We start from the raw sequence: 121896 nt of genomic DNA, 5'->3' as shown, positions 1-121896 counted from the left end.
TCTAACTTTACAGGCAGCCTCCCCTGCCCTACACTTGCTTCAGAGTTTAAACTCAAAACTGGTTTTCAAACTCATTGTTGTAACCAATTGACTCATAATAGTTTTATTTGCACAAAACCCTGGTAGAGCATAGGGGAAGTTAGGCCTTGTGGTGTTCATGTTTCCTTATTTTTGGGGGGGCTTTAAACCAGTCTAATTTCTCACTTAAAACATTTTTTTTGCTTTTAATACACTGTTATTATTCCTTCCTTTATGTATGAGTCTTTCCATGTAGGCAGCTGAGATGCTCTCAGAGGGTGAGCTGAAGGACTTTGCCCAGGGCCAGTCCCTGTACCGTGTTCTCCAGCCCTGGTGGGACGTCTTCAGTCACTACCTCTCCATCATGATGTTCTCAATCGGAACCCTCGGCGGAACCCTGCAGGCAAGGAATTTTAACAGAAAATGTTTCATTTGTGTTTTAATGCGATTTTCTTCACCAAGCTCTTGTTATTTTCAATGTAATTCCATCTGTCTCCCAGTGTATAAGGCTTTAGTTCCAGGTTATTATGACATTTCTGATGCTTCCTTATGTTTAAATTCCCTTGCCTGCAGGTCACCCTCCGCAAGATCGTCTGCGTCCCCTGTCAGATGACATCAGAAGACTTCTGTGTGGTTTTTAACCATAGAGGCACCACATTAAGGAATGCCACAACTGAAGCCAGCTTCCCTCTCCTCCCCAAGGGCCTTTACAAGCTAGATCTTCAGCAGTATACTTACGTTGACGCCGTGTGCTACGAAAAACAACTCCACTGGTTCGCCAAGTTCTTCCCCTACGTCGTGATGCTAGAGACTCTGGCTCTTGTGATTATAAGCAACTTGTGGTTCAAGTACCCTAGCACCAGCTCCAGACTCATGCACTTTGTCTCCATTCTACACAAATGCTGTGATTCTCCCTGGACCACACGGGCCTTGTCAGAGACAGTGGCAGAGCAGGGTGGGGCCCAGCCCTCAATGAGCATGTGTTGTCCTGCTCCCCAGGCCTCTTCAACATCAGAGTATAGCAGCAGAAGGCCGATGGGGACAGAGTTTCTTAGTGTTTTAGACAAAAAGGAAGGTGAGCAGGCCAAAGCTATCTTTGAGAAGGTGAAGAAATTGAAAGTACACGTGGAGGACAAAGACATCATTTATCACTTGTATATGAGGCAGATAGTCACCAAGATTGTGTTTCTGCTGTTCACCTTGGCCTATATCCCTTACGCAGCCTCACATATTCTGTTTGACGTTGACTGTGTTGTAGATTCCCAAGCGCTGATGCCGTTTCAGCCCTTTCACTGTGTTCACTCACTGGCCACCATTTTCCGGCTCCTCTCCTTGGTTTACACAGTACTGATGGTCATTTACAGCTTGACTTGCTTCTACAGCTTCTGGTGGATGATGAGAAACTCTCTCAGGGAGTACTCCTTTGACTCAGTGAGGGAGGAGAGCAGCTTTAGCGACATCCCCGATGTCAAGAATGACTTTGCCTTCATCCTCCACCTCCTGGACCAGTATAACCCTCTGTTCTCTAAACGCTTTGCAGTCTTCCTCTCAGAGGTCAGTGAGAAGAAACTGAGGCAGCTCAACCTGAACTACATGTGGCCTTTGGAGAAGCTGACCCAGAAGGTGATGCGTAACGCTCAGGACCAGATAGAGCTCCATCTCATGCTCCTCAGCGGCATCCCAGAGGCCGTGTTCGATATCAGGGAGCTGGAGGTGCTCAAGCTGCAGCTGATACCGGATCCTAGGCTCACACAGAAGCTTACGCAGCTTGGGAACATGAGAGAGATCTGGCTGGATCATTCTCCTGCCACCGTAGACCTCATGGCTCTGGGGTTTCTCTCTGAGAACCTGAGGATCCTGAGGATGAAGTTCACAGAGGTGGAACAGGCTCCCTGGTGGGTTTTCAGTTTGCGTAACCTGACTGAGCTCTATCTGTATGGAAATATGTTCAATCAGGACAACACGACGTTCGTCAACAGCCTACCCAAGCTCAAGAATCTGAAGGTGTTATTCATCAAGTGCACCATCACCGCGATGCCGAAAGTGATTACCAACTCAATACCCTCGATACAGAAGCTGTCCGTCGACAACGAAGGCACCCAACTCTCTGTCCTGCAGAGTCTGAAAATGATGTCACAGCTCACCTGCTTGGAGCTACTGAACTGTGATCTCCAGCGGATACCGAGTCATATCTTCAGCCTGAAGAACCTGCAAGAAATAGACCTCAAAGGGAACAACCTCAAAACCATTGAGGAGATCATCAGTTTCCAGCACCTTCCCAAGCTCTCTATCCTGAAGCTGAAGTACAACAGTATCATTTACATCCCAGTCCACGTTGGAGTGCTGGGCAACCTGGAGCAGCTTCACCTGGCTCATAACCTCATCAGCTGCATGCCAGCACAGCTGTTCCTGTGCAGCAGACTCTATCTGCTAGACCTCAGTCACAACAAGCTGTCTGCCATTCCCATTGAAATACAGGAACTGAAGAGACTGCAGCTCCTCAATGTGTCTAACAATAATGTATGTATATTATATATGATTATGATTACACATTTAATGTGTTCATTCATTAATCAAGTTTTTAGGAACTTTCTTTTTATACAGACACGTGGACATCATTGTAGTTGTGTAGGCTATTTGATTGTGTTAACTTAACCCACAATCCTAAAAGATTTATAAAGCAAGTGTAAAAACTGAGTGTTAAATCATTGTATTGAGAGAATGGTAATATATAGGTACCTTTTTTTTGAGAGAGAGAGAAACATCAGAACAACAGGCTGAATTGCAACTTTATAATCAGAATCTATTTGTTTTATCTCTTATACCTCAGATTGACCATCTCCCAGAAGGCATGTTCCAGTGTAAGACCCTCCAGTCCCTACTGCTAGGTCACAACAACCTGTCAGTGGTCCCCCACCAGGTAAGTGAGCAGAGTTGGGGTCAATTCTATTTCAATTCAGGAAGTCAACTGAAATTCAAATTTTCCTCAATGGTTTTCTGTAGGACAGATGTAGGCCCAATACATGGTTGGACAGTAGGCGGCAGGGACTGTGAATAATTATGTATGCATTAATTAGTATCATTCCATAGTTTTCCGTATTGCATGTGTGATAAGTGTTTTGTTTGTTGTGTATTTGTATGCTGATTTCACAAAATGAATTTCCATGTACATGGACAATAAAGGATATCGTATCGTATTATATTGTTCCTGATTTGAATAGCCTTAGTGCAAGTCTATTTGTGCTATCATGTCAACACCTTGTCACTCATTCCAGTGAAAAGGAGTTGACTTGATAACACAAACAATTCTGGGAAAGGCTTCTGAAGTGAAATGGAATTGACCTCAACCGTGCAGGTGAGTGAGCTGACCAACCTGGTGGTGTTGGACCTGAGGGGGAACCAGCTGGAGAGCCTTCCTGCCGAGCTGGAGGAGTGCCACAGCCTGATGCCTAGTGGACTGCTGGTAGAGGAGGGGCTGCTCAACTCTCTGTCCCCCACTGCCAAGGAGGGCTTCCAGAGGCCTGATAAGGAGTACCTTGGGAAAATGGAGGCTGAAGGAGTGGGGAATGCTCTCATCTGTAACCCCATTATCTGTAATACAGCAGGGCATGGAGATACGGCCTGCAGCGTGATATACTCCATGTGATTGGGCTACCCCAAATGAACATCCAACTCAGTGGCTTTAAACCTGGGGTATTAGTAGGCCTACGTGGTTTACCTGGCCTAGCCACAGGGGATACTTATTTAACATTTATTTTATCTGGGAGTCATACTGAGACTAAGGTCTCTTTTACAGATGAGCCCTGAATTACAAAAATTACAGAAAATACACATTAAAATACAAAGTGCAATCAGAAAGAAAAACTGTCAAAAACAAACACATTCATTAGTAGTAAGGTCCTCAATCAGATATCTGAATTACCTTAGAAGCACCAAAACATCAAATTTCAGAACAGTTTGAAGATTGTTCAACAAATAAGGTGCAAGAAAATTGAAAGCTGATTTACCTAACTCAGTAGAAACCAAAGGAATTTCCAGAGTTAATCATCCCTGAGACCGGGGGTGGTAGCTCATAAGTCTAAAGGTTAGTAATGATGTTAGGTACAGTGATTGTTTTTGTAAAAGGGCTTTATAAACGAAAACATAGCAATGTATCAATCTTCTTGACATCAAAGCGGGCCAACCAACTTCCTGGTAGAGAATGCAGTGATTAGTACGAAAACTGTCTATACGTTTGAAGGCTCATAAGAGCAAAGGACTAATCGCCTAGGTTAAGTACTAGTAAACGGGAAAATACTTACTTTTATAATAGTAATGTAATATGACTATTCCAAATGAACACTCTCCATGTTCCAATCCACTCTGTTGCTGCCAAGTACAATATACAGTCATTGTTTACAGTGGACCACTGACGAGTTCTGTTTGATAAAAAAATACTTACATTTTATACTGAGCTCCTGTTGGGGATTTCATAACACGACCATTTGTTTTTATAATGACGATTGCCGTGGTTTAGCCTGTGTGGTCAGACTAGTCACATAACTGTGGTCACTTAGTGTTACTCGTGCCACATACAAATAAAAGTGTGATTTTGTGAACTTAACCGTGACACTGTTTTTGAAAGACTGGGCAAGTCTTATCAGCCCATATCCACAATAATTGTTTGTTTTTTTAAATCTTTTTTTTTTTAAACTAGGCAAGTCAGTTAAGAACAAATTCTTATGTACAATGACAGTCTTCCAAAAGGCAAAAGGCCTGCGGGGACGGGGGCTGGGATTAAAAATAAAAATATATATAAATATAGGACAAAACACACATCACGACAAGAGAGACACCACAACACTAGATAAAGAAAGACCTAAGACAACAACATAGCAAGGCAGCAACACATGACAACACAGCATGGTAGCAACACAACATGATAACACAGCATGGTAGCAACACAACATGACAACACAGCATGGTAGCAACACAACAACACAGCATGGTACGAACATTATTGGGCACAGACAACAGCACAAAGGGCAAGAAGGTAGAGACATACATCACATACATCACGCAAGCAGCCACAACTGTCAGTAAAGGTGTCCATTATTTGAGTCTTTGAATGAAGAGATTGAGATAAAACTGTCCAGTTTGAGTGTTGCAGCTCGTTCCAGTCGCTAGCTGCAGCGAACTGAAAAGAGGAACAACCCATGAATGTGTGTGCTTTTGGGACCTGTAAGTTGGGAGATCTCTCCACGGTTCTGGATGGCCACCATGTCAGTGTAGTGCTCCGTGCACCACTTTCTAGCAGTGTCCCAGTTCATAGTTTTGTTGGAGTGATGGTAGGACCAGCCCTCTACTGCACATGGTGACAACTGAGGAATGACATATAAAAAAGGTCAATATTGACATACAGTACATGAATGAGTTTACATGAATGGGATTTTAGAAATACATAGATCTTTTGAAATGTGTTTCTTACTTGAGTACAGGAGGAAGAGGGTGATCCATGAGCTGGGGCTTCTGGCTTGCTGTGATGCAGAGCAGAAGTCCTGTGGAGACAACATCAAGCCATACTTTACAGACTGAGAAATGCATTGGCTGTCTGAAATGTATATAAACTAACGCATCTTAATTTTAAGGCATAAACCAATTCTCTCAACAGTACTTACCATTGTACGTTTTAAATGTGATGCTCTTTTGCAGGTAAATCTCCAAAGGATATGTTTCTAGTCTTATCCAGTGGATGAAATGATACTGCTCTCTGGTACTCTGTGCATACATATATATACACCAACCCACACTACAACAACGGCCACAGATCGGAATTCATCGTTATGACAATACCTGGGCATGAATAGACTACTCTGGAATTTCAACTGTTGGAACTCTGCTGTTGGGACAGCTTTATGTAGGCCCTAACAGTTTGTTGGCACAGTTTGTCACCGTTATAGTGCAATTCATGTATTATTTAGTGTTGTGTTGTGTAGTGGCTTTGCTGGCATGCATCCCACTTATTTTAGGTTTTGCCCCACCAAGATTTCCATGCTAAAATCGCCACTGGGTGTGACCACCATTTGCCTCATTCAGTGCGACACATCTCCTTTGCGTAGTTGATCAAGGTTGTTGATTGTGGCCCGTGGAATGTTGTTCCACTCCTCTTCAATGGCTGTGCAAATTTGCTGGATATTGGCAGGAACTGGAACACGCTGTCGTACACGTCGATCCAGAGCATCCCAAACATGCTCAATGGGGGGACATGTCTGGTGGGTATGCAGGCCATGGAAGAACTGGGACAGTTTCTGCTTTCTCTGAATTGTGTACAGATCCTTGCGACATGGGGCCGTGCATTATCATGCTGAAACATGAGGTGATCACAGCTGGTGAATTGCATGACAATGGGTCTCAGGATCTCGTCACGGTATCTATGCATTCAAATTTCCATCCATAAAATGCAATTGTGTTTGTTGTCTGTAGCTTATGCCTGCCCATACCATAACCCCACCACCACCATGGGGCACTCATTCACAATGTTCCAACAGATAGGAAATGTCATTGAGTCCAACACCTCAAACAAGTTGAGGTCACCTTTAAATCGCATGAAAGCCAGTTATGGCTATTTTTATTTAAAAAATCATGTTTAAATGGCTGAATAACTGAACAGTGCAGCAGGAGTACTTGATACTGTGATTCCTGAAATGCAGAACCTGTTGATGGAGTATTTTTTTCAAATCCTAAATTATACTTTTGTTACATTATTTGGTAGATCAGCTGGTTTGCTAGCTCTCAGTCTCATTGACCACAAAACGTTGCTAACGCTAGCTAGCTAACCACTTAATATAATATAACTGTCACGCCTGCTTCCGCTCCCCTTCTCTGGAGCTCGAGGACGCCAGGCTGCACATCATTACGCACACCTGTCACCATCATTACGCGGATCAGAGCTCATTGGACTCACCTGGACTCCTTCACTTTGTTGATTGCCCCCTCTATATCTGTCTGTTCCTCAGTTTGTTCCCCGTGTCAGCATTATTGTTGTTTTATTTTCCCCTGTCCAGATGCTGTCCTTGTTTGATTCATGTCTTTTATTTATTAAATGTTCACTCCCTGTACTTGCTTCTCGTCTCCTAGCGTCTGTCCTCACAATAACTTGTTCTCAAAATGTATGTTAGCTAGCTAAGTTGGAAATGTTATGAATACAACTCCCATCTGCTGTCGACATCCCATCTGCTGTCGATATGATTTGAGAGCACTAGTTAGCTCCAAAAGGCAGAGTTTCTAAATTAAAAAATAAGTAGTTGAGGATGTTATTACTCCAACCTCGTGAAAGTTACAAACTGACGTGTTTTCTTTTTTGCCAAAAATAACTTTATATCAAAGGAGTGCCTTTGATTTGATGGCCTACACATGCACAGTTCGGTGTGAGAAGACCGACAGACCCGATGATGTGTTTCTACGTATGAGCTTAGCTAGCCAACATTGCCATGACATCGCCTGAGTGTTATCGGGGATTTCTTTAGGAGAAGCAGTTTCTGCCCATCTTCATACTGTGTGTAACGGATGTGAAATGGCTAGCTAGTTAGCGGGTACGCGCTAGTAGCGTTTCAATCAGTTACGTCACTTGCTCTGAAACCTATTAGTAGTGTTGCCCCTTGCTCTGCAAGAGCCGCGGCTTTTGTAATGGGTAACGACGCTTCGTGGGTGACTGTTGTTGATGTGTGCAGAGGGACCCTGGTTCGCGCCCGTGTCGGGGCGAGAGGACGGTTTAAAGTTATACTGTTACATTGATGCTGTTGACCCGGATCACTGGTTGCTGCGGAAAAGGAGGAGGTTGAAAGTGGGGTGAGTGTAACGGATGTGAAATGGCTAGCTAGTTAGCGGGTACGCGCTAGTAGCGTTTCAATCAGTTACGTCACTTGCTCTGAAACCTAGATGTAGTGTTGCCCCTTGCTCTGCAAGGAGCGATGGGTAACGACGCTTCGTGGGTGACTGTTGTTGATGTGTGCAGAGGGTCCCTGGTTCGCGCCCGTGTCGGGGCGAGGGGACGGTTTAAAGTTATACTGTTACATGTGCTCTGTGTGGTTACAGCTTTGACTGCATGCTGACAGTGAATTCAGAGCCATTTAGTGGCTAGCTACACTACAAACATCATTTTACCAGGTTTCTGTGAAGCATTGTAATGACAGTCTGACACAACATACCCAAGAGTTTCCTGATTTTCCAAGAGTTTCCTGATCTGTGTTTATTTGATTGTTTATTAGAGACACAGTTTGAGATCATTCTGAGGGGATTTTGCCAGTTGTAGGGATTTGGGCTTCCTGGGAAAATGTCAGAGGTTGCTAAAGTAACCAGGGGGGGGGCGCGGGGCTTAAAAGAAGGAAGCCCTCTTGGGATCCTTTCGTGCCACTCTACTTATTCTTATTCTACTGGTATATTTGAGTTAATTTTGCTCTCTGTTGGTACATTTGAACTCAGATAGCCATGGACTATTAATTTGCAGCTATTATAAAAAGCATCGGACAGAAAATAATGGAAAAATAAGAACATTATTGACAATGTTTGAAACGTTTATTATATTTAAAAAGACACTTTTTCAACATCAAATTTAATTCTGTAACACAGTGACTGTGGTTTAAAAATAAATATAACTTTGGCCACTTGTGGTCATATACCAGCCAGTGGTGAACAATTTGTTCAATACAAAACTCCCTTTGGGAGAAAAAATACATTTTCTGTAGGACCATCATGAGAACAGATGATTCTGTATACTCAACGTAGCACCTCTCTCCCAGTCAGACGATTCAAGGCTATCTAACCTACTACATTACAATACTGAGGAACTGTGATCCAGGTGTGACCAGCAGATCTTCTTTGAAAACAGAGCCAGCCTGTTCCTGCAGTTGTTCCTGCAGTTGTTCCTGCAGTTGTTCCTGCAGTTGTTTCTGCTGTTGTTCCGGCTGTTGTTCCGGCTGTTGTTCCGGCTGTTGTTCCGGCTGTTGTTCCTGCAGTTGTTCCTGCTGTTGTTCCGGCTGTTGTTCCGGCTGTTGTTCCGGCTGTTGTTCCTGCAGTTGTTCCGGCTGTTGTTCCTGCAGTTGTTCCGGCTGTTGTTCCGGCTGTTGTTCCGGCTGTTGTTCCTGCTGTTACTGTTGTTGGTCTCTATATGAGGCTGTCGATGCTGTTCCTGCAGTGGTTCCTGCAGTTGTTCCTGCAGTGGTTCCTGCAGTTGTTCCGGCTGTTGTTCCGGCTGTTGTTCCGGCTGTTGTTCCGGCTGTTGTTCCTGCAGTTGTTCCAGCTGTTGTTCCTGCAGTTGTTCCGGCTGTTGTTCCGGCTGTTGTTCCGGCTGTTGTTCCGGCTGTTGTTCCGGCTGTTGTTCCGGCTGTTGTTCCTGCTGTTACTGTTGTTGGTCTCTATATGAGGCTGTCGATGCTGTTCCTGCAGTGGTTCCTGCAGTGGTTCCTGCAGTTGTTCCGGCTGTTGTTCCGGCTGTTGTTCCGGCTGTTGTTCCGGCTGTTGTTCCTGCAGTTGTTCCTGCAGTTGTTCCTGCAGTTGTTCCGGCTGTTGTTCCGGCTGTTGTTCCGGCTGTTGTTCCTGCAGTTGTTCCTGCAGTTGTTCCGGCAGTTGTTCCGGCTGTTGTTCCGGCTGTTGTTCCTGCAGTTGTTCCGGCTGTTGTTCCGGCTGTTGTTCCGGCTGTTGTTCCGGCTGTTGTTCCGGCTGTTGTTCCGGCTGTTGTTCCGGCTGTTGTTCCGGCTGTTGTTCCTGCTGTTGTTCCTGCTGTTACTGTTGTTGGTCTCTATATGAGGCTGTCGATGCTGTTCCTGCAGTGGTTCCTGCAGTGGTTCCTGCAGTTGTTCCTGCAGTTGTTCCTGCAGTTGTTCCGGCTGTTGTTCCGGCTGTTGTTCCGGCTGTTGTTCCTGCAGTTGTTCCGGCTGTTGTTCCGGCTGTTGTTCCAGCTGTTGTTCCTGCAGTTGTTCCTGCAGTTGTTCCGGCTGTTGTTCCGGCTGTTGTTCCTGCAGTTGTTCCGGCTGTTGTTCCGGCTGTTGTTCCGGCTGTTGTTCCTGCAGTTGTTCCGGCTGTTGTTCCGGCTGTTGTTCCGGCTGTTGTTCCTGCAGTTGTTCCGGCTGTTGTTCCGGCTGTTGTTCCTGCAGTTGTTCCTGCAGTTGTTCCGGCTGTTGTTCCGGCTGTTGTTCCGGCTGTTGTTCCGGCTGTTGTTCCGGCAGTTGTTCCGGCAGTTGTTCCGGCAGTTGTTCCGGCAGTTGTTCCTGCTGTTACTGTTGTTGGTCTCTATATGAGGCTGTCGATGCTGTTCCTGCAGTTGTTCCTGCTGTTGTTCCGGCTGTTACTGTTGTTGGTCTCTATATGAGGCTGTCGATGCTGTTCCTGCAGTGGTTCCTGCAGTTGTTCCGGCAGTTGTTCCTGCAGTTATTCTTGCTGTTGTTCCTGCTGTTACTGTTGTTGGTCTCTATATGAGGCTGTCGATGCTGTTCCTGTAGGTCTGTAAAGGTTCCTCAATGTCTGAGGTGCTGTTCAGATCAAACTTGTTAGCTGGAAGGAGGCAATGAAGAGCATATTGATGAGTATTGTCAAGTAAGAAATAGCCATTCTGAATCAAATCTGTGTTATGAAACAGGGATGTTTTTGAATTTCTTATGTCTTTCTTATTCCTAGCCAATGACTGAGTGGAGAAGATAAGGGCCTTCTTCTGTGTTTACCTTTCTGTCTGATTCGTTTGAGGAGCCATGCAGCCAGAAACAGGCCAGATAATGACACAGCGCCCCCTGCTGCCAGGCCTAGGATAGTGGGGTTCAATGGAGGCTCAGGTGTGGCTGGAGGAAACAAGAAACAACAGAGGAAAACAGTCAAACAATCTGAATCAACTGATCGGTCACATCACTGACTACAACCCTCTCAAAAAATGTTCGTATTTTGGTAGCCCCCTTATGTAGGATATGAACTCATGATGCATTCATAAAGCCTTTATAACCGCTACATAAGACATACTTTGTCCTGATGACCAGCAAATATCCAAATACCCATGGTGATCATAGCCCTCATCACAGCTGAAGTTGCAGACAGAGCCCCAGGTATGTGAGGGGGCCTCACAGCTGACCTGACCCCCCAGAGGAACCACAGGAGAGGGGCACTGGATAGCTGAGAGAAGGACACACAGTGGTTAGTATATAAAAATACCACAAAAGGTAACAAAACGGTTGTGAATGAAATCATGAAAATGGTTGTCGTTGGAGAGCTCATGTGTGTGGCGGACATCCATAAGGAGATAAGACCTGTAGGTAAAATGGATGCACGCATGACTGCAACTCGCTGTGGATTAAAGCGTCTGTTAAATGGCAAATATATACAGTATATACAGTATATATATATATATATATATATATATATATATATATATATATATATATATATATATATATTGAGTTTCTCCCCCACGGAGTTGCCCTCAGAACAGCCTCAATTCGTCGGACATGTACTCTACAAGGTATCGAAAGCATTCCACAGGGATGCTGGATCATGTTGACTCCAATGCTTCCCGCAGTTGTGTCAAGTTGGCTGGATGTCCTTTGGGTAGTGGACCATTCTTGATACACGGGAAACTGTTGAGCGTGAAAAACCCAGCAGCGTTGCAGTTCTTGACACATTCAAACCGTTGGGCCTGGCACCTACAACCATACCCCATTCAAAGGCACTTAAATATTTTGTCTTGTCCATTTACCCCTTATGAATGGCACACATACACAATCCAATTGTCTTAAGGCTTAAAATCCTTATTTAACCGGTCTCCTCACCTTCATCTACACTGATTGAAATTGATTTAACAAGTGACATCAATAAGGGATCATAGCTTTCACCTGGATTCACCTGGTCAGTCTTTGTCATGGAAAGAGCAGGTGTTCTTAATATTTTGTACACTCGGGCTGAGTAAAACCTCTCACTTCACCTCTTTCTCTCCATTTAAACTCAGTCTATACTGTTTTAGTATTGTGTGTAAATGTGTAAATTGACTGAGATTAAACAGAGCGGAAAAGGCAAAGTGAGAGATTTTACTCAGCCCAAAATCTGTCCATGAAAATAAGCCCCTGAAGTGAGGAATTTTCGTATGAAGGTCAATGAGATTGTGTTGAATTTGGTCAACAACAAAAATGTCATTGCTAACTTGCTACGTGAGGCTTATTTGATTGAATAGAGGTTTCATTATGTTTATGGCCCTGGTAGTTTGAGGCTCCTGAGTGGCGCAGCGGTCTAATGCACTGCATCTCAATGCAAGAGGCGTCACTACAGTCCCTGGTTCGTATCCAGGCTGCATCCGGCTGTGATTGGGAATCCCATAGGGCGGCACAGAATTGGCCCAGTGTTGTCCGGGGTAGGCTGTCATTGTAAATAAGAAATTGTTCTTAACTGACTTTCCTAGTTAAATAAATACCTGTAGTTTTACGAATGCACTGATATAAGTGGACGCACGTGACATTTCAGCAACTTTGAGAAAAATGACTTCATATTGGAGTAGTGCCTGTTGTTGTCATAGAGATAGATGGGGGACTAGTCATTGATATAAGCCTTTTAGCAGGGAGATTGCCTTTGAAGGCCTCCACCCGTTTCAAGTAGTCACCTGGGTGGGGATTCTATGAGTTGTGTACAATCGGCCAATGAAGAAGAAGGAAATGTAATACTTCAACATTCTCGCCTCCTCCCGCCTGCCTTGCATCTTTGAGGACATGTATTTCCATTGTTAGAGTGGTCATATGTCTATCTAGTCAATAAAGACATCGGTTTTAAAAACTCTTGTCAATATAGACAATGGTTTAAATCAGGTCTATTTTAAAGATGCAAAAAAGTTTGTCCTTACCTTCACAGTGTGGTATCTCCTCACTCCACTCAGCAGCTGATGCGCAGGTCACCGTGATCGCCCCCTTGAGGAGATAACCCTCAGAGCAGCTAAAGTTACAGCTGCTTCCATAGGTGAAGTCTTCTCCACAGCTGATAGCGCCATCCTGTGGCTGCTGGAGGGTAGGGCAGCTTACAGCTGCAAGACAGAGTGAATAGTGGTGCAGTGGTCAGTCTGTGTCCAGAGACAATTCTAGACTGTCATACAATTACAAAACTCTATTTGTCCTCCTAGATATTTCTGAATGTAAAATGTCCTGTGTCATTCATATATTTATAGCAACTACAGATGATGTAACATGTTATGGGGGCTACGTTTACAGATATCCAGAACCTGTACACACCAACACACTGCGGCTGTGAGTCGTTCCACTGTCCCGAGGCTCCACACTGCAGGGTAGCAGAGCTGGAGGCCAGCCTCTCATAGCCCTCCTCACAGGTAAAGGTACAGGTGGACAGGTAGCTGAAGGAGCCCAGGGGATGGGAGCAGGTCATGGAACCCTTCACAGGTTCATACAGCTCACTGCATAAGACCACTGAGGAGGAGAGGGCAGATCGCAATACATGACTAAATGTGTCACGATGAAGACATTACTCAAGATACACAACAACTGAAATACAGGAGGTCTAAGCTGTCATACTGGTATAAAGACCGATAGCAAGACACTGAAGTAATTCAAAGAAAGTACAAATCAAAAGGTTACAACAAATGGTAGCTGTTATTTTATTCTCTCATTAGTCTTTCCAGAACACTTTATTTATAAGGTTAATAAGAGGATATACTTACATTCACAGGTGGGAGGCTGTTCCGACCATGATTCTGAGGCTGTGCATCTCACAGGCCCGGAGCTGCTCAGCCGGTACCCCTCTTCACAGGAATACTGACACGTCGAGTCAAAGGAGAAATTCCCATTGGGGTGAGAGCAACTGACACTGGCTTTAGCAGGGACAGTGACCTCCTCCATCTTACATTCAACAACTGCCGACAAAGGAAAACAGGCAAGGAGTTACTTTTAAGAGAACTTTGAATGTGATAGCACAATGCAGTTGGTTTCATACTGCCTGTATTAGATTATTGGATAATATCATCCTGGCTTGCTTACCATGTTCACACTGCTCTCCGTAGAAGCCCTCAAAGCATTTACAGTGGTGGCTGTTGATGGTCTCCACACACTCTCCATGGTAACATGAGTCGCTCTGACACGAGGCTGTGAAGCACAGAGCCGTCTTCTTCTTCATACACGTCTCGTCGTTCCACTTCCCTGTGTCCTTCTCTCTCTTGATGTACATCTCCACACAGTCCTCGTTGTTCCCCCCGTTGTTGGGTTCCCCATCTGCCCAGTTCTCTGCCTCTTTAGTCAGGGTCTTATTGGTCCCCACCCAGGTCCACACGTCGTCCACCTTACGGATCCCTATCCAGTAATAGTTGGTCTGCCTGGGCAGGATGCTGTTAACAGAATGTGACTGGCAGATCGGGTGTTGTATGTGGAGGATGAGGGCTGCAGTAGATATTTCAGATAGGGGGGAGTGAGGCCTAAGAGGCTTTTATAAATAAGCAACAACCAGTGGGTCTTGCGACAGGTATACAGAGATGGCCAGTTTACAGAAGAGTGCAGTGATGTGTCCTATAAGGAGAATTGGTGGCAAGTAAGCATTTCACGGTAAGGTCTACACTTGTTGTATTCGGTGCATGTGACAAGTTTGATTTGATTTGAAATCTGATGGCCGAATGGTAAAGTACATCTAGCCACTCGAGAGCACCCTTACCTGCCGATCTATAAATTATGTCTCCGTAATCTAGCATGGGAAGGATGGTCATCTGTATCAGGGTTAGTTTGGCAGCTGGGGTGAAAGGAGCGATTACGATAGTGGAAACCAAGTCTAGATTTAACTTTAGCCCGCAGCTTTGATATGTGCTGAGAGAAGGACAGTGTACCTACCTTCTAGCCATACTTCCAAGTACTTGTATGAGTTGACTACCTAAAACTCGAAACCCTCGTAGTAATCACACCTGTGGGGAGAGGGGCATTCTGCTTACAAAACCACATGACCTTTGTTTTGGAGGTGTTCAGAACAAGGTTAAGGGTAGAGAAAGCTTGTTGGACACAAAGAAAGCTTTGTTGTAGAGCATTTAACACTAAATCCGGGGAGGGGCCAGCTGAGTTTAAGACTGTATCATCTGCATATAAATGGATGAGAGAGCTTCCTACTGCCTGAGAGCTATGTTGTTGATGTAAATTGAGAAGATTGAGGCCTAGGAATGAGCCTAGGGTTACTCCCTTGGTGACAGGCAGTGGCTGAGGGAGGGGAGCCCCATCGCCAATAAGAAGACTTGTCATAATGACAAATTGGATCAATGTTATTCTAATGATGAAACCTAGGCCTACCTGATTCAATGCAGATGTTTTTGTCCAACTGACAGGTTACTGAAATGTATTCAAACTGCATACTATAGTTATTTATCACATTTATATACTTTTTTCAATCAATGAAATCCACCATAAAACTTTTGCTATAAGTATTGCAAATTCTTCTCCAATGACAACAACTCATTACGCTGTTAATTTGGCCTATAAATGATCACATTATTTACAGTGGTGGAAAAAGTACCAAATTGTCACACTGTAGTAAAAGTAAAGATACCTTAATAGAAAATGACTCAAGTAAAAGTGAAAGACACCCAGTAAAATACTACTTTAGTAAAAGTCTAAACGCTTTTGGTTTTAAATATACTTTAGTATCAAAAGTAAATGTAATTGCTAAAATATACTTCAAGTATTAAAGGTAAAAGTATAAGTCATTTCAAATTCCCTATATTAAGCAAACCAGACAGCACCATGTTATTGATTTTTTTATTTTACAGATAGCCAGGGGCACACTCCAACACTCAGACATCATTACAGATAGCCAGGGGCACACTCCAACACTCAGACATCATTACAGATAGCCAGGGGCACACTCCAACACTCAGACATCATTACAGATAGCCAGGGGCACACTCCAACACTCAGACATCATTACAGATAGCCAGGGGAACACTCCAACACTCAGACATAATTTACAGATAGCCAGGGGCACACTCCAACACTCAGACATCATTACAGATAGCCAGGGGCACACTCCAACACTCAGACATCATTTACAGATAGCCAGGGGCACACTCCAACACTCAGACATCATTTACAGATAGCCAGGGGCACACTCCAACACTCATCATTTACAAACGAAGCATTTGTGTTTAATGAGTCCGCCAGATCAGAGGCAGTAGAGATGACCAGGGATGTTCTCTTGATAAGTGCATGAATTTGACCATTTTCTTGTCCTGCTAGCTATTCAAAATGTAACAAGTACTTTTGGATGTTAGGGAAAATGTATGGAGTAAAAAATACACTGCTCAAAAAAATAAAGGGAACACTAAAATAACACATCCTAGATCTGAATGAATTAAATATTCTTATTAAATACTTTTTTCTTTACATAGTTGAATGTACTGACAACAAAATCACACAAAAATGATCAATGGAAATCAAATGTATCAACCCATGGAGGTCTGGATTTGGAGTCACACTCAAAATTAAAGTGGAAAACCACACTACAGGCTGATCCAACTTTGATGTAATGTCCTTAAAACAAGTCAAAATGAGGCTCAATAGTGTGTGTGGCCTCCATGTGCCTGTATGACCTCCCTACAACGCCTGGGCATGCTCCTGATGAGGTGACGGATGGTCTCCTGAGGGATCTCCTCCCAGACCTGGACTAAAGCATCCACCAACTCCTGGACAGTCTGTGGTGCAACGTGGCGTTGGTGGATGGAGCGAGACATGATGTCCCAGATGTGCTCAATTGGATTCAGGTCTGGGGAACGGGCGGGCCAGTCCATAGCATCAATGCCTTCCTCTTGCAGGAACTGCTGACACACTCCAGCCACATGAGGTCTAGCATTGTCTTGCATTAGGAGGAACCCAGGGCCAACCGCACCAGCATATGGTCTCACAAGGGGTCTGAGGATCTCATCTCGGTACCTAATGGCAGTCAGGCTACCTCTGGTGAGCCCATGGAGGGCTGTGCGGCCCCCCAAAGAAATGCCACCCCACACCATGACTGACCCACCGCCAAACCGGTCATGCTGGAGGATGTTGCAGGCAGCAGAACGTTCTTCACGGCGTCTCCAGACTGTCACGTCTGTCACATGTGCTCAGTGTGAACCTGCTTTCATCTGTGAAGAGCACAGGGCGCCAGTGGTGAATTTGCCAATCTTGGTGTTCTCTGGCAAATGCCAAACGTCCTGCACGGTGTTGGGCTGTAAGCACAACCCCCACCTGTGGACGTCGGGCCCTCATACCACCCTCATGGAGTCTGTTTCTGACAGTTTGAGCAGACACATGCACATTTGTGGCCTGCTGGAGGTCATTTTGCAGGGCTCTGGCAGTGCTCCTCCTGCTCATTCTTGCACAAAGGCGGAGGTAGCGGTCCTGCTGCTGGGTTGTTGCCCTCCTACGGCCTCCTCCACGTCTCCTGATGTACTGGCCTGTCTCCTGGTAGCGCTTCCATGCTCTGGACACTACGCTGACAGACACAGCAAACCTTCTTGCCACAGCTAGCATTGATGTGCCATCCTGGATGAGCTGCACTACCTGAGCCACTTGTGTGGGTTGTAGACTCCGTCTCATGCTAACACTAGAGTGAAAGCACCACCAGCATTCAAAAGTGACCAAAACATCAGCCAGGAAGCATAGGAACTGAGAAGTGGTCTGTGGTCACCACCTGCAGAACCACTCCTTTATTGGGGGTGTCTTGCTAATTGCCTCTAATTTCCACCTGTTGTCTATTCCATTTGCACAACAGCATGTGAAATTTATTGTCAATCAGTGTTGCTTCCTAAGTGGACAGTTTGATTTCACAGAAGTGTGATTGACTTGGAGTTACATTGTGTTGTTTAAGTGTTCCCTTTATTTTTTTGAGCAGTGTACATAATTTTCTTTAGGAATGTGGTGAAGGAAAAGGAAAAGTTGTAAAAAAATATAAATAGTAAAGTACAGATACCCCCAAAAACAACATAAGTATTACTTTAACATATTTTTTACTTAACTACTTTACACCACTGATTATTTATTGACATGTTTGTTTTTGAACAAATTAATTTGCTATCTGTGGTTTAAGTTATCTAAAACTGGTTGGCAATGCCCACAGACCAGGGATGTGTAGCCTAAAGGCCAGCAGAGGGCGATATTAATCTAGTATTGAGGGTTTCATTTCACCGTCCAAACGCATTGTATGCTGTCGGCAAGGCACTCGTATCCCCCGTGGACCGGTTCGTACCTAAAACATTCTCCATTCAGGCTGCAAAAGCGTTGATTTCCTCCTTAACTAGATGTAATGGCAAGAAGGCTGGGGGAAAAAAGGGGGAAAATATGTGAACTTTCTTAATGAAACACCATTGCCTGCCCAGCTAGGTAATGTTGCATAAAATGTGAGGTGCCAGGACAACAACCTCTCCCTCAATGTGAGCGAAACAAAGGAGCTGATCGTGGACTACAGGAAAAGGAGGGCCCGAACATGCCCCTGTTCACATCGATGGGGATGTAGTGGAGTGGTTTGAGAGATTCAAGTTCCTTGGTGTCTACATCACCAACAAACTATCATGGTCCAACCACACCAAGACAACAAGAGGGCACTACAATGCCTTTTCCCCCTCAGGAGACTGAAAAGATTTGGCATGGGTCCCCAGATCGTCAAAAAGTTCTACAACTGCACCATCAAGAGCATCCTGACCGGTTGCATTATCGCCTGGTATGGCAACTGCTCGGCATCCGACCATAAGGCGCTACAGAGGGTAGTGTGTACAGCCCAGTACATCACTGGGGCCAAGCTTCCTGCCATACAGGACCTCTATACTAGGCGGTGTCAGAGGAAGGCACAAAAAATTGTCAAAGACTGCAGTCACCCAAGTCATAGACTGTTCTCTCTGCTACCGCACGGCACGTGGTATCGGAGCGACAAGTCTAGGTCCAAAAGGCTCCTTAACAGCTTCTACCCCCAAGCCATAAGACTGCTGAACAATTAATCAAATGACCACCCGGACTATTTACATTGACCCCCCCCCCCCCTTTGTTTTTACACTGCTGCTACTCGCTGTTAATTATCTATGCATAGTCACTTTACCCCTACCTACATTTATTTAACCTTTATTTAACTAGGCAAGTCAGTTAAGAACAAATTCTTATTTTCAATGACGGCCTAGGAACAGTGGGTTAACTGCCTTGTTCAGGAGCAGAATGACAGATTTCTACCTTTATTTTTGGGGCGGCAGCGTAGCCTAGTGGTTAGAGCATTGGACTAGTAACCGAAAGGTTGCAAATTCGAATCCCTGAGCTGACAAGGTAAAAATCTGTTGTTCTGCCCCACTGTTCCTAGGCCCCTGAACAAGGCAGAATGATGGCACTGTTCCTAGGCCCCTGAACAAGGCAGAATGATGGCACTGTTCCTAGGCCCCTGAACAAGGCAGAATGATGGCACTGTTCCTAGGCCCCTGAACAAGGCAGAATGATGGCACTGTTCCTAGGCCCCTGAACAAGGCAGAATGATGGCACTGTTCCTAGGCCCCTGAACAAGGCAGAATGATGGCACTGTTCCTAGGCCCCTGAACAAGGCAGAATGATGGCACTGTTCCTAGGCCCCTGAACAAGGCAGAATGATGGCACTGTTCCTAGGCCCCTGAACAAGGCAGAATGATGGCACTGTTCCTAGGCCCCTGAACAAGGCAGAATGATGGCACTGTTCCTAGGCCGTCATTGGAAATAAGAATTTGTTCTTAACTCAAATTTTCAAATCAAATTTATTTGTCACACACATGGTTAGCAGATGTTAATGGGAGTGTAGCGAAATGCTTGTGCTTCTAGTTCCGACCATGCAGTAATATCTAACAAGTAATATAACCTAACAATTTTACAACAACTACCTGTAAAGGAATGAATACGAATATGTACATAAAAATATATGAATGAGTGATGCCCGAACGGCGTAGGCAAGATGCAGTAGATGGTATAGAGTACAAAATATACATATGAGATGAGTAATGTAGGGTATGAAAACATTATATTAAGTGACATTGTTTAAAGTGGCTAGTGTACATATGAGATGAGTAATGTAAGCATTATATAAAGTGGCTAGTGATAAATTGATTACATCATTATATAAAGTGGCTAGAGTTGAGTCAGTATGTTGGCAGCAGCCACTCAATGGCTGTTTAACAGTCTGATGGCCTTGAGATAGAAGCTGTTTTTCAGTCTCTCGGTCCCCGTTTTGATGCACCTGTACTGACCTCGCCTTCTGGATGATAGTGGGGTGAACAGGCAGTGGCTCGGGTGGTTGTTGTCCTTGATGATCTTTTTGGCCTTCCTGTGACATCGGGTGGTGTAGGTGTCCTGGAGGGCAGGTAGTTTGCACCCGGTGATGCGTTGTGCAGACCTCACTACCCCCTGGTGAGCCTTACGGTTATGGGCGGAGCAGCTGTTGTACCAGGCGGTGATATAGCCCGACAGGATGCTCTCGATCGTGCATCTGACTTGTCTAGTTAAATAAAGGTAAAATAAAAAAAATAGTGTTACTTTTTATATATTTTTTAAACTTTAGTTTATTTAGTAAATATTGAATTAACTCTATTTCTTGAACTGCATTGTTGGTTAAGGGCTTGTAAGTAAGCATTTCACTGTAAGGTTATATTCGGCGCTTGTGACAAATAAAATTGGATTTGGATTTGATTTCCACCACCATTCATGTTAGTGGCTAATGCTACTTCCTGATGTTGCGCGTTCAGCCAGGCGTAAACAGACTGCTGCAAACTGATTGGCTAAACGAGATACGCAACATCCAGGACTAGCATTCCTAGGCATTAGACGCTTTAGCATGGAGGTGCATATTTTCCCAGTTTTCCCCCTCCTCGCCATTTAATCCAGTTAAGGAGGAAATCTATTCCTTTGCAGCCTTAATGGAGAATGTTTTAGGAAAGGACTCAATATCGCTATCTGCCTGCCTTTGGCCTATGGGCTGGGAAACTACAACCCTCAGGGGCCAGAGTGAGTGTAACACTTCCCCCCATCCCTAGCAAACATAGCTGATTAAAATATACCGAACAAAAATATAAACGCAACATGCAACAATTTCATTTTTTTTACTGAGTTACAGTTCATATAAGGAAATCAGTTAATTGAAAGAAATTCATTAGGCCCTAATCTATGGATTGCACATGACTGGGCAAAGGTGCAGCTATACTGGGGAACCAGGCCAAGCCAATCAGAATGAGTTTTTCCCACAAAAGGGCTTTATTACAGACAGAAATACTCATCAGCTGACTGGGTGGCTGGTCTCAGACAATCCCGCAGGTGAAGAAGCCGGATGTATAGGTCCTGGGCTGGCGTGGTTACACCTGGTCTGTGGTTGTGATGCCATATTCTCTAAAATGTCATTGGCTTATGTTAGAGAAATGAACATAAAATTATCCGGCAACAGCCCTGGAGGACATTCCTGCAGTCAGCATGCCAATTGAACACTCCCTCAAAACATGAGACATCTGTAGCTTTGTGTGACAAAACTGCACATTTTCTGTGGCCTTTTATTGTCCCCAACACAAGGTGCACCTGTGTAATGACCATGCTGTTTAAACAGCTTCTTGATATGCCACATCTTGGCAAAGGAGAAACGCTTACTAACAGGGATGTAAACTTATTTCTCCACAAAATTTGAGCGAAATACACTTTCTGTGCGTATGTAACATTACTGGGGTCTTTTATTTCACTTCATGAAACATGGGACCAACACATTACATGTTGCGTTTATATTTTTGTTCAGCTTAATCGCATTCTAAACTGAAGATCATGATTAGTTGATCATTGGAGTCAGGTGTGTTAGCTGGGGCAAAAGTGTGACACCAATCAGGGCCCCGACGACTGGAGTAGGCAATGGCTCATGTCAAAAAAATAATGCATAGCCCGCCGCTATTGCAGCCATAAAGGTAATGATTGCAGTTCGGTAACGTAGCATAATATGTTGCGTTCTACCTGCGTTTTCTCGTACCACTATGGCATTGACCATTTTGTATTGATAAAGAGGGTAACGTATTTTGATTTTTATATCATACGGATTTAATCACCAAATACTACACGATACCAAATGAACGAACTGTTTAGAACCACTGTAATTATTTTATAGTTACTTTTTCGTGGTTGTTCAAACGCCAATTCATATTTGATTCTAATGCCCTGCCCGCCTGCCACTGGCTTTTATTTAATGGTTTCGTCCTAATCGTTGACAGGAAGAGCCGGTTGTTTACAGTTGGTACACAGGAAGCGATTTATTTGCTTCACGTTAAAGTTAAACAACGAATATCTTCTCCATTGTTAAATACGTGGATTGCTAACCTATTGGCAATTGACATTATATATAAATGTTTGTCTATTGGCATGAGCATCAACTGAAGTGTCTATGACTGAAGACCAAGTGACAACCAATGCGATGACTACTTTTAGCAAGGCTAGCTTGCGAGCGTAGCCATCTAACTTAGCTGGCTGTCCATACGTAGAAGTGCCACTCAACCAAACAGGTAACACAAACTTCGATGTGACATTAACACTACTGATACTGGGTATACTACGCTATTGCCTTGCTACCTAGCCATTTGTAAAGCAACCAGAGTCTCGCTAGCAGAAATAAGATGATTAGGTTAGCTAGTAGCTAGCTAGCCAGGTGTGAACACCTTTTGCTTTCCGAGTGCCATTTTGCTGTATTAACTCTGCATGACAGGAGTCCAAGAGGGTGGTTAGCGTGACCTGGTTATATCAACAGCATTCAACCATGTCAGCTAGCCAGATGTGTATCACTTAACATGCAGATACTAGTTAGCTACGCTGCCTAGCTAGCTAACTATCTGTCATCTGATGATGATGATGATATTTGATTTATTTAAAATTAGGAACTATTGATGATTATGGTTTAGACAAATTATTGAATATATGTGAACTTGATACTGAATTTGTGCTTTGTATAGTTTATTTAATGATGTTGATGTGCTTCTGATGGTGTTCAGTGTCTGTTTTTATGTGGTCCACAATGTGGTCCAAAAAGGTCCACAATGTGGACAATAAAGTTTTTCTAATTCTATTTTAAATCCCTGTACAGTGTGATCGTCAGGCACTGCGTCCCGAACAACCGCATCGAGGGGTGAGCGACCATGGGCGCGGAGAGCAGCGCTATGCGGAGCATCATCTTGGAGGAACCGCTCCTAACCCTGCCCTCAGGGCTGACCATGTACTCTGCCGTGCTCCAGGATGGCAAGCCGGCTTCTGTGTTTGTTCACAAGCAGGGCAACGAAGACAAAGTCAACAAAGCTGCTAAGGTAAACGCATATGGTATCTATAAAACATGTCTTCCGGACAGAGTATGGTGTCACCCATGCGAGTGACACAGCCGTCTGATTGTTGCCTGGGTACCAGCCTGTTTAGCTGTCATTCCACTCTTTGCCACTCATTGTCACTTGTTGTCATGCCATGTTTAGCATGAGAAGGAGAGGAGTGTTGACAAGGCGCAACGCTCGCTTACAATTATTCAAGCAACTAAGTGGAATGTTAGCACAAACAGACTGGATTTCTCCAGGCTAGTCACATTTGGGCAAGGCATCACCAGTGTCTCTGTCTGCTGCCCTGGCTGTAATATATCCTCATGATAAATGGTCACTTGAATTTGTCTGAGCCTTGTTGTGTTATATTTAAGCCCTAGCAGACAGTCTCATCCAGAGTGACTTACAGTAAGTGTGACACATGCTGCTACTCATGATGTGAGTCTACTGGAGGGCAATGATGCTCCCTTGTGTATGTAGCTGCCATTACCAAGGAAATCACTTACCATCCCTTTGCTTGAGTGTGGTATTGTGAAGAAAAAAAAACATCAATGTGATAAGGAAGCACAGCATTAAAAGGGATAAGGCTACATCCACATCCCTCCAGCCTCTCCCCTCTCGTCCTGTACTGCCTTTTATCACCTGAAGAAATTATAGTTTTACATTCATCCTACTTTATACAGGAGTGAGCTGCTGGAACAAAATAAGAGCCATTAATGAATGTTTGGTTCCCTGTAGCACCTGAAGACCCTGAGGCACCCGTGTCTGCTGCGTTTCCTGTCATGCTCGGTGCAGGATGGGGGTATCCACCTGGTGACGGAGCGTGTGCAGCCTCTGGAGCCCCTGCTGGACAGCCTGACTCCGGAGGAGTTGTGTGCAGGCATCTATGACCTGCTACAGGCCCTGATTTTCCTGCATGAGAGGGTAAGGAACACACACACACACACACAGACACTATTAATGAAGAATCCCTGCAGGCATCAATTTTTTTTCACACGACCAAAGTGTTGGACGGGAACGTTTTAACATTTAAACTCTCACATGATTCTGCGCTGTTCCCTATTAGTTCTCATTTCTGTTATAACATGTCTTCTTTCTCCCCATCAGGGAAAATCGAGCCACAACAACGTCTGCATGTCTTCTGTGTTCGTAAGTGAAGACGGCCATTGGAAGCTGGGGGGGATGGAGACTGTCTGCAAGTTCGCTGAGGCTACCCCGGAGGTGACTGACAATTCAGCTGGAAAGAAATAACTAATCTACTTTCCATCACTATTGTCTGTGGTTATTTTAAGTGTTTTTAAAGTTCTATTCTATTGTCCACCTCAGTTTCTCAGCACCATTCAGAATGTGAGGGAGACCAGTACTGTTCCCCCGGAGGAGCGGGTAAGGTTAACAGGCCCATCACTGTTATTTTAACATTGCATAATTACCAATAATAAAACAGTCTTTAATTGATAGAATCATTCTTTGCAGGTGGAAGGCTTTAAAACACTGGCAGATAAGCATGCACACTCTCGAGACTGCTTCTCCTTTGGAATGATGGTGGAAACCCTCATCCCTCTCCTGAATTTGAAAATAAATGATTCTCTCAATGGCTATGGTGAGTGGAGAAGCTTTAAAGCCTCAACCTGATTGACTGTTGGGACGTTGAATTTCAAACCTTGAACAGCACACTTGTACACTAGGATGGAATGGCTTTTTTCTTATGGAAATGAACATGATGCTTGATAATCTCTGACTTTGTGACGCTCTCTTTCTCCTTTGCCTGGTCTTCCGCTCATCCTCCCTGTCCTCTCTTCCTGCCATACCTCTTCTCTCTCTCCCCACACTGAGTGTACAAAACATTAGGAATCACCATTTTTGCCTTCAGAACAGCCTCAATTTGTCGGGGCATGAGGGGTGTCCAAGGTGTCGAAAGCATTCCACAGGGACGCTGGTCCATGTTGACTCCAATGCTTCCCAAAGTTGTGTTAAGTTGGCTGGATGTCCTTTGGGTGGTGGACCATTCTTGATACACGGGAAACTGTTGAGTGTGAAAAACCCAGCAGCGTTACAGTTCTTGACACAAACCAATGCGCCTGGCACCTAAATCTGTTATCTTGCCCGTTCATCCTCTGAATGGCACACATACACAATCCATGTCTCAAGGATTAAAAATCATTAAAAATCATTATTTAACCTGTCTCCTCCCCTTCATCTACACTGAGTTTGAAGTGGATTTGACAAGTGACATTAATAAGGGATCATAGCTTTCACCTGGATTCTCTGACCCTACGAGGTCCGGAGTCTGCTAGTTTTCTGTTCTACCTGATAATTAATTAGTTCCTGGTTAGAGGGGAACAATGGAACAACTGGCTTGGAGGTCCAGAGTTGATTTTGAGAGGTCTATGTCATGGAAAGAGTTGTAAATATACACTCTGTATTAGGGCTGAACCCAATTTAGTCGACTGGTCAATTTCTTTGGGGTCGTTAGGCTGTTGGTCGACCGAGATTGTTTTTAGTCGAGCAGTAATATATATTTGCTCCCATCTCAGTGAACTAATCCATTGCAGAGGCCCGAGACTAAAAGCCAATTTACGCTTGATCCGAATATGTGGTCGGAGGGTGTGACGTAAATGCAGAGCCTCACAAATTTTGTAACAATGCGGAGGGCTCTATATAGCTTCGCATTGACATGATTGGTTAATGGTAGGTGGGTGCAGTACATCCTGTATAAACACGAGCTCACTTCCTTGACAACGGCTCTGCAAAGCGCAAGCAGTATGAATACCCTGCCTTTCTGCTGTCGTATCACCATAAATGCTGCATGGCCGATGTTGGATTGACTATGCGCCCAGATGCACAATGCACTTCTCTCTCCAGAATGCACTCTCTCCCGCCAATTGGTGCACATTCATTGTTTCATAACTTCATTGTGTGAATTGTTTGATTACTAGTGTATATCAATTCCCTGTTACATACAGTATATCACCAGTACTACGTTTACCATTAATTCATATAATTTCTAATCTACAATGTTGTTGTTACTTCGGTTCTGGTCATTTTGTTTAATGCATTCAATATTATTATTCCAGTCTTCACGTTATCATTGTCGGAGTGGACCCATTGTTCAGGCCAGACCCAAGTTAAATAGTTGATACAGTGTTTGAAGTTCGTTGCAGACAGGCCATGTGTCGCCATAGTGATTTATAGGATATTTATTTTTATCAGGATATTTTCTACCTGCAGGCCTCAACATTTTTTATTTGTTGGCTTTATGTAGGCTATTTTTACATAGTTGGCAATGACAATATAAGTTTGTTTTTGGGTAGCATTTGGATTAACCAGGGCCTCCCACTGCATCACAGTGCTAGCTGTGTCACTAGAGATTCTGGGTTCGAGTCCAGGCTCTGTCGCAGATGACTGCGATCGGGAGACACAATTGGCCCAGTGTCGTCAGGGTTAGGGGAGGGTTTGGTCGACAGGGATGTTCTTGTCCCATCGCGCACTAGCGGCGACTCCTGTGGCGGGCCGGATGCGGGGAAAGCATGACTCGGTAGCTAGGTGTACGGTGTTTCGTGCGACTGGCCTCCGTGTGTCAAGAAGTAGTGCGGCTTGGTTGGGTTGTGTTTCGGAGGACGCGCGGCTCTCGACCTTCGCCTCTCCCGAGTCCGTACGGGAGTTGCAGCGATGAGACAAGACTGTAACTCCCAATTGCTCCCCAAAAAGGGTAAAAAATAAAATGAGCATTTTTATCAACCACATGACAAAGATTTTGCAATAAAAAAACATTATTCTCAATTAAACTCATAAAAATGTGCATATGAACACCATAACTGGCGATTGGTGAAAATGGTAAGATAAATTGGTATTCAAAATGAGAGGTTGCCAACTCGTCGTAGCCAATTACCATCAACTTCAGGAGAGTAATGGTAGAATCTGCAGGAGCGAGAGGAGAATAGTTGGGTCAGGTTAAGTGTTTTTTTTATACACTGCTCAAAAAAATAAAGGGAACACTTAAACAACACAATGTAACTCCAAGTCAATCACACTTCTGTGAAATCAAACTGTCCACTTAGGAAGCAACACTGATTGACAATAAATTTCACATGCTGTTGTGCAAATGGAATAGACAAAAGGTGGAAATTATAGGCAATTAGCAAGATACCCCCAATAAAGGCGTGGTTCTGCAGGTGGTGACCACAGACCACTTCTCAGTTCCTATGCTTCCTGGCTGATGTTTTGGTCACTTTTGAATGCTGGCGGTGCTCTCACTCTAGTGGTAGCATGAGATGGAGTCTACAACCCACACAAGTGGCTCAGGTAGTGCAGTTCATCCAGGATGGCACATCAATGCGAGCTGTGGCAAAAAGGTTTGCTGTGTCTGTCAGCGTAGTGTCCAGAGCATGGAGGCGCTACCAGGAGACAGGCCAGTACATCAGGAGACGTGGAGGAGGCCGTAGGAGGGCAACAACCCAGCAGCAGGACCGCTACCTCCGCCTTTGAGCAGGAGGAGCACTGCCAGAGCCTTGCAAAATGACCTCCAGCAGGCCACAAATGTGCATGGTGGTCCCGTGTGGCTCAGTTGGTAGAGCATGGCGCTTGCAACGCCAGGGTTGTGGGTTCATTTCCCACGGGGGGACCAGGGTTCAATTCCCACGGGGGGACCAGGATGAATATGTATGAACTTTCCAATTTGTAAGTCGCTCTGGATAAGAGCGTCTGCTAAATGACTTAAATGTAAATGTCTCATGCTACCACTAGAGTGAGAGCACCGCCAGCATTCAAAAGTGACCAAAACATCAGCCAGGAAGCATAGGAACTGAGAAGTGGTCTGTGGTCACCACCTGCAGAATCACTCCTTTTTTGGGGGTGTCTTGCTAATTGCCTATAATTTCCACCTTTTGTCTATTCCATTTGCACAACAGCATGTGAAATTTATTGTCAATCAGTGTTGCTTCCTAAGTGGACAGTTTGGTTTCACAGAAGTGTGATTGACTTGGAGTTACATTGTGTTGTTTAAGTGTTCCCTTTATTTTTTTGAGCAGTGTATTTTAAATAATAATAATTTTGTATTTTATTTTTGGGGTTTGGTTATCTAGCTTTCTGGCATCCTCTTGGGGCATTTGTCTTATTTCATCAAACCGTAAGCTTAGAGCATCAGACAAGCTCAATCCAGATATTTGATTTGATTACAACACATAGGGTGTGTCTATATATGGAAAAATACACGTTTAAAATTCAGACCAATCGTGTGATCGGCAGAAATGACATTTACTCCTGAGGTGCTGACCTATTGCACACTACTACCACTGATAATTATTTGACCCTGCTTGTCATCTATGAACGTTTGAACATCTTGAAGAACAATCTGGTCTTAATGGCCATGTATTCTTATAGAGATGAAACGGTATGAAAATGTCATATCACGATTATAGATACCAAAGTTATCAGTATTATCGCGGGATTGTTAAAATGTGCTGGAAATGTTCAAGAAGTACTGACACACACACACACACTGAAATCACTTCAAGTTTTATATTGAAAACCAACAACCAATCAGCAGCACTATGTACTTTGTGTGTAAAAACATTAACATTAAAGATGGCGCCATGAGAGGTGAAAGTTCCCCTAGTGCAGGTTTAAATGAACGCAACCTTAAATAAGCACATCAAACATGCATATAAAAACATCACAAGTAAAGCAATGTGCATGTAAGGACAATAGAACCATATGTAAACACATCCAATGTGCATGTAAGAACAATACAACCACATGTAAACACATCCAATGTGCATGTAAGAACAATACAACCATATGTAAACACATCCAATGTGCATGTAAGGACAATACAACCACATGTAAACACATCCAATGTGCATGTAAGGACAATACAACCACATGTAAACACATCCAATGTGCATGTAAGGACAATACAACCACATGTAAACACATCCAATGTGCATGTAAGGACAATACAACCACATGTAAACACATCCAATGTGCATGTAAGGACAATACAACCACATGTAAACACATCCAATGTGCATGTAAGAACAATAGAACCACATGTAAACACATCCAATGTGCATGTAAGAACAATAGAACCACATGTAAACACATCCAATGTGCATGTAAGGACAATAGAACCACATGTAAACACATCCAATGTGCATGTAAGGACAATACAACCACATGTAAACACATCCAATGTGCATGTAAGAACAATAGAACCATATGTAAACACATCCAATGTGCGTGTAAGAACAATACAACCATATGTAAACACATCCAATGTGCATGTAAGAACAATAGAACCATATGTAAACACATCCAATGTGCATGTAAGAACAATAGAACCATATGTAAACACATCCAATGTGCATGTAAGAACAATAGAACCACATGTAAACACATCCAATGTGCATGTAAGAACAATAGAACCATATGTAAACACATCCAATGTGCATGTAAGAACAATAGAACCACATGTAAACACATCCAATGTGCATGTAAGGACAATAGAACCATATGTAAACACATCCAATGTGCGTGTAAGAACAATACAACCATATGTAAACACATCCAATGTGTAGGTGTTGACATTAAAATAACAACACAAAATATATAATCCAATCAACAGCACTGATTTGTATGTCTGTTCTTTCCTTCATAAAGGAATAAGGTGCTACTGGCATAACATCCTGTATGTATATTTACTGTCCGGTTTTAAGTAGTGATCTGTGAGGGGAGACAATGTGCCCGCAGGCACTGAACACTCTTCTCTGATGGCACGCTGGTTGCTGGGATGCACGAAAGCTTCCTGCCAACCCTGGCAAGGTGAGGCAGCTCTGATGCAGGGCCCCTCCACCACACCAGTGGATCCTCTTCTGCTGGAATGGGTGGCAGACAGGTGGACCTTTCTCTTATTTCACACTCTTCTGGGGTGGTCGGAATCTGACCCTCTTTACCTCAAGGCAGCAGAGAGGTGATCTTTCTCAGCATCCCAGCCAGGCCTTTTCCCTCTGATGCCACTGTGGGGGTGTTAGTGCTGCTGGTGCTTTGTGGTTCTTCCCTGACTTGTGCAGCTTCCAGCTTCAAGGCCTCCTGGACACAGGTGTGTCAACTTTTGCAGCCTCAGGCTCATCTAACAAGCTCCTTTTTGAAGCGGGGGTCAATGACACAAGCCATGTGCATGACTCTCTGTGTATCTGTTGTTAAGGTCTTCTCTGTGTATCTGTTGTTAAGGTCTTCTCTGTGTATCTGTTGTTAAGGTCTTGTCTGTGTATCTGTTGTTAAGGTCTTGTCTGTGTATCTGTTGTTAAGGTCTTCTCTGTGTGTATGTTGTTAAGGTCTTCTCTCATTACCCTTTTCATCTCCTTGGTCAGGGATGGCTCCGTATCCTTTTCCACCAGAACATCACGGGTGACGTGGTCCAGGACAGGCTTGATGGCTGACAGTGTCTCTGGGGCAAGTGCATCTGTAAACTTGCTCAGAGGTTCAAGGCGCTGGCACAGTTGCTCCATGACACTTATGTCGGCATCCTTGGGTCATCAGATGCCATGTTCCTCTTTCTCCAGTCAGTGTCGCACAGACTGGCTGCTGTTGTCTGAGGAAACACTCAAGCATCTTGTGTGTAGATCCCCCATCGGGTCACCACATCATGGATCAGAGCCTTCTGTGGCATGTTGAGGACAGCTTGCTTTTCTCTCAGTTCTCTCCTTCTCTTCCAGCTCCGTGAGAAGCCTTGGACCAGATGACGGCAGGCCATGACTGTTGTGTCAACTCTCTGAATTTTCAGAGCCTTTTGAGATGGTCAGGTTCAAATGATGGCCAAAGCACCAAGGCCACCAATCTGGGAACTCTTCAAAAGCCTTGATCATGTTTGTTCTGTTGTCTGTGGTTATGCAGACCAGGTCTTTCTTGTTGACCCCCCCCCCCACACACACACACTCTTCCAGCATATTCTCAAAAAACGTTCTGATGTTGTGATCTTCTGGGAAGAACTGTGTTTCCGGGCAGTTAGATTCCAGTTACCAGTCTGGGGTGAGGTAATGGATAGTGAAGCTGATGTAGGGTTGACCACCTCCTGCTTTCACTGGTCCAGTGGTCAATAGTTGCCGCAAACCATGTGCCTTTGAGCCAAACTTTTTCCAACATCAGCTTTAACCTGGTTGTACAGGTTTGTGATTTCAGTCTTGTAAAATAATGTTCGTGATGACACTTTGTAGTGAGGCACGGCAACCTTAAATCAGCCTCAGAAAGCCAGGCCTCTCAACAATAGGAAATGGCATCACGTCCTTTGCAATGTAATATGAAAGGGCTGCAGTGAGGTCTTGAGCATGTTTTTGATGTGGGTGTATAAGCAGCCTGCCTTTTTAAATGCTTTCTGGAGTGTCTGTGTCACAACTGTAGATGAGGATCAACCAGTAGCATCACTGGGTTTGCCTGCTGCGCGCCCATCTCTGTAAACAAGGAAATAGCAAATGTAGTGTTATTATTGGTGTTACATTATAATTATTATTCACACACATCTTCTTGTGTTGCATTAGAATATATGCCATGCACAATATGGCATAAATACAAATGAGTCTTAAGAAGACGGTGATAGTAATTGCAATGAGCCCAACAATTGACACAGGAGTCTTGTATAGGTGTGTGTGTGTGTATATAGTGTTTCTCCTGTTGGAACACTTTTACAACCAAGTCGACAACTGATGAATTTTAAATGAACAAAATATGTTGGTTGGGTGACTAAACTACATAACGTGTTATCGTGTGTAATGGGCGAATAGAGTCTGCAGACACACGACCCACACAGCAGCATAACAACGTGTAGTGTTTTTACAAGAGCAGGTAACACTGAAAGCTTCAGTTTACGTTATTGACAAGCTATTAGCAAATTAGACAAACCATGACATTTTCCCCCATTCCCGAAGTCCCTGCATTGAGCTAAAGGTTAACTTCCCTTGCATTCGCTATAAAGTGGTGGTCACAAAGGTCACCCTGTTTGCATGTTCTGCAGACAGGATGACCATCTTCGATTTTTAAGTTTCCCTCCGCACTCTTGTAAAAGCCAAAATACAATCACACTTCATATTTGGTCCTCTTAGAAGGCTGGAAAATCTCCCGAATGCTGTCACTGCCTTCCGCCATGTTTTCACACAAAACAAAACCCACGTTGCACAGCTGCGCCTGCGTCAGACTGTTGCTAACTTTGGTTGATGCTGGACAGTATTTACCGTGAGTTTTTCAAACTGGTAATCAAACACGGTTTTAATGATGATTTAACATTTGAAACAGTAATACTAACCGTTGGGAAATTTTACCATGTTTTATCATGTAACCGTTTCATCACCTGGAACTCTTATCTCCACCCGGTACAGCCAGAAGAAGACTGGCCACCCCTCAGAGCCTGGTTCCTCTCTTGGTTTCTTCCTATGTTCCTGCCTTTTTTTCTATGGAGTTTTTCCTAGCCACTGTGCTTCTACATCTGCATTGCTTGCTGTTTTGGGTTATAGGCTGGGTTTCTGTATTAGCTTTGTGACATCGTCTGATATATAAAAAAGGGCTTTATAAGTACATGTTGATTGATTTAAAAGTGCAGATTGTCAGCTTTTAATTTGAGGGAACTCACTGTATCATCTCTTTCTGCAGTCTCTGAAGAGTTATCAGGCAGTCTGAAGAGGACTCTCCAAGCAGGCCTGTTGACCTCTGACCCCCTGTCTCGGCCCTCCCTCAGCTCCCTACTCACTCACGACTTCTTCAGAAATGACTTTCTGGAGGTCATGAATTTTCTGAAGAGCCTGACCCTGAAGGCCGAAGAAGAGAAGAATGAATTCTTTAAGTGAGTGAGTGACTGTGTGTGCATATTAATTAGGCTGTTAGTGATTGTCAGTGACAGCTCTGCCTTTGTCATCGTTCCTAGTATGGGCTGACCCTGTAAAACGACTCCTTTCACTGCACCTATCCGGTGTATGTTTGTTATCTTTGGTATTATTTATTTTCCTCAAATAACAAAATGTCTGCCAATTAACTTGTTACTGTCTGAGCCCACAGAAAGTATCCTCTGTCTGTACGGTAGGTTTCTGTTGGACCGGGTGCAGAGCCTGCCAGAGGAACTGATAGCAACGCGTCTTGTCCCAAAACTTCTCAATGGGATGGTGTTTGCTGAACCCACTGCTGTGAAGAGCTTTCTGCCTCACCTCTTAAAGCCAAAGAAAGGTTTGTATTTTTTTGATTTTTATTGGCTATTTATCACCCGTGTGGAGCACTCTGGGTCAATGACAAGCCACCTGGGTCTGACAACTTGGATGGAGAATTACTATGGACAATATTGCCACTCCTATTTGCGATCTCTTCCATCTAAGCCTACTAGAAAGTGTCTCCTCAGGCTTGGAGGGAAGCAAAAGTCATTCCACTACCTAAAAGTAGCAAAGCACCTTTTACTGGCTCCAACAGCCGACCAATCAGCCTGTTACCAACCCTTAGTAAACGTTAGGGGGGAAATTGTTTGACCAGATGCTATTTCACAGTAGACAAATTAACAGATTTTGAGCACGCTTATAGGGAAGGGCATTCAACATGTACACAGTTTACACAAATGACTGATGATTGGCTGAGAGAAATGTATAATACAATTATTGTGGGAGCTGTTTTGTTAGACTTCAGTGCAGCTTGACATTATTGATCATCAACTGATGCTGAAAAACGTGTTATAGCAGGGATCGGGGTGGGGGCCACAGAAACAGAATTTGTCATGAGGGGCTGCAGTGGCTCATGGGTCTGCGCACCCCCCCCCCCCCACCTTGCAAGCAAAACATTGTAGCGACCCCTCTCGTGAAAGCGAAGACAAAGTTTATTTCCTGCAATTATGCACATTTTGCCATGGGGCGTAGAGAAAATGGTGCCGTTTTTAAAGCAGTCACGCATGTCCTCCAGGGCAGCTGTCAATCTTAACTAATGACTTGGCTCTGAGTAAAGTCAGTGTGTCTGTGTATGCAGATGACTCAGTATATTCAACTACCACGGTGACATCACAGTGACATCACTGCAACACTTAACAAAGAGCTGAAGGCAGTTTCAGAATAATAAAGAAAAAAAGAAAATGGTCCTAAATATTTTAAACTATTAAAACATTGTGTTTGGGACAAATCATTCCCAAACCTCAACTAAAATCATGTAATGAATGTGGAAATTGAGCAAGTTCAGGAGACTAAACTGCTTGGAGTAACCCTGGATTGTAAACTGTCATGGTCAAAACATATTGATACAACAGTAGCTAAGATGGGGAGAAGTCTGTCTATAATAAAGCGATGCTCTGCCTTCTTAACAACATTATCAACAAGGCAGGTCCTACAGGCTCTAGTTGTCACACCTGGACTACTGTTCAGTCGTGTGGTCAGGTGCCACAAAGAGGGACTTAAGAAAATGTTAATTGGCTCAGAACAGGGCAGCATGGCTGGCCCTTGGATGTACACAGAGAGCTAATATTAATAATATGCATGTCAATCTCTCCTGGCTGAAAGTAGAGGAGAGATTGACTTCATCACTACTTATTTTTGTGCGTAGTATTGACATGTTGAATGCATCGTGTTCTGTTTTTAAAACCATTTTTTATCAAGTTTATTTACAAGGGATTACACACAATGAATATATTTCACCAGGTTTGTAATTTCAATCTGTCTGTGTTGACAGATTGTGGCGGGAGTGAGGAGTGCCTCCTGTCTGTCTCTCTCTACAGAAAACATGTGGTTCCTCAGCTGCTGAAGCTCTTCAAGGTCAACGAGGAACACGTCCGGGTCGTGCTGCTGGCTCACATTCACGTCTACGCTGAGTGTTTCTCCCAAGATGAGCTGAAGAACCACATCCTACCTCAGGTCAGACAAATGCTCTAGAACCACATCCTACCTCAGGTAAAACGCTCTAGAACTACATCCTACCTCAGGTCAGACAAACGCTCTAGAACCACATCTTACCTCAGGTCAGACAAACGCTCTAGAACCACATCTTACCGCAGGTCAAACACTCTAGAACTACATCCTACCTCAGGTCAGACAAACGCTCTAGAACCACATCCTACCTCAGGTCAGACAAACGCTCTAGAACCACATCTTACCTCAGGTCAGACAAACGCTCTAGAACCACATCTTACCTCAGGTCAGACAAACACTCTAGAACCACATCCTACCTCAGGTCAGACAAACACTCTACCGACCATTTTCATATTTGCTGATGTTACTGACTGGGTTTGAAGCCGGGATGTCCATTTGCTTCAAGACTGTTACCCCACTGATGTGAACCTAGGTATTAGGGGTCCCCGGAAAGTTACGACCAGATGAGTGTGGTTCACGTCCCATAAGTTTCAGAAACATTATACGGTAATGCAAATGTTGGAACCACAGACCTGTTCAGTATATTTAGTCTTTGCTGGGGTTTGCCTTGTATGTTTTGAAAACACTTTCAATTCAAGATATCTTCCTCCCTCCCTTGTAAACTGCAGGTGTTGCTTGGGATGAGAGACACAAATGATTCTCTGGTTGCCATGACGCTGCAGAGCCTGGCTGTGCTGGTGCCGTTGCTAGGTGCCCAAGTGGTGGTGGGTGGGGAGAGGACCAAAGTGTTCAAACGCACCAGGCCCAACTTCACTAAGTCTACTGAGGTCACCCCAGAAAGTAAGAAACACATAAGATAACACTTATCTTTTTTGATTTAATATAACTGCAGTGCTGCTAGTCATAGTTCCCTACAAAACAATTAATCCTTCTCTAGCCTCTCCAGTTCACATAGTTGGAGAGTCCCATCCCCAGATGGCCCAGCCCTCAAAGGTCCTGAGTCTGTTCCCCAAACCGGTATCAGTGAGAGGGGGGCTGGTCCTGGGGAACATGGACAGCCTTCAGGCCAGAGAGACCCCCAGGATATACGCCCTGCCACCCAAATCAGGTAAGGAAGTAATACTGGGAACTTTACCTCTTCCAATTCACTCACATTCAGTGGTTGAAGCTTATACCAGTCATCTGGCCCTTATTCCAGGTAGTAGTAGAGAGATGTCTCTACCCCTGAATGGCTTCAGCAAAAACGAGGAAGAGGAGTCCTCCTACAGTCCCGACCAGCCAGAAAGGACAGAGGGCCGGAGTCAGGCTGAGGACTGGCCAGATTGGAGTGACCCAGAGGAGGGGGAACAGGAGCAGCCAGTCCAGATACACATGCAGGCCTCCGACAGAACACGGGACGAAGAGGAGGAACCATGGGACAACGTCGAGGACACAGAGCCCACGTTTGACCTCTCCCCCACCACGCCCATACCAGACCCTGTCGTCCTAACCTCCCCACCCAGAGGGGGCGCCACTGCACCACCACCACCCCCCCTCAGCCTGACGGCCGAGCCCCTGCGAGGGGGGTCCAAACCCCTCAAACTGAGCTATAACCTCAAGGCCTTTGAGAGGAAGACAACGGTAACGTCTTCCTGGGACAACGGCTGGGGGCAGGAAGAAGAACCGCAACCTAACGACGAGCCCAGGCCAAAGCTGCACACCGCACGCAAGGATGGCGGCACGAGGGTTCTGGGAGAGGAGTTCACCATCGAGGTGAAGAGGAAGCAGGAGAGAGACCCGGAATTGGACTTCTTTGCAGACATGGAGCCGGACATTAAACTATCGTCTGCTGCAGCTCTGCTGCTGCCTGTGAAGAGCGATGTTAGTGATACTGGGCTGCTCACAGCTGCACCGTCAGAACACACTGAGCCATCTGTAGACACACTAACACTCAACGCCAAGTTCGCAGCTGCCGACCAGACGGAGGTGAGTCCATGTGAAAGAAACAAAGTACTACTACTCTCTGTTACTAGGTAGGTGCAGGGTCGCTTGTGCCCCACTGGATCACTTCAAAAAGCAATACACTTCTTCTTTCACCAGTCCCTCACTGGGATATTCACAGAATCCAGGGCTTGAAATTTAAAGGGGATGTGATTTTAAAAGTCAAACGGCTAAGAATTCCAGAGCTGATCTGTCTGGTGCCTCCCCAGTGATTTTTTTTTAAGTCTGTTTCCCAAATCCAGTCCTGGAGAAGCCCCAACAAAACACATTGAAGCCCCTTGTAAACACACCTGATTCAACCGGTCAACAAGCACTGTGAGTTGAGTCAGGTGAGTTTGTCTGGGGCTACAACAAAAATGTTTGCTGTTGGGACTGGAGTTGGAAAACTGGTTTAAGTGACACAACTTTATGGCAGTTGAGCCTGTTCTGAGATTTTTTTTTTTTTTACCGATTAGTCAAAATACAAAGAATTCCAGTAGTGATCTTTCTGGTTCCTCCCCTATGTGTAGGTGAAAGGCAGACAATATATGGCATTTCTGCGTGTAAATGGCTCTTTTACATTTTCAGGCAAGTGATCATAAACTTCAGGCAACCAAAATAATACTCCTGACTTGCCCGATGGGCAAGCGCCTTTCAGAATGTAATGTCAATCCCATGTACTATAAAGAAAATGAATTAGCGTAAGAAAAGGTCCTGCTTCATGAGTGGCCATTTTAATTCATCGCTGTATTCCTTTTATTTTCCAGACGGAAGCAGAAGGCTGGGGAGAAGGAGCTGACCTTAACTGGGGAGAGGACGAGAACACCTGGTGATTGACAGTTACCTGGCTGGATCTATTACTCAGACACGTTGTAGAGACTACATGTTGCTGGTTACTGCAGCACTTCAATTTCCAGGATGCACCTCTCCTTAACCAGCCAATCGGAGAACTGGAACACCCGCTCCAGCTGCACATCCTGTTCTAAACTGTTATCATGAAGTAATATTGCTAATGAAAAATAAATGTTATGGGATATGAGACACTGAAGAATACATTTTACAATTGAGATTTTAATCAGTTTTCATTTGGTTAATAAGATGACCATCCATCCTGTTTACTAAGGAATCATATCTATGGAACTTGACTTTTGTACTAGAATGATGTGAGGGGACTTTGGGATTGTTACCAGCTAGACTGGGACAGCAGACAGACGTTGGGAATCCGTCATCATAGTTTGTTGCCAAAATGTCATCCACTAAACTAGTGGACTGTTTTAACTCTAGTTTTGTGCCATACATTTCTCATCTGGCAGTTTAATTTGGATGACTTTTTGAGAAGTCAGGATACTTCGGGGGAAACTTCAAGTCTTTCCTTGCTTCCTTTTGAAAATTCTCCTCACGTCTCTCTGCCGTTTTGAGGAGGCTGGGGAGAGCATGCAAGGAATTGAGGAAAAGACTTGACAGATCCCTGGTGAGACAAGTGTGATTTTTGGGGGGTGGGAAATGGACTTTGAATGAATGTGAAAGATTTGACAATTTATTTGTATCTTTCTGGTGGAATAAAAGGTTTTATGATACGTCTGATTTAATTTTACAGTTCAGTTGTCTGACAACCTGCTAAAGCTCTGAACAATAAGCCTATTTCTCACGAGACTAATACTGTCGGGATGAAAGCTGGGCATGTTTAATTTTATGTAACCTACCATTATAAATAAGAATTTAACTGACTTGTTCAGGGGCAGAATGACTTTTTTACCTTGTCAGCTCTGGGTTTCGATCTAGCAACCTTTTGGGTTACAGGCCCAACACTAACTACTAGGCTACCTGCTGGCCCAAATGCTGCGTTTACATCCCAGTGCTCGGCTTCACTTGCACCTCAATATTTTTTGTTGACAAAAGTCAACCGTAAGAAGATACACACATTCTGTTAATTTTCCATTTGATTTAAAGTGAAAGCAACTGGATATATTTACAAGCAAAAAAAGCAAGCTTTTTAATGGACCATGTTTGCTAAGAATTTCCCGTACTGATCTGTCTTGAGTGCTTGAACTGGGAAATCGACTCGTCTACTATTTCACAACTCTTGGTTATGATGCTCTTTCCTGAGTGGCTACAATGGACCTAGATGACATAATACCATTCTGCAGGGTACTGCAGCTTCACTTGTAATATTGTCTGTTGATTGTGAATTTGTTGCTGTAGAAGTCCCCGGGACGGTCATGTCACATTCACCAGCAGAGGGAAATCATGTCAATCCAGTCTGGACACACCCAATTTACTGAAAAGACTCCATATTCAAGGGATTCATGTTTAATAAGGACTGGCCCTTTCCCCCCCCCCATACCCCTTTTTATAAAATAGGGTTTGTAACAGGCAGATTTATAACAAAGCTAAAAAGAAATAATACAAAAATTGCCAGTTCACTAGTGGTTTGGTGGGTTGGCTGTGCTGATATGGGTTATCAGAGTCTGCAGCTCCTGTAGTCTGGATGTCACCCAATGTGGAGGGGTGTCGGTGGCACGCCCCTCTACCAGCGTCTGCAGGGCCCTCAGGGAACTCTCAGCTGTCTGGAGGTAACGGCTGTACTCCTCCTCAACGCTGGTTTCCTGCCGTGCTCGCTTGGGACAGGGCTGGATGGGAGGTAATGAGTCACTGTATCACTATCCAAGTCAGAGGAGAAACTGATTGAACACTTACAAAATACTTCCTTAAAGTAATCACTGACCGGACAGACTTGTTGAATAATGTACGATCAGTAATTACGTCTAGGAAGGGAAGTAAAATGAATAAGGAAGGTATTTTAAGCTATTGGTTCAGGGACAGAAACGATTTGTTTTTGAATTACCATCCTCTCACTGGCTAAATCTGCCAAGTTTGCCATCAACAGCTGTTGTAGAGTTAATCTTTCACCCCCCCAAAAAAACACAGATATAATATGGTCACAGGCATCAGCCTCGTCACTCACCTCGGTGTCAGCAGTGGACTGGTCAACACCGGCAGATGCAGCTGAAACCTCAGCAGCAGTTTCCTCATTGGTCTCCAGTATGGTGTTGTGTCGCTCAAGAACAGGCGTCTCCAATCTTAACCTCTCAAGCCGAGTCTCCACCGTTTCCTGTGCATTAATAGTCTAGAAGAACACACGTTATGGTAGAAAAGTACGATATGTTTTAATACTGTTGTTTTATGCAATAGAACAGGGTTCTTAGAACTCATGTGTGTCTGTGTGAACTGAGAGGAGTCTCTGAAACCCGGGCTGGCAACTGATTAAGTGATGGCTAGGTGATAAAACCAACAGCCACATTCCATTCTATGATCAGTTGTGCATGTGAGGGACTGAGCCTCCATCTGTAAATATCCCATCCAACTACCTCATCCCCATATTCTTATTTGATTTGCTCCTTTGCCCCCCAGTATCTCTTCTTGCAAATTCATCTTCTGCATATCTATCACTCCAGTGTTAATTGCTAAATTGTAATTACTTCGCCACTACGGACTATTTATTGCCTTACCTCCCTAATCTTACCTCATTTGAACACACTGTACGGTATATAGATTTTTTCCTATTGTGTTATTGACTGTACGTTTGTTTATTTCATGTGTAACTTTGTGTTGTTGTTTGTGTCGCACTGCTTTGTTTTTATCTTGGCCAGGTCGCAGTTGTAAATGAGAACTTGTTCTCAACTGACCTAACAAAAAAAAGGGACGAGATCTGTTATGAATTGCTGATAAGGAGAACCTCATCTTGGGGACCAAACCCCTGGTTTCCATACAATGAGAACAGTCTTCATAGCAGATACTGTCTATGAATTATTCATTTCTTTCATAACAATCCTAACCTTTTCACCCATTCCACACATCTGTTGTTTGTCATGTATTCAGGAGGATGTGTCTCAACTATAAAATGCTGTAGCTCAGTTCTGCTAGTTGAGTTCTCGGCGACTACCTCCGGGTGGTTACTTACCAACTCCATTACTGCAGTAATTAAAGAATAAAGTTAAATTGTTTTGGGGGAAAAACGAACAAAAAAAAGTCTCTCCTTTGATCAGAATAATTCCACGACAATGTTCAGTCCCATCTTTTATTTTCTCCAGGTCCCAATGATTGTGTATTGGATGTGGTGGGTACCATTCATTACCTTACTGAGGAAATTCACCACTTTGTTTTTGGTGTCTTCTGAAGACAAGCTCTGGGAGATCACCTCCTCATGATTGGTGACCTGAAACATGAGCATTACACATTTTCATCATTTAGCAGGCACTCTTATCCAGAACAACTTACATCTGTATCACATCAATTGGCCCAGCATCGTCCAGGTTTGGCCAAGGTAGGCCGTCATAAATAAGAATTTGTTCTTAACTAACTTGCCTAGTTAAATAAAAAAATTAAACAAAAAATGTAGCAGTGCTTTAAGTTCACACCCCTTTCCTTTTCCACATTTTGTTGTGATATAGCCCGAATTTAAAATTGAATAAATTGAGATTTTGTGTCAATTATCTACACAGAATAGCCCATAATGTCAAAGTGGAATTTTGTTTGTAGAAAAATGTCTTGAGTCAATAAGTATTCAACCCCTTTGTTATGGCAAGCCTAAATAAGTTCAGGAGTAAAAATGTGCTTAACAAGTCACAGAATAAGTTGAATGGACTCATTCTGTGTTCAATAATAGTGGTTAACATGATTTTTGAATGACTACCTAATCTTTGTACACCACAAATACAATTATCTGTCGAGCAGTGAATTTCAAGCAGTCTCAACCACAAAAGACCAGAGAATTTTCCAATGCCTCGCAAAGAAGGGCACCTATTGATAGATGTGTAAAAATGTAAAAAGCAGATGCTGAATACCCTTTGTGCATGGTGAAGTTATTAATTACACTTTGGATGGTATATCAACACACACAGTCAGCACAAAGATACAGGCGTCCTTGCCAACTCAGTTTCCGGAGAGGAAGGAAACCGCTCAGGGATTTCACCATGAGTCCAAGGATGACTTTAAAACAGTTTATTGGCTGTGATAGGAGAAAACTGAGGATGGATCAACAACTTGGTAGATACTCCACAATACTAACCTAAATCACAGAGTGAAAAGTAGGACGCTTGAACAGAAAAAACATATTCCAAAACATGCATCCTGTTTGCAACAAGGCACTAAAGTAAAACTGCAAAATATACGCTAAAGAAATTAACATTTTGTCCCGAATATAAAAAGCGGTATTTTTGGGGCAAATTCAACAACACCGAGTACCACTCTTCATATTTTCCAAGCACTGTGGTGGCTGCATCATGTTATGGCTACGCTTGTCATCAGCAAGGACTAGGGAGTTTTTTTAGGATAAAAATAAACATAATAGAGCTAAGCACAGGCAAAATCCTAGAAAACCTAGTTGAGTCTGCTTTCCAACAGACACTGGGAGACTAATTCACCTTTCAGCAGGACAATAACCTAAAACACAAGCTCAAATATACACTGGAGTTGCTTACCAAAACCACATTGAATGTACCGGAGTGGCCTAGTTACAATTTGGACTTAAATCGTCTTGAAAATCTCAGGCAAGACTTGAAAATGGCTGTCTAGAAATGCTCAACAACCAACACTACAGAGCTTGAAGAATTTAAAAAAGAAATGTGCAAATATTGTACAATCCATGTGTGGAAAGCTCTTAGAGACTTACCCAAAAAGACTCACAGCTGTGATCCGCTGCCAAAGGTGATTCTAACATGTACAGTTGAAGTCGGAAGTTTACATACATTAAGGTTGGAGTCATTAAAACTCGTTTTTCAACCACTCCACAAATTTTTTGTTAACAAACTATAGTTTTGGCAAGTCGGTTAGGACATCTACCTTGTGCATGACAAGTAATTTTTCCAACAATTGTTTACAGACAGATTATTTCACTTGTAATTCACTGTATCCTAATTCCAGTGGGTCAGAAGTTTACATACACTAAATTGACTGTGCCTTTAAACAGCTTGGAAAATTCCAGAATATTATGTCATGGCTTTAGAAGCTTCTGTTAGGCTAATTGACATCATTTGAGTCAATTGGAAGTGTACCTGTGGATGTATTTCAAGGCCTACCTTCAAACTCAGTGCCTTTTTGCTTGACATCATGGGAAAATCAAACGAAATCAGCCAAGACTTAAGGAGCAATTGAAGGTACCACATTCATCTGTACAAACAATAATACGCAAGTATAAACACCATGGGACCGTGCAGCCGTCATACCGCTCAGGAAGAAGACGCGTTCTGTCTCCTAGAGATGAACGTACTTGTGCGAAAAGTGCAAATCAATCCCAGAACGATAGCAAAGGACTTTGTGAAGATGGAGGAAACAGGTACAAAAGTATCTATATCCACAGTAAAACGAGTCCTATATCGACATACCCTGAAAGGTCGCTCAGCAAGGAAGAAGCCACCGCTCCAAAACAGCCATAAAAAAGCCAGACTACGGTTTGCAACTGCACATGGGGACAAAGATCGTACTTTTTGGAGAAATGTCCTCTGGTCTGATAAAACAAAAATAGAACTGTTTGGCCATAATGACCATCGTTATGTTTGGAGGAAAAAGGGGGATGCTTGCAAGCCGAAGAACACCATCCCAACCGTGAAGCACGCGGGTGGCAGCATCATGTTGTGGGGGTGCGTTGCTGCAGGAGGGACTGGTGCACTTCACAAAATAGATGGCATCATGAGGAACGAAAATTATGTGGATATATTGAAGCAATATCTCAAGACATCAGTCAGGAAGTTAAAGCTTGGTCGCAAATGGGTCTTCCAAATGGACAATGACCCCAAGCATACTTCCAAAGTTGTGGCAAAATGGCTTAAGGACAACAAAGTCAAGGTATTGGAGTGGCCATCACAAAGCCCTGACCTCAATCCTATAGAAAATTTGTGGACAGAACTGAAAAAGCATGTGCGAGCAAGGAGGCCTACAAACCTGACTCAGTTACATTAGCCCTGTCAGGAGGAATTGGCCAAAATTCACCCAACTTATTGTGGGAAGGTTGTGGAAGGCTACCCAAAACGTTTGACACAAGTAAAACAATTTAAAGTCAATGCTACCAAATACTAATTGAGCGTAAGTAAACTTCTGACCCACTGGGAATGTGATGAAAGAAATAAAAGCTGAAATAAATAATTCTCTCTACTATTATTCTGACATTCCACATTCTTAAAATAAAGTGGTGATCCTAACTGACCTAAAACAGGAAATCTTTACTAGGATTAAATGTCAGGAATTGTGAAAAACTGAGTTTAAATGTATTGACTCAGGGGGTTGAATACTTATCTAATGAAGATACATTAGTGGGGTTTTTTTTATGTTATAATTTTTCTTTCACTTTGACATAGTGTATTGTGTAGATCGTTGACGAAAAATGACAAATCCATTTTAATCCCACTTTGGAACACAACAAAATGTGAAAAAAATGTCTAGAGATGTGTATACTTTCTGAAAACACACTGGAGTTCATACGTACATTAAAGTAGCCACTATCCCTCCAGTTTTAAATAAAAACTCAGCCAAGTGCCCCCAGGAAGAAGGAAACTAATTTTTAAGATACATTATATTCCTATCACTAAAAACAGTGTTCAGGAGAGTCTCACCTCTGCAAAGTGAGCGAAGGCCTCCAGGGCATGTTGGTTTATTAGCCAGGACCTCTCAGCTAGCAGGGCCCCAAACAGATCACTCAGCCTGGGCAACACCTGACTCTGTGGACGACACACACACACACACACACACACACACTGTTGGGGAGTAGTGAACTACATATAGTTGGTGTCCTCCATTTTGCTCTACGACCTCCACAAGTGTGACGGAACTCATCTGAAGGTAACCCATACAAATGAATGGAACAATGGAGATAGTTTTGTGCCAACAAAAATAAGGAGTTAAATATGTGTCCAAAAAACTAAAATATTTCCTGAGCTTTATTAAATCTCCTAGATATAGGACAGACACTTCAAAACCTTATTCCTTATGATTCATTGAAAAATATTTTTCTCCTTAATTTCAATCTTGTCTCATCGCTGCAACTTCCCAACGGGCTCGGGAGGCGAAGGTCAAGTCATGCGTCCTCCCGCCAAACCGCACATCTTAACACCTGCCCGCTTAACCCGGAAGCCAGCCGCACCAATGTGTCGGATGAAACACCGTTCAACTGACGACCGAGGTCAGCCTGCAGGCGCCCGGCCCACCACAAGGAGTCACTAGAGCGCGATGAGCCAAGTAAAGCCACCCCGGGCCAAACCCTCCCCTAACCCAGACGACACTGGGCCAAATAGTGCGCCGCCCTATGGGACTCCCGATCACGGCCGGTTGTGATATACAGCCAGGGATCGAAACCCGGGTCTGTAGTGATGCCTCTAGCACTGCCTTAGACCGCTGCGCCACTCAGGAGGCCCCTATTATTTATTTTTTGACTATCTTTTTTTACCATTTATTCAATGCATCCCCCCAACAGCTTAGACCTTTAGAGGTTAATGGGCTACATTACACATTATGTTAACAGCTGACACCTGATCTACCTGTTGAATTAACTACTATTCACCACCACCATGTCTATCATCTATACCAGATAACAGCTGACTCCAGATTGATCTGTTCTTGCAATTTGTAGTCTATGACATTACAGATTTAGATATACACAGAAAAGAAAAAAAACGCAACATGTAACAATTTTAAAGGTTTTACTGAGTTAGTTCATATTTAGGAAATCAGCCAATTTAAATAAATTCATTAGACCCTAAACCTATGAATTACACATTACTGGAAATACATACATGCATCGGTTGGTCACAGATACCTTTAAAAATAAAAATAAAGTAGGGGAGTGGATCAGAAAACCAGTCAGTATCTGGTGTGACCACCATTTGCCTCATGCAGCACGACATCGCCTTCACCTAGAGTTGATCAGGCTGTTGATTGTGGCCTGTGGAATGTTGTCCCACTTCTCTTCAATGGCTGTACAAAGTTATTGGATATTGGCGGGAACTGGAACACGCTGTCGTGCATGTCGATCCAGAGCATTCCAAACATGCTCAATGGGTGTGCTCAATGGGTCAATGTCTAGAGTATGCAGGCCATAGAAGAACAGACATTTTCAGCTGTGCATCATGATGCTGAAACATGAGGTGATGGCGGCGGATGAATGGCATGACAATGTGCCTCAGGATCGCATCACGGTATCTCTGTGCATTCAAATTGCCATCAATAAAATGTAAGTGTGTTAATTGTCTGTAGCTTATGCCTGTCCATACCATAACCCCACCGCCACCATGGGGCACTCTGTTCACAACGTTGACATCAGCAAACCGCTCGCCCACAAAACGCCATACTGCCTGGTACAGTTGAAATCGGGATTCAGCCGTGAAGAGCACACTTCTCCAGCGTGCCAGTGGACATCGAAGGTGAGCATTTACCCACTGAATTTGGTTACGACACTGAAATGCAGTCAGGTTAAGACCCTGGTGAGGACGATGAGCACGCAGATGAGCTTCCCTGAGACGGTTTCTGACAGTTTGTGCAAACCCACAGTTTCATCAGCTGTCCGGGGTGGCTGGTTTCAGAGGTGAAGAAGCCGGATGTGGAGGTCCTGGGCTGGACGTGGTTATACGTGGTCTGCGGTTGCGAGGCCAGTTGGACATATTGCCAAATTCTCCACAACGGCGTTGGAGGCGGCTTATGGTAGAGAAATGAACATGAAATTCTCTGGCAACAGCTCTGGTGGACATTCCTGCAGTCAGCATGCCAATTGCACGCTCCCTAAAAACGTGTGTTGTGTGACAAATCTGCACATTTTAGAGTGGCCTTTTGGTGCACCTGTGCAATGATCATTCTGTTTAATCAGCTTCTTGATATGCCACACCAGTCAGGTGGATGGATTATCTTGGCAAAGGAGAAATGCTCACTAACAGGGACGTAAACAAATTTGTGCACAAAATTTGAGATAAAGCTTATTGTGCATATGGAACATTTCAGGGATCTTTAATTTCAGCTCATGAAACAAGGGACCAACACTGTATATTTTTGTTCAGAAAAAAATTTCTGCCCATCATACAGTAGTACCTGGCTATCATGTGGGATGAACACCTTGCCTAGAGAGGCCAAGAAGTCCAGAGCAGCCAGCAGCAGGTCATCAGGACACTTCTCAGAGACCATGGCTCCCACACACACAAGGGCCTAAAAACACACACAATCAATTTATAGTATACATCAGCTGGTAAATAGTCGCTGGTATTTCAGCCAGGTGGCACTCTCAAGGGCTCTGGCTACTTTTAGCCTGATAGCTAGCTATAACTAGAAGGATTAAGTTGGAAACTAACGTTAAATGGAGCAGTTGACTGAAGTTAAGCTATAATCTTAACAAAAAGATAGGCTACTATAAGTTCTCATAACAAAATAACGTTGCTTTACAGAGAGTAGTGAGGCCGGCTACCATGGAGGGGGCAGAGGAGATACAGAGAGAGACAGAGAGAGATGGAGAGAGAGACAGAGAGATATAGAGAGAGAGAAGGAGAGAGAGACAGAGAGATAGAGAGAGACAGAGAGAGAGATGGAGAGAGAGACAGAGAGATATAGAGAGAGAGATGGAGAGAGAGACAGAGAGAGAGAGATGGGGAGGGAGAGACAGAGATATTTAGAGAGATGGAGAGAGAGAGACAGAGATATTTAGAGAGAGAGATGGAGAGAGAGACAGAGAGAGATGGAGAGAGAGACAGAGAGAGAGAGATGGAGAGAGAGATGCAGAGAGAGACAGAGATAGAGAGAGAGATGGAGAGAGAGACAGAGATAGAGAGATAGAGAGATGGGGAGAGAGACAAAGAGATGGGGAGAGAGACGGAGAGATGGGGAGAGAGAGACAGAGAGAGAGATGGGGAGAGAGCCAGAGAGATAGAGACGGAGAGATATATAGAGAGAGAGAGAGGTCAGCGGTACAGTGGTTCCCAAACTTGGGGTCTTGAGAGAATCTGTAATCTTATCAAAACACATTTTTCAAATAGGTATAGAGTACAACATTTTAGAGTCAACTATAGGCCTTTTACACTGGTGCACCGTAGCAGTTAACAATATTTATTTATTTAATTTAACCTTTATTGAACTAGGGAAGAAAACTGAATTGCAGTGCAGTTCACATGAGATACACATTTCAATATGAACATCTCCACATCTTATATATATATATTTTTTTAATGGGGTGGGGGGCCCACAAAAAATATGAAATCATCACGAGGGGCCGCAGTGGCTCGCAGGTCTGCCTACACATGCAGTCAGAGCTGGCCCTAGCCTTTTGGGGGCCCTAAGTGAAATGTTGTTGGCGGGCCCCCCACACCTTGTGAGCAAAACATTTTAGCGGCCCCCCCTTCTTGACAGTGGAGACAATACATTGTTTTGGAGTAAATCTCCTGCAATTCTACACATTTTGCCATGGGGCGGAGAGAAAATGTTGTGCAATTCTACACATTTTGCCATGGGGCGGAGAGAAAATGTTGTGCAATTCTACACATTTTGCCATGGGGTAGAAGATTTTGCAATTTTATAACACATTTCATACAATTCTAAACATTTTGCCATGGGGCGGAGAGAAATGTTTTCAGTTTTGAATATGATATCTGAGTGAGAGTGACTAACAAAATCAATGGGGGCCCCCCCACCGGTCGGTAATTTAACCATGATTACTACTAGTTTAGATAGCTGGCTAGAAAATGTTTTTCTGACATGGGCTAATTGAGTGATTGTCGAAATTGCACCTTGTGTATTCTACTATTCTAGTTCCCACCCGTGTGTTATCTGGAGAGCCCACTGGACCTGATAGTTTACCACATCACTGAGCATCACAGTCACTGAAGTGAGTAAGGGAAGTGCACGTGTGTGTTCTGTACCTGACAGATGACCTGTGGGTCAAAGCTCTTCACCAAGATGGCTGACATGGAGAGGAGGAGTTTCAGAGTGCACTGGATGCTAGGGTGGATCTGCACCTGCCAATCAAAGGGATAGAGTTAACTGAACAGGCAAACTGTACACCCAAATGTACTTGTGAGAGTGTGTGTGTGTGTCCAGAAGTACTTCCCTCACCTGACTGGGACACATGGCCACCCAGAGTTGTGAGATGATGGTCAGTGCAGACGACCCACACTCTGCCTCTGGAGATACACCTCGAACTACCATCAGCAGGGACAACAGCGCTTCGTTCTGGGGGCGAGAAAATGGGCCGAACTGAGAGGCCACACCGCAGTGCTTTCTTACTAAATTATAAACAGAACGGGTCCACTTAGGACGACAAGAAATGACCTTACCTACCCTGATTTTCTCACGATAAACAAGATTATTTGATTGGTACTTTTATCTGAGCTCTTAAACCAAACTCTTCACCTTCTCTAAGCTCTTAAAGCCAGTCATGATCTTTCTATAAAACACCTACTATAGGACCTGGAGACAACCATGCAGCAAATAATATTGTAGCCTTTTGCCCTCTCTAAACTCTTGGTAATGAAATGAGACCTTCAGTATGGTAACTAAGGCCAAAATGTGTCACGAGGCATGTTCATTATGAAAAAGGTGCCTGCCTGTCAATGAGGCTGTATAAAACAAGTATGTTCAGCAATATCACTCCAGTGGAATAGAATACAACTTTATTGTCCACACATTAACTTTAGTGTTCAGCTGGCCACTGAAAAGCAATTTAGATAGGCTTTGCCCCTTGGTCTAAAGCAGCTTCTGAACCGAGGAATTCTGAAGTGTCCTCCCTCACCACTTTGTCCAATTGTCCCAGTTTGCACCCAGCCTTTTGCCAGTTTGTCACAGTGGTGTTAGTTAAGGTGATGATGTCTGCCTCGACCCGCTGCTGGGCATCATGGGACAGTGCTCTAAGGAGGATGTGACACCATACAGGGAGGTTGTCATCCTGGGAGGGAGGGAAACGCTCCACCAACTCCATCTACAATAAACACACACAAATGTAGAACACACATCACATGAAAACACACACACTCAGTCACACACAAATGTAAATAAAAAACACAAACCACAAGCTCATATCACTTTATAAAACCAGAGATCGACAGCCCCCCACCCCCCACGTTTTCTCCGTGCTGCGGTCTGACCTGGTGTTCAGGAGTCATGAGGAACACCATACGTCTTAGCAGCAGAGACAGGTGGGACAGCTGGTAACACTCCCCACCACACGACTTCACCTGGGGGGGGGGGGGGGGGGGGGGAGTGTGAGGAAAAAGGTAGCTCGTTTCAGTTTATTTCGTGACCTGGGGCACGGTTACTAACAGGTGTCTCCTTCCCCCAGGATCCAGAAACACCAATTGTCGCCTCTGTCGGGGTATCAGAAATGCCCTAGTCTACAGCCACCCTGATGCCAAATCCAACCCTAAGGCTTGCACCCTATGCACTTGTGGAGAAGATCTGACTGGATTTGACAGGTGTTAAGCCATCTGGTAGCACCTCCAGCTTGCCTTGTGATAGACTAAATACACCATTTGTCTTATAACAATCAAATCCTCTCAGATCTCCACAAGTGCGTAGGCCTTAGGGGTGGATTTGGGACTGGGCCTTGGATAGGGATGATAAAATAGGATACACACACACACAGAGAGAGAGAGAGAGAGACAGAGAGAGAGACAGAGAGAGAGCCAGAGATCACGGATAGCCAGGGAGAAGTTGTGACCCCTGTGGTCTGTCCGTCTGTCCTCTCTACTCACCAGTTGAGCTGTGAGGAGACCGTGATGCAAGCACAGTTCAGCTGTACCATACCTGCAGAGAGAGGACAGAGTCACTCACAGCTGGCAGCAAACACAAAGGACAAGCAATGGACATATACAGTATTGCGACATTTATGTGAAATGTACTTTACATTTGAGTAATTTAGCAGACAGTCTTCTCCAGAGAACACTTCCAGTTAGTACATTCATTTTAAAAGGTGGTTAGGTGAGACAACCACATAGCATAGTGAGCACATTTTTCCATGAAAAGTTTATCAGCAAAGTCAGTGTTGGTGGAAGGAAGGCCGGTGTTTTTGTGGCCAGATGCTCACCGGGCCATGAAACACCACACGTCAGTAGCCAGCAGGGCCGTCTGGGTGTCAGGCTGCAGCACGGCCTCCAACAGACTACGCTCCTGAAGGATGGATTAGCACAAATGGAGGACAAAGAGAGAGAGAGAGAGAGACAGAGACAGAGAGAGAGAACGGAACATAAAGAGAGGAAGGTTTGGTATGACATCATAAACTGATCCACAGTAGAAAAACAGATGAAGGATAATAATTGAGGTGCGTTTCAGGGTGATAATTTCACCAGAAATGACCTTGGTGTTTCCACTAAATAAAACAGAGAGGGGGAGATTTGGTATGACATCATAAACATACTGTATCCACATTTTCATCATAATGCAATCATTTACAGTTTTTCCAAGCTAGGAAAAACTCAGGGGCCAAAGTGCTGTGTAAAATACTTACACACAATATCTACAACAATTTACACCCAACAGTTTGTGGGCAGAGCCTCACCAGTAGTGGGAAGTGTTCTGGGGGCAGCGATGCCACACAGGCACAGAGCATCACACAGACGTGATGATGTAGGGTCACGTTCCCCTGGGCTTGACCCTTCATCATCACCCCCGGCAACAGGACTGGAACCCTCCGTTCCGTACAGCATCGCCTGAAGCTCTGGAACAAGGCCCGGAACAGAGGCAGTCTGAAGACAGAGCAGGCAGGGGGAGAGAGAGGGGGAGAGAGAGGGAGGAGAGAAAGAGAGGGGGGAGAGGAGAGAGAGGGGGGAGAGAAATGCCAGATCAAAGAAATGTTTGGGTGAAAATGAAATACTTGATGTATTATGGAGTTTTTGGGACTATTTAATTGGTTCTTTTGCACTAGTCAAACTAAATAAAAAAAACGATTTGACTAATGTCTGGTCTACAGCCATAGTCTAGAGCCCTCCTACCTGGGTGTGTCCTCAGGGAAGTGGCTGCCGTCACACCACAGCTGCAGCGCCTCCTCTGGATGGGAGGGGAACTGACCCATGACACTCACCAGCAGGAGGCAATGGGGTAACTCTGTCCCAGGACTCAACTCTACATACAGGTAAACAAACAGGACAGGCAGGGGCCACAAAAAGGCTCACACTCAACACAAGGTGGGCCTGACAAGACTCATGAGACCGTAGGCCTACTGGTAAAATGGACACGAGGGGGTATTTTAGGCATTATTATCACACTCAACACAAGGTGGGCCTGACAAGACTCATGAGACCGTAGGCCTACTGGTAAAATGGACACGAGGGGGTATTTTAGGCATTATTATCACACTCAACACAAGGTGGGCCTGACAAGACTCATGAGACCGTAGGCCTACTGGTAAAATGGACACAAGGGGGTATTTTAGGCATTATTATCACACTCAACACAAGGTGGGCCTGACAAGACTCATGAGACCGTAGGCCTACTGGTAAAATGGACACGAGGGGGTATTTTAGGCATTATTATCACACTCAACACAAGGTGGGCCTGACAAGACTCATGAGACCGTAGGCCTACTGGTAAAATGGACACGAGGGGGTATTTTAGGCATTATTATCACACTCAACACAAGGTGGGCCTGACAAGACTCATGAGACCGTAGGCCTACTGGTAAAATGGACACGAGGGGGTATTTTAGGCATTATTATCGCACTCTACTCTTTTTACTGACTCAAGTCGTGCTGAGTTTGTTTGTTTGAGTGACTCGTTCATTTTAGTCATTTGTTTTGACCTGCTGGCCGCAGTGAAGTCCTACAGCAGGATTAATACTCTCCTCCGGCTCAGCGGCTCCAGAGACAAGCTCCAACCAACAACTGTCTGTCATATAGCCGTGCAGGAAAACAGATCATGCTGCAGGCAGCGTAGACGAAAAAGACATGTTTGGAAATGGTCATTGATCGCATGGTGCAAGAATGAATACAATGAATTATTGAATGTTATGACGGACACACACAGCCTCTGTTCAACAAAGTCGAACACGAATCGTTTGGGGGGGGGGGGGCTGCAGTTCAAACAATATTGTTCTTATCACCAATATCAGTCGTTCACAATCTAAAGTTTCTAATGTATCAAGAAATAATCATATTTGTTTAGCTAACAATCAACATTGTTTAAAGCACCACACTTCTCAGTCACAAATGACATCTCCAATAAGCCCTACGGTGAACGACGTGAACTTGTAGAATCATGACTCTTTCGAGTCTTCAGTTCATCGTTTGCCGGTAAGGTGGTCCTGTGTACACTGGGCATTACTGTCTCAAAGGAACGAAATGAGTCTGAAAGATTAGTTATTTTGACTGAACGAGTCGATAAGATCAGCGTCAGTAAAAAGAGCTGAACTTCTTATCTCTACTGTTTATGTCCCCTTGATTAATGACAGATAACAAGCAGAGCCCTGATATTCAAAGTAGTACTTTGGCCTTGTGAGATGTGAGAGCATTGTGTTCCAAGTTGACCTCTGACCCCTAAATAAAAAACCAGAGCACACTCAGCAAACCAATGTCCTCAAAGGACACCAGCGGAAGGGGTGTGTGTGTGTGTGTGTGTGTGTGTGTGTGTGTGTGTGTGTGTGTGTGTGTGTATGTTTGCTTTTGTTATATATGTCTCAAGGCGGAAAGCATCCCTACAGTACATTGACAGAGGCCCCAGATGAACGTGGGACAGTGGACATGGATGTAATAAGGAAACAGACTGTATAATTCAAGACCTAAGGCTCATGGCATTAAAGTGCATCACAGGAAAAACTGTGTGGCCCCAAACAATGTCAATAAAGCACATGGGTATTATAGGGTTAGCATAGACTGCAGTGTGAAGTATTTCACCGTTTTCTACACTAGGGTGAAGGTAGAGGTGGACTCACGCTGGCTGGGGTTGAGGACGGACTCGGCAAAGGGTCTGAGGGGGAGCAGCTGGGAGAGCAGAGCGTCCATGGGCACCAGAGCTGCTCCGTTCAGCTCCTCAGACAGAGGGGAGGGGAGCACTGGGGAACACAGGCTGGGAGGAAACTTGCTGTGGATAAAATATAATAAACGTTAACCATAGAGGGTGTGTGTGTGTGTGTACAGTACGTGTGAGTTGCAGAAAGTGTCGCCGTATTATACCTGACAATTTGAAGGTAGAGTTGGTGGAAGCGTCTGCAAGACTTAGAAAGAAAAGCCTTGAATTCCTTTATGTAATGAACTAATGTGTTGGCAAAAAATCTGCACATCTTTGTAGTTTTCTGAAACAGCTTGTATTCTGGGCTGTGTGCCACCTGCTGTAAGAAACAGAGACCAGCGGTTCAACAGGACAGCAGGAACAACCAGATCAAGCTGAGAGCATTGTTTCACTGTGTGGCTGTGTTCTACCCTTCACCTCATGCTCAGACATCTAGGGTCACAGTGAGAATGGTGCATTGTTTGTCCTGAATTGACCCGTAACAAACCCCACGCACATTTTTTTTCTCTATTGTAGTGTAATATTAATGAATAATGCATTTGGACTCCAGGACTTTCATTTGCACACACTGTATACAGATTTTTCTATTGTGTTATTGACTGTACGTTTGTTTATGCCATGTGTAACTCTGTGTTGTTGTTTTTGTCACACTGCTTTGCTTTATCTTGGGCAGTTTTAAATGGCCTACCTGGTTAAATGAAGGTGAAATAAATAATAATAATAGAAGGAAATCAGCTCATTCAACTCATCAAGGTCATGTTCAGTGAGCACGCAACAAAAAACATTTGGAAATGAATAAAAGATTAATGCCAGCCCAGTGAGCACAAGACTTATTTTCAATGTCTTTTCACCCAAAAATATCAATTTTCAACGTCTTATCAACCAAAAATATAAATTTTCAATGTCTTTTCAACCAAAAAGATCAATTTTTAACGTCTTTTCAACCAAAAAGATCTATTTTCAACTTCTTTTCAACCAAAAAGATCTATTTTCAACTTCTTTTCAACCAAAAAGATCTATTTTCAACTTCTTTTCAACCAAAAAGATCTATTTTCAACTTCTTTTCAACCAAAAATATCTATTTTCAACTTCTTTTCAACCAAAAAGATACATTTTCAACTTCTTTTCAACCAAAAAGATACATTTTCAATGTCTTTTCAACCAAAAAGATCAATTTTTAACGTCTTTTCAACCAAAAAGATCTATTTTCAACTTCTTTTCAACCAAAAAGATCTATTTTCAACTTCTTTTCAACCAAAAAGATCTATTTTCAACTTCTTTTCAACCAAAAATATCTATTTTCAACTTCTTTTCAACCAAAAAGATACATTTTCAACTTCTTTTCAACCAAAAAGATACATTTTCAATGTCTTTTCAACCAAAAAGATCTATTTTCAACTTCTTTTCAACCAAAAATATCTATTTTCAACGCCTTTTCAACCAAAAAGATCTACTTTCAACGTCTTTTCAACCCAAAAGATGTATCGTCGTCTTTCGCTCATAGGGAGTGTTCCTCTGACTGTGATGTGATTGGCGGTGTACCTGTGGCCCCGCCTGACTGATCTGCTCAGCCAGCTCCAGGCAGCTGTGGAACGATGCCAGCAGGTCATCACACAGACAGGATGTGATGTCACCGTGACGAAGCCGCTCCTCCACCAACGACCCATACTTCACACACTGCCTGATCAGATCAGCCAATCAGTCAGCCAACAAAAACAGCCAGATAGATTTAAATTATCATCCAAATGTAATGTTTGTGGGCCGGACTATACTTACTGAATAATTCATTTACAATAGATCAAATGTTTATGATGATTAAAAATGTATATGTTCTATACTTACTTAATAATGAATTTCCATGTGTTGGCGTGTAGTGCGATGTCAAGGTTTGAGATAACTGAGCATATATCCAGGAGACTATGAATCACTGAGGGAAATAAACAGCTTTTCATGGTCATCACTGAGGCAAAAACTATTGTTAATGTATGACAATGTCTTAGCATAACACTGAATAGTATAAAATGGTCACTTTTATCTAAAGTGAGAATTACTACCCACAAACAACCAGACGGATGCATAAGTCTCTTCCGACACACACACACACACACACACACACACACACACACACACACACACACACACACACACACACACACACACACACACACACACACACACACACACACACACACACCAGTGATGATGTCGGAGACGTCGTCCTCCGAGGCTGTGTTCTCCAGGGAGATCCTGTCCATGAGTTCCATCAGGCCTTTCTGTAGTGAGTAAGCCTCTTTAAACAGGCCCTGAAGCAGGTCTCCCACCAGGGACAGACGCTCACAGTACACCTCCCCACTCTCCTGGGGACAGAGTCATTCCCACAACATATTGTAATAATGCCACTGAATCCATACAGTACAAAACTACATATGAACATGATGTGCTCTTTTAGATACTCCTAGACATAGACTTTTGCACAGTAAGAATAATTAAAACAGTGAATTCCTTGCAGTCATACCTTGCAGTGCTGGAAGGTGTTCCTGAGGACCTTAAGGATGCAGGAGGGTAAGGAGCGGATACTATCCAGAGCAGGAGCCTCCTCAAATGAGCAAACATGACGCACACAGCCAGACAGCACCTCCAACACCTGCACCATCACCTGACAAACAGAACCCCCCCCCCCCAGCTAATGATGTCCACTCAGTACAATTAGCATTCAGATTTGAAGAGGGTAAAACAACGTATACCTTAACTTTCATTTGCTGTATTGGACTTGTGATTTCATGATATTTATATGCTATTATTTACTTGTGGCGCTATGCTAGGCTATGCTAGTCTGCTTTTCTGATGAGGAGGATCCCGGATCCGGGAGGGTGATTAAGTAGAGGTTAACACAACAGAGAGAAAGACAGGGGAGTGCTTCTCTCTCATACTGTATCAGAGAGAGAGCGATAGAGAGAATTTACCAGGCATTAAGAACACACCTGTAGAATGTTCCTGAGAAAAGAGTGTATTTCCGTGTTCTGAATGGACAGCCCTCCTACTTGGTTAGTGATCTCCTCCATCAGTGTGTTGAACATCTTCCCTACCTGCAGACATTACAACAGTTAAACACACACACACTGAGCTGATGCTTGTGAACATGCATGTCTGTGTTCAAACAAGAAAATAAATATGTCCTACCTTAGGTAAGACCTTGGAGAAACACTCGTCTTCCAGCTCTGACAGGCTGAGGTGAGGCAAGAACATGTCTGTGATGATTTTCAGCACATCTAAAAGAAGACGCAAACATGAAATGAGAGAACGAGTGCCACTGGCCTTTCACTCTAGGCCTTATTCATGGAGAACACTGAATTATGACTGGGTTAACTGACAGGTGACAACTTTAGATTTTATTTCACCTTTACTTAACCAGGTAGGCCAGCTGAGAACAAGTTCTCATTTACAACTGCGACCTGAATTTCATGTCCCCAACTAAAATTTGAGTCGAAAACTGTTTTTACACACAATTATATGCATGTATGCATATATATTCCAGTCTCTGACATTGCTCGTTCTGTTATTTTTTAAATGTTATTGCTAGGTATTGCTACACTGTTGGAGCTAGAAACACAAGTATTTTGCTGGACCTGCGATAACGGCAGCAAATCTGTGTTCACGACCCATAAACTTGGATTTGATGTTAAAAAGATGAGACTTACGTATATGTTCTTCCCAGCTTTCTGTCTTATAATGCATGGAGTACACACAGTTAAGGAGTTCAAAAGTAATGCAATTTGACTTCAACAGTAGTAGCTACACACACAGGCATACTACATCAACTGGATAGGTGTGATGTTTACAGTCATTTCAACCATAAGTAAATGATTTATGCCCCGTGTCATGTTTTGTACAATAGAGACCCACGAAAGGATATGATGAGTTTGGGGAGGACGGATTTGACTTCCAGCCGACAGGTGTCCTTGCTCCACTGGGCCACCTCTTCTAACAGAGTGGTCTGCGACATGGTGATGATGACAGCCTAGGTGGTGTACACTACAAAATAAAGAACATTATTCTCGTACTTTTCTCTACAAACCATGGATGTAGAAAGTTACTAGTTAAATCATAGGAATAGAAACGCCGGTTAAACACAACGATTTACGACGGAGTTGAGCAGCGACTGGTGTGGGCAGACAGCTCTAATGTCGTAAAATGAAGTTCTTATCAAAACTACTCCTTTTAGCATCCAAAGAACTGTCCGCAATCACAACGAACAATATCGTGTGTAATTGTGGGCTATTATTTTGGTGCGGAAGTCAGTCGTTTTTTATCATTTTATTTGGCATCGGAGCCAACCAACCCTATCATAAATCGTTGAGTTTAGACGGCTAAGGAGGTTGTACAGGCACTAAACTTGTCGACGTTAGCTAGCTGGCTGCAGGTTACGTTTGGATAACAGCACAGCTTACATCCAGCTAGTTAGCAAGGTAGCTAGCTAACAAGCTTCGCTCTTTGATTCCGTTTACGTTAGCCAACTAAGTAGCGTTAGCTAGCTAGCTAAATTGATAAACTTGTGCTTACCTTGCTACTTTCTTTCAGCAGTTCACAAATCCCCACGAAATGTAAATTCTACTTGCGTTATTACATGCATAGAAAACGACATGTCTTGCTTCACTAACTAACTGGTTTAAAAATATTCAAACTGTATCGAGAGTTTGTGGATAACTTTAGCCAGAAAGAGGTACCTGTGTGAAACTAGCCACAATAAGGATTAGGAACTAAAGAGGAATTTGCGGTTTGCCTTCAAAATAAATGTCCATCATTGAAAGTGATAAACAGATACAAATAGTGGAATCATGACACATTTGGACTAGATAATGCTAAACAAGGTCGGAATGTGGACATATAAATTCAACAAAATACAATAATTACTTAATTTTGCAACCAAAACAAAAAACTGTTGAAATCGCACTGTGGCTGAATTAGATTGTAGAATTCCGTTGTAGGCATACTTATATGCAATGTTTTTTTTTACATTTAACTAGGCAAGTCAGGTAAGAACAAATTCTTATTTTCAATGACAGCCTAGGAACAGTGGGTTAACTGCCTTGTTCAGAGGCAGAATGACAGATTTTTACCTTGTCAGGGATCCAATGCTCTAAACACTAGAGTACCTGCCACCCCATGTACACCCTTACCTATGGATCTTGGGTCCATGAAATGGGGTATCATCATACTCAGTGACACAAACAGATTACAATTCTGAAGAGTTTACAGAAATATTAGTGTCGTAGCTCATATTAAGGAACTTCAACTGTGGGAAATCACCTCACTATTCAGCCTATTGTGCGTATTGACATTCCTATTGAAATGAACAGCCTTATCTATGGATCTAGGGTCCATGAAATGGAGTATCAGCCTACTCAGTTACATCCATAGATTACAGCTGTGAAGAGTTTTCACAAATATTAGCGTTGTAGCACTTATTCCAGGACTTTGAAACCGGTGTGAAATGAGACACATTAAGCTCACCGGTCAACTGATGCTAATATTTTTGGGAAAACTCTTCACAGTTGTAATCTATGGACGTCACCGAGTAGGCTGATACCCCATTTCATGGAGCCTAGATCCATAGGCAAGGCTGTACATTTCAATGGGAATGTTCAATAGGCACAATTGGCTGACTACAGCTCAGCGTTCAACACCATAGTGTTCTCCAAGCTCATCACTAAGCTAAGGACCCTGGGACTAAACACCTTCCTCTGCAACTGGATCCTGGAGTTCCTGACGGGACGCCCCCAGGTGGTGAGGGAAGGCAACAACACATCCGCCACGCTGACCCTCAACACAGGGGCCCCACAGGGGTGTATGCTCAGTCCTATACGCCCTGTTCACCGACGACTGTGTGGCTAAGTTTGCCGACAACATAAAGGTGGTAGGCCTGATAACCGATGACGATTGTGACAGCCTACAGGGAGGAGGTCAGAAACCTGGCAGTGTGGTTCCAGGACGACAACCTCTCCCTCAATGTCAGCTAGTCAAAGGAGCTAATCCGTGGACTACAGGAAACAGAGGGCCTAGTATGCCCCTATTCACGTCGACGGGGCTGTAGTGGAGCGGGTCGAGAGCTTCAAGTTCCTCGGTGTCCACATCGCTAAGGATCTATCACGGTCCAAAACACACCAACACAGTCGGTGAAGAGGGCACAACAACGCCTCTTCCCCCTCAGGTGAACAAAAATATTTGTCCTGGGACCTCAGATCCTCAACAAGTTATACAGCTGCACCATTGAGAGCATCTTGACTGGCTGCATCACCGCTTGGTATGGCAACTGCTTGGTATGGCAACTGCTTGGTATGGCAACTGCTTGGCATGGCAACTGCTTGGTATGGCAACTGCTTGGTATGGCAACTGCTTGGCAAGGCGCTATAGAGGGTAGTGCGTACGGCCCAGTACATCACTGGGGCAGAGCTCCCTGCCATCCAGGACTTCTATACCATGTGGTGTCAGAGGAAGGCCCTAAAAATAGTCAAAGACTCAAGCCACCAAAATCATAGACTGTTTTCTCTGCTACCGCACGCAAAGTGGTTCCGATGCACCAAATCTGGAACCAACAGGACCCTGAACAGCTTCTAACCCCAAGCCATAAGACTGCTAAATAGTTAGTTAAATAGCTACCGGGACTATCTGCATTAACAGTTTTTGCACTTTACTTTTTTGACTCATCACATCTGCTGCTGCTACTGTTTATCATCTGTCACTTTATTCCTAGTTATATGTACATACAGTATCTACCTCAATTACCTCGTACCCCTGCACTTCGACTAGGTGCTGGTACCCCTTGTATATAGCCAAGTTATTGTTACTCATTGTGTATTAATTATCACTTGTATTAATACGTGTTTTACTTTTCTATTATTTCTTTATTTGTTTTCTCTCTACATTGTTGGGAATGTAAGTCACTGTTTGTCCACACCTGTTGTTTACGAAGCATGTGACAAATCAAATTTTATTTCATAGTGAGGTGATTTCCCACAGTTAAAGTTTCTTAATATGAATATGAGCTACAACGCTAGTATTTGTGTAATCTATTCAGAATTGTTATCTGTGGGTGTCACTGAGTAGGCTGATGTAATTTTAACGTCTACTACAGCCATAGTGTGCTTTCAACAGATTTGTACTTTTTTGTGTCAAATTAACAAATTACTGTCTTTTGTATCCGTTTTAATCACTTTCAATGGGGGACTTTAACTTTGAAGGCGAATCTAAAATTCAGCTAGTGTGGCTAATCGTTATTGTGGCTAGCTTCACACAGGTGGAAGCACCCGACGCTCAAAGTTTCGCGCGCGCATCTCTTTGTTTGGGTCGCCTCTGATTGGTCAAAGCCCAGTGAGTGAGTGATATGTATCAGAACCAAACCAAAACATTATTTACAGAACTGTTGCCTCTAGGGGTTGCCTCTTGAGCCAAAGGGGGTAGGTCCGTGGTGCTAGGCTAGGCTAGTGCTATCCCAAACCTTGGGATGCCCCTACCCCATTGAAGTTGACATTTTAAAATGGTTAAGGTTAGGAACCGGTTAGGTAAGGGTTGGGATGTCCCAAGGATTGGACAGAAAGGGTCACAATGCAATATCCACATTACATATTGCATTACTCAGTGGCGATGTTTTTTTTGTGTTTTTTTTAAAGTCATTTAGCAGACGCTCTTATCCAGAGCGACTTACAAATTGGAAAGTTCATACATATTCATGCTGGTCCCCCCGTGGGGAATGAACCCACAACCCTGGCGTTGCAAGCGCCATGCTCTACCAACTGAGCCACACGGGACCACGGGATGTTAGCATGTACATCTTGGTGGGGCAAAGAAACAAAAAAAATGTTTTGATGCATGTCACTACACAACACTAAACAATACATTTATTGCACTATAACTGTGACAAACGGTGCACACAAACTTTTAGGGCCTACATAAAGCTGTCCCAACAACAGTCCCAAAACCTTACCACTGCTACACCTGGCTATCAGCTGAGCCTTGTCTGGCAGCGAAACAGTTCAATCAGCCTCATTTACTGCCTTTATAAAAACATAGCTGATTTGGCTGACTTGCTTAAACAAATGTGGTTCTACTGACAATGGAGATGTACAAACTATGGAATAAGGGGACGACGAGCGGATAAGAGGCAATCCGTAATTTCGATTAAGACATTAATGAGCAAGCTAGAACGAACATAGTCAATATAACTATTTGTTTAGCACTTTTGAAATGTACAGCAACAGAATTCAGAACATGGGCCGTTCTTAAAGTATTCTCCCTGTACACCAAGTCAGAACCGTTGGATAAATAAAAGGTGCATAAAAGCAGACAGTGAAAGCTCTTACAATATTCGATGATGACATTTCTCTAAAACAAGCTATAGGCTACATGTGCACCACCAAGTCAGAACAGTAGGCTAAATTAGTAAGGGGAAAGGGACCAAATTATTAGGGTGAGGCACATGGGCTACTAACAACTTACTACACAAAATACACTTAGTATTACTTTCTTAGCTACAATATACATATCTCCCTGGCATATTATATCATTTATGCAGCAGCATACAATACATTTTTGGACTCACCTTGTTGTGCTGTGCTCACTTGAACAGGAAAGTAGCGCGGCGGTCCTTCGTGGGCAAATTCTGCCATCAAACTTTGTCATCAAAGTCTGATATTCTCTGATAAGGATTGAAAAGGATTGGCCAGTAGAATGTTGACTTGATTCATGGTGATGAATACTAGCTTGCTAGCTAAGATGTTGAAAGTATGATGTTGACATGATCAGTCCAATCAAAGCTACGGTAGATATAACGTGATTTGACGTCATTTTATCTGTGGCCAATGACCTTGAGCCTTCTTGCATGGGCACTTCTAATGTAACTCTATGGCGGCACCCAAGGGGCTTGACATTTTTAGCTCTCCCCGTAGATTTTGCGGTGACGTAGTGTCCCCATGAGTGACAGAACACTGAGCCAATCATGGCGTAACTAGAGAACATTATCAATCCCTACGCTCCGTATTTTCCGCTGGCTGCCCCGCCGCAACAGAAAGCACTGAGCTAGGCTGAAACACATGCACTTTGGAGCTGCCTTACTCAAGAAAGCTTTATTAACTCAATTATATATTTATTTTTTTACATTGTTTGCAAACTGATATGTGACACGTATTAATGCCAAAATAACATGCAAAACAGGAAACATCAAAATAATATATATACAGTACCAGTCAAAAGTTTAGACACACCTACTTTTTGCTGATAAATTAAAAATAAAAAAATACTGAAATATGACATTTACATAAGTATTCAGACATTTACGCAGTACTTTGTTGAAGCACCTTTGGCAGCGATTATAGCATTGAGTCTTCTTGGGTATGACGCTACAAGCTTGGCACACCTGTATCTGGGGTGTTTCTCCCATTCTTCTCTGCAGATCCTCTCAAGCTCTGTCAGGTTGGATGGGGAGCGTTGCCGCACTCTCATGTTTCTCATGGTCTGAGAGTTTTTAGGTGCCTTTTGGTAAACTCCAAGCGGGCTGTCATGGGCCTTTTAAGGAGGAGTGGCTTCCCTCTGATCACTCTACCATAAAGGCCTGATTGGTGGAGTGCTGCAGAGATGGTTGTTCTTCTGGAAGCTTCTCCCATCTCCACAGAGGAACTCTAAAGCTCTGTCAGAGTGACCATCGGGTTCTTGATCACCTCCCTGACCAAGACCCTTCGCCCCGATTACTCAAACTGGCCAGGTGGCCAGCTCTAGGAAGAGTCTTGGGGGTTCCATGCTACTTCCATTTAAGAATGATGTAGGCCACTGTGTTCTTAGGGACCTTCAATCCTGCAGAGTTTTTTGGTACCCTTCCCCACATTTGTGCCTCGACACAATCCTGTCTCGGTGCTCTACGTACAATTCCTTCAACCTCATGGCTTGGTTTTTGCTCTGACGTGCACTGTCAACTGTGGGACTTTATATAGACAGGTGTGTGCCTTCCCAAATCATGTCCAATCAATTGAATTTACCACAGGTGGACTCCAATCAAGTTGTAGAAACATCTCAAGGATGATCAATGTAAACATGATGAACCTAAGCTCAATTTCGAGTCTCATAGCAAAGGGTCTTAATACTTATGTAAATAAGATATTTTTTATTTTTTTATACATTTGGAAAAATGTCTAAAAAGCAGTGTTGTGCTTTGTCATTATGAGGTATAATGTGTAGATTGCTGATTATTTTGGTTTATTTTATCCATTTAGAATACAGCTGTAACATAACAAAATGTGGAAAAAGTCAAGGGGTCTGAATACTTTCCAAAGGCACTGTATTATACAGCACCAGTCAAAAGTTTGGACACACCTACTAGTTCAAGGGTTTCCGTCAACAAACATTGACCCCCATTAGCAGACTTCAACAGAAACTCACAGCATTTTTTAGAGGTTACCAGTGCCCATAAAAATCCCCTCCCTCCTGTTTCTGTCCAAAGTTCCGTTCTCATGAAGGCAGCTTCCTGTGAACTGCACTTGTTGGCTGCTTTTCCTTCACTCTGCAGTCCAACTCATCCCAAACCATCTCAATTGGGTTGAGGTCGGGTGATTGTGGAGGCCAGGTTATCTGATGTAGCACTCCATCACAATCCTTCTTGGTCAAATAGCCCTTACACAGCCTGGAGGTGTATTGGGTCATTGTCCTGTTGAAAAACAAATGATAGTCCCACTAAGCACAAACCAGATGTGATGGCGTATCGCTGCAGAATGTTGTGGTAGCCATGCTGGTTAAGTGTGCCTGGAATTCTAAATAAATCACAGAGAGTGTCACCAGCAAAGTACCACCACACCATCACACCTCCTCCTCCATGCTTCACGGTGGGAACCACACTTGTGGAGATCATCTGTTCACCTACTCTGCGTCTGACAAAGATACGACGGTTGGAACCAAAAATCTACAATTTAGACTCATCAGACCAAAGGACAGATTTCCACAGGTCTAATGTCCATTGCTTGTGTTTTTTTGGCCCAAGCAAGTCTCTTCTTCTTAATGGTGTCCTTTAGTAATGGTTTCTTTGCAGCAATTCGACCATGAAGGCCTGATTCATGCAGTCTCCTCTGAACAGTTGATGTTGAGATGTGTCTGTTACTTGAACTCTTTGAAGCATTTATTTGGGCTGCAATTTCTGAGGCTGAACATATCCTCTGCAGCAGAGGTAACTCTGGTCTTCCTTTCCTGTGGCAGTCCTCATGAGACCCAGTTCCATCATAGCGCATGATGGTTTTTGCGACTGCACTTGAAGAAACTTTAAAAGTTCTAAAAGTTCTTTCCGTATTGACCGACCTTCATGTCTTAAAGTAATAATGGACAGTCGTTTTTCTTTGCCTATTTGAGCTGTTCTTACCATAATATGGACTTGGTCTTTTATCAAATAGGGCTATCTTCTGTATACCACCCCTACCTTGTCACAACACAACTGATTGGCTCAAACGCATTAAGGCAGGAAAGAAATTCCACAAATTAACAAGGCACACCTGTTAATTGAAATACATTCCAGGTGACTACCTCATGAAGCTGGTTGAGAGAATGAAAAGAGTGTGCAAAGCTGTCATCAAGGAAAAGGGTGGCTACTTTGAAGAATCTCAATCTAAAATATATTTTGATTTGTTTAACACTTTTTTGGTTACTACATGATTCCATATGTGTTATTTCATAGTTTTGATGTCTTCACTATTATTCTACAATGGAGAAAATAGTCAAAATAAAGAAAAAACCTTAAATGAGTAGGTGTGCCCAAACATTTGACTGGTACTGTCATGTGGGGCTCAAAACAGGTAGGGTTCTGCCCCAACTGCCCTGAATGATGGGTCGCCACTGGCATTACTACTAACCTAACATAGCAGGCGTAAAAGAAAACGCCTGAGCAGAGTTCCCACATCTGGTTTTCACATTACTACATACAGTGCTTGACTTGGGCAGGAGCTCACCGGAGCAGAGTGAACCTCAAATGTTCTACTGCCTGAGCTCCTGTTCCTATTATAGAATATTAGCTCAGAAGTTTTGTGGAGCTCCTGTACCTAAATATAAACAGTAACAGCACCCAGAATGAGTACTGGCACCTTTTTCAGTCCCAAGTCAAGCACTGACTACAAAGCATTGCAATACATAAAAGCTATTTCCAGAATGTAGATTACATTTCTGTGCCCTCAATGAAGTGACAAATAAAGTATATTTTATATCTCATCTTCCCGAAAGTGAGTGGAAGAGTGAGGCTATGAGTACTCTAGGGATGGGGGAGAGAACAATAGAAGGAATTCCATTGAATATATAATTGTCTCTGTTTTTACATGGGCAGTGTTTCCAGTAAGCAGGTAAGTAATGTCCTCAATTAGCAAAGAAAAAGAGGGGGAAGCACAGACAGACATCAATCATTAAATCCTAAAATATTTCCATACAATATACTTTTCAAATATATTTCCAAGGTCATATTCAGCACGATGTCTTCAATTGTCGTCTTGCATTTCCAAGTCATAATGACATGTTTTAGCTGTTGATGGCTGAGTGGGATGCACTGATTTTCATGACTTGATTCGATGTTTTATGAAGTGTAATGACTTCATGTAGGTCTAGTTGTTCTGATGATAACATCTGGCAGTAAGATAAACCGCCTCCCTGTGGCTTTTCCTTTGTTCCAGTAAATCTGAGGTGTTTAGTGCAGGAAGGGACTAGAACTTCTTGTTTAGGAAACAGGAGTCAATTAACTTGCACACTCCTTTCCTAAAGATTTGAGAGGCACTTACGGGCCTTGTTAATATAATAAAAGTATTACAATGATCCTATGGCTTCCACAGTAGTTAGCTTGGCCTGTTGGTCATTCAAAATCTATAATTTTTCTTCCGTGCTTAATGTATTGTTATGTCCCCCCCCATTATTTTTGAACAAGGGTGTTTAAATGATTTATCCATCTTTTTCTATTCTATTCTATTTTATTATTTCCTGTTACAAGACCTTCGGGATTGCTGTGTGTGACTAAAAACGAGACATTTTGGTGACAAGACATGATACATGTGTTATGTTCTAGTCTGAGGAAGAGAGCGAGAATGGAAAAGTGGCCTCTGACTCAGCAGGGACCTTGTTCTTGGGACTCAATATGGGTCCTGGAGGGCCTATTGACAACAAACAGCAGAAAATAAATTTCCATTTATTCACAATATTGTGAGCTGTATACCATACTATCCCGTTGCATTTCCCTTTTGATTTAAAAGATATATACAGTGCATTCGGAAAGTATTCAGACCCCTTGACTTTTTCCACATTTTGTTACATTACAGCCTTTTTCTAAAATTGATTAAATTGTTTATTTTTCTCATCAATCTACATACAATACCCCATAATGACAAGGGGAAAAAAGGTTTTCTGAAATTTTTGCTAATTTATTAAAAATGTAAAACAGAATTACCTTATTTATATAAGTATTCAGACCCTTTGCTATGAGACTTGAAATTGAGCTCAGGTGCATCATGTTTCCATTGATCATCCTTGAGATGTTTCTACAACTTGATTGGAGTCCACCTGTGGTAAATTCAATTGATTGGACAGGATTTGGAAAGGCACACACCTGTCTGTATAAGGTCCCATAGTTGACAGAGCTTGTCAGAGCAAAAACCAAGCCATGAGATCGAAGGAATTGTCTGTAGAACACCGAGACAGGATTGTGTCGAGGCACATATCTGGGGAAGGGTACCAAAACATTTCGACAGCATTGAAGGTCCCCAAGAACATAGTGGCCTCCTCCATTCTTAAATGGAAGAAGCTTGGAACCACCAAGACTCTTCCTAGAGCTGACCGCCCGGCCAAACTGAGCAATCGGGGTGAAGGGCCTTGATCAGGGAGGTGACCAAGAACTCGATGGTCACTCTGAAAGAGCTCCATGGTTCCTCTGTGGAGATGGGAGAACCTTCCAGAAGGACATCCATCTCTGCAGCACTCCACCAATCAGGCCTTTATGGTAGTGGCTAGACAGAAGCCACTTATTTTTTTATTTTATCTTTATTTAACTAGGCAAGTCAGTTCAGAACAAATTCTTATTTTCAATTACGGCCTAGGAACATTGGGTTAACTGCCTTGTTCAGGGGCAGAACAAAAGATTTTTACCTTGTCAGCTCAGGGATTCAATCTTGCAACCTTTCGGTTACTAGTCCAACGCTCTAACCACTAGGCTACCTGCCGCCCCACTTATCAGTAAAAGCTGCATGACAGCCTGCTTAGAGTTTGCCAAAAGGCACCTAAAGACTCTCAGACCATGAGAAACAAGATTCTCTGGTATGATGAAACCAAACTCTTTGGCCTGAATGCCAAGCGTCACGTCTGAAGGAAACCTGGCACCATCCCTTCGGTGAAGTATGGTGGTGGCAGCATCATGCTGTGGGGTTTTCCAGCGGCAGGGACTGGGAGACTAGTCAGGATCGAGGGAAAGATGAACGGAGCAAAGTACAGAGAGATCCTTGATGAAAATGTGCTCCAGAGCGCTCAGGACCTCAGACTGGGGCGAAGGTTCACCTTCCAACAGGACAACGACCCTAAGAACACAGCCAAGAGCCCGGACTTGATCCCAATAAAACATTTCTGGAGAGACCTGAAAATAGCTGTGCAGCGATGCTCCTGATCCAACCTGACAGAGCTTGAGAGGATTTGCAGAGAAGAATGGGAGAAACTCCCCAAATACAGGTGTGCCAAGTTTGTAGCGCCATACCCAAGAAGACTCAAGGCTGTACAGTCGTGGCCAAAAGTTTTGAGAATGACACAAATATTAATTTTCACAAAGTCTGCTGCCTCAGTTTATATGATGGCAATTTGCATATACTCCAGAATGATATGAAGAGTGATCAGATGAATTGTAATTAATTGAAAAGTCCCTCTTTGCCATGCAAATGAACTGAATTTAAAAATAAAAAACATTTCCACTGCATTTCAGCCCTGCCACAAAAGGACCAGCTGACATCATGTCAGTGATTCTCTCGTTAACACAGGTGTGAGTGTTGACGAGGACAAGGCTGGAGATCAGTCTGTCATGTTGATTGAGTTCGAATACAAGACTGGAATGCTTCAAAGGGAGGGTGGTGCTTGGAATCATTGTTCTTCCTCTGTCAAACACGGTTACCTGCAAGGAAACACGTGCCGTCATCATTGCTTTGCACATAAAGGGCATCACAGGCAAGGATATTGCTGCCAGTAAGATTGCACCTAAATCAACCATTTATTGGATCATCAAGAACTTCAAGGAGAGCGGATCAATTGTTGTGAAGAAGGCTTCAGGGCGCCCAAGAAAGTCCAGCAAGCGCCAGGATCGTCTCCTAAAGTTGATTCAGCTGCGGGATCGGGGCACCACCAGTACAGCGCTTGCTCAGGAATGGCAGCAGGCAGGTGTGAGTGCATCTGCACACACAGTGAAGCGAAGACTTTTGGAGGATGGCCTGGTGTCAAGAAGGGCAGCAAAGAAGTCACTTCTCTCCAGGAAAAACACCAGGGACAGACTGATATTCTGCAAAAGGTACAGGGATTGGACTGCTGAGGACTGGGGTGAAGTCATTTTCTCTGATGAATCCCCTTTTCGATTGTTTGGGGCATCCGGAAAAAAGCTTGTCCGGAGAAGACAAGGTGAGCGCTACCATCAGTCCTGTGTCATGCCAACAGTAAAGCATCCTGAGACCATTCATCCATGAGTAAAATTGGCACCAACACATCCTCCGAGAACAACTTCTCCCAACCATCCAGGAACAGTTTGGTGACGAACAATGCCTTTTCCAGCATGATGGAGCACCTTGCCATAAGGCAAAAGTGATAACTAAGTGGCTCGGGGGGAAAAACATCAATATTTTGGGTCCATGGCCAGGAAACTCCCCAGACCGTAATCCCATTGACAACTTGTGGTCAATCCTCAAGAGGCGGGTGGACAAACAAAAACCCACAAATTCTGACAAACTCCAAGCATTGATTATGCAAAAATGGGCTGCCATCAGTCAGGATGTGGCCCAGAAGTTAATTGACAGCATGCCAGGGCAGATTGCAGAGGTCTTGAAAAAGAAGGGTCAACACTGCAAATATTGACTCTTTGCATCAACTTCATGTAATTGTCAATAAAAGCCTTTGACACTTATGAAATGCTTGTAATTATACTTCAGTATTCCATAGTAACATCTGACAAAAATATCTAAAGACACTGAAGCAGCAGACTTTGTGGAAATTCATATTTGTGTCATTCTCAAAACCTTTGGCCATGACTGTAGACACTGCCAAAGGTGCTTCAACAAAGTACTGAGTAAAGGGTCTGAATTACTTATGTAAATGTGATATTTCAAGTTTTGTATTTTTTATCAATATGCCAAAATTTCTAAAAACCTGTTTTTGCTTCTTTGTCATTATGGGGTATTGTGTGTAGCTTAATGAGGGGGGAAAACAATTGAATCCACTTTAGAATAAGGCTGTAACATAATGTGGAAAAAGTCAAGGGGTCTGAATACTTTCCTAATGCACTGTAGGATAAAAGTGATTAAGTAGTGCAAGCTACTGACTAACACAGACAAAACACACAGAAAAGACATAAACAATCCATTTCCCTCAATCCATTATGAGTGTTAAACCACCAGATTTCATGAAATAATAAATTTTATACACCTGATAACACCATCACATTGGCTGTACTGTATAAAACGTATTATTTAATGAAAGCTCTCCCACTTTCCCAGACAGTCATTCATAGAACTATGACTAAACCATAAGATGGAAAAAAAATATTGTTTTATTGTAATAATAATACTGTAAAACATGGAACCTTTGTTTCAATTGCTTTTGACTCATCTTTTTATGGTCATATGACAAACCCCCTTTTGTTATGAAATCTTGCCCTTCCAAAAAGAGAAATCGAACATGACTGAACAATGCTCGGTGCCGACCTCTCACCTCCCTTTTAGCGGATAATAGAAAGGGATTGGTTGTTATCAGTTCACAGGAAGCTGTCTTCACGAGAAGGTAACTTTGGACAGAAACAGGAGGGAAGTGGATTTTTATGGGCACTGGTAACCTCAGAAAAATGCAGTCCGTTTCTGTTAAAGTCTGCTAAATGGAGGTCAATGTTTGTTTAATTAAGGGACGCACCTCTCCGTGTGTTTCCATCTTTCCATCCATACCTCTAGTTAGGGATAAGGAATTCTGGTCCAGGAGGGCAGAATAATTCAAATGGGTTGTGCTAAACCACCTGACTTACTGCAACTAATAGTAGCTCATAGCTGAATGGAATAAATACATTGAGTTTAATGAATATAAATTATTCTAAGCTAGGCAGGCATTGTTCTTAACAAGAGTGAGAATGCCCACTGCTAAAGGCCCGCTGTTGAAGATACTGGTGTGATTCAAAGCCGGAAACCCCTTAGGCCTGTCCTTACATAACTCTTGTCCTAGATGACGGTATTCAGAATAAATAGTGGAAACTGGAAAGCCCTGGACTGTGATTTCAGAGCACATGAACATCACACAGAGACAGGTACAGTACAATGCATTCAGAACGTATTCAGACTCTTCTTTGCAAATATATAATTTTTTACATATTTTTATTTACATAAGTATTCAGACACTTTGCTATGAGACTCGAAATTGAGCTCAGGTGAACCATGTTTCCATTGATCATCCTTGAGATGTTTCTACAACATTGGATGAGGGGAAAAAAACAATTTAATCAATTTTAGAATAAGGCTGTAATGTGGTCTGAACACTTTCTGAATATGCTATATTGCTCTGGAACAAGACTGGCTGTTGGACAGGATCTGAGTAACAGTCCTTCGCCTCTATTTAGGGTTCCCCAAACTAACACTCTCCCTGAGGCCAACAGGATATGTTTTTGTGCTCCCATATCACACAGAAACTTCCTGTATGGACTTTACGCTTGGCTCGCAGCCTCCAAAACCATTATGACTGATGTTCCTGACAATTTTTGGGAGAAGGCCTACTTTACTTTCATTTCAACTCTGCGCTGGTTGCAGATACACACTACTATGCATCATCAAACATTTTCAAAACTGGTACAAAATAAAGTGCAACTGAAAAAACGTGTTATTTTAATGATTTTGAATCATTGCAGTGACATCTGTCTTGTTTTGTTAACAGGGGCGTATAGCCATATGGCAGATATTAGCAGACATATACAAAGAGGGAGTTCCCCTCTATTCTTTACCAGGACCAGGTGATATATTCTTTATCATCGGACCAGGTGATCTATTCATTATCATCGGACCAGGTGATCTATTCTTTATCATCAGACCAGGTGATCTATTCTTTATCATCGGACCAGGTGATCTCGTAGTCTTTGAAGACACTCTTCAGCTTCTCAACAGACACTGAATGATCTGCTTTGCCATAGCCCTGAAATAGATGGAGGGGGGGGGGGGGGGGTTAGAAAATGTTTTCCTCTCCTCTGTTTGGTGACCATTCCCCTCTGGGGAGAAGGCCCTTACTGGCACATTGAACTGAAATGCACTTACGGTTGATTCTCCAAAAACACGCAGTTTTTTGTCTTTGCTGTTGTGCTCAATTTTCCCTCCTCCAAGACAGTTGCACTCCAGTCCCAAAGCCGTTATTGGTGGGGTGACCTTCTCAAATATATGATCTGAAAATCAGTCAAAGTGATGGGATGTATGAAGTCCAAGGCATACAATGTTACAGTTACAACCTAGAGTGATTTTTGCACAATTAGTCACCTCATGCAGGCCTAGGGTCCATCTATGTTTGTATCCAGGGCAGGCCCTGGGCATAAGCGGTCATTTAAGGCCCGACCAAAAAATTACTTACATATATTTTCTTATGTTAGTCACTGACAGTCACTCAATAAGCCCATGTCAGCTAACATTTTCTTCATTGGTAAGTTAGTCTAGCCAGGTATCTAAACTAGTAGTAATCATGGCCGAATTGCTGACCAGGCATGAAGGGCACATGCCCTGACCTCCACGGGGCCCCTATTGATTTCATCAGTCACTTTCAATGAGATATCATATTAATATGGCATTAGTCAAGGCAAAATGTGTAGAATTTCAGGAAATGTGCTTTAAAACTGCAACAATTTCACTACACCCCATGGCAAAATGTGTAGAATTTCAGGACATGTGCTTTAAAGCTGCAACAATTTCTCTACGCCCCATGGCGAAATGTGTAAAATTGCAGGAATTTAACTTTAAAACTTAAATGTATTCTCTCCGAAGAAACTTACATTTCTTCTCTTTAGTCCCCCCCCCCCCCCCCCCCCCCCAAGAGCGGGGGCACTAAAATGTTTTGTCGGAGAGGTGGGGCCACCCAACCAAATCTCACTTAGGGCCCCCAAAAGGCTAGGGCCGGCTCTGTTTGTATATGTAATACATCAACTCTTATGTGGCCATCTTTAGGCATATGCATGTTGACAATGCTCCAACATTCTGTATTTGGTTGCCTGCAGTTACGGACAGTAGCCTATATAGCGCAATGGCACATTCAATAGCTACTATGTTATTGAGTTTCATGCCCTCGGTTTACTAGCAAATGGCGTTAGATATCATAGTAACAATTTATAACAAGGTCGGCTACATTTTGCCACTGGTAGAAATTTAGTACAGCAGGATTGGTGTACGTGGGCAATGGGCGCCTCAAAGCAATGCTGTCTGACCACAGCCACGAAAGAGACAAGGCAAACTTACTGTGATACTGCCCAGCACTTTTTGTGCCTCTCACTATATCTTTGTATTCAGTTCCATCTTTTACTTTTATCCTCACTAAAATATACTTAAATGTTCCCTCTGGATCGACTTCAGCGTCGGGGACTTTACCCAAAGCGTCTGCCATTGCGACTGTGAAAATACGCACTGTACACGGGACGCACAACCTTGTAACTGCTCTGCCTACGACACACACCATTCCTGCAGCACAGTGCTCATGAAACGACTGCCTTATTCGGGTTTAGGGCGTGTTCTATAATTTAAAGAGAGCGTTTGAGTAGTATGCTAAGTACATCTGACCATATCCATTTCTTTCCTTGCAATCATTCAGTATGGCTCGAATAAATGCTTGGTAGAATAGTATGTGCCTACGTAGCCCACGATGCACTCTTAAGGAGCCTACCGTTAATCCTTAAAGTTCAATAACCTTATGTTATTTTAAGAGGTAGACTGGCTCTGGCAGCCAAAACAGTCAAATACTCCATCGAAACGTGAATCGATTCTCAATTGCGATACGATTCTAGAATCGTAAAGCCCTTTACTTTAATATCACATCAAAATAATGCAAAATATACACTTACTGTACACAGTTTTAACCAGCTTCATCACTGTTGCAGCCAACTTAATTTTTCAGTGACACACAGGTGTTCAGAGCATGCTAATTACCACCGGTGGTCAATCCTTTTCCAAAGCGTCTGGTCTATACCTTAACATTAATAAATGTGAACTCATAGCTGTCAAAGATTGTGTGACACCTTCATATTATGGTATTCCAGTAAAAGAAGAACTTACATATTTAGGCATAACCATTACAAAGGATCAGAAGTCTAGAGGCTTACTAAATTTTAACACTCTTATTAAAAATACCCAGAAGAAGCTAAATCAATGGCTACAGAGGGACTTATCTTTAAAAAGTTAGTCCTAATAGCCAAGGCTGAAGGTATCTCTAGACTAACATATGGTGCTCTATCTTTATATCTTGACAGTAAAATAAGCAAGGAGATAGACCAGATGCTTTTCAACTTTCTTTGGAGAAACCGTACCCATTACATTAGGAAAACTGTTGTAATTAACACTTATGAGAATGGTGGACTGAATTTTCTGGACTTAACTACTTTAAATAATACTTTAAGATCAATTGGATAAAACAATTCCTAAGAAGACCCACTTCTATCTGGGAATGTTATTCCTCATCATGTCTTATCTACTTTTGGTGGCCTTAACTTCATGTTGTTGTGCAATTATAATATTGACAAAATTCCAGTGAAACTTTCTGCTTTTCATCGGCAGGTTTTCTTGTCATGGTCCTTAATTTATAATCATAATTTTTCTCCACACAGATATTATATATGGAATAATTGGGATATATTGTATAAAAATACTTCTTTGTTTTTAGAATATTGGTTCCGAAATAATATCCTATTGGTGAGCCAACTGGTAAATGCAAAGGGGCTTTTACTCAGTTATAAGGAATTCTTATCACTTTACAAGGTCCCTGTAACACCTAAAGATTTTGCAATTGTTTTAGACACCATTCCCTCAGGTGTTGCTCTGTTATTCAGGAACGTGTCAAGACCTGACCCTCAGAGCCTACCTTCTATTGACCCTGTTGACTCATCAGTAGGAAAGATTTGTTTCTCTTTTGGTCCATTCAACAACAGAGCGATACAAACCTTGTTTCAGCAGGATGTTGTATCTATACCTTATGTCATGCCTTATTGGAATGGATTTATTGATAATATCTGTTGGGAAAAAGTTTGGATGTTGCCACACACATAACTACTTGTTAACAAAATTAAGGAAGTTTCCTTTAAAATTATTAATAAATATTATCCTGCCAACCACTATATGAAGAAGTTTAAGGAAAACATCAACTCAAATTGCTCCTTTTGTAATGACCACCCAGAAACAGTGTTGCATCTGTTTTGGCATTGTATTGTAAGAAAACTGTGGCAAGACATCAGTAGATTTATAATTGAACACATTTATGAAGATTTTACACTATTGTGGAGAGATGTACTGCTTGGATTCTTTACATACGATAAAAATAAGCTGAAACATTTTTATGTAATTAATTTCATTATTCTTTTGGCCAAATTTCATATACACAAATGTAAATTTACTAACAAAAAAACACATTTTCTTACCCTACAAAAAGAAATTGAACTGTATTTTAAGACGGTTAAATACTCTACTAACAAAAAAGCTGTTAGAATTGTAAGTGTATGTATGTCCCTTAAGGTCCTTGTGTAATTGTAATGTGATATTGTACCCCCTAGCTCGATTGTCCATTATATATAATCTATATATACTTGTGTTCCCTTATGTACTTTCTGTATTGATTTGTTGTTAATTTAAAAAATATTTAAAAATGAATGAATTAATATTTAAAAGTATAATTTAAAAAAATAATAATAATTACCACCGGTGGTCCCTCAGTCTTCCGTCTGTAACAATGAGATATGGCCGTGTGGGAACACAAACCCTAACCCCATTAAAGATGTGTATCAATTGGAACATTTGTTTTTTGAAAAATAATTATCACTGATATGAATGATTCTAAAACCGTACCGCACGATGTGTGTTAATGTTCGGACCGAGTGTCAGGGCTCTTAACGAAACTCCCCTGTACAGAATGACTTATGTGTAATGAAATGGACCAGAGAGTTATGACCAACGACTAGTGCCTACCCGGATTACTACTATGCCTAATATTAATCATGCCTAAAAATCTAATTTGGGGGATATTAGTATTGGCCTCAGCAGCGTAACAGATAGCACTACACCTGTACACAGATTTCAGTCAAATTAAAAGGAAGAGCGTTCATGAATAAGAATATATTTTAGGAAGGTCAGTATCAATGGAACAGGTCAAATAAGAGGAAACCGTCACTTTGGAGGCCAAGTGCTCAGATAACTGGTAGGAAGTGGCTCACAACTGGATATGGCCACAATATGAATCCAAGAGAGACAGGAGGTCTGTTACTATGTGAAAACAATCCACACCCTCTCCACAGCAAACACGCACACATCTCTCTCTCTCTCTCTCTCTCTCTCTCTCTCTCTCTCTCTCTCTCTCTCTCTCTCTCTCTCTCTCTCTCTCTCTCTCTCTCTCTCTCTCTCTCTCTCTCTCTCTCTCTCTCTCTCTCTCTCTCTCTCTCTCTCTCTCTCTCTCTCTCTCTCTCTCTCTCTCTCTCTCTCTCTCTCTCTCTCTCTCTCTCTCCCTCCCTCTCCCTCTCCCTCTCCCTCTCAGGTCAGTGGGATTTCCCTACCTCAGGATGTAGAGAGCAGAGCCAGAATCTGTCTCAACACAGTTCTAAATACAGTACGCCTGTTTCTTTTCCCAGAAACCATGGAGCGTCCGATGTCTCCGGCACGCAAGCTATTGTCCATTAATTGAAATGATAGGTAACACCTGAACAAACATGCATGTACTGTATTAACTCAGATTGACAGTAATCAGTGGCGATTTTAGCATGTAAATCTTGGTCGAGCAAACTCACAACACAATACTAAACAATACGTTAATTGTACTATAACGGTGACAAACGGTGCCCACAAACTGTTATGGCCTACATTAAGTTGTCCCAACATCTTTCCACTGCTACACCTGGCTATCAGCGGAGCCTTGTCTGGCAGCGAAACAGTTCATTCAGCCTCATTTGCTGCCTTTAAAAAAACATAGCTGATATGGCTAACTTGCTTAAACAAATGTGATTTCTACTGACAATTGAGATGTACAAACTATGGTATAAGGGGACGACGAGCGGATAAGAGGCAATCCGTAATTTCAATTAAGACATGAAAAAGCGAGCTAGGACAGACGTAGTCAATATAACTACAGGTATTTGTTCAGCACTTTTGAAATGTACAGCGACAGAATTCAGAACACAGGCCGTTCTTACAGTATTCTCCCTGTACATCAAATCAGAACCGTTGGATAAATAAAGGGGGCATATGAAAGCTCTTACAATATGCGATGATGACATTTCTCTAAAACAAGCTATAGGCTACATGTGCACCACCAAGTCAGAACAGTAGGCTAAGTTAGTAGGGGGAAAGGGACCACATTATTAGAGTGAGGCACATGGGCTACTAACAGCTTACTACACATCATACAGTTAGTATTACTTAGCTACAGCATACATATCTCCCTGGAATATTATATCATTTATCAGTAGTGGTAAAAGTACCCAATTTTCATAAAAGTAAAGATACCTTAGTAGAAAATTACTCAAGTAAAAGTCACCCAGTAAAATACAACTTGAATAAAACTATTTGGTTTTAAATATACTTAAGTATCAAAACTAAAAGTACAAATAATTTCAAATTGCTCATATTAAGCAAACCAGACAGCATCATTTTAATGTTTTTTTTAAATTTACAGATAGCCAGGGCCACGCTACAACACTCAGACATCATTTATAAACTGACCATGTGTGTTTTGTGAGTCCGCCAGATATGAGGCAGTAGGGATGACCAGGGATGTTCTCTTGATAAGTGTGTGAATTGGACAATTTTCCAGTCCTGCTAAGCATTGGTTGTTAGGGAAAATTAATGGAGTACAAGGTACATTATTTTCTTTAGAAATGTAGTGAAGTCAAAGTAAAAGTTGTCTAAAATATAAATAGTAAAGTACAAATACCCCCAAAAGCTACTTAAGTAGTACTTTAAAGTATTTTTAATTAAGTACACCACAGTAATTTATGCAGGAGCATACAAGACATTTTTGGACTCACCTTGTTGTGCTGTGCTCACTTGAACAGGAAGGTGGCCCGGCAGTCCTTCGTGGGCACATTTTGACATCAAACTTTGTATTCAATGTCTGGCATTCTCTGGATTTATGGTGCTTTCAAGACAACTGGGAACTCTGAAAAAAACAAGGTTGAATCATGACGTCAGTGATCTTCAGGTCGGAACTCTAGAAAGAGGCTTGAGTTCCCGACTTGGAATTCTGAGTTGGATTACCATTCAAAACATATTTTCCCAGTCGGAGCTCGTTTTTTAGTTCCCAGTTGTGTTGAACTCACTGAAGTCTGAGATTTCCCAGTTCCGAGTTTCCAGTTGTTTTGAATGCAGCAGAAGTCATGATGGATTGACAGCATGGCCAATGGATTCAAACTTTTCTGGCCCATGGTGTTGTATGTTTATCCTTTTAAGCTTGGAAGCGAGACCCTTAAACCCAAACTTGGACCACACACCCACACCACTGAATAGCAGGCTAGTGATTGCTTTGCAACGCTTGCAGTTAGCCACTGATTCTTTCCAAACCACTCTTTGAATTTCCGATTTCCAACTTGTTGTGTAATGTTTATGTCCAATGGCCGATGAGCACCGATACGTTTAATCTATCATTTCTCTTCATTTGAAAAGGATTTGCCAGTAGATTGTCGACTTGATTCATGATGATGACTGCTAACTTGCTAGCTAAGATTTTGAAAGTATGATGTTGACATGATCAGTCCAATCAAATCAAAGCTACGGTAGATATAACGTGATTTGACGTCATTTTATCTGTAGCCAACGACCTTGAGTCTTCTTGGATGGGCACTTTTAATGTAACTCTATGGCAGCAGCCAAGGGCGTGAATTCTCGAGCTCTACCTGTAGATTTTGCGGTGACGTAGTGTCCCCATGAGTGACAGACCACTGAACCAATCACGGCGCAACTAGAACATTACCAACCCCTACACTCCGTATTTTCCGCTGGTTTGCCCCACCACAGAAAGCACTGAGCTAGGCTGAAACACCTGCATTTTGGAGCTGCCTTACTCAAGAAAACAAAAAAGAGACCGAGTTTGTATGCGGCTTTATTAAATCAATGATTCACTTTATTACACTGTTTTCAAACTGATATGTGACACGAATTAATGTCAAAATAACATGCAAAACAGGAAACATTTTTTAATATTTTTTGCTAAACAGATGGGGCTCAAATCCGGTGGGGCTCAAATCAGGTGGAGCTCAAATCAGGTGGAGCTCAAATCAGGTGGAGCTCAAATCCGGTGGGGCTCAAATCCGGTGGGGCTCAAATCAGGTGGAGCTCAAATCAGGTGGAGCTCAAATCAGGTGGGGCTCAAATCAGGTGGTGCTCTAACAATATTGACTCTTTAATATGAATGTGCGTTGCTAAAGAGAGAACTACATTTGTGTTTACAGCAGTGTCCTGTCTGCCCGTGCAGGAAGCGTTTGTCCAAAAATATATATACATCTTCATAAATGTGTTATACGCTCTTTATGTACAGTACTGTAAATGATAAATTGGCAAAGAAGTAAAATTTCACTTTTCAGTCACAGACTGTACAAAAGGTCAAAACGCGGGACATAAGTGAGGGTCAAAGGTCATGTCCTTGGCCACCATGACTACAATGAAGCTGATGATACAGCAGATTCAAGACCATAACACACTTCACCCAAGGAAACTTGCTGCATGCCATGGCAGTCACATTTTTATCGGGCCCAAGACTCACATTAACTTAACTACACTGAACAACAATATAAACGCAACGAACACAATTACATTTTGTGGATGGCAATGTGAATGCACATAGATAACGTGACGAGATCCTCAGGCCCATTTTCATGCAATTCATCCGCTGCGATCACCTCATGTTTCAGCATGATAATGCACGGCCCCATGTCGCAAGAACATGTACACAATTCAGAGAAAGCAGAAACTGTCCCAGTTCTTCCATGGCCTGCATACTCACCAGACATGTCACCCATTGAGCATGTTTGGGATGCTTTGGATCGACGTGTACGACAGCGTGTTCCAGTTCCTGCCAATATCCAGTAACTTCGCACAGCCATTGAAGAGTGAGACAACATTTCATAGGCCACAATCAACAGCCTGATCAACTCTATGTGAAGGAGATGTGTCGCGCTGCATGAGGCAAATGGTGGTCACACCAGATACTGACTGGTTTTCTGATCCACTACCCTACCTTTTTTTTTTTTAAGGTATCTGTGACTAACAAATGCATATCTGTATTCCCAGTCCATAGATTAAGGCCTAATGAATTTATTTGAAATGGACTGATTTCCTTGTATGAACTGTAACTTAATATAATCTTTGAAATTGTTGCAGTATCTTTCAGCAGAATGGAAAGATCTGTTTGTTAGGAGTAAAGTGCTTATCTGACATGCCAGTTTTCAGTTCTAATGTTATAACTTTCCTTTTCTCAGTACATCCTATTTTCTTTGGTTAGCTTTGGAAATTCCCAGTTCAGTCATTAATTTGTTCCACTGTAAATATTTCCAACACGTGCTATATGGCCTACATTCCATGAATGTTTGTTTTCATAATAACAATAGCACAGTCTGCCCCCCTGTAAGTAACTCAGCTATTAACACGTTTTGCAAACTAGTGGAGAGAGATGTTGATACAATATTTGTTGCTAATGACAAACAAATATGCTCCCAACTGCAGCAAGATACAAAGAGACATGCTTCATTCCATCTAAAAAAACAACAACAACCTTATCTTCAAGAATTGTGATAAAGTAATGCATGAATAGATTTGATAATGATGGAGAAATCCATAGACAATTGTCTGACACCGACTCTTACTGCAAACTCCAAGGTGACCCTACCTGTGTGTATAATAAAACCAAAATGGACTCTTTTTTTTTCTTCCAGCAGAGCCCATGAGGCAGGCTATCTGATTGACAAGGGATGGGGCTACTTCATCAACTAGCAGCCTACCATGGCCGATGTGTACATTTTACCAAAAACACTTAAGGATTACCAGAGCTGTGTTCGAATACTCGTACTAACCGTACTATTTGTGACGTAACATGAGTGTATAGTATTGTAATGAAACAGGCAGGGAGCGGGTCTCGAACCCTCGACCTCCTAGCCCGAGGTCCGGCGCGCTATCGACTGTGCCGCAAAAGCATGCTCGAGCGGCAGAGTTGATTTCCGCGCTTATAAACCCAGGGTCGTTACACTATGCTTATTGGTCATAGCATGGATATAGTTAGTATGTCCAAAAGTTCCCGGATTTCGTACTACATTCGCCAATATACGAAGTATACAAGCAGTGGACACTATTTCGGTGCTTTTAGGGCCCATAATGCAAATCTTTAATAAAAATAGTTCGTGGCTTTACGGCGTTTTCAGATTTGAAGAAAATGGTGTAAAATATGTAGCCGAAGTCTAACGAGAGGGGACACAAATTCATTGCTTTAACTAATTATGACAAATGTTAAGAAAATGTTGAGCAATGTAATAAAGTAGTGACTTTTCAAATAAGTTACATTCCACGTTATGTTGGCTGACAATTTGTTAGCTACGCTATCATTTCAACAGTATGTACCGGTATGTTAGCTACGCTATCATTACAACAGTATGTACCGGTATGTTAGCTACGCTATCATTACAACAGTATGTACCGGTATGTTAGCTACGCTATCATTACAACAGTATGTACCGGTATGTTAGCTACGCTATCATTTCAACAGTATGTACCGGTATGTTAGCTACGCTATCATTACAACAGTATGTACCGGTATGTTAGCTACGCTATCATTACAACAGTATGTACCGGTATGTTAGCTAGCTAGCTAACGTTAGTTGGCTACTAATACATCGAACTTGCCAGTGTATTAACGATATGCTATCTAACTACCCAACGTTTATTGACTTGATTATTCCTTCATTCTTAGTTTAGCTAAGTGGTATAGTCGTGCGTTCGTAAATTCGCTCTGGCTAACTACTCCGATTTCAGAGCATTCTCGTCAGAGTGTACTTCTGCCAGAGCGCAGAATAACTGATTAATTTATGAACGCTCAACACCAGTTGAATATGCCTGGTGTCAGTAAACATCGGCACAAAAAAAAGCGTAATACATTTTTTTGCCAGCAGCACAGTTACCGTCACCAACACTCTGGATAACATGAAAACAGCCTAACCAGTTATACAAGGGCGATTCAAATGGTTAGAGGTTTTCTCTCATTTGTGTGTGGAAGTAGTTAGCCAGTTAGCTTGGGTACTTCACTTCCGTTGTAGAGATCAGAACGCTCGGATCAACCCTACTCCTCGGCCAGAGTGTCTGTTGTGCGCTCTGAATGTAATAACGGACAATCTGACCACGCTCTGAATTTACAAGTACACTCTGGCACTCCAGATTGAATTTAATAACAAACCTGAAGTAGTAACATGTCTAGCTAGTAATTTGTTACGCTAACAAGCTAGCAAGAGGGTGCATAGCAACAGCATACATTTCTGGTAGACAGGTGTAACGGATGTGAAATGGCTAGCTAGTTAGCGGGTACGCGCTACTAGCGTTTCAATCAGTTACGTCACTTGCTCTGAAACCTAGAAGTAGTGTTGCACCTTGCTCTGCAAGGGCCGCGGCCTTTGTGGAGCGATGGTTAACGATGCTTCGTGGGCGACCGTTGTTGATGTGTGCAGAGGGTCCCTGGTTCGCGCCCGTGTCGGGGCGAGGGGACGGTTTAAAGTGATACTGTTACATTGATGCTGTTGACCCGGATCACTGGTTGCTGCGGAAAAGGAGGAGGTTGAAAGGGGGGTGAGTGTAACGGATGTGAAATGGCTAGCTAGTTAGCGGGTACGCGCTACTAGCGTTTCAATCAGTTACGTCACTTGCTCTGAAACCTAGAAGTAGTGTTGCACCTTGCTCTGCAAGGGCCGCGGCCTTTGTGGAGCGATGGGTAACGATGCTTCGTGGGCGATGTTGATAAAACGTTTACTGGAGACAGGAGATCAAGTTGAGACATAGGACGAGGTGGATATTTGTATAATAAGGCAGTTTATTCACAGGTAAAAATATCTTAGTAAATCGTGCAGCACGGCCCCTTCTGTCTGACTCGTATGGAATCGTTGGAATAGAGAGTGCTCTAAACAGTTTGTACTGGTTATATAGACAACAAGCAAAGTAGGTTGATCTTGTAGTCTGGCCTTCCGATTGGTCGATCTGGGTCGTGGGTAGTCCTGTCCGGGCCTGATGTCGACGTTCCATTGGCTCTTCACACAGTTCTTTGTCTTAAAGTCCCATCCTTGAGCAGAATGCATGTGCGCCTGTTTTAACAGGGGCCTATTCATGGGGGAGGGGAGTGTGTGTGGGTCTGTGGTTATTTATAAGGGTACAAAGTGTGGGGGTATAGTGGGGGATGGGTGCATGTTGTGCCAAGTATAGCTTGTGTTGAGAAGTTGTTAAAACAAGTTACCAGTATCCATTACAATTTCTTACAAATCCCCCTCTTCACGTCTTATAGACGTGAATAAACTAGTTAAAATTTGTCAGAAGACAAATTTTTGATTCCCCCTCTTCACGTCTCACAAGAGACGTGACATAAAAGTAAAAAAACAAAGCTATGGGATAAAATTTGTCAGAAGACAAATTTTTAATTCCCCCTCTTCACGTCTCACAAGAGACGTGACATAAAAGTTTCTTAGTCCTCAAATAGATAGACAGGTCCAGCTTCCCCATCATCAAGCAATGGGAACATTTGGGCCCTTTCCTGATTAGGGTCTATGGCGGCAGTGATAACACGGCTAGCAAGCGTGCGCGCACATGGAATGCAACAGCATCCACAAAGTACAAGAATGCCTGCAAAAACGGAAATAGATACTAGGATAGAGGAAACCAGCGTCTTATAATTACCAAAAGCATCCATCCATGAGTCCCACATAGAAGTGTCCACTCCAGAATGCTGTTTCATCTTACCATTAAGGGTACGAAGTCCCTCCAATGCTACAGTCAGACTCCCATCCGTAGCTGTGTTGTTGGGAATGAAAGTACAACACTGCTCACCAAACATGGCACAGACCCCCCCCCGTTCTGCCAATAACATATCAACCGCGATTCTATTTTGAAATGCCATCAGGGATGTAGCTGCCAATTGTCCATGGACCGCCTCAAAGCCTTGTTGAGTCCAAAATCACACATTATTAACCAAAAAACGAGAAAATGTTAAACCCTCAGGTCCATCCCTCTATACAACCTGTACCAGGTGGGCTCGTCGCCACCCGGGAACTTCAAACCTTCACAACAGGGAGGACAAACATCACTTTTTATTCATTCCACAACCTCTACTACAGCAAACCAAGGGTCCTCCTCTGTCAGGCCCACTCTCCTGCGAAAGCTTGATTCCGTATCAGCCTCCTTGCCACATCTGTAACAGACTTCTTCAAACAAGGTATGATACAGGCAGCACAGCACATGAGCATAAGAAAAACAACAACTAGAGTCAGAAATCCAGTAACCATCATTGTAGTGTACTTACCAAACCAACCACCCAGCCAGGGAACAGTCCACTCTCCTCCACACCTGCAAGACCCTTCATCTCCACTGATAACCTTGCCAACCCACTCAGAGCTTTTGAAATGCTCCCATCCGGACTAGTATTGTTAGGAACAAACGTGCAACACTGTTCTCCAATCATTTTACATACACCTCCCTGGTTGGCCAGAATCATGTCCAGTTCTAGTCTATTTCGTCTACTGGTTTGAGAGGTAGCATCCAATCGTTCAGCCATCCCCGTAAGTACTGTGTGGGTGTAGTTAACAAATCATTGTTGATTATAGTAGATATAATTGATCCAGGCATTCTGCTTAGCATCAACAATAGCTGGGCCAAAAATGGGCAATAAATGCCACAGGCCATCATTCCTGTTTGATGTCTGGTATTCGTGGGGGACCCCTATTGGGACCCCAACAGGTTGGTGTGCATGTTATCTGTACCCTCGGACCAAGGAGCGTCACGGTTCTGCCGTCTCCTGGGTTGGTACCGAGTCTCTGTGTCATGTGCAGCTCCCAGAAGTTGGTTAGCTATAACCTCAATAATAGGCAATGGTGGTATCAGACTGGCCAAAGCACATGTGCAACGACAATTTCCTTTCAAAATGGGGTCAACCGCCTGGCAGGTCCACACATCCACCATACATCAGCAACACCTCTAGTTAATAGTGGCATTAGTGATGCAGGTAGTAGTAGGGAGCCTCCCATAGTCTATACCCCTACCTGTACCAGTGATACAGCTGTAATATCCCCCATATGCCTTAACTCCCCACGGTACCTTCTGGGGAGGGACTTCTGGGAACACAAGACTCAGAGTTTTACACAGGGTTGAATTTGGCTTAAACTTTCCAATATACACATCCAACCTTCCCCATTACTTAGGGCAAATGGGTGAGCAGCCAGAATAGGTCTGGCATGTCCACATACGACACAGTCCTTTCTATTAAGTGTTTTGTAGGCCAACCACATATTCTCCCTTTCCTCATAACCAGTTTCAGTCCCCAATTGTTCACTATCTGAGATGTCTTTTATATTTATTATCTGTACCAGATTGGAGAGCTTAGGTGATGGCGTGGGACTTGGTCTTGAAGTGGTGGAGGAGGCCGGCTGAACCCTGGTCCGTTGGAACTGGTGGTGGTTCTGGCAGCACTGTGATGGTAACCTCCCCATCGTATCCTAATCAGACAGCTCAGGACTACAAGCAGTCCTGTAAAACCCCACCCTCTCCCAGAGAACACATCATCAGCCAGAGATCAAGCAACACTTTCACTTCTATGAACGTACACAGTGTTGAGAGGTCGGGGTCAGGGATTCTTCATTAAGGAGTTGATCCCCGAACTCTATTAGCAACGGTTCTTCTCCTTAACTCTGTGATCATTCGGCAGTGTCAGTGTGTCTCACCCTCCAAGTGCGATATGCCCCCAGGTCGAGTGAGTCACCTTCTCCTTTAATTCACCTGCAACGCATAGAATCCTGGACATACAGGTTTGGCTAACAAACAGTTTCTCATTTGTTCTATCTGATTATATATTTAACTTCTATACCCATTTGTTAGCTAGTAATTTTTAATTTTTAATTAGTTTATTATCCAATAGGCCCCAATCCTATCCTAGACCACAATGTACCCCTCTCCCGTTTGATACCTGGCTCTGGCCAGGTATCAACCTTACCTACTCTTAATAATGACTTAGGTAAGATTAGCAAAAGGAATAACAGCCCATTCAAAACCGTCATAGCCAATGTTTAAAAACAGAAACCTGACTCCTCTGTGGTTAATTGCAATTATGGTCAAGAGTTATAAACTCTATTATAATCAATTTACCTCAAAATTAGTATTCCAAATGACCACAATTTCATTATCCTCACTACATTCCCCTGTGGGTGATCAAACCACATGAAAATGCAATGAAGACAGGTCAAGAGGTTACATCACCTCCTTACATTCGTGTTCCATACTATATCTAGACATACTAAAATAACCCTTTATCTTAAAAAATCCCTTGTCTCAATAAAACTCAGAAAATAATCCTCCTAATATATATATAAGTGTACTCCTTTAAGATATCTTATCTCTGGGAACACGGAAACCCTTAACCTAAACGTTTACTACAAAAACAAAATTATGTCACCAGCATTCAACCAGGCTCCCCGTCGGCTGGGAGACCGTTGAGTGCTGCAATACTGCCATCTTCTGTCCATTCTCTGCACAGCTCTCCACCCGCTCTATTTGAGCCATATTAGTTTCTTATTTTAACTGTTGTTTTATAATTTTTAATTTTTTTTATATATATTTTTTATCTGTTATTACCTAGTTAGACTAGAGTGTCCGTGACATACATCCATGGGGATCCGGTTATAGTTATTCTATTAACCATGTGAAAGTGCCCAGGGACACCCCAAATATCAGTAGGAATATCACAAATAAGGGGCCAGATATCCCTAGCCTTGCCCAGGGAGGGAGAAATGTCCCTCTAACTGGGCGAGGTTCCTTTTTCAGGGGAGGCGGAGTTTGATGCCGCATCCCCTGAGTCAGGAATGTCTTCATTTGGAATCGAATTTAAGCTGTTTAAATCAGCTCTGACTTCTGTCAGTGTTCTAGAAGGGATTGGGGCTGGAGTGCAATGTGTGAGGTGGTGCCAAGGTGCGCCTGATTTACCTTTGACCTGGACTGAGTGTGAAGTAACCTCCCTCACTTCGTACAGTCCAGTCCACCTGGGTTCTAGCCACTTTCTCTTGTGGACTTTAACCCCACCCAGTCACCAATTTTTTTTACCTTCAGTGGTGGCGGATCTCCCGTCAGCTCCCTGTCTTGGACCTTGTGAATCTGTGTGGAGAGAGCTGCAGAAAGTTCCGTCAATTATCAGACATTACAATTTGTTGTACATCAAGGGCGGGCATATGACCTCCCTCCCTTGGTGGACCAGGCATGACTCTTCCAGCCATTATCTCATGAGGAGAGAGATGGGTGCCTGCACCTGGAGAGGCTCTCATGGCCATCAACGCCAGGGGCAGGGCTTCAACCCAAATCAACTTCAAACCTGCACATACATTTGATTGGCGCGTTTCACGAGGCTTTTGAGATTGTGGCTTGTACACTAACCCAAACTTGTGCACAATACCCAATCTTTCCTCCACCTGTCTCAGGTGTTGGTTACTGAAATGGGACCCGTTTGTCGGATCGGATTTGCCTTGGAACTCCATACCTTGGTATGAGTTCGGTTTGCAGCCACTTAATGACCGATTTTGCATCCTCCCTTGCTGTTGGTATTGCCTCGACCCATTTGGAAAACCTGTCTACCATTACCAAAAGGTACCTTTTCCCATTTGTCACATTGTCTAGCCCCATGTCAGTGTAATCTATGCTGATGTCCTGAAAACAAGCGTTAGGGACTGGGTATGAACCCATGGGCGTTTGATATGGTTTCTTTGGATTGTGGCTACCACAAATGCCGCATTCATCACAGAATAAATCTGTCATGTCTTTCATGTGTGGGTGCCACCAGATGTACTGTTACATTGATGCTGTTGACCCGGATCACTGGTTGCTGCGGAAAAGGAGGAGGTTGAAAGGGGGGTGAGTGTAACGGATGTGAAATGGCTAGCTAGTTAGCGGGTACGCGCTACTAGCGTTTCAATCAGTTACGTCACTTGCTCTGAAACCTAGAAGTAGTGTTGCACCTTGCTCTGCAAGGGCCGCGGCCTTTGTGGAGCGATGGGTAACGATGCTTCGTGGGCGATGTTGATAAAACGTTTACTGGAGACAGGAGATCAAGTTGAGACATAGGACGAGGTGGATATTTGTATAATAAGGCAGTTTATTCACAGGTAAAAATATCTTAGTAAATCGTGCAGCACGGCCCCTTCTGTCTGACTCGTATGGAATCGTTGGAATAGAGAGTGCTCTAAACAGTTTGTACTGGTTATATAGACAACAAGCAAAGTAGGTTGATCTTGTAGTCTGGCCTTCCGATTGGTCGATCTGGGTCGTGGGTAGTCCTGTCCGGGCCTGATGTCGACGTTCCATTGGCTCTTCACACAGTTCTTTGTCTTAAAGTCCCATCCTTGAGCAGAATGCATGTGCGCCTGTTTTAACAGGGGCCTATTCATGGGGGAGGGGAGTGTGTGTGGGTCTGTGGTTATTTATAAGGGTACAAAGTGTGGGGGTATAGTGGGGGATGGGTGCATGTTGTGCCAAGTATAGCTTGTGTTGAGAAGTTGTTAAAACAAGTTACCAGTATCCATTACAATTTCTTACAAATCCCCCTCTTCACGTCTTATAGACGTGAATAAACTAGTTAAAATTTGTCAGAAGACAAATTTTTGATTCCCCCTCTTCACGTCTCACAAGAGACGTGACATAAAAGTAAAAAAACAAAGCTATGGGATAAAATTTGTCAGAAGACAAATTTTTAATTCCCCCTCTTCACGTCTCACAAGAGACGTGACATAAAAGTTTCTTAGTCCTCAAATAGATAGACAGGTCCAGCTTCCCCATCATCAAGCAATGGGAACATTTGGGCCCTTTCCTGATTAGGGTCTATGGCGGCAGTGATAACACGGCTAGCAAGCGTGCGCGCACATGGAATGCAACAGCATCCACAAAGTACAAGAATGCCTGCAAAAACGGAAATAGATACTAGGATAGAGGAAACCAGCGTCTTATAATTACCAAAAGCATCCATCCATGAGTCCCACATAGAAGTGTCCACTCCAGAATGCTGTTTCATCTTACCATTAAGGGTACGAAGTCCCTCCAATGCTACAGTCAGACTCCCATCCGTAGCTGTGTTGTTGGGAATGAAAGTACAACACTGCTCACCAAACATGGCACAGACCCCCCCCCGTTCTGCCAATAACATATCAACCGCGATTCTATTTTGAAATGCCATCAGGGATGTAGCTGCCAATTGTCCATGGACCGCCTCAAAGCCTTGTTGAGTCCAAAATCACACATTATTAACCAAAAAACGAGAAAATGTTAAACCCTCAGGTCCATCCCTCTATACAACCTGTACCAGGTGGGCTCGTCGCCACCCGGGAACTTCAAACCTTCACAACAGGGAGGACAAACATCACTTTTTATTCATTCCACAACCTCTACTACAGCAAACCAAGGGTCCTCCTCTGTCAGGCCCACTCTCCTGCGAAAGCTTGATTCCGTATCAGCCTCCTTGCCACATCTGTAACAGACTTCTTCAAACAAGGTATGATACAGGCAGCACAGCACATGAGCATAAGAAAAACAACAACTAGAGTCAGAAATCCAGTAACCATCATTGTAGTGTACTTACCAAACCAACCACCCAGCCAGGGAACAGTCCACTCTCCTCCACACCTGCAAGACCCTTCATCTCCACTGATAACCTTGCCAACCCACTCAGAGCTTTTGAAATGCTCCCATCCGGACTAGTATTGTTAGGAACAAACGTGCAACACTGTTCTCCAATCATTTTACATACACCTCCCTGGTTGGCCAGAATCATGTCCAGTTCTAGTCTATTTCGTCTACTGGTTTGAGAGGTAGCATCCAATCGTTCAGCCATCCCCGTAAGTACTGTGTGGGTGTAGTTAACAAATCATTGTTGATTATAGTAGATATAATTGATCCAGGCATTCTGCTTAGCATCAACAATAGCTGGGCCAAAAATGGGCAATAAATGCCACAGGCCATCATTCCTGTTTGATGTCTGGTATTCGTGGGGGACCCCTATTGGGACCCCAACAGGTTGGTGTGCATGTTATCTGTACCCTCGGACCAAGGAGCGTCACGGTTCTGCCGTCTCCTGGGTTGGTACCGAGTCTCTGTGTCATGTGCAGCTCCCAGAAGTTGGTTAGCTATAACCTCAATAATAGGCAATGGTGGTATCAGACTGGCCAAAGCACATGTGCAACGACAATTTCCTTTCAAAATGGGGTCAACCGCCTGGCAGGTCCACACATCCACCATACATCAGCAACACCTCTAGTTAATAGTGGCATTAGTGATGCAGGTAGTAGTAGGGAGCCTCCCATAGTCTATACCCCTACCTGTACCAGTGATACAGCTGTAATATCCCCCATATGCCTTAACTCCCCACGGTACCTTCTGGGGAGGGACTTCTGGGAACACAAGACTCAGAGTTTTACACAGGGTTGAATTTGGCTTAAACTTTCCAATATACACATCCAACCTTCCCCATTACTTAGGGCAAATGGGTGAGCAGCCAGAATAGGTCTGGCATGTCCACATACGACACAGTCCTTTCTATTAAGTGTTTTGTAGGCCAACCACATATTCTCCCTTTCCTCATAACCAGTTTCAGTCCCCAATTGTTCACTATCTGAGATGTCTTTTATATTTATTATCTGTACCAGATTGGAGAGCTTAGGTGATGGCGTGGGACTTGGTCTTGAAGTGGTGGAGGAGGCCGGCTGAACCCTGGTCCGTTGGAACTGGTGGTGGTTCTGGCAGCACTGTGATGGTAACCTCCCCATTGTATCCTAATCAGACAGCTCAGGACTACAAGCAGTCCTGTAAAACCCCACCCTCTCCCAGAGAACACATCATCAGCCAGAGATCAAGCAACACTTTCACTTCTATGAACGTACACAGTGTTGAGAGGTCGGGGTCAGGGATTCTTCATTAAGGAGTTGATCCCCGAACTCTATTAGCAACGGTTCTTCTCCTTAACTCTGTGATCATTCGGCAGTGTCAGTGTGTCTCACCCTCCAAGTGCGATATGCCCCCAGGTCGAGTGAGTCACCTTCTCCTTTAATTCACCTGCAACGCATAGAATCCTGGACATACAGGTTTGGCTAACAAACAGTTTCTCATTTGTTCTATCTGATTATATATTTAACTTCTATACCCATTTGTTAGCTAGTAATTTTTAATTTTTAATTAGTTTATTATCCAATAGGCCCCAATCCTATCCTAGACCACAATGTACCCCTCTCCCGTTTGATACCTGGCTCTGGCCAGGTATCAACCTTACCTACTCTTAATAATGACTTAGGTAAGATTAGCAAAAGGAATAACAGCCCATTCAAAACCGTCATAGCCAATGTTTAAAAACAGAAACCTGACTCCTCTGTGGTTAATTGCAATTATGGTCAAGAGTTATAAACTCTATTATAATCAATTTACCTCAAAATTAGTATTCCAAATGACCACAATTTCATTATCCTCACTACATTCCCCTGTGGGTGATCAAACCACATGAAAATGCAATGAAGACAGGTCAAGAGGTTACATCACCTCCTTACATTCGTGTTCCATACTATATCTAGACATACTAAAATAACCCTTTATCTTAAAAAATCCCTTGTCTCAATAAAACTCAGAAAATAATCCTCCTAATATATATATAAGTGTACTCCTTTAAGATATCTTATCTCTGGGAACACGGAAACCCTTAACCTAAACGTTTACTACAAAAACAAAATTATGTCACCAGCATTCAACCAGGCTCCCCGTCGGCTGGGAGACCGTTGAGTGCTGCAATACTGCCATCTTCTGTCCATTCTCTGCACAGCTCTCCACCCGCTCTATTTGAGCCATATTAGTTTCTTATTTTAACTGTTGTTTTATAATTTTTAATTTTTTTTATATATATTTTTTATCTGTTATTACCTAGTTAGACTAGAGTGTCCGTGACATACATCCATGGGGATCCGGTTATAGTTATTCTATTAACCATGTGAAAGTGCCCAGGGACACCCCAAATATCAGTAGGAATATCACAAATAAGGGGCCAGATATCCCTAGCCTTGCCCAGGGAGGGAGAAATGTCCCTCTAACTGGGCGAGGTTCCTTTTTCAGGGGAGGCGGAGTTTGATGCCGCATCCCCTGAGTCAGGAATGTCTTCATTTGGAATCGAATTTAAGCTGTTTAAATCAGCTCTGACTTCTGTCAGTGTTCTAGAAGGGATTGGGGCTGGAGTGCAATGTGTGAGGTGGTGCCAAGGTGCGCCTGATTTACCTTTGACCTGGACTGAGTGTGAAGTAACCTCCCTCACTTCGTACAGTCCAGTCCACCTGGGTTCTAGCCACTTTCTCTTGTGGACTTTAACCCCACCCAGTCACCAATTTTTTCCTTCCGTGGTGCCGGATCTCTCGTCAGCTCCCCTTCTTGGACCTTGTGAATCTGTTTGGAGAGAGCTGCAGAAAGTTCCGTCAATTATCAGACATTACAATTTGTTGTACATCAAGGGCGGGCATATGACCTCCCTCCCTTGGTGGACCAGGCATGACTCTTCCAGCCATTATCTCATGAGGAGAGAGATGGGTGCCTGCACCTGGAGAGGCTCTCATGGCCATCAACGCCAGGGGCAGGGCTTCAACCCAAATCAACTTCAAACCTGCACATACATTTGATTGGCGCGTTTCACGAGGCTTTTGAGATTGTGGCTTGTACACTAACCCAAACTTGTGCACAATACCCAATCTTTCCTCCACCTGTCTCAGGTGTTGGTTACTGAAATGGGACCCGTTTGTCGGATCGGATTTGCCTTGGAACTCCATACCTTGGTATGAGTTCGGTTTGCAGCCACTTAATGACCGATTTTGCATCCTCCCTTGCTGTTGGTATTGCCTCGACCCATTTGGAAAACCTGTCTACCATTACCAAAAGGTACCTTTTCCCATTTGTCACATTGTCTAGCCCCATGTCAGTGTAATCTATGCTGATGTCCTGAAAACAAGCGTTAGGGACTGGGTATGAACCCATGGGCGTTTGATATGGTTTCTTTGGATTGTGGCTACCACAAATGCCGCATTCATCACAGAATAAATCTGTCATGTCTTTCATGTGTGGGTGCCACCAGATGTGGGACACCTTCTGTAAAGTCTTTAGTTTGCCTTCGTGTGTGGGCCCATGAGCTTCTCGTATTAGTTCTGGACATAGGTTTGCTGGTGCCACTAGTCTGCCATCATGGCATCTCCACAGTTCATCAGGTCCCTTGGTGGCCCCTTTCTGTCCCCATACTGAGTGTTCATAGGGTCCTGCTGTGAACTGTAGTTCTTTTATGTGTTGCTTTGTGAGCTCAGTCCGAGCTGGTTGGGTCCGTAGTACCATTTGTCTCGGGGTGTATCCGCCAGCTTTCTTGGCTGCTTTATCAGCTGCATCATTTCCCTCGCTGACTCTGTTTTTTCAGTTGTTGATGTCCTTTACACTTCATGATGGCCACCTTCTCAGGTAGTGAGACCGATTTAATCAGTTTTTTCATCTGTGCCTTGTGTTTGATTGGAAGGTTTCCTGTGGTGCTGAAGTTGCATCTAACCCATTGTGGTCCATCAGTATGGACTGCTCCATGAGCATACGCTGAGTCGGTGTAGATGTTTACAGTCTTTCCTTCAGCTCTTTCCAGAGCTTGTGTTAAACCTATGATTTCTGTCAGTTGGGCCGATGCAGGTTGTGGGATGATGGCAGATTCCAAGGTCACGTGTGACCCGTCTGGAAGCTGTTGTACCACTGCGTATGCTGCTATGTTCCCTTCCTCTCCTCTATAGCAGCATCCATCTGTGTATAACCATAGGTCCGGGTTAGTGAGTGGTTCGTTCCCCAGGTCAGGTCTCAGTTTCAGTTCTTGTGCAGCTCTTTCTGCACAGGAGTGGGGTAGACCTTCTTCAGCATTGAGTGCGTCTGCCATGTTTTTGTCAGTGTTGACAAAAGTGATGTGTGATTGTGTGCATTTATTCTGGATTTTTGTTTTTCTTTCAGCGCTGAACGTGAATTCTTTGCACATCAGATATGCTGCAACCCCATGGTGGGTGTGGATTTCCAATGGATGGCACATTACCATGTGGGCTGTTTTTTCAATAGCTTTTGCCACTGCAGCCACATACCTGGAGCATGTGGTTTGTCCTACTTCAATGTGGTCCAGTTTGGAGGAGTGATACATCAACACTCTTCTCTCCCCCTCTTGTTTCTGGAAAAGGATGGATGATGTAAATCCTTCTTTTTCAGAAACATCCAGATGGAACTTGTTTTTTTTAGTCAGGTGCTGTTAAGGCTGCTGCCACTGAGAGATCTGTTTTCAAGAGTGCAAAAGCCTTTGATGCTTCAGTAGTCCAGGTCAATGATGAGTGTAGGTTAGTGGTGGGCAGCTTCAGGGCCATGGGGCATATTCGTCAGACATGCCCTGGAAAGGGGGAGGTGATTGCTGATTTGGGTCTGGGTTTGGAGTGGAAGAAAACTGAATCAGCTCTCTGTCTTCTCTCTTCAAAGGGCCTGGTTGAGACCCACCGTGTCCCTGTAGTGAGGCGGGGTTCGAACCCCCTCTACGTCCCTGTGTGTACGCTCTAACCCTTTCCTCCCTTTCTCGATGATCAGGCCTCTCTTCACACACGAGTTGCCCTTCTTGGATCCCCAAAGTCATGTTACCTTTTAGGTGTCTTTCATGCACCACAAACACCGGTGCCTGTACCACAGCAGGGGTCAGAAAAGGGTTTTGAGGGAGGTGGGTAAATGGATTTTGAAAATAGGGAGGTGGTGTTATTTTCTCTCCCTGCTCTGTCTTTTATTCTCTGATCTAAGTATTCATTGAATTTGTGTTTGGGGACGGTGGTCGTGGCCATTTTGTAATTAAGCTAATTCTGGGTCTATACAATTTTTTTTTTTTCCGTTTTCCAACAATATTTCAGCTATATCCTTTTGGAACCATATATTAGTATATTCAAACGCTCCTAAAAATAATTGGAATAAAGATTTTAGGAACTTTTTCCCAAAAGTTATTATTGTTTTTCACTTTTTCGATTAATTAAATACTTTGCCAAAGTATTTCGGCAATATCCTTTTGGAACAATATGTTAGTAAATTCAAGCGTTTCTAGAATAATTATTTAATTAATTCTAGGACTCATTTTTCTCAAAAAATATTATTATCACATATTCAACTAATTACTTAAATACTTTCCCAAAGTATTCCAAACGTGTCCTTTTGGGACAATATATTAGTATATCCTAGCGCTTCTAGAATAATTATCAAATGATTTCTAGTCCTTAAGGCAAAACCAGCAGCACAAGAGGGAAAAATGAAGTCAACTTATCAGCACAATAGCTTCACAACAGCCTACACATTTTGACTCGGCGGTCACTTTCAACACAGCCTCAATTTAGCATATCCCTAATTAGTAGCAATTAGGTCTTGTGGAACGTTCAATCACTCACATTGATTTGGAGAGTTTCAGGTTTAATACCTTCTACCATTAATCTCGCTAACACAACTTGAACATACAATATCACATTAGATTCTTCACGGTAACACCTAGCTGATCAATCTATTGCCCGACTATATGAATCTTATTTTTATTTATTTTTTATGGGTCCTCACGGTAACACCTAGTTGATTGCCAATTCAACTATTGCCCGACTATATGGATCTCATCTTTATTTATTTTTTATGGGTCCTCACGGTAACACCTAGTTGATTGCCAATTCAACTATTGCCCGACTATATGGATCTCATCTTTTAATTATGGATTCCTCACGGTAACCCCTAGCTGATCACTTATCAGCTATGGCGAGACTATATGAATCCTTACTTTTAATTATGGATTCCTCACGGTAACCCCTAGCTGGTCAACTGTCAGCTATGGCCCGACTATATGAATCCCCTTTCTTTTTTTCTTTTTTTTGTGGATTCCTCACGGTAACCCCTAGGTGGTCAACTCTCACCTATGGCCCGACTATATGAATCCTTATAAAGCTTATTCCTCACTGTACATCTAGTCGATCAACATATCGACTAGTGCCAGACTATGTGAACAAGTCTTTGACCTATTATTACTTAGATATCTTTACACAATGCCTTAGATTCTAAACAATTTCACATAAATTTAACCGTAATTCATACTCACGCCAGTACTCCTGATCTCAATTTAGATATTGGCTATAATACAATATACAGATTTTGATTAAACAGGCTCTGCTTACCTTATAATTTCGAGCTCTTTGATCAGTTTCCTGGGTGAGTTGAATCGCCGATGTCTCCTGCGGACAGGTCACCCCTCCTTCTGGAATCTTTCTCCAACTCGTCTCCTGTCTGATCAACTTTCTATGGACCGAATTCAAAGGTGTCTAACCATCCTCTGCTTACCAAGTTTTGTTGATAAAACGTTTACTGGAGACAGGAGATCAAGTTGAGACATAGGACGAGGTGGATATTTGTATAATAAGGCAGTTTATTCACAGGTAAAAATATCTTAGTAAATCGTGCAGCACGGCCCCTTCTGTCTGACTCGTATGGAATCGTCGGAAAAGAGAGTGCTCTAAACAGTTTGTACTGGTTATATAGACAACAAGCAAAGTAGGTTGATCTTGTAGTCTGGCCTTCCGATTGGTCGATCTGGGTCGTGGGTAGTCCTGTCCGGGCCTGATGTCGACGTTCCATTGGCTCTTCACACAGTTCTTTGTCTTAAAGTCCCATCCTTGAGCAGAATGCATGTGCGCCTGTTTTAACAGGGGCCTATTCATGGGGGAGGGGAGTGTGTGTGGGTCTGTGGTTATTTATAAGGGTACAAAGTGTGGGGGTATAGTGGGGGATGGGTGCATGTTGTGCCAAGTATAGCTTGTGTTGAGAAGTTGTTAAAACAAGTTACCAGTATCCATTACAATTTCTTACAGCGACCGTTGTTGATGTGTGCAGAGGGTCCCTGGTTCGCGCCCGTGTCGGGGCGAGGGGACGACGTAAAGTTATACTGTTACACAGGCAAAGCCTAGTACACTCAACTGAAAGGATACTGTTCGTTTACAGTATACTAAAATGAACTAATAGTATGTAGTATATACTCATTATGTAGTATACACTATGTTGGTATGGGTATTGGAACACATGTCAGGAGTTTCCCCCCTGGACATCTGATTGTGTCAAGTAATGACTCTCTAACCAAGCCTTTGTCTAATTTCATTGATTTCTACACCAGACCTCTTGTTACCGAGCTACTTTCCTACCTAAGAGACACAGGCGATTTCATCAATCAGTTATCTGAACTAAAGCTGAACGAGGATGATAGGCCTACTTTTCTTGTAACTATGGACATAACTAGCTTGTACACCAACATTCCCCACAACATTGGACTGGAAGATTTACACTATTTTTTAGACTCCAAAACTGACCCTACTCTTTGCACCCAGTGTCTGATCGAAATGGCTGAGCTGTTATTGACTAAGAACTATTTTTTTGTTTGGAGAGGAATATTATTTACGATCTTGATGTACTTCGACAGGCGGCTACCTTCGCCCCTGATTATGCCAACCTTTGTATGGGCCTCATTGAGGATAAATATAACCATTATAATAATACCTTGTCTGATAATACTGTGTTCTGCAAATGTAATATTGATGATGCTTTTATGATATGGAAAGGCATCAAACACGGAACTGGACTCGTTCCATCAGTATTCCAATGGCTTAGTTCAGTGGTTCCCAAACTTGTTATAGTCCCGTACCCCTTCAAACATTCAACCTCCAGCTGTGTACCCCCTCTAGCACCAGGGTCAGCTGCGTACCCCCTCTAGCACCAGGGACAGCTGCGTACCCCCTCTAGCACCAGGGTCAGCTGCGTACCCCCTCTAGCACCAGGGTCAGCTGTGTACCCCCTCTAGCACCAGGGTCAGCTGTGTACCCCCTCTAGCACCAGGGTCAGCTGTGTACCCTCTCTAGCACCAGGGTCAGCTGCGTACCCTCTCTAGCACCAGGGTCAGCTGCGTACCCCCTCTAGCACCAGTCATTGTAAGCCTGCCACACACACGCTATACGATACATTTATTAAACATAAGAATGAATGTGAGTTTGTCACAACCCGGCTCATGGGAAGTGACAAAGAGCTCTTATAGGACCAGGGCACAAGTAATAATAATAATAGTCAATAATTTTGCTCTTTATTTAACCATCTTGCATATAAAACCTTATTTGTTAATTGAAAATTGTGAATAACTCACCACAGGTTAATGAGAAGGGTGTGTTTGAATGGATGCACATAACTTTGCAATGTTGGGTTGTATTGGAGAGAGTCTCAGTTTGAAATAATTTTCCACACACAGTTTGTGCCTGTATTTAGTTTTCATGCTTGTGAGGGCCGAGAATCCACTCTCACATAGGTACGTGGTTGCAATGGGCATCAGTGTTTTAACAGCGTGATTTGTCAAGGCAGGATACTCTGAGCGCAGCCCTATCTAGAAATCTGGCAGTGGCTTCTGATTAAATTTTCACAGAACCGCTTGTTGCAATTTTGATGAAGCTCTCTTGTTCAGATATCAGTAAGTGGACTGGAGGCAGGGCATGAAAGGGATAATGAATCCAGTTGTTTGTGTCATCCGTTTCGGGAAAGTACCTGCGTAATTGCGCACCCAACTCACTCAGGTGCTTCGCTATATCACATTTGACATTGTCCGTAAGCTTGAGTTCATTTGCACACAAAAAATCATACAATGATGGAAAGACCTGTGTGTTGTCCTTGTTAATGCAGACAGAGAAGAGCTCCAACTTCTTAATCATAGCCTGAATTTTGTCACACATATTGAATATAGTTGCGGAGAGTCCCTGTAATCCTAGATTCAGATCATTCAGGTGAGAGAAAACATCACCCAGATAGGCCAGTCGTGTGAGAAACGTGTCATCATGCAAGCAGTCAGACAAGTGAAAATAATGGTCAGTAAAGAGAACTTTAAGCTCGTCTCTCAATTTTAAAAAACGTGTCAATACTTTGCCCCTTGATAACCAGCGCACTTCTGTATGTTGTAAAAGCATGACATGGTCCCAGCCCATATCATTGCATAGTGCAGAAAATACACGAGAGTTCGGGGACCTTGCTTTAACAAAGTTAACCATTTTCACTGTAGTGTCCAAAACGTCTTTCAAGCTGTCAGGCATTCCCTTGGCAGCAAGAGCCTCTTGGTGGATGCTGTGTACCCAAGTGGCGTTGGGAGCAACTGCTTGCATGCGCGTTACCACTCCACTTTGTGGCCGTGTCATGGCTTTTGCGCCATCAGTAGAGATACCAACATGAGCAGCAGCTACGTTTGGCTACATACTGACTGTTAGTGGAATTCCCGCGAGAGAGTAATGGTTAATGTGATTGGATGTTCATTATTTGACTATGCTACCTGTATTTGACATTGTGTTGTTATTTAGCTGAACACTAGATGGTTTCATTTTATTTTTTGCAGTGAAACGAAGCTCCTCAGGCCAGGAAAAAAAACTTGCCCAAATGTATAGCCCCGTTGGAAAATATAAATGAACTGTAAAAAAAATATGAAGGGGGAAAAAATGTACAGAAAAACATATTTAAAAAAAATGTGAATCACATTTTTTTTTGCCGTACCCCCGATGGGAATACCTGGCTTAGTTGATTATCTTAACTTCCGTTTGGAATGTGACTGTGCCAAGATACATTTTCTAGACAAGTGTGATTTTTTACGATACAGAAACTCTTTACTCCACTCTTCTTCGTCATCATCATCCCCTCATTCTCACCAACTGTACTCGCGCCAAGAGAATAGCACAATAATTCCACTTCAGCCACTGCTTCCGTAACGGTGTTTGAATTGTCCATTTTTAACACTCTTCTATATATTCCTGGTTCATATGCATTGACTCCCTATTCGCCAGTCTCTAATCAACTATCTGCTTGCACCTGTTAGTCACAGTGTGTCTTCTTAAGTACGTCTTCTTCATTTGTTTGTACAGCACTGATGAAGGCATAAGGTATGCTTAGTTTCTTTTTTATACACTACCGGTCAAAAGTTTTAGAACACCTATTCATTCAAGGGTTTTTCTTTATTTTTTACTATTTTCTACATTGTAGAATAATGGTGAAGACATCAAAACTATGAAATAACACATATGGAATCATGTAGTAACCAAAAAAAGTGTGTTAAACAAATCAAAATATATTTTAGATATGAGATTCTTCAAATAACCTTGATGACAGTGTTGCGCACTCTTGGCATTCTCTCAACCAGCTTCACCTGGAATGCTTTTCCAACAGTCTTGAAGGAGTTGCTACATATGCTGAGCACTTGTTGGCTGCTTTTCCTTGACTCTCCGGTCTGACTCATCTCAAACCATCTCAATTTGGTTGAGGTCGGGGGATTGTGGAGGCCAGGTCATCTGATGCAGCACTCCATCGCTCTCCTTCTTGGTAAAATAGCTCTTACATGTGTTGAGTCATTGTCCTGTTGAAAAACAAATTATAGTCCGCAGGGTGACCGGTCCACTCCTGATCCCCGGCTTCGTCCCCTTTGATAGCGTCCTGCAGTTGGAGCCGCGCGTCGGAGGGGGTACTGTCACATATACTCCCTCTCTGGCCTCTAGGTCATCAGGCTGCTGATTATCCCGCACACCTGTCACCATCATCTCGCGCACCTGCGCCTCATGACACTCACCTGGACTCCATCACCTCCTTGATTATCTTCCCTTTATCTGTCACTCCCCTTGGTTCTTTCCTCAGGTGTTATTGACTCTGTTTTCATGTCGGTGCGTTGTTTGTGTTTCGTCTTCATTGTTTATTTTATTTATTAAAACACTCACTCCCTGAACTTGCTTCCCGACTCTCAGCGCCCTCATTACAGCTATCTTCTGTATACCACCCCTACCTTGTCACAACACAACTGATTGCCTCAAACGCATTAAGAAGGAAAGAAATTCCACAAATTAACTTTTAAGAAGACACCTGTTAATTGAAATGCATTCCAGGTGACTACCCCATGAAGCTGGTTGAGAGAATGCCAAGAGTGTGCAAAGCTGTCATCAAGGCAAAGGGTGACTATTTGAAAAATCTCAAATATAAAATATATTTTGATTTGTTTAACACTTTTTTTGGTTACTACATGATTCCATATGTGTTATTTCATAGTTTTGATGTCTTCACTATTATTCTACAATGTAGGAGATAGTAAAAATAAAGAAAAACCCTTGAATTAGTAGGTATTCTAAAACTTTTGACTGGTAGTGTATATATATATTTTATAGCACCTTGCACTTTCACTTTTGTATTATTTCGAGCATGGATTAAATTAATTATAGAATTTTTCCATCTCGGCCTCCTTAGGTAATCCTCTTCGTGATTTTGAGTGAGACCTTTTGAACTCTACAGATGTTTTCTCTCCCACGCACCGGCCGTCTTTAATCCTAGCCTGAGAGCTAACCCTCATACTGGCTTTCACCGGCCGTCTTTCATACTAGCCTGAGAGCTAACCCTCATTCTGGCTTTCACCGGCCGTCTTTCATACTAGCCTGAGAGCTAACCCTCATTCTGGCTTTCACCGGCCGTCTTTCATACTAGCCTGAGAGCTAACCCTCATTCTGGCTTTCACCGGCCGTCTTTCATACTAGCCTGAGAGCTAACCCTCATACTGGCTTTCACCGGCCGTCTTTCATCCTAGCCTGAGAGCTAACCCTCATTCTGGCTTTCACCGGCCGTCTTTCATACTAGCCTGAGAGCTAACCCTCATTCTGGATTTCACCGGCCGTCTTTCATACTAGCCTGAGAGCTAACCCTCATTCTGGCTTTCAGCGGCCGTCTTTCATCCTAGCCTGAGAGCTAACCCTCATTCTGGCTTTCACCGGCCGTCTTTCATCCTAGCCTGAGAGCTAACCCTCATACTGGCTTTCACCGGCCGTCTTTCATACTAGCCTGAGAGCTAACCCTCATACTGGCTTTCACCGGCTGTCTTTCATTTTAGCCTGAGAGCTAACCCTCATACTGGCTTTCACCGGCAGTCTTTCATCCTAGCCTGAGAGCTAACCCTCATTCTGGCTTTCACCGGCCGTCTTTAATCCGAGCCTGAGAGCTAACCCTCATACTGGCTTTCACCGGCAGTCTTTCATCCTAGCCTGAGAGCTAACCCTCATACTGGCTTTCACCGGCCGTCTTTCATACTAGCCTGAGAGCTAACCCTCATTCTGGCTTTCACCGGCCGTCTTTCATCCTAGCCTGAGAGCTAACCCTCATTCGGGCTTTCACCGGCCGTCTTTCATCCTAGCCTGAGAGCTAACCCTCATACTGGCTTTCTTCTTTCATAATAACAACCATATTTGCAGCCTAACGTAGATTTTTTGGTTTGCCTCCACATCTCCCTTTTCTGGTAAAAGGGAATATAAATTCAATAGCTTTGAAGATATCAACATCCTGCTCTTTTCCTCTGCATTTCCAGTATACGCCGACCTTTACAATAACCGTTATGACTATTAAAAATATCACTGAAAGGTACCAAGCAACACTGTATATGATTACATTCAAAGTTATTAAGTGGTTATACTCAAACATAAACTGTTGGAAAGTGATTATTTCTCCATCTGTCATTGCTCATCGCTCAGTCATCCTAATTAGAATCCATTAGGGATTATGAAGCCTTTATCAGACGCCATGTTGAAATCTCTGTTTCCTCACCGGCAGCATTTCTGTCTGGGCCTCAGGAAGGGGGGACTTTCTAGGGGTCAACAAAAGAGTTCTGCTGTGGTAGATGTTCAGAGTGTAAGTGAGTCCAGTCAGGAAGGATGTGAGCCATGGTAGTCAGTGCAGGCAGCCAACAGGCGTCTATAGTGTTGTTTCCCATCACACAGACAGACAACCTGTCTGTCTCCCTGTATCCTCATGACAACTTGTCTGTCTCCCTCTATCTTCATGACAACCTTTCTGTCTCCCTGTATCCTCATGACAACTTGTCTGTCTCCCTCTATCTTCATGACAACCTTTCTGTCTCCCTGTATCCTCATGACAACCTGTCTGTCTCCCTGTATCCTCATGACAACCTGTCTGTCTCCCTGTATCCTCATGACAACCTGTCTTTCTCCCTCTATCTTCATGACAACCTTTCTGTCTCCCTGTATCCTCATGACAACCTGTCTGTCTCCCTGTATCCTCATGACAACCTGTCTTTCTCCCTGTATCCTCATGACAACTTGTCTGTCTCCCTCTATCTTCATGACAACCTTTCTGTCTCCCTGTATCCTCATGACAACCTGTCTGTCTCCCTGTATCCTCATGACAACCTGTCTGTCTCCCTGTATCCTCATGACAACCTGTCTTTCTCCCTCTATCTTCATGACAACCTTTCTGTCTCCCTGTATCCTCATGACAACCTGTCTGTCTCCCTGTATCCTCATGACAACCTGTCTTTCTCCCTGTATCCTCATGACAACTTGTCTGTCTCCCTCTATCTTCATGACAACCTGTCTGTCTCTCTCTATCCTCTCAAGCTGTGCATATCCTTTAATAAAAATACCTAAACACAGTAGTGGGTTAGTCACATTCTACACTGTTATAACAAAACCCAACTCAATGAAATGCACTTGAAATAGAGGTCGACTTGACATCGTACATTTGTCAACTGTTAGCTTACAATGTTATGACTAATTAATAGATTATGCACCCCACTATTCATGACAACAAATGCTTGATGTGGTGTTAGCCAGACATTTCAAAGGAGTGAAAGAAACATTTCAACACCAGCTCAGTATCTGTGAGTCTCTGCCCAGGGCAGAGGCTGTTGTTAATGAGAGCTTCCTGCTACCTCATTCTTTGTTTCCTGTTGCAGCCCGAGCTTTGGGCTCTGGCCCCTGCTCAGAGAATCCCTTATCTGTCTGACCGACACAATAGGATAGAGTCCAGATATCTAAAAGAGGGAGAGAGAGAGGGAGAAAGTTTCCAAGTTGGAAATTCCAGAGTAGCCTATTCACGCCCAGGCAGTGTCATAACGATGAATTCCGGTCTGTGGCCGTTGTTGAAGTGTGGGTTGGTGTATATATATATGTATGCACAGAGTACCAGAGAGCAGTATCATTTCATCCACTGGATAAGACTAGAAACATATCCTTTAGAGATTTACCTGCAAAAGAGCATCACATTTAAAAACGTACAATGGTAAGTACTGTTGAGAGAATTGGTTTATGCCTTAAAATTAAGATGCATTAGTTAGTTTATATACATTTCAGACAGCCAATGCATTTCTCAGTCAGTAAAGTATGGCTTGATGTTGTCTCCACAGGACTTCTGCTCTGCATCACAGCAAGCCAGAAGCCCCAGCTCATGGATCACCCTCTTCCTCCTGTACTCAAGTAAGAAACACATTTCAAAAGATCTATGTATTTCTAAAATCCCATTCATGTAAACTCATTCATGTACTGTATGTCAATATTGACCTTTTTGTTTTATATGTCATTCCTCAGTTGTCACCATGTGCAGTAGAGTAGAGGGCTGGTCCTACCATCACTCCAACAAAACTATGAACTGGGACACTGCTAGAAAGTGGTGCACGGAGCACTACACTGACATGGTGGCCATCCAGAACCGTGGAGAGATCTCCCACCTTAACAGCATCCTGCCCAGGCAGACCAACTATTACTGGATAGGGATCCGTAAGGTGGACGACGTGTGGACATGGGTGGGGACCAATAAGACCCTGACTAAAGAGGCAGAGAACTGGGCAGACGGAGAACCCAACAACGGGGGGAACAAGGAGGACTGTGTGGAGATGTACATCAAGAGAGAGAAGGACACAGGGAAGTGGAACGACGAGACGTGTATGAAGAAGAAGACGGCTCTGTGCTTCACAGCCTCGTGTCAGAGCGACTCATGTTACCATGGAGAGTGTGTGGAGACCATCAACAGCCACCGCTGTAAATGCTTTGAGGGCTTCTACGGAGAGCAGTGTGAACACGGTAAGCAAGCCAGGATGATATAGTCCAATAATCTAATACAGGCAGTATGAAACCAACTGCATTGTGCTATCACATTCAAAGTTCTCTTAAAAGTAACTCCTTGCCTATTTTCCTTTGTCGGCAGTTGTTGAATGTAAGATGGAGGAGGTCACTGTCCCTGCTAAAGCCAGTGTCAGTTGCTCTCACCCCAATGGGAATTTCTCCTTTGACTCGACGTGTCAGTATTCCTGTGAAGAGGGGTACCGGCTGAGCAGCTCCGGGCCTGTGAGATGCACAGCCTCAGAATCATGGTCAGAACAGCCTCCCACCTGTGAATGTAAGTATATCCTCTTATTAACCTTATAAATAAAGTGTTCTGGAAAGACTAATAAGAGAATAAAATAACAGCTACCATTTGTTGTAACCTTTTGATTTGTACTTTCTTTGAATTACTTCAGTGTCTTGCTATTGGTCTTTATACCAGTATGACAGCTTAGACCTCCTGTATTTCAGTTGTTGTGTATCTTGAGTAATGTCTTCATCGTGACACATTTAGTCATGTATTGCGATCTGCCCTCTCCTCCTCAGTGGTCTTATGCAGTGAGCTGTATGAACCTGTGAAGGGTTCCATGGCCTGCTCCCATCCCCTGGGCTCCTTCAGCTACCTGTCCACCTGTACCTTTACCTGTGAGGAGGGCTATGAGAGGCTGGCCTCCAGCTCTGCTACCCTGCAGTGTGGAGCCTCGGGACAGTGGAACGACTCACAGCCGCAGTGTGTTGGTGTGTACAGGTTCTGCATATCTGTAAACGTAGCCCCCATAACATGTTACATCAACTGTAGTTGCTATAAATATATGAATGACACAGGACATTTTCCATTCAGAAATATCAAGGAGGACAAATATAGTTTTGTAATTGTCTGACAGTCTACAATTGTCTCTGGACACAGACTGACCACTGCACCACTATTCACTCTGTCTTGCAGCTGTAAGCTGCCCTACCCTCCAGCAGCCACAGGATGGCGCTATCAGCTGTGGAGAAGACTTCACCTATGGAAGCAGCTGTAACTTTAGCTGCTCTGAGGGTTATCTCCTCAAGGGGGCGATCACGGTGACCTGCACATCAGCTGCTGAGTGGAGTGAGGAGATACCACACTGTGAAGGTAAGGACAAACTTTTTTGCATCTTTAAAATAGACCTGATTTAAACCATTGTCTATATTGACAAGAGTTTTTAAATCAATTTAAACCAATGTATTTATTGACAAGAAAGACATTTGACCACTCTAACAATGGAAGAACATGTCCTCAAAGATGGAAGTCAGGCAGGAGATGGCGAGAACAGGTGGGACCATTCTAGCCAATGAGAGGGCAGATATGCGTGGGAACAACAGACCATAGAAACAGATTGAGGACTCATCTCTGTATCTCAATCAAATTTATTTATAAAGCCCTTCTTACATCTGCTGATGTCACAAGGTGCTGTACAGAAACCCAGCCTAAAACCCCAAACAGCAAGCAACGCAGGTGTAGAAGCACGGTGGCAAGGAAAAACTCCCTAGAAAGGCCAGAACCTAGGAAGAAACCTAGAGAGGAACCAGGCTATGAGGGGTGGCCAGTCCTCTTCTGGCTGTGCCGGGTGGAGATTATAACAGAACATGGCCAAGATGTTCAAATGTTCATAGATGACCAGCAGGGTCAAATAATAATAATTACAGTGGTTGTCGAGGGTGCAGCAAGTCAGCACCTCAGGAGTAAATGTCAGTTGGCTTTTCATAGCCAATCATTCAGAGAATCTCTACCACTCCTGCTGTCTCTAGAGAGTTGAAAACAGCAGGTCTGGGACAGGTAGCACGTCCGGTGAACAGTTCAGGGTTCCATAGCCGCAGGCGGAACAGTTGAAACTGGAGCAGCAGCACGGCCAGGTGGACTGGGGACAGCAAGGAGTCATCAGCCCAGGTAGTCCTGAGGCATGGTCCTAGGGCTCAGGTCCTCAGAGAGAGAACGAATTGGATAGAGCATACTTAAATTCACACAGGACACCGGATAAGACAGGAGAAATACTCCAGATATAACAGGCTGACCCTAGCCCCCCGACACATAAACTACTGCAGCATAAATACTGGAGGCTGAGTTAGGAGGGGGGCTATCTGTGCCATTATAGAATCTGTGACAGCAATGACACATTTAGTCATGTATTGCGATCTGCCCTCTCCTCCTCAGTGGTCTTATGCAGTGAGCTGTATGAACCTGTGAAGGGTTCCATGGCCTGCTCCCATCCCCTGGGCTCCTTCAGCTACCTGTCCACCTGTACCTTTACCTGTGAGGAGGGCTATGAGAGGCTGGCCTCCAGCTCTGCTACCCTGCAGTGTGGAGCCTCGGGACAGTGGAACGACTCACAGCCGCAGTGTGTTGGTGTGTACAGGTTCTGCATATCTGTAAACGTAGCCCCCATAACATGTTACATCAACTGTAGTTGCTATAAATATATGAATGACACAGGACATTTTACATTCAGAAATATCAAGGAGGACAAATAGAGTTTTGTAATTGTCTGACAGTCTAGAATTGTCTCTGGACACAGACTGACCATTGCACCACTATTCACTCTGTCTTGCAGCTGTAAGCTGCCCTACCCTCCAGCAGCCACAGGATGGCGCTATCAGCTGTGGAGAAGACACCTATGGAAGCAGCTGTAACTTTAGCTGCTCTGAGGGTTATCTCCTCAAGGGGGCGATCACGGTGTCCTGCACATCAGCTGCTGAGTGGAGTGAGGAGATACCACACTGTGAAGGTAAGGACAAACTTTTTTCAATTTTTAAAATAGACCTGATTTAAACCATTGTCTATATTGACAAGAGTTTTTAAACGAATTAATACAATGTCATTATTGACAAGAATTTTTAAATCAATTTAAACCAATGTATTTATTGACAAAATAGACATATGACCACTCTATCAATGGAAAAACATGTCCTCAAAGATGGCGAGAACAGGTGGGACCATTCTAGCCAATGAGAGGGCAGAGATGCCTGTGAACAACAGACCATAGAAATATATGTGTTTTATTTTATTGTATTTAACCGTTATTTAACTAGGCAAGTCAATTAAGAACAAATTCTTATTTAAAATGACGAGCTACCAAAAGGCAAAAGGCCTCCTGCGGGGACCGGGGCTGGAATGAAAAAACTAATAAATTCAGTAAAAATGTAGGACAAAACACACATCACGACAAGAGACAACACAACACTACATAAAGAGAGACCTAAGACAACAACACATGACAACACAGCATGGTACAGTAGCAACACAATATAACAACATGGCAGCAGCACAACATGGTAGCAGTACAAAACAGGGTACAAACATTGTTGGGCACATACAACAGCACAAAGAGCAAGAAGGTAGAGACAACAATACATCACGCAAAGCAGCCACAACTGTCAGTAAGAGTGTCCACGACTGAGTCTTTGAATTAAGAGATTGAGATAAAACTGTTCAGTTTGAGTGTTTGTTGCAGCTCGTTCCAGTCGCTAGCTGCAGCAAACTGAAAAGACAAGCAACCCAGTGATGTTTGTGCTTTGGGGACCTTTAACAGAATGTGACTGGCAGAACGGGTGTTGTATGCGGAGAATGAGGGCTGCAGTAGATATCTCAGATAGGGGGGAGTGAGGCCTAAGAGGGTTTTATAAATAAGCATCAACCAGTGGGTCTTGCAACAGGAATACAGAGATGACCCGTTTACAGAAGAGTATAGAGTGCAGTGATGTGTCCTATAAGGAGCATTGGTGGCAAATCTGATGGCCGAATGTTAAAGAACATCTAGCCATTCGAGAGCACCCTTACCTGCCGATCTATGAATTACATTTCCGTAATTTAGCATGGGATGGATGGTCATCTGTATCAGGGTTAGTTTGGCAGCTGGGGTGAAAGAGGAGCGATTACAATAGAGGAAACCAAGTCTAGATAGAGGACTCATCTCTGTATCTGAGCCATTATAGAGTCTGTGACAGCATTGACACATTTAGTCATGTATTGCGATCTGCCCTCTCCTCCTCAGTGGTCTTATGCAGTGAGCTGTATGAACCTGGGAAGGGATCCATGGCCTGCTCCCATCCCCTGGGCTCCTTCAGCTACCTGTCCACCTGTACCTTTACCTGTGAGGAGGGCTATGAGAGGCTGGCCTCCAGCTCTGCTACCCTGCAGTGTGGAGCCTCGGGACAGTGGAACGACTCACAGCCGCAGTGTGTTGGTGTGTACAGGTTCTGCATATCTGTAAACGTAGCCCCCATAACATGTTACATCAACTGTAGTTGCTATAAATATATGAATGACACAGGACATTTTACATTCAGAAATATCTAGGAGGACAAATATAGTTTGTAATTGTATGACAGTCTAGAATTGTCTCTGGACACAGACTGACCACTGCACCACTATTCACTCTGTCTTGCAGCTGTAAGCTGCCCTACCCTCCAGCAGCCACAGGATGGCGCTATCAGCTGTGGAGAAGACACCTATGGAAGCAGCTGTAACTTTAGCTGCTCTGAGGGTTATCTCCTCAAGGGGGCGATCACGGTGTCCTGCACATCAGCTGCTGAGTGGAGTGAGGAGATACCACACTGTGAAGGTAAGGACAAACTTTTTTCAATTTTTAAAATAGACCTGATTTAAACCATTGTCTATATTGACAAGAGTTTTTAAACGAATTAATACAATGTCATTATTGACAAGAATTTTTAAATCAATTTAAACCAATGTATTTATTGACAAAATAGACATATGACCACTCTATCAATGGAAAAACATGTCCTCAAAGATGGCGAGAACAGGTGGGACCATTCTAGCCAATGAGAGGGCAGAGATGCCTGTGAACAACAGACCATAGAAATATATGTGTTTTATTTTATTGTATTTAACCGTTATTTAACTAGGCAAGTCAATTAAGAACAAATTCTTATTTAAAATGACGAGCTACCAAAAGGCAAAAGGCCTCCTGCGGGGACCGGGGCTGGAATGAAAAAACTAATAAATTCAGTAAAAATGTAGGACAAAACACACATCACGACAAGAGACAACACAACACTACATAAAGAGAGACCTAAGACAACAACACATGACAACACAGCATGGTACAGTAGCAACACAATATAACAACATGGCAGCAGCACAACATGGTAGCAGTACAAAACAGGGTACAAACATTGTTGGGCACATACAACAGCACAAAGAGCAAGAAGGTAGAGACAACAATACATCACGCAAAGCAGCCACAACTGTCAGTAAGAGTGTCCACGACTGAGTCTTTGAATTAAGAGATTGAGATAAAACTGTTCAGTTTGAGTGTTTGTTGCAGCTCGTTCCAGTCGCTAGCTGCAGCAAACTGAAAAGACAAGCAACCCAGTGATGTTTGTGCTTTGGGGACCTTTAACAGAATGTGACTGGCAGAACGGGTGTTGTATGCGGAGAATGAGGGCTGCAGTAGATATCTCAGATAGGGGGGAGTGAGGCCTAAGAGGGTTTTATAAATAAGCATCAACCAGTGGGTCTTGCAACAGGAATACAGAGATGACCCGTTTACAGAAGAGTATAGAGTGCAGTGATGTGTCCTATAAGGAGCATTGGTGGCAAATCTGATGGCCGAATGTTAAAGAACATCTAGCCATTCGAGAGCACCCTTACCTGCCGATCTATGAATTACATTTCCGTAATTTAGCATGGGATGGATGGTCATCTGTATCAGGGTTAGTTTGGCAGCTGGGGTGAAAGAGGAGCGATTACAATAGAGGAAACCAAGTCTAGATAGAGGACTCATCTCTGTATCTGAGCCATTATAGAGTCTGTGACAGCATTGACACATTTAGTCATGTATTGCGATCTGCCCTCTCCTCCTCAGTGGTCTTATGCAGTGAGCTGTATGAACCTGGGAAGGGATCCATGGCCTGCTCCCATCCCCTGGGCTCCTTCAGCTACCTGTCCACCTGTACCTTTACCTGTGAGGAGGGCTATGAGAGGCTGGCCTCCAGCTCTGCTACCCTGCAGTGTGGAGCCTCGGGACAGTGGAACGACTCACAGCCGCAGTGTGTTGGTGTGTACAGGTTCTGCATATCTGTAAACCTAGCCCCCATAACATGTTACATCAACTGTAGTTGCTAAAATATTTGAATGACACAGGACATTTTACATTCAGAAATATCTAGGAGGACAAATATAGTTTGTAATTGTATGACAGTCTAGAATTGTCTCTGGACACAGACTGACCACTGCACCACTATTCACTCTGTCTTGCAGCTGTAAGCTGCCCTACCCTCCAGCAGCCACAGGATGGCGCTATCAGCTGTGGAGAAGACTTCACCTATGGAAGCAGCTGTAACTTTAGCTGCTCTGAGGGTTATCTCCTCAAGGGGGCGATCACGGTGACCTGCACATCAGCTACTGAGTGGAGTGAGGAGATACCACACTGTGAAGGTAAGGACAAACTTTTTTGCATCTTTAAAATAGACCTGATTTAAACGATTGTCTATATTGACAAGAGTTTTTAAACCGATGTCTTTATTGACTAGATAGACATATGACCACTCTAACAATGGAAATGCATGTCCTCAAAGATGCAAGGCAGGCGGGAGGAGGCGAGAATGTTGAAGTATTACATTTCCTTCTTCTTCATTGGCCGATTGTTCACAACTCATAGAATCCCCACCAAGGTGACTACTTGAAACGGGTGGAGGCCTTCAATGGCAATCTCCCTGCTAAAAGGCTTATATCAATGACTAGTCCCCCATCTATCTCTATGACAACAACATTTTTTATCAAAGTTGCTGAAATGCCACGTGCGTCCACTTATATCAGTGCATTCGTAAAACGACATGTATTTATTTAACTAGGAAAGTCAGTTAAGAACAATTTCTTATTTACAATGACAGCCTACCCCGGACAACACTGGGCCAATTGTGTGCCAGCTGTGATGCAGCCTGGATACGAACCAGGGACTGTAGTGACGCCTCTTGCATTGAGATGCAGTGCATTAGACCGCTGCGCCACTCGGGACTACCAGGGCCATAAACATAACCATTATGAAACCTCTATTCAATCAAATAAGCCTCACGTAGCAAGTTAGCAATGACATTTTTGTTGTTGACCAAATGCGACACCATCTCATTGACCTTCATACGAAAATTCCTCACTTCAGGGGCTTATTTTCATGGACAGATTTTGGGCTGAGTAAAACCTCTCACTTCGCCTCTTCCTCTCCTGTTTAATCTCAGTCAATTGACACATTTACACACAATACTAAAACAGTATAGACTGAGTTTAAATGGAGAGAAAGAGGTGAAGTGAGAGGTTTTACTCAGCTCGAGTGTACAAAATATTAAGAACACCTGCTCTTTCCATGACAACGACTGACCAGGTGAATCCAGGTGAACGCTATGATCACTTATTGATGTCACTTGTTAAATCAACTTCAATCAGTGTAGATGAAGGGGAGGAAACAGGTTAAATAAGGATTTTTAAGCCTTAAGACAATTGGATTGTGTGAGACACAATCAAACAGAATATTCTGTGAGACACAGCCAAATTGAAATTCTGTGAGACAACCAAACTGGATATTCGCTGGTCATCAGGACAAAGTATGTCTTATGTAGCGGTTATAAAGGCTTTATGAATGCATCATGAGTTCATATCCTACATAAGGGGGCTACCAAAATACGAACATTTTTTGAGAGGGTTGTAGTCAGTGATGTGACCGATCAGTTGATTCAGATTGTTTGACTGTTTTCCTCTGTTGTTTCTTGTTAACTCCAGCCACACCTGAGCCTCCATTGAACCCCACTATCCTAGGCCTGGCAGCAGGGGGCGCTGTGTCATTATCTGGCCTGTCTCTGGCTGCATGGCTCCTCAAACGAATCAGACAGAAAGGTAAACACAGAAGAAGGCCCTTATCTTCTCCACTCAGTCATTGGCTAGGAATAAGAAAGACATAAGAAATTCAAAAACATCCCTGTTTCATAACACAGATTTGATTCAGAATGGCTATTTCTTACTTGACAATATTCATCAATATGCTCTTCATTGCCTCCTTCCAGCTAACAAGTTTGATCTGAACAGCACCTCAGACATTGAGGAACCTTTACAGACCTACAGGAACAGCATCGACAGCCTCATATAGAGACCAACAACAGTAACAGCAGGAACAACAGCAAGAATAACTGCAGGAACAACTGCCGGAACAACTGCAGGAACCACTGCAGGAACAGCATCGACAGCCTCATATAGAGACCAACAACAGTAACAGCCGGAACAACAGCAGGAACAACTGCAGGAACAGCATCGACAGCCTCATATAGAGACCAACAACAGTAACAGCAGGAACAACTGCAGGAACAACTGCAGGAACAGGCTGGCTCTGTTTTCAAAGAAGATCTGCTGGTCACACCTGGATCACAGTTCCTCAGTATTGTAATGTAGTAGGTTAGATAGCCTTGAATCGTCTGACTGGGAGAGAGGTGCTACGTTGAGTATACAGAATCATCTGTTCTCATGATGGTCCTACAGAAAATGTCTTTTTTCTCCCTAAGGGAGTTTTGTATTGAACAAATTGTTCACCACTGGCTGGTATATGACCACAAGTGGCCAAATTTCTTATGATACTGATTTTGACAGCTATTTTATACAAACTACAGAAAGTTGTATATTGTATTCCCCTGTATAATTATTTGTATTATCATAAATATATTGTTATGATTTTACAAAACGGTGAAATCAATGCCTTTCAGTATTTAAGTTTTATTTATTTTTAAACCACAGTCTGTGTGTTACAGAATTAAATTTGATATTGAAAAAGTGTCTTTTTAAATATAATAAACGTTTCAAACATTGTCAATAATGTTCTTAATTTTTCCATTATTTTCTGTCCGATGCTTTTTATAATAGCTACAAATAAATAGTCCATGGCTATTTGAGTTCAAATGTACCAACAGAGAGCAAAATTAACTCAAATACACCAGTAGAATAAGAATAAGTAGAGTGGCACGAAAGGATCCCAAGAGGGCTTCCTTCTTTTAAGCCCCGCGCCCCCCCCCTGGTTACTTTAGCAACCTCTGACATTTTCCCAGAAGCCCAAATCCCTACAACTGGCAAAATCCCCTCAGAATGATCTCAAACTGTGTCTCTAATAAACAATCAAATAAACACAGACTACCCCTTGCTAATCAGGAAACTCTTGGGTATGTTGTGTCAGACTGTCATTACAATGCTTCACAGAAACCTGGTAAAATGATGTTTGTAGTGTAGCTAGCCACTAAATGGCTCTGAATTCACTGTCAGCATGCAGTCAAAGCTGTAACCACACAGAACACAGTCTGAAGATGGGCAGAAACTGCTTCTCCTATAGAAATCCCCGATAAAGCTCATACGTAGAAGCACATCATCGGGTCTAACGGTCTTCTCGCCAGTGGTGGAAAAAGTATTTGTCATACTTGAGTAAAAGTAAACATACCTTAATAGAAAATGACTCAAGTAAAAGCGAAAGTCACTGAGTAAAATACTTGTAAAAGTCAAACAGTATTTGGTTTTAAATATACTTAAGTATCAAAAGTACATGTAATTGCTAAAATACGCTAAAATACACTGTATCAAAAGTAAAAGTACAAGTATAAATAATTTCAAATTCCTTATATTAAGCAAAGCAGACAAACACATTTTCTTATTTACAGATAGCCAGGGGCTCAATCCAACACTCAGACATCCTTTACAAAGGAGGCATGTGCTTAGTGAGTCTGCCAGATCAGAGGCAGTAGGGATGACCAGGGATGTTCTCTTGATAAGTGTGTGAATTGGACCATTTTCCTGTCCTGCTAAGCATTCAAAATGTAACGAGTACTTTTGGGTGTCAGGGAAAATGTACGGAGTAATAAGTACAACATTTTCTTTAGGAATGTAGTGGAGTAAAAGTCGAAGTTGTCAAAAATATAAATAGTAAAGTAAAGTACAGATACCACAAAAAACTACTTAAGTAGTACTTGAAAGTATTTTTGCTTAAGTACTTTACACGACTGCTTCTCGCACCGAACTGAGCATGTGTAAGCCATCAAATCAAAGGCGCTTCTTCAATATAAAGTTGTTTTTGATGAAAATGAAAACATGTCAGTTTGTAACTTTCACGAGGTTGGAGTAATAACATCGTCATCTACTTATTTTTAAGTCTCTCGTTGACTTTTCAAACTCCGGTCTGGTCTGCTTAGTCTGTTTCGCAAGCGTTCCTGGAAGTCTCGCAATGTTGTGCCTCTGGGTTTAGAAACTCTGTGCTATAACCACTTTGGAGTCAACTAATGCTCTCAAATCATATCCTGATGTTGACAGCAGATGGGAGTTGTATTCATAACATTGCTAACTTAGCTAGCTAACATACATTTTGAGAACAAGTTATATTATATTAATTGGCTAGCTAGCGTTAGCAACGTTTGGTGGTCAATGAGACTGAGAGTTAGGAAACCAGCAGATAATGTAACAAAAGTATAATTTAGGATTTGAAAAAAATACTCCATCAACGGGCATGATTTTGAAAATAAAAATAGCCCTAACTGGCTTTCATGGGATTTAAACTTGAGCTCAACTTGTCAAAGGTGTTGGACTCGATGACATTTCCTATCCATTGGAGTGCTGCAATTGCTTGCCCAAAATTCGGGGCTTAGCGGGGCTTAGCGAAGGGTCAATTGGGACCCGTAACGTTTCAGGCAAGGGGCCAGCGTTCTGTAGCCTCGTGCGAACCATCCTGATCTCGCGAACTTACAACCAAATGTAAGCTCACGAGGTCTGGATGGTTCGTACAAAGCTAAGGGTTCCGGTCTAGAGGCACAGTTTAGACTGCCCCTACAGCTTTGACCTGGTATTGCAGTTTAACTGACGCTCGGCCCAGAAAGAATTTCCATAGACGGCCACACAGAGAAGTCGGATTTGAAAATTGCTAATAAAGACACTAGTCATCACCTTTATGCACAAAACATCCGTTGAATTATTCAAATAATTGTCGCTGAGACCGATTTGTTTTTCACTCACTCACAGCCGAAGATGTTAAAATGTTATATTCATCCAATGTCTGCCATGTTTTTGGATGATGTCGCTGCTTGCACAGCTCCCTGTGCGCTCTGAGTGCTCGTGCAAAATGATTGACTATTATTATTATTTGTGCCCTGGTCCTATAAGAGCTCTTTGTCACTGTCAAAAGTCTAGGTGATGCGGGTAAGGCGGAGTCAGGCGCAGGACACTCTGAGTGCTAGTGCGCATGTGATACTGGTCCATATAATTCGGATGCAACCCGGATATAGACGGTCCATGAATCACCATATGTGAACATGAGTAGATTACCTTGAAAATAACAGTTGGAACATCTTGGAAGCATTCTCCAGTCCTTATTATGCCTCAGTGGCTTCAGGTTGTCAAGGGCTTGCCTTCTTTTTTTTATTTAAAAAAAAAATGTTTTATTTAACCAGGCATGTCAGCTATGAACAAATTCTTATATACGATGACGGCCTGCCCCGGGCCAAACCCGGGGCGACGCTGGGCCAATTGTGCACCACCCTATGGGACTCCCAATCACGGCCAGATGTGATGCAGCCTGGATGTATCCACAAAGCATCTCAGAACAGAAGTGCTGAACTAGAATCAGTTTAACTTTTAGATAATGAATAAGATGGACCGGTGGGACCTGATACTAGATCAGTACTCCTGCTCTGAAATACTTTGTGGATATGAGAGGGAGGGGGGGGGTCACCTATCAACACTGCAACACAATGGTACGCTCCATGCTGTCAGCACAGACACTTGTTCCTGTCTGGTGGGAGACTGGAGACTGACTCAGGTCTTTAGAGGGGTTGTGTCTGGGTCATTTCCACATGCGGTACCATGACCTCATGACCTCAGGCCCTTATACTGTGTATATATATAAGCTGTATGTTCTTGTTATGAATAGTTATGTAACTCTATTTCTCAGCTCATTATTTCAACATTTATTTATTTTCTTCTCTCATCCAGTCTCCTTTCTATTTTAAATAATGTAAACATAATGTACTGTGTAGAAGAAAATATGAAATGACCCTCACCACTTTTGTGTATAACTTATCTAACCCCTTTAGACAGCAGGTATTTGATGGGGTCATATCCGCCACTGTGAATCCCCACTTCAATGCAGACCCCTTTAGACAGCAGGAATTTGATGGGGTCATATCCCCCACTGTGAATCCCCACTTCTGTAACGGTTGTCGTGGTTGGAAGAAGAGGAAGACCAATGTGCAGCGTGGTAAGTGTCCATAATGATATATTTAATAAATCACACAGAACACTGAACGAAATAACAAAAATACAAACAAACAAACAAACAACCCGAAACAGTCCCGTATGGTGAAAACACTAACACAGGATACAACCACCCACAAAACACAATGAAAAACAGGCTACCTAAATATGGCTCCCAATCAGAGACAACGACTGACACCTGCCTCTGATTGAGAACCATACTAGGCCAAACACATAGAAAATACCTACAGAACAAAACATAGAAAAACAACATAGAATTCCCACCCCAACTCACGCTCTGACCAAACTAAAATAAAGACATAAAAAAGGAACCGTATTGAGGCCCACATTTTTAGCAAAAAAACCCAGAGCTTGCCTATTTTGCATGTTATTTTGGCATTAATAGGTGTCACATATCAGTTTGCAAACAATGTAAAAAAAAATATATATATATATCATTGAGTTAATAAAGCTGCTTACAAACATTGTGGCCAAGGCAGCTCCAAAATGCAGGTGTTTCAGCCTAGCTCAATGCTTTCTGTGGTGGTGGGGCAAACCAGCAGAAAATATGGAGCGTTGTTCCATGATTGGCTCTGTGTTCTGTCACTCATGGGGACACTATGTCACCGCAAAGTCTAAGGGTAGAGCTAGAACATTTTTGCCCCTTGGGTGCTGCCATAGAGTTACATTAGAAGTGCCCATCCAAGAAGGCTCAAGGTCATTGGCGAGAGATAAAATTAGGTCAAATCACATTATATGTACAGTAGCTTTGATTGGACTGATCATGTCAACATCATACTTTCAACATCTTAGCTAGCAGTCATCATTATGAATCAAGTTGACAATCTACTCGCAAATACTTTTTAATCTTTGTCATATGAAGAAAAATAATGAAGAGAAATTATAGATAAAACGTATCGGTGCTCATCGGCCATTGGACATTGCACAACAAGTTGGAAATCGCAAATTCAACAATGAGTGGTTTGGAAGGAATGAGTGACAGTGGCTAACTGCAAGCATTGCAAAGCAATCACTAGCCTGCTATTCATTGGAGTCTGGGATGAAGAGGCTCTTTTCCACGTTTAAAATGATAAACATTCTACATTGGCCATGCTGTCAATGAAGCAAGATTTGTGCCGCGCTCAAAACAACTGTAAACTCGGAACTGTGAAAACGTCGACTTCAGTGAGTTCAAGACAACTGGGAAGTCGGGAATAAACGAGCTCCAACTGGGAAAATACGTTTTGAACGGTCTTCCGACTCGGAATTGTAAATCCGGCCTCTTTATAGAGCTACGACTTGAAGATCAATGACGTCATCATATCTCGACCTTGTTTTTTTCCCGAGTTCCCAGTTGTTTTGAAAGCAACATAAATCCAGAGAATGCCAGACTTTGATGACAAAATTTGCCCACGAAGGACCGCAGCGTCACCTTCCTGTTTAAGTGAGCACAGCACAACAAGGTGAGTTCAAAAATGTTTTGTATGCTGCTGCATAAATGATGTAATATGCTAGAGAGATATGTATACTGTAGCTAAGAAAGAAATACTAAGTGTATGTTGTGTAGTACTGCAACATGTTAGTAGCCCATGTGCCTCACCCTAATAATTTGGTCTATTTACCCCTCTATTTGCTGTTCTGACTTGGTGGTGTCCATGTAGCCTATAACCTGTTTTAGAGAAATGTAATCATTGAATATTGTAAGAGCTTTCATTGTCTGCTTATATGCCCCTTTATTTATCCTACTGTTCTGACTTGGTGTACAGGGAGAACACTGTAAGAATGGCCCATATTCTGAATTCTGTCGCTGTACATTTCGAAAGTGCTAAACAAATAGTTATATTGACTACTTCCGTCCTAGCTCGCTCATTAATGTCTTAAAGAGATTGCCTCTTATCCGCTTGTCGTCCCCTTATGCCATAGTTTGTACATCTCAATTGTCATTAGAAACCACATTTGTTTAAGCAAGTCAGCCATAAAAGCTTTGTTTCTTTAAAAGGCAGTAATTGAGGCTGAATGAACTGTTTCGCTGCCAGACAAGGCTCCGCTGATAGCCAGGTGTAGCAGTGGTAAGATTTTTGGACTGCTGTTGGGACAGCTTTATGTAAGCCCTAACAGTTTGTGGACACCGTCTGTCACCATTATAGTGCAATTAATGTATTGTTTAGAAACAGATCTCATCTTTAGCTAACCTCTCTGTCAGTATCGTGAGGGGACAGAAACAGATCTCATCTTTAGCTAACCTCTCTGTCAGCATCGTGAGGGGACAGAAACAGATCTCATCTTTAGCTAACATCTCTGTCAGCATCGTGAGGGGACAGAAACAGATCTCATCTTTAGCTAACCTCTCTGTCAGTATCGTGAGGGGACAGAAACAGATCTCATCTTTAGCTAACCTCTCTGTCAGCATCGTGAGGGGACAGAAACAGATCTCATCTTTAGCTAACCTCTCTGTCAGTATCGTGAGGGGACAGAAACAGATCTCATCTTTAGCTAACCTCTCTGTCAGCATCGTGAGGGGACAGAAACAGATCTCATCTTTAGCTAACCTCTCTGTCAGCATCGTGAGGGGACAGAAACAGATCTCATCTTTAGCTAACCTCTCTGTCAGCATCGTGAGGGGACAGAAACAGACCTCATCTTTAGCTAACCTCTCTGTCAGTATCGTGAGGGGACAGAAACAGATCTCATCTTTAGCTAACCTCTTTGTCAGTATCGTGAGGGGACAGAAACAGATCTCATCTTTAGCTAACCTCTCTGTCAGTATCGTGAGGGGACAGAAACAGATCTCATCTTTAGCTAACCTCTCTGTCAGTATCGTGAGGGGACAGAAACAGATCTCATCTTTAGCTAACCTCTCTGTCAGTATCGTGAGGGGACAGAAACAGATCTCATCTTTCATTTCCTGAAACTGGGGCAAGTAAAACAAAACTCTACCTGGAATCCCTTGCACTTCCCAGAACTTTGTACTGCTACTAACAGTCATTCAGTCAGTCAGCCATTCATTGTAATGTAAAATAAACATTTAGTGAATGATAAAGCATCCTGGTATTCTATGTTAATTTGGGAATCAATGGTAAAAGGACTCCATGTGGTACATTGACTGCAGATAGGAATCCATATAGGAGGCTTTGCCAAATTGTTATGAAAGCCAAACTGAGCTCCTTTCCAAACCCAGCTTAACCCAACACCACAGCCTGAGCGCCAGAGAAGGAGACCGACACATGGTAAGTATGAGATGGGAGCTCTCTCTTATATAATCGGCCGTCCTTACCGTTCACTGTTGTATTGTAGATCGAATGATGTCTAGATAACCAGTGTGTGATATTTACTGTTTATGGACAAACACAGGCAGTTCACGGACCCTTCTTCAGACAGCCACAGGTAGTAACAATGATGTGGATGCTGCTCATAGTCCTAGGTATGTGTGGAGGACGTGCCATGGGCTGGACATATCATTTCTCCACAGAGGCCATGAACTGGACCATGGCAAGAGAGTGGTGTTGGATTAACAACCACACAGACATGGTAGTCATCCAAAACCAGGAAGAGAATAATTACCTCCGCAACATCTTGCCTGATAAAACTGGGTCTCCGTATTACTGGATCGGAATCAAGAAGATCAATGGAAACTGGACATGGGTCGGAACTAACGGAACGTGGGTTGGGAATTATTCCTGGGCACCCAACGAGCCCAATAACAAACTGGGTGAGGAGTGTGTTGAGATGTACGTCAACAAAGGGAACAGCGAGAATAACGGGAAGTGGAACGATGATAAGTGCTCAAATCTCAAATACCCGCTATGCTACAGAGGTGAGGGACTCAACCATTGTTTTAGTTTTTTTTAAAGGCCACCAGTAAATAATTTGATGAAAGCTGTGTTGAGATTGTGACATATATTACATGATGTATATTTATATCACAGACCAATGCAGCCAAACATCATGCAAGGGACAAGGGAGATGCTTGGAGACCATCAACAACTTT

At 43.2% G+C, this 121896-nt stretch overlaps 7 protein-coding genes across 10 annotated transcripts in view; 4 read left to right on the top strand and 3 right to left on the bottom strand.

Moving 5' to 3' along the window:
* The first annotated feature begins 283 nt into the window (after nt 1–283).
* On the top strand, nt 284–4561 carry LOC120054573 (volume-regulated anion channel subunit LRRC8B-like). The gene is made up of 4 exons (XM_039002024.1): nt 284–421; nt 592–2538; nt 2849–2938; nt 3374–4561. The coding sequence occupies exons 1-4, from the start codon at nt 284–286 to the stop codon at nt 3662–3664; spliced, it is 2466 nt and encodes an 821-aa protein (XP_038857952.1). The 3' UTR covers nt 3665–4561.
* A 6255-nt stretch (nt 4562–10816) lies between these two features.
* LOC120054366 (E-selectin-like) lies at nt 10817–21990 on the bottom strand. Its single transcript, XM_039001777.1, has 7 exons — nt 21973–21990; nt 14004–14364; nt 13688–13879; nt 13245–13436; nt 12863–13039; nt 11034–11151; nt 10817–10826 (listed from the first exon to the last, which is right to left on the bottom strand). The coding sequence occupies exons 1-7, from the start codon at nt 21988–21990 to the stop codon at nt 10817–10819; spliced, it is 1068 nt and encodes a 355-aa protein (XP_038857705.1).
* Nucleotides 21991–22227: 237 nt separating this feature from the next.
* Nucleotides 22228–38646, top strand: scyl3 (SCY1-like, kinase-like 3). Of its 2 annotated transcripts, none has more exons than XM_039002996.1 (13): nt 22228–22498; nt 23074–23290; nt 24029–24214; nt 24398–24511; nt 24617–24673; nt 24764–24890; nt 32927–33116; nt 33354–33493; nt 34967–35148; nt 35772–35943; nt 36050–36211; nt 36302–37068; nt 37830–38646. In XM_039002996.1, exons 2-13 carry the CDS (start codon nt 23126–23128, stop codon nt 37893–37895), a joined length of 2328 nt encoding a protein of 775 aa, XP_038858924.1. In that variant the 5' UTR covers nt 22228–22498; nt 23074–23125; the 3' UTR covers nt 37896–38646. The 2 variants fall into 2 exon arrangements, with proteins under 2 accessions (XP_038858924.1, XP_038858923.1); XM_039002995.1 differs by having other exon boundaries at nt 36041–36211.
* On the bottom strand, nt 37848–58739 carry c10h1orf112 (chromosome 10 C1orf112 homolog). Of its 2 annotated transcripts, XM_039002993.1 has the most exons (24): nt 58579–58739; nt 57932–58050; nt 57717–57756; nt 57199–57287; nt 57000–57104; nt 56534–56674; nt 56213–56375; nt 55861–55945; nt 55561–55699; nt 54183–54337; nt 53942–54090; nt 52008–52137; nt 51575–51761; nt 51104–51186; nt 50772–50823; nt 50166–50255; nt 49814–49999; nt 49138–49254; nt 48945–49040; nt 47131–47244; nt 44670–44774; nt 41198–41278; nt 40028–40189; nt 37850–39692 (listed from the first exon to the last, which is right to left on the bottom strand). In XM_039002993.1, exons 2-24 carry the CDS (start codon nt 58019–58021, stop codon nt 39486–39488), a joined length of 2766 nt encoding a protein of 921 aa, XP_038858921.1. In that variant the 5' UTR covers nt 58022–58050; nt 58579–58739; the 3' UTR covers nt 37850–39485. The 2 variants fall into 2 exon arrangements, with proteins under 2 accessions (XP_038858922.1, XP_038858921.1); XM_039002994.1 differs by lacking the exon at nt 50166–50255 and having other exon boundaries at nt 37848–39692.
* Nucleotides 58740–71596: 12857 nt separating this feature from the next.
* On the bottom strand, nt 71597–73952 carry si:dkey-51e6.1 (uncharacterized protein LOC558617 homolog). The gene is made up of 3 exons (XM_039002992.1): nt 73722–73952; nt 72540–72664; nt 71597–72420 (listed from the first exon to the last, which is right to left on the bottom strand). Exons 1-3 carry the CDS (start codon nt 73936–73938, stop codon nt 72328–72330), a joined length of 435 nt encoding a protein of 144 aa, XP_038858920.1. The 5' UTR covers nt 73939–73952; the 3' UTR covers nt 71597–72327.
* Nucleotides 73953–104749: 30797 nt separating this feature from the next.
* On the top strand, nt 104750–114471 carry LOC120055090 (E-selectin-like). Of its 2 annotated transcripts, XM_039002990.1 has the most exons (14): nt 104750–104843; nt 104968–105037; nt 105149–105640; nt 105765–105956; nt 106208–106399; nt 106605–106781; nt 107841–108032; nt 108238–108411; nt 109678–109869; nt 110074–110247; nt 111514–111705; nt 111909–112085; nt 113421–113534; nt 113702–114466. In XM_039002990.1, exons 1-14 carry the CDS (start codon nt 104841–104843, stop codon nt 113782–113784), a joined length of 2424 nt encoding a protein of 807 aa, XP_038858918.1. In that variant the 5' UTR covers nt 104750–104840; the 3' UTR covers nt 113785–114466. The 2 variants fall into 2 exon arrangements, with proteins under 2 accessions (XP_038858918.1, XP_038858919.1); XM_039002991.1 differs by lacking the exons at nt 106605–106781; nt 107841–108032 and having other exon boundaries at nt 113702–114471.
* A 6962-nt stretch (nt 114472–121433) lies between these two features.
* The window catches only part of LOC120054365 (sushi, von Willebrand factor type A, EGF and pentraxin domain-containing protein 1-like), a 35533-nt gene continuing 35070 nt past the window's right edge, over nt 121434–121896 (top strand). The window contains exon 1 of the mRNA XM_039001776.1: nt 121434–121722. Within this exon, the coding sequence (XP_038857704.1) occupies nt 121434–121722 (289 nt within the window). The remainder of the gene's footprint in view (nt 121723–121896) is intronic.

This window comes from Salvelinus namaycush, chromosome 10 (genome assembly GCF_016432855.1).
Source record: "Salvelinus namaycush isolate Seneca chromosome 10, SaNama_1.0, whole genome shotgun sequence".
NCBI lineage: Eukaryota > Metazoa > Chordata > Actinopteri > Salmoniformes > Salmonidae > Salvelinus > Salvelinus namaycush.
Note: the sequence above shows the minus strand (reverse complement) of the source record. Positions and strands in the feature narration are given on the sequence as shown.

Coding starts and splice junctions, on each gene's coding strand:
- LOC120054573 (XM_039002024.1), top strand. CDS start 284: ATGCTCTCAGAGGGTGAGCTGAAGGACTTTGCCCAGGGCCAGTCCCTG. Junction 422..591: donor CCCTCGGCGGAACCCTGCAG/GCAAGGAATTTT, acceptor CCTTGCCTGCAG/GTCACCCTCCGCAAGATCGT. Junction 2,539..2,848: donor TCAATGTGTCTAACAATAAT/GTATGTATATTA, acceptor CTTATACCTCAG/ATTGACCATCTCCCAGAAGG.
- LOC120054366 (XM_039001777.1), bottom strand. Junction 13,040..13,244: donor CTCACAGCCGCAGTGTGTTG/GTGTGTACAGGT, acceptor TCTGTCTTGCAG/CTGTAAGCTGCCCTACCCTC. Junction 11,152..12,862: donor GGAGATACCACACTGTGAAG/GTAAGGACAAAC, acceptor TCCTTCTCTCAG/CTATCCAGTGCCCCTCTCCT.
- scyl3 (XM_039002995.1), top strand. CDS start 23,126: ATGGGCGCGGAGAGCAGCGCTATGCGGAGCATCATCTTGGAGGAACCG. Junction 33,117..33,353: donor GAGAAGAATGAATTCTTTAA/GTGAGTGAGTGA, acceptor TCTGTACGGTAG/GTTTCTGTTGGACCGGGTGC. Junction 36,212..36,301: donor CGCCCTGCCACCCAAATCAG/GTAAGGAAGTAA, acceptor CCCTTATTCCAG/GTAGTAGTAGAGAGATGTCT.
- c10h1orf112 (XM_039002993.1), bottom strand. CDS start 58,021: ATGTCGCAGACCACTCTGTTAGAAGAGGTGGCCCAGTGGAGCAAGGAC. Junction 56,675..56,999: donor TTCTCAGGAACATTCTACAG/GTGTGTTCTTAA, acceptor TCTGTTTGTCAG/GTGATGGTGCAGGTGTTGGA. Junction 41,279..44,669: donor CCTTCGCTCACTTTGCAGAG/GTGAGACTCTCC, acceptor CTCATGTTTCAG/GTCACCAATCATGAGGAGGT.
- si:dkey-51e6.1 (XM_039002992.1), bottom strand. CDS start 73,938: ATGGTGTGTGTCGTAGGCAGAGCAGTTACAAGGTTGTGCGTCCCGTGT. Junction 72,665..73,721: donor AAGTGCTGGGCAGTATCACA/GTAAGTTTGCCT, acceptor ACTGATTTTCAG/ATCATATATTTGAGAAGGTC. Junction 72,421..72,539: donor GTGTTTTTGGAGAATCAACC/GTAAGTGCATTT, acceptor CATCTATTTCAG/GGCTATGGCAAAGCAGATCA.
- LOC120055090 (XM_039002990.1), top strand. Junction 105,641..105,764: donor CGGAGAGCAGTGTGAACACG/GTAAGCAAGCCA, acceptor CTTTGTCGGCAG/TTGTTGAATGTAAGATGGAG. Junction 113,535..113,701: donor CAAACGAATCAGACAGAAAG/GTAAACACAGAA, acceptor GCCTCCTTCCAG/CTAACAAGTTTGATCTGAAC.